General features: G+C 41.9%; 2 protein-coding genes across 4 annotated transcripts; one reads left to right on the forward strand and one right to left on the reverse strand.

Annotated features, from left to right (window-relative positions):
- Positions 1–3,228: 3,228 nt before the first annotated feature.
- usp24 (ubiquitin specific peptidase 24) lies at positions 3,229–50,815 on the reverse strand. Of its 3 annotated transcripts, none has more exons than XM_036520917.1 (67): positions 50,389–50,815; positions 43,515–43,683; positions 40,792–40,859; positions 40,286–40,429; positions 39,770–39,892; positions 38,699–38,734; positions 38,048–38,113; positions 35,298–35,363; positions 35,051–35,125; positions 34,362–34,520; positions 33,786–33,900; positions 33,186–33,289; positions 31,709–31,816; positions 31,198–31,293; positions 30,724–30,885; positions 29,611–29,706; positions 28,602–28,709; positions 28,308–28,457; positions 27,832–27,963; positions 27,474–27,585; positions 27,056–27,132; positions 25,144–25,284; positions 24,965–25,018; positions 24,544–24,659; positions 23,399–23,465; positions 22,618–22,728; positions 22,129–22,227; positions 21,548–21,721; positions 21,322–21,407; positions 21,112–21,220; positions 20,334–20,492; positions 20,132–20,229; positions 19,783–19,878; positions 19,183–19,411; positions 18,400–18,562; positions 17,963–18,118; positions 15,931–16,001; positions 15,523–15,683; positions 15,181–15,242; positions 14,879–15,070; positions 14,346–14,460; positions 13,794–13,938; positions 13,297–13,416; positions 12,910–13,035; positions 12,589–12,687; positions 12,313–12,395; positions 12,082–12,223; positions 11,814–11,933; positions 11,327–11,547; positions 10,958–11,082; positions 10,630–10,771; positions 10,373–10,523; positions 10,135–10,230; positions 9,926–10,029; positions 9,398–9,511; positions 8,062–8,269; positions 7,796–7,885; positions 7,604–7,706; positions 6,656–6,777; positions 6,426–6,539; positions 6,048–6,113; positions 5,458–5,524; positions 5,127–5,205; positions 4,929–5,004; positions 4,696–4,782; positions 4,086–4,196; positions 3,229–3,689 (listed from the first exon to the last, which is right to left on the reverse strand). In XM_036520917.1, the coding sequence occupies exons 1-67, from the start codon at positions 50,671–50,673 to the stop codon at positions 3,627–3,629; spliced, it is 7,884 nt and encodes a 2,627-aa protein (XP_036376810.1). In that variant the 5' UTR covers positions 50,674–50,815; the 3' UTR covers positions 3,229–3,626. The 3 variants fall into 3 exon arrangements, with proteins under 3 accessions (XP_036376810.1, XP_036376809.1, XP_036376811.1); XM_036520916.1 differs by having other exon boundaries at positions 28,308–28,460; XM_036520918.1 differs by lacking the exon at positions 29,611–29,706 and having other exon boundaries at positions 28,308–28,460.
- A 662-nt stretch (positions 50,816–51,477) lies between these two features.
- Positions 51,478–55,608, forward strand: bloc1s2 (biogenesis of lysosomal organelles complex-1, subunit 2). Its single transcript, XM_036522259.1, has 5 exons — positions 51,478–51,652; positions 52,732–52,848; positions 53,381–53,500; positions 53,811–53,915; positions 54,615–55,608. The coding sequence occupies exons 1-5, from the start codon at positions 51,565–51,567 to the stop codon at positions 54,644–54,646; spliced, it is 462 nt and encodes a 153-aa protein (XP_036378152.1). The 5' UTR covers positions 51,478–51,564; the 3' UTR covers positions 54,647–55,608.
- Positions 55,609–144,179: the final 88,571 nt, after the last annotated feature.

A 144,179-nucleotide genomic window follows, 5' to 3' on the forward strand; every position in this document is an offset into this window, starting at 1 on the left:
CGTATTTTATGTTATTACCCACCCCATCACCCCTATTTAAAAACAAAGGACTGATTGGGACCTTGTGAAGTGATTACCAGTGCCAGTTGGGAAAATGGCAGGAGGAGAAGATATACTTTTTTTTTTCTTCATTAAACCCTGCTAGTTTTACTGATGTCACAAAAGTCATCTTTGAAATTTCCATAATCTGCCTCACTGAAGAATGAACTTGTTGTCCTTGGCAACTTGACACAGTTCTTGAGAGGTGAGACTCTGTTGTCACAGTAGTAAGTTTTCACATCTTCATCTGACCTTACGGGGAATGTGTCCTTCGGAGCACATGGGGTGGGGATGGGTGGGGGGTAGGGGGCAAACAGCAACAAAATCATGCCTCTGGTGAAGGCACTGAACTGGTGATTTCCACTGCTTTCACTGCGCCCCAACACTCTCCTTCCAGCACTGCAGCTCAGGGGGGGGGGCTCTCCTGGCCTCAGTCTGTACTACAACCAGCCTTCCAGCTCAGTGGAAGAAACCATGTCATGAATAATGAATTGCATATCAAATGAAATCTCATGGGATTCCCATCAAATCTCACCTGAATTTCTAACCCCGTCACCCCATCCCCGTTAGAGTGAAACGCCTGCTCTTTCACACAGTGAATCCAGTCTCGCTTGGCGTGGCCTTCAGAGCAGACGGGCACGGGGATAGGCCAGCCGTCCTGTGGATCACCAGTATGCCACAACCGTGTGGAACACAAGGCTTCGTAAGAGTTACTCACACATACACACACTGTCACACACTTACACAGAAAGCCAAGAACCATAGTGAAAGTCACATTCAGTTGCAGAGTGAAAGAGAAGAAGAGTTTTACAATGAGATGAACTACAGATGGATATTCTCAAAGAAACCTTTTGTTTCCTTAAACCAAATGGATCTGAAAAGCCCTTGACCTCTCCATGGCCTCTTCCACTACATGGTAAAAAGGCTAAAAAAGTGGCCAAGAATCATTACTAAAGAAGAGTATACTATAAGCTTGCCATGGAATCCTAATCCACCTATTCCAACTTCCATTCAAAACTAAAAGTAACATTCCAAGCTCTGTAACTGCTAGGTCCTCACACTGTAAACATTGAAGTGTTAAAGCTATACACCCAGGCCTCTATGCTGTAAGAGTGAAGTTAAGCAGCACCTTTCCACAACATAACCCTGCAAATATCTTCAAAAACAGTATGGGGAATAAAACGCAAGAAAACCTAAATGCAACCGTGTCTACAAACTTTAGGGAACAGCCACTGGAACTGCACTGCATTCACTCACACCCAACCCGCAGGAAGACCTGCATCATTACCAGCGCATGCGGAACCACTACACAGTCCCACCCTGGGTTAATGCAGCCCCTTTCAGTAAGTGCTGTTGTCAGTCTGTCTTGAGCCTATAATGTTGCCTCTTGACGTGGTATTAACCCGACAGAATGATGATGTTGGTGTTCTAGACTGAGCTCCTGTTTTATGTCTCCGTTTCTATTCAAAGGAGAGGTGGAAGTGAACAGTCTGGAGGGTTCAGTAAAGGCACTTTGAGGCTCCCTAGACGAGTTCCAGGTTCGATGGTGTGTTCCCCCCCTCCCTTATGCACAGACGCGTGATAAGGCAGAAAAAAAAAGGCCAAGGCAAATAAAAGTCTGATTAAAGCGCAACAGTTAATGCTTGCAGCCTCATCTGAGCTCCCGTATCGGATACGCTACCTCTTGTCCTGTCTCACTCAGCTGCTGGGAACGTGCGCTTTTCTGCTGACCGGGTGAATTGTTTGAGCAGAACGTGGGAAATGGCGCAACTCTGACTATTTTTACATACCGGAGGGATTCGTGTAGGTCACTTCCATTGGGCAAAAGACTCAAGACAGCCAGCGGCAGAGACTGCACAAATGGACCGCTTAGCAACCTGAACGCACCCTGCAGGGGCTCTGCGTGTACACAGATGCATCTAGTGCCTTAACCACACCACGATTTGGCAAACCCTGGAATCTACTGAGATCCAGGTCATCTTTAAGACTAACATTGCTACCCCTTCCAAGCGGGAAGGGTGTGTGGAATCTATTCCATGAGACTAATCGGAGAACATCTGCATCCTGCATCTGACATGCTAGACTGAAAAAATGTACATACTGCATCTAATGTCTGTGGTTTTAAAAGACCAGTGTCTTTTAATCAGTTGGCACCCAAGTATTACCCTTCAGATTACTGCGCTCTCTTCCAGCACCTGTAATGGCATCTCTCCCTGCATCGGTGAATGGCACGCAAGACTCCAGAAGCCTAATGCCGGGTAAGACTGCCAGCGCTGCTGTCAGAGGGCGTTCGCAATGTGCTCTGACAGTGTAAGGCATGTCAATCAAAGCAAAGACAAAAAGGATCTGGTACATAAAAAAAAAAGAGCAACAACAAGTAAAATCCAGCAGACAAAAGTCTCACTGCTCGTCGTTCAGAAGCCTTGCTGTGAGTGGACAGGGGGCAGGAGGGGCGGGATGAACGAAGGAGACGCCTCCTGGCTCAACAGTCTGGTGCGCTCTCCATCACGCCGCTGTTCTAGAGTCTTTCTTCCGTTCAGTCTACGGTCCCATCCCCGCTGTCTGCAGGGATAGTTCTCAGGAGGACAGATCTTTAGACATCTGTGCATGATTCTTACAACATACTCAGCGTTCTGTTAAAATGAACCCTGGTGGTTGTTGCAGATGCAGAGGTTTATACAGTTCTATGGGAACAAAGCAGCCTGGTTTTGACATGTACAAACCTCTTCATGCCAGCCTAGACCAACACCTCAGCCAGTTCCTTCTGGAGGCTTCCACTGTCTTAGTGCCACAGAAAATCTGTCTGAAAATCTGCCCTTGTACAAAGTGTTCAAACTAAAACAGGAAACAGCTGCAGTGTGGGAGTGCCTAATCAGCTCTAGACAGGGACTTGTCAGATGCTGCTTTCAAATCATCTTGACTCAATTTGACCTTAAAGTGCATTTAAAAAATGTTCTCAGAAAAAAACATAAGCTTATTAATTATTTTAACTTTCCAAAATGTTGACAAGTTCCTGCTAGAGAGGATTAAACCACACACACGCAGATCAACTTAGAAGAGCATAGGATACTTTAAAATATTATCTTACATTTGAAATTACATCTATGGAACACATTTTTACATGAATAGTTTCTATTTAATTACATTGGCAAAAATGAACATAATCAACTTTAAAATGAATGTCTCCACACCTCTCTTGTTGCGTAGCTCTGTATGATAAAAAAACAACAACTGGATTTACCTTCATGTGTGGTTGGATACTAGTCACACATTAACCCTTTTTTGTTTCTGAATTCTGTAAAGCCCCTTAATAAGGACCAAATTAACTGTGAATGATTAGCAGCAGCATGGCTCCTGCTGACAAAGAGAAGTGTATATTTACTCCAGTCCTTTTAGCTGTGGTGATGGGGAGACCAAATGCTCGGGTTTATTTTTATCACTTCTGGAGTGACTGATCATGGAGATCAATCATCAGCTGCAGTCTTTTGATAGGCTATAAGAAGCCACACTGTGTCTCCATCGGGATGGAGGGATTTTCAGGGTCCTTTGTTGTATGTGGAAAACTCCCCTCTTGCTGGTGAAAAGAATTAGGAGTCCACATCTTCCAGATCGCTCTTGGAATCTCCCAGCATCATGGGTGACTCCGAACCCTGAGACAAAGAGGGACAGCATGAGTGTTGCCTGCACAGCAGGTCTACAAAACGACAGGGCTGGCATCCATGATCCAGTGCATTCTCCATGCCAAGGACGCTGAGGTCAAGAGCAACTGTACCAAGACTGGATTCTGCATGGTTTACCACTGAGCTGCCTCAGATGCCATGATGCACACAGTGGGATGCTTAGACGTTAAACTGGGGTAGGGCTTGAATAGTTTTATGCTCACACTCACTGGTCTGGGAGTGTTGTTAGCCTAATCTGACAATGTTGCTCATTCAACTTCAATGGATATACTTCTGTTCCATTGTGCGGGGAGTTGCTCTGGGTAAGAGCATCCGCTAGTTGATTGTAATGTAATATAATGTATTGGATGGAAGAGGGGCAGTTACCTGTCTCAGGCTGCGGTCTGAGTTCTCATTGGCAGGGCTTCCATCGGACCCGTTGCTGCTGCCTGACTGCTCCTTCTCATTGAGGAGGGCAGTGGCATACGCGAGTGTGTCCTGTGTGGAAGAGGGACAGCATCAATACCTAATATCTCCAGTGGCTCACTGCCACCTAATTAATGATTAGGTCTGAGTCTGAGCTTCCAGACCATTATTGCATCAATGCTGGCCACATGCTACAAATCAGCCATAAACCAAAACAATCATGCATAAAGATATCATCCAGCCAAAAAAAGGTAGTGTATAGCAGTAGTGAGTATGTTTAATAGTGAATATTCAGGGCAACAACTATAAAACTTCACTGTGTGCTACAATGATTAATAAATATGTATGAGTACGTATACACACACAATGAAATTGACTATATGACATCACTGTAGTTATATATAGCCATACTTAATATTTTCACACTTTGAGGATTAATTTCACACAATAATATATCCCCTTCCAGAGAAGTGATGCTTTCTTCATGCTTGTATATAATCCATAGGATTGCAATCCCCTGGCTCTTTCTGCATCAGTGTGCGGGTGTAGGGTATGCGCTGCAGTGACATACCTGTGCTGAAATTGTGCGCTGGAAAGTTTTGGCGGTGGACGTCTCGTTTGAAACATTACTCTGAGGCGTCCAGTAGTGTTCTGACATCTGCAGGGAAAAAAAAAAAAACCACAAGCTCAGAACCTTCAGTTAAATCAGCTTAACCCTCAGCAGGTAGCATGCTCATCTCGCCCACACCGTGCCAGCCAGCCAACTCTGCAGCGGAGCTACGGTGGAGACTCTCACACGTTTACCTTCTTCTGCAGCCACTGCACGGCCCAGCTCCAGTGGCTGGAGAGCTCCTTGAAGTAGTCCTTGGCAGGGGAACACCTGTGCAGGTGCAGAAATCACAGTGAGCCTCCAAATAACCTCAACAGCTGAGAGTATGACGCGAGTGATAGGTCATTGACGTTGGTGAGGATAACGGGGGTCAGCGAGAGAGAATGACTCACTTCTGGGCCAGAGTGACCAGGAACTTGACACACTGGTAACAGCGGCTGCTGTCCACGTTATTGCTCTGATGCATCAGAGCTGCAGGAAAGATGGTGCATCAATATTGGTGGAGCAAACAGTATTATTCCATGTATTAAATATTAATGTATTTACTTGTTAATCTCTCCAAAATTAGACAGTACAAAATTACAGCCAGTAAACAGCTACTCGATCACTGCACTTTGCTTTGATTGATTTAATATTTCTGCAGGTTTTCCTTCACTAGTCCGGAGAAACAGAAGGTTGTGTGTATGAAAACAGACCCACATCTGAGATGGACATGATACCTACCCAAAAGCCCCTTCTCTGACTCGAACGCAAACTTCAGTCTCTGTGACTGCAGCGGGTCTTCAACCATCTGGCAAGTAATCAAATGAAGTAAATCAAATTCATATGTTTTTACAACACTGCAAATCCACGGAAAGTGCTTCAATACTGCAGCATTAGTTCAACAATCTAACATCGGATTGTTCTCCATGTATGGGAAGTAGATTTAGACATGGGAAACTTCCAGTAGGCTTAAAAGAAGCAAAAACAACAAACAAAGGCATGGGTATCAGAGCAGGAAGTAATTTTCAGTGCTAAAATATAACTTTTCCTGACCTCTAGGTAAGTCAAAGATTTACTGGTTGGCTAAGTAAACATGAAACATGTGATACTCAGCAATCTGCGGCCAGCAGCCAATTCACTAATTCTACGCTATGCTGAAGTGGACCTGCGGCGGTTGCCTGTGTTGACATTGCACTTACACCTGCAGTGATTCCTGGTGTTTACACTCAGCCACAGTGTGTGTTCTGGTGTAATCGCAGCGCGCTCACACAAAAGCTTAACCCTGAGTGATCCTGCACTTGCACTGAGACCCCCCCCCCAGCCTCACTTACCAAGATTTCAAGCAGCATCTGGAAGACATTCTTCAGCTCATGAGGAGGGGCAGTCTCCAGCTGATTCTGAGCAGAAGGGAGATGACAAACTAATCAAGGATTGAGAAATGGCAGGAAAATAGTATCCTTATTTTAAACATAAAAAAAGATTTCAGAGATGGGGTCTAAAAGGAAAAACCCAAAAAAACGGCCATCTTATTATGAAACAGCTACATCTGTGAATAGAGCAGGAAAAAAAAAATAAAGCAGATTTGTCCAACATTGTGACATTCCCTATTGCTTCTATCCGTTACCATTAACTGCCAACGTTTCAGTTTAAAAGCATGAAGGAAGCACAAGGACAGGAGTTTGTGGGTCACCGTCTTTGCGCTGTGATACCTTGAGCAGCTGCAGCACGCCGAGGGAGAAATGCTCATTGCAGAGGGAGCAGTAGGTGATCATTTCAATCAGGAAGGAGAGTGGCCCAGACAACTCCCGCATGGCAAACATCACCTGACACAGACACACAGAGACAAATCAGGCCTAGCCCTAGACCTCTGACCTCTATACCATCTCCATGAGACCACTGCAAGAAGCAGTATAAGTTGGCCCTGTGCATGCAGAATTACCTCCAGCAGGTAGGGCTGGCCCTCTGGTTTGAAGAGCGAGGCTTCGATGTCAGCGTGCAGGGGGAGGAGGGAAGCGGAGGCGGGGACACTCCCGGTGGCACTGTGCTTGTACAGGCCTGGAGCTGGGAGACAATCAACAGGCATCAGCAGCAGTGCAGTCAACCGCTTCCTCTTACAATCCTGACGTTCTGCCTAACAGCAAGGGGTCCAAGGTGTGGTGCCAGTAGTTGTGTGAGATACATGAAAACTGGGGTTGACATAAGCTTTCTCTGAACTGAAAGGAGTGTGCAGCCTGATTGAGGAAAAGACAAACCCTGGTCTGCACTGACTGGAGCTGGAGAGTGAAAGTGTGAAATGTTACTGGCTACCTCCTGTGGTAGTCTGGTGATAGCCCAACAGGCCTCAAGACACGTAAGACACATGGTGATGTAGAATAACAAAATAATACAGTGTTTCCAGCCAAGTGGCATTTTTTTGTAACTTGCATTCTCAAACCCTGAGAGAGCTAAGCATGTCGTGACTTGAGCAGGACATCCAGCTCCACATTTAATATTTGGGTATGGATGAAATTTAGAGTGCTCTCTCTTTTCAGCTTTACTTCAGTCAAGTGATACATTAATTTTGGAGACGTCCCCTGTTAGCAAGAAAACATAAAAACCAAAGCAAATACATTTTACTCATACATGTCCACATCCCCTCCCTCCCAGGAGTGACAGAGGTGTTAAAGCAATTAAAACAGAGACCTGCTTTTTCAAGCACATCTACACCTGAACTGGCAGACGAGGACAGTTTGGTCAATGTGCAGACACCTGTAGGTGCAGGATCTACGCAGTACACCAGAGCAGCACACTAACTCAAAAGATTGACATGTGGTAGTAACGAAAGAGAGACAGCTAGCAGCTATTTATTTTCTTCCAATAAACACTGGTAGTGAGGGAGTGTACAGACCGACAGTCCTTTGTGTAGAGAGGTCTGAGTGGAGCACCACCAGCGCCAGGGTGTTGTGGAGGTGAAGGAATTCCCGGGCCTGGGCCGAGCTCCAGCGCCGATTCTGCGGGCAGACACAGGCAACGTCTGAGTGTGAAATGACACAGAAAATTTGCCGATCCTTACGGAGGCCTGGGGGGCCCAAGCTTTTACCTGGTTGTTCTGCCGGTTGGGTCCCAGCAGGAAGATAAGCATTCTGCGATATGCAGCGTGTTTCAGCAGCAGCTGACAAGGTCCATAGCCCTGAGGAATTGAACACAATGATGGTCACGATTACAATTCTCATGGGTCACAGTTCTATCAACCAATGCAATTCATTCCTTTACTGTGTGAGCCTATATTCAGAATTAATTAGTGGTACGCGGCAAGGCCGAAGTGAACTGAAGCTAATTTCATTGTTTCAGAATCTTGCACCTCACCCTTTGCACAAAGTTGCTGAAGAGGGAGAAGTACTGAGAACAGTTCTTGCAGTTTTCAGGGACATCCTTGTCCAGCAGAGACAGCAGAACATCAAGCAGCGAGTCCAGGCCTGGGTCCTGGAAGTGTAAGGCACTCTCCAGCGTCTTCTCCAGGATGGTGGCCACCACTACTCGCACCTCCCGCACGCTACACTCCAAGAGACAGATCCTGCAAAGTGAGAGAGAGAGGGGAAGAGGGCTCACTTGTAGCAGAGGTCAGCTTGATTCTGTCACACAAAGCCAGTTTTGAAGACACTTGGGCTCTGTCTTGATGACTTTCTCATTACAACTTCACATTTTGTATTGAATGAGTATCACAGAGTTACAGTGAGAAGAACCAGAAAAGTAGATGGTACCTGGAGCAAACAAAAAATGACAACACATTCTAGGATTGGCACCGGATGAACCCTGTATCAGGAATCATAACTGTAATGTGGTAACATTTCCTAATCTGTAATTATGTCTTGTGCTGGAAGCATTTCAGAGCCCACCCATCCTGCAAAGAGCAGGTCCAACATCCTGCTGTTCTGCAAGTAAAGGCAGGCCGGGCAGTGGTGCGATGGGTTGTCTCTCAAAGTGGGCTTGGCTTGTCAATGCTCCGACACACGTCCTGGCCTTGACATGAACGTGGCGTGATGGAGCTGCCCAAACTTTCGATGCAGACAACCAATCATGCAGCAGCCCCCTCCTTAGCCACTCCTTCCAATCAGCACGTTTCACCCCCCCCCGGTCTAAATATTTACATTCCTGAACTCAAGACCACTTCTAACTACTTTCTCCGGCGAATCCAAACACAAAGTGCCACCACACCTCCTCTGCACAGGTGCAGCCCATTTCCCCAGCCTGACTTGACTTGGCATGCACATGCGGGAAATTGGGCCCAAGGCCAGAGAAGCAGAACAATAGAAGGAGATCACCCTTCAAAGCTGCAGTGGCAATGGGCCCATGTGGACTGGGGAGTTGCCCTCAATAACAGATCAGAGGAACACAGCAGCGAGAAGGAAACCTGCAGGCTGATCAAATCCTTCCATTATGTGCTCATCTTAAAGTGCAAGTGGTGTTAATGTGCTCATTTCCCCATTATCTGTGTCAACTCAGTGACGTCTAATGTAGAAAAACATGAATGGCAAGCCTTGGGACACCTACAGCAGAGGAAATTCTTGTATTTCCTGTTCATTAAATAGTTGCTCTTTACTTAGGATGACAGTATCATGCTGACTAGAAAAAACATTTAAGAATAAATTAAAAAGGGAATATTATCTGTGTCCTTGTCATCCTTAATTGTAGACGCACTCACTTGATGGTCTCCCGTCCCTCGGGGCCAACCAGGTACTGCACCATCCACTGGCAGGCCTCGCTGCTCTTGGACAGCAGAACCTCCACAGTGGTGATCCACTCATCTGTGTCTACCCTGCAGGTCAGAGAGAGAGAGAGGGGATGGGAGAAAGAGGGAATGAAGGGGAGAAGGAAATGGGGGGGGGGGGGGGGGGGGGGGGAGAAAGAGAGAGACAGGGGAAGAGAAAGACAGAGGTTATGACTCAGGACACAGCTCTGACTGCTCCCAGACAGTCACTGCCTCATTGGTAACATCACTGTGTCTGCGATAACTACTTTTAGCTTTGGGCCACCTTGTCAGTCACATTTATCTCATAAATCTCAATCCTAGACCTGTGTCATCCAACAGTTCCATCCTGCTGTCATCAACTGTCATCACTGTCTCAATCTGCAATACTGGCATCCCTTCTGTACCGACACTGCATCCACAAATACGATGTAACTGCTCAATCAGCTACCGTCACTGTGGTCTCGTGCTCGAGGGCTATACCTGAGCTTCTTCTTGGTATGCAGGTACGTGTGGAAGAGGAACTGCACCGCCAGCTGCAGGCTGACCTTGGCCATGGCTTGGTAAAATGGGTGCTTGAGTTTCGTCTACAGGAGAGAAAGCACAGTGTGACCTCCGCTGCAATCAGCTCCTGCAGCTGGGTTGAAACCCTAAATTTTCCCCACAGAGAGAAAGAGATGCCCATAACGTACAGCATTGACTGAGGCCAGTGAGAGGGTGAAGCTGAAGTAGTCACTGTTATATACATCTCTGTTCTTCATAAACTTGAGATTCTCGTCTCTCACCATCTGTTGAAACAGAAAGGCAGCTATATCTGAGGAGACATCTTTAAAAACATCAGCCGTACGGCAGTGCAACATCCACCTTTGCTGGATCATAAAATTATATTATAAAAAGCATTAGCAGCTGCAGTAATCCAGATGCTGGTACCTGGTAGATCCTGGCTGGCATCTTCTCCACAAACAGCCCCTTCTTCTCACCCTTCCTCACCAGGCGGGTGAGCAAAGACAGCCGGTCGTTGTTGGCCCTTGGGGGGCGCGGGGAGGACTGAGGGGAGATTTCAGGGGACGAGGGGGCAGATCTGAGGAGAGATGGACAATCGTAAAGCAGGGACGTGACAAACAGGTGTATGTGTAACAGCAGCGTGGGGCGTTGTGGGACGTGACTGGGCACACCGCAGTACTCACAGAGACAGGTCCTCGGCCTCCTGCCTCATCACGCTCACGCGACTCTTCTTAGGCAGGACAGGGGAGTTTTGGTCTGAGATTCGCTGGTAGAACAGCATGTACGCATTCCAGTATCTCCTGCGCACATCTGGGTAAGGGTTGGCTGTAGGAAACAGCAGCAAAAAGGGTTTCAGGTGAGAAGAGGCAAAAGTATGGCCCGCATTACAGGTGCCTACTAAAGCACTGTGTAAGATAGCTCATGGGGCAGACAAGGCTCGGTCTTCCTTCCTCCCTCACACAGACGGAGGACAAAGTGGAGAAGCAGCTATTTCCTGAACCTGAGACTCACACTGATCGTAAACTTTGGGCCGGTACTCTCCTCCGAAGCACTCATACTCCAGAGACTCGTCATTCATGTCGAACTCCTCCACGACGTTGTCATTGAATTTGTACCATCGGCCACGGGCACTTCCCCTAGAAGGAAAGAAAACCATCCAGGTTTGGTGGCCCTGCTACAGTTATATGGCTGGGTGCCTGCATTTTTATATTAACCTAACCTCTAGTGCTATTCTGAGCAGTTTTCTATAATGGTGACGCTTAAATGTGGAGACAGTAAAGTAACTTGGGAGAACTGTGCCAGTGATACAAGCTGCCTGCAGAGCTCTGAGCTCAGCTGTTGACCTCCTCCTGTCAAAAACCTGCCTCCACTGCGACTCACCGGCGATCCTTGATGAAGGAGTAGTAGTGTCCGGCGTGTGCCTGACCGCTGTGCACTACAACTCCCACCAGCTCGTAGTTCTCCGAGATAGTGACCTTCTTCCGGGGTGACCCCCCTGAGCCGGGCTCCCCGCCTCGGCCATTCTCCCCATGGTCAGAGCTGGAGTCCTGGCGCGCCATACCCGAAACCGTGTAGGGCTCCATGTTCAACACCCAGGGGAACTGGTGTCAGAAAGAAGGAAGTGGACAATGAATATGTGTATCCCACAATGCACTGCTGTTTCCACCAGTAAGATGCAAAACCTATCACTCACAGACACACTGATTTATACCAATTCATAGAATGTAACTCATGGCATTTTGGGGGGATACGGCAAAATTATAAGACAAAATTTACACTAAATAATGAAAACAATTGAACCAGTCTTCCAGTGATTGATCTATCCTGTCCATCATTACAGTATCAGAGGTGGTTAGCTTGTCCTTACCCTTATCTGCTCGTCATACTTGATGGAGCGCCCACTCTCCCAGTCAAAGCCGAAGCGCATGAGGTGGATGACCAGCACACTGGGGAGTGACTTGATACACGTGCGCTTTACTGTGGTTCTCTGGAGTCAGTGAACAGAGGTTTATGTACAGATCAATGTATGCACAGAACCATACACACATTATACATATATATATATACATATATATATATATATATATGTATATATCATACATCAATAAACTGAATGCTTGTGGATTTGAACGTACCTTCTCTTTGCACTTTTCACAGTAGTAGGCATTGCTACCCTCAAGGACCTCTCCTCGGACAAACTGGTCAAGGGAGATCTCCAGACTCTGGCAGGATGTCACCCCCAGGTTCAAGGCCATGAAGGTCTCCTCCCGCTCATACCTGTGGGCATCAGCAAGCAGGTGAGTGGTTTACCGCACCTGCCCAGCACTGACGGGGAGTGTCAGTCAGTCTGCTCATGCACACCATACCTGTGTGGACAGTCCTTACAGATCTTCTGATCCGAGAAAATGCCTTGGAACGTGTTCTTGAAAATCTGCTCTCTTCCGATTTTCTGAAACACATGGTAACAACAGCAGCTTGAATATAGCACTTCAAACGACTGGTCAGAACCACTTTGGAGAGGTTTTCAGAATTATTTTCAGGGTCATAAAGTTTTTTTTTCCCCCAATGTCATACAGTATAATTCTTGATACAGAGTAAGCAAGTGTGGATATAAGGACAGGACGACAGCTGCTTATCTATACCTTTAGGTGCTCATCCAGCTGATCCACCAGGCTGGTGAAAAATTCATAGGCATCCTGCTGCTCACGCACATACAGCTCCTTGTTCCACATCTTAAAGATCTATACAGAGCAAAAACCGCAAATCACGCACCAATAACACAGACTGTAGAAGCAGTCCTGTGCTCTTCTGTATAACGTTGAATAGAGAGGGCATGATGCACTGTAATCAAACGTGTTTGTGCCTTTTTGCTTGTTTGCTACGGGCTACAACAGGAAGACCTCTATGAAAATACAATGTAATGCAATCAGGGAATAACTATTCCACATAACTGGGTAGCCCACCTTCCAAAAGTTCTCTGGGACATAGTACTGCAGCTTGCTCTCCATCAGGTGGCCAAACAGGGACTGGACCTGGCAAAACACGCTCTCCTCTGGATTCTCCGTTTCATCCTCGATAGACAGGAAGGCCTAGAACACACACACACACACACACACACACACACACACACACACACACACACACACACACACACACAAACACTTAACTCATGCGCAGCTCAGCTCTCAAAATATTACTTTTCCATCCTGGTTATACACTGGGTATCTGTCCCCACCTGGTGGAAGAGCCCTGCTAAGTACACCAACATTAAACAAAGTTCCCTTTAATCTTTTCACACCCTTGGTATGCTGGGAAACATGTACTACTTCCCCCTCTCCGAGTCCTCTCACCTCCGGCAGGCCGGGCTGCATGTAGAGCTGCTGGAAAACTGCATTCATATAGCAGGTGGCCCCACCGTTCTTCAGACCCACAAACCCTGACACCGAGCGACTGTCCACAGGAGGAAGGTACTGACAGAACACAACAGCACAGACGTTACTGTCACATGACTACAACTACCAGACGCTGCGCAATCACAGCCGACTGGCACACTCCACATACAGTTTTACGCTGTTTATGATTTTACATGAGTCACGCTTACTTTAACAGAACAATGCAACATATTTATTCGATGTTTCCTTTATTTCTTCATTATGAACTGATCCATACAATTACATGTCGCCCCGCTTTCAACATTCACATACTGACTCACATGCCAAAGCATATGGATTCTTTTACAGGCAACTTAACTACTTTCTCTAATGGCTTAGTAGAGGTCTTAGTATTCAGAATTAGTTCCCCAACCATTCACCACTCAAGCCAGGACCCGCTATGGCTCTGCACTCACGTCGAACTCCTTGGTGAGGGAGGGGTCACTCTGGTGGTGCATGGAGAGCAGCTCACGGGTGATCAGCTGCAGGTTGGTGATGGAGCTGTCCGCCAGCATGACCAGCACTTCATACGCGGCCAGTCTGCTGCTGACCGTGCTGCACCTAATGCAGGGGAGACGCAGGGGTGAGCACAGCACCCAGTCACACCACACTCCATTTATGGACATGGGCACAGTTTCAACACTCAAGTTCTTCTCAGAGCCGCTATTCTTTCTTTTAACTCGAATGGATACGCTTATGTTCTATTGTGCTGGAGGTCGCTCTGGATAAGAGCATCTGCTAAATGCATGTAATGTAATCTAATGTCTTAAATTCACAACTGATACCATCTTCCTGTCCAGAAGACAGCACCCTGCATTGTTATTTTAATTTGAAACCCAGGGTCAGTTCATTCTGGTGAACAAACCTACGCCACCACTGGAACCCCAATGTTGGCATGCGCTTCACAGAAGATGACAGCGGAACATGCTGTCACTGTGTGTGAATGAGTGGGTAAGAGGCGCTCTCACTTCGGGTGGAAGTCCTGGATGGGAGCCGAGGAGCTGGAGGGGTTGTTGCTGTTGAGAATGATGCGCGAGGCTCGGAACAGGAAGTCGTCCAAGAGCTGCTGGATCAGCGAAGGGCCTGGGCCGGAAACAAGCCACAAACAGAAACTAACGCAAAAAAGTAATGCTCTGCTTGATGATGCTGCATGCTGAATGTATTCAGGCGGCAGTGTGAGGCCATGGGGCGGCAGTGTAGCATAGTGGTAAGGAGCAGGACTTGTGACTGAAAGGTTGCTGGTTCGATTTCCTGCTGGGGCACTGCTGTTGTACCCTTGGGCAAAGTGCTTAAAGTGCCTCAGTAAATATCCAGCTATATAAGTAAATGGTGACCATGTAAAAAACTGTAACCTATGCAAGTCACTCTGGATAAGAGCATCCGCTAAATCCGATAACGTAATGTAACGTAATGTAATGTACAGAGAGTAGCTGCACACGTAGTACTCCTCTCTCATTGCTCAAAGACGACAGTGTATGCACGGGGTCCTGGGCAAACTCACCCAGCTGCTCCTTCTCCGTTCCGCACAGGGACAGGAGGGTCTTGATCAGGCGCAGGTGGCCCGCCTGCAGGATGTTGTCGGCTTCACTGGTCTCCAGCTCTGCCGTCCAGGTGGGCTCGAAATTGTCCAGCCAGTTGATCTCATCCTCCAGCATGACTGCGGGGCTGATCTGCAGCTGCTCCATCTCTGTGGCTGAGAGAGACTTGAGTCGTGCATCGCCCTTCCCCCAAAACACATCAATAAGAAAACCACAAACAACCACAATTATTAGTAATAAGACACTGTGGGCTTAGCAGACTCACAGGTCAGATCGTCCAGTAGCTGGCATCGCAGGTCAAAATATTCAGTGCACTGAGACAGCAGCCTAGAAGAGAGATCAGCAGGCACAGAGGGATGTTTAACAAGTGCAATATTCAAAATCATCATTCATTGTCGATCCACAGAAAAAGAGCCTTAATTTAAAACCTTCTGATATTCAGTATCCCACAAAAAATGGGTAAAAAAAGACTCCAGGCAATATGACTCCAAGGACACATCCTGATGGCCTATCACAGAGCTGTCTGGGGTCTAAAGGGACTCCAGGCTATAGATCAGTAGTATAGGATGACCTTGGCATCCTATCACAGAGCTGATTGAGGTCTGACCTCTGGTTGATGCCCCTCATGATGCTGGTGGGGGACCACAGCGGCAGCTGGGCAGTGAGAACCACCTTCAGGAGGAAGAGGTTGGGCTTCTGCAGGTCTGGGTAGGCAGAGGTGTCCGTCTGACTGAGCGTGTACAGCTGGTCACAGGCCACGCGCCGAATCTAAAACACAGAGGCAACTCAGATCAATCTTCATCTGAGCACACACTTATTACAACAAAGGATAATGTAAAACCTGCTACAGAAATCACTGAGTCATGAAAGTTTTTACAAATACACATAAGACTTACACAAGCTGGAGTATTCATTCATTTTTACTTTGGTTTTCATTTAACTCTATTATAAAAAAAATTTTGCCTAGAGTACGAAACAGTCGCAATGGCAGGCATATTTCATTCAAAAATCCTACCTCTTCACTGGGTGATCCAAGCAGTATATCTATTATGAAATCGCTCACACAAGGCAAGTTGTAAAATGAAGCTAGAAATGAGTAACAAAGAGCAATAGATTAGATCTCCGAACTGGAGCGGAGTCATAATAATTACATAATCAAAAGTCCTACTGCAGTTCTGTCCTGCTAAGCTTGTGTTGGACTTCTCCATGAACCACTTTTAAGGATTAGCCTAAAGATAGATAAATAAATAAAAATAGACTTTATGTACTCCTTGGTCTGTGTAACATATGAGACAAAAATGATTCAGGTAGAAAAGGATGCAATGTGGCAGATGGGCAATATTCGACATGAAGCAGTTCTTGGTGGGTTGGTAGGTACACTATATGGCCAAAAGTATGTGGACACCTGACCATCACACCTATATGAGCTTATTGGACATCCCATTCCAAAACCATGGGCATTAATATGGAGTTGCCCCCCACCGATAACAGCCTCCACTCTTCTGGGAAGGCTTTCCACAAGATTTTGGAGTGGGTCTGTGGGAATTTGTGCCCATTCAGCCAAAAGAGCATTTGTGAGGTCAGGCACTGATGTTGGACGAGAAGGCATGGCTCGCAACCGGCGTTCTAATTAATCCAAAAGGTGTTCAGTGGGGTTGAGGTCAGGGCTCTGTGCAGGCCACTGGCGTTCCTCCACACCACACCAAACTCGTCAATCCATGTCTTTATGGAAGTTGCTTTGTGCACAGGGGCACAGTCATGCTGGAACAGGAAAGGGCCTTCCCCAAACTGTTGCCACAAAGCTGGAAACATACAATTGTCTAAAATATCTTTGTATGCTGTAGCATTCATGTCACCCTTCACTGGAACTAAAGGGCCTAGCCCAAACTCTGAAAACCAGCCCCAGACCATTATCCCTCCTCCACCAAACTTTACAGTAGGCACAGTAGGTAGTACTCCCCTGGCATCCGCCAAACCCAGATTCGTCCATCAGACTGCCAGATAGTGAAGCGTGATTCAACGCGTTTCCACTGCCCCCAGAGTCCAGCGGCGGCGTGCTTTGCACCATTCCAGCCGTCGCTTGGCATTGCACATAGTGATGTTGAGCTTGTGTGCAGCTGCTCGGCCATGGAAACCCATTTCATGAAGCTCCCGACGCACAGTTCTAATGCTGATGTTGCAGCCAGAGACAGTTTGGAACTCTGTAGCGAGTGATTCAACAGAGGATAGGCGGTTTTTACGTGCTACGCGCTTCAGCACTCGGCAACCCCGCTCTGTAAGTTTGCGTGGTCTACTGCTTCGTGGCTGAGCTTTTGTTGCTCCTACATGCTTCCACTTGACAATAATAGCACTTACAGTTGACCGGGGCAGAAATTTCATGAACTGACTTGTGGCAAAGATGGCATCCTATGACAGTGCCACGTTTAAAGTCACTGTGCTCTCCAGTACCACCCTTTCTACTTCCAAGGTTTGTCTATGGAGATTGCATGGCTATGTGCTTGATTTTATGCACCTTAACAATCGGTGTAGCTGAAACACCTGAACTCAATAATTAGGAGGGGTGTCCACACACTTTTGGCCATATAGTGTACTTGCCTGTGTGAAGTAAACAAGGACTGTGAAATACTGAACTGAGCTGAACTGCAAAAAGGATGATGCCCCTTTCAAATTATTTTTCATAAAATAAAAATTTGCAGGTAAACTTTACTTCACTCAACTACACCATTAGCTGCTACAGCATTAATGAAAATATTACAGTATAAAATAATTGAAAAATGACATTGGCAAGTCCATTTACAAGTGCCCTCGAGACTGTGAATGTGCAACTATGTTTCCCGAGTCTGTGTGTGTTTGTGTGTGTGTGCATGTGTGTGTGTGTGTGTGTGTGTGTGTGTGTGTGTGTGTGTGTGTGTGTGTGTGTGTGTGTGTGTGTGTGTGTGTGTGTGTGTGTGTGTATGTGTGTGCGTGCGCGTGTGTGTGTGTGTGTGTGTGTGTGTGTGTGTGTGTGTGTGAAAGAGAGAGCGAACAAGTCAGCGGAAGGGCCTCACAGAGCTGCTGGCAGCGCAGCTGCAGACAGGTCACAAGTAGTGACAGGGCCTCCCGGGCAATGATAGTGTCCTTGATAGACACACACAGCTGTTTCACGCAGATTCCTGCATGCAGTGTGGTCGCCTCCCCCTCACTGCTGGAGCTGCAGTTACTTCCTGTGACAGGCAGAGGGAGCACAAGAGGGAAGAACACATCTCAAAATTATTAGGTAACCAACAGAAGAAACCACCAGATCCAACATCCTTCAAAAAGGGCCAGGCTTTTACAAGGCCATATAAGCATTACATTTGACAGGAAATTGCTGTTTGTGCTCTTTCTAGTGGAATGTAATATTTAAAGTAAGTGCTATGTGGCAAGCACAACATAATGTTCATGCTGGTGCACTGCTCCACCCAACCTCCATGACGAGACTCCGCTGTGTGGTGCTAGGCCTCACCTGTGCTGCTGACACGACTGCGAACGCCCAGGGGGAACAGGGAGTTGGTGCTCTCTCTGATAGGCTGGCTGCTGCCCACAAGGTCCAGCCGTCCCGCTGCAGCTGCCCATGTGAGGCGCATGAAGCAGGCAACTGTCGATGTGAAGTCACTAACCTCCATGGTCTGACCACAGTGACAAAAAAAGACAAGAAAATTACAAAATACCAGGGGAGCAACAGTATGGCAATTTAGAGACCCAGGGCAACTTATAGATGGAATACCTCTGCAATTTTACCCACGATTTACTCATAACTTAGGCCATTTTTTGTATGAACTATCAGTATTCAATGCAGCTAGGCATCTGCTTGATTGGCAGTACTACTGTGAGGAGAGCAGATGAGATTTATGCATGTTTATCCTGAGGCAAACTCATTCAGCTGTGAATTTTATCCATGTTCATTCATCCAAAGCCAATATTTTAAAGGCCTATGCAGGGAGCCTTTGAAAAACTGGGAAATTACCTCTTTTTAAAAACTCTTTCCATCCACTTTCACATCGATCTCAATTTACTCTCTGCAATTCCAATCCCTGAGCATACACTCCAATGTCCCAATGCCCAATCCCGGAACCTGCAATTTTATCCTTCAAATCAATTCCATCGATTCATGAATTAACCCCAGGCCTACTTCACACAGGCCATGCGAGGCTCTCTGTGTTACTGGCTGCAGCCTCACTGGGCTTGCAGCTCTGCGGTCATTACCCCTGACCGTTTCCATCCCCGTTCCCACATCCCTCCTGCTGACCTGGATGGCCACTCGAGCAGCTGGAATGATCTCTTCCACGCGGATGGAGGAGCGGTCCGACATGGACATCTGCCTGTAGGAGGACTTCTCCGGCGTGCCGCACAGGGAGAGCTGCCTGCTGCCCTGTCGGCTCACGTTGCGGAAAGGGCGAGACGATAGGGTGTCCAGCCCATCCTTACTGACCTCCTCATCCAGAATGCTGGGCATGGTCTGCCCTACCAGGAGGAATCTGCAGAGGGAGGCAAAGAGCTCAGAACCACATTCCATTCACTTCAACACATTCTCAGAGTAGCAGCTCAAACGAGGCAGTCTTCTTTTAAAAAGGGCAGCACTATACATGAGTTTTTGTTGGGAAAAAAATTTCCTCTTTTCCACAACATCTAAAGGGTGTTTCCTTCTCAATAGCATTAGTAAATACGTTTTTTTATCACAATCTAATTTAATAGCCACGACTATTCAACTATAGAATCAAACAAGCTTTGTTTCTAGAAACAAAACAGAAACTACAATATATAATAGAGTATGGAACATTTTCACTTTCCACATGCCTGCCCTGCTGAACAACGCAAATGAAAACCAGTTTTAAAGGGACAGCGGTACCTTGCAAGCTGAAGACAGATGGAGTAGACACCCTGCCTGGTTTCGTAGTCCACCTCCGAGGGTATGGAGTCCCTCTGCATGACGTTCACCACCAGGCTGAAGGAAGGAGAACGCACCCACGCACAACAAAGCTGAACAGCTATCCAACACGCTGTTTCACAAAGGTCACATTGGACCTGATCTCGAAATCTGCTAAATCGTGCTGTCCATGTGTTTAGAATGTGAAACGGGGCATAACAAGTTATCAGTCATTCAACTTTGCCTGAGGAAGATTCTTTGTAGAGACATCCATCACCAACAGTGTCATCCACATTATAGAGACCACATGTGTGTGTGTTAAGAAACCTACCTCAAGCCCCCTGCTTTGAGGAAATTCTCACAGAAGGATTTGACACTAGTTTTGGCCATCTCGTCATCAGACGTTGGCATCAGTTTGGAGCTCAGGACCTACGGAGGAAAGACCGACAGGGATGAAGACGACGATGAAGCCATTCTTGGTCGGATAGGTTGATGCGTGTGTCTGCCAGCATTCGAGGTGTGAGAATTGGTACCTCCAGGTTGTAGAGCACTCTGAAGGTGGACATGCCGGGCGCAGAGGAACGGAACAGGGACTCCAGGATGGAGGCTGCGCTCTGCTGGTGCTGCTGCTTGGAGGACAGAGACGGGGACTTGGTGGCCTGGTTACCCGAGCCCAGCGTGAAGAGGGTTTTCTACAGTAAACAGACAACACTCAGCACTGTGCACAAGCCAAAACTGCAAATATACATTATTCCAATCATTCGTCATTTCACCTCATTAGAGGTCATTACACAGTGTTTAGTGTTGGAGAAAACAGAAAGCAAACAGGAGAGAAGTGTGTTCTTGGAATATTTCCACTAAGGGGATTTTGTTTAAACCCACACAATCTACCCTTACTTTGCTTCCATGGCTGAGAAAACAGGAGGATATAGGAGATTTAAGAAGAGCTCAATTTCAATATTATTAATTGTTTGGTCCTTGAGTCACAACTAAGCCTTATGTAGTGGGGACTGCTGGCAGCTATGTCACATTAGTAGAGCCTGCTGTAAATGATAAGAGCATGATAATGCCTGGTCAGCACTTGCATGGGAAATCTCTATTAATACTAGGTTGCACCCGGAAAGGAAACGGTGGGACAGTAGGGAGGCACTGTTCCCTCTAGGGCAAAAGGCAAATCAAGACCCCAGTTCAGAACTGCAAATACTATGCAGTAGGAGGTGCCATCGTTTTAGTGAAATGTTCAACCAAGGATTAAGGATACAGGGGAGTACACAGGGACAGACTGCAGTGAACAGGCTATGAGTAGGCTACCTGGTGGCTCCAGACGCTGGACTCTTTTGGCACAAAGTTATCGAGAGCATCCTGGACTTCAGGGTCAGTGGGTATCAACAGGAGAAGCTTCCGCACCCGCAGAGTTATCCTGGGAGAACATTGGTAAAATCTTTAAAAACACTGGAACACCTCAACAAAAGGACACTACTTTCAGGAAGCTGCAGGTGTTCTTCAATCTACCACCCTCACCTGGGCTCGTCCAGGTTCGCCAGCTGGTACAGCATCTCAAACACGTTACAAACCAATGCCATCACCACGCCAGGCAGAGACTTTTCCTGAGGGACAAGAAGATGTGTCACTCACCAGAGCAATTTCACCCTGCAGGTAGACACTCATCACAGTGTGCTTTCTGTAAGGGTGGCCTAGGGGCCTGTGTGCTCTAAAACGGGGAGTTGACAGGCTGAGAGATACGCACCTGCTCCAGGGCGTAGGTGGTGTTGAAGACGCCGCTGCTGCTGCTGCTGGCGCTGGCAGAGGAGTCTGCTGAGCTACCCGACGGGGTGCCCGTGCCTGAGCTCTTTACAGTAAGGCTCTGCTCATCCGAGAAGCCCAGCTGGTTCAGCAGTTTCTGGTCACGGTTCATGGTCAGCTGGGTATCACATATACACAAGGTTTATTCTGCTGACGCTATACAATGGCCCACATAGGCACTGCCACAGCAGAAGGGATTACTGAGAACATTGAAAGGATGACATAACTAAATAAAAGCAGTGCAAAGGAAATAGGAAATAGTGAATGACAGAGTATTATCATACGCACTGTACTATTTCAGCCATGGTTCTTCAACTCAAAAAAAAAAATGAATGTATGGAGCATTGGAAGTGAAGTGACTTAGGCAATCAGTGACACTGAGTAATTGATCAAAAGTGTGACTCTACAACCACTAAAAGTTAGTGATATTAAACAGATTAAGCCATTAATCTGACAGCAACTGGAATTCAGACCATCTTTGCATAAAGGGACTAAGTGACCTAAAAATTCCACAGAATCATTTACCATGCTGTCATTTGCAAATATCTGAACATTGTCCACAGGGCAGCTTAAATGGTCTGCTATCTTCCATCTGATGCTCCCAATAGTTTCATTACTGTGGGCCTGAAACAGGAGTAAAAGCATGAATGAACACTTTATAAAAATAACAGCCAGAAGGAGAGCAGAAAATAATGAAATATCTGTGCATCATCTGGTATCTTAATTTAATTTAGGAAGCGTGAAATTAGATTCTACTGAGAATTAATGAGTCACATACATTGCTAACAACAATACAGCACCTTCCTACAGTTCCATTCCAAGTGCTTCATAATGTGATTATAGCAGGGTATGCTAAAACATTTTTCAAAACGTACAAACAAGCTAAATGGAATCCAGCCAGGGATTACCCTGCTCTAAGGGGTATCAATATGGCACAGCAAGAACAGGTTAGAGGTCAGTGTTTTTCGAATCTGCCCCTTCTGTGTGAAGGAAGTGTAGCAAAACAGGAAATACCTCCAGGTTAAAGGTGTCTTTGGTAGATTCATACGTGATGTGGAGAGTAACAGGGTGGCCATTGAAAGAGGCTCCGTGAGGTAGAATGGTCCGAGGGACTGAATACAAATCCTGAGAGCAGAGACAGATTTGCTCATTTTCAGAACATAACTGTTGTCAACCAATAATCCATTTTCAACTTGATTAAGACGTTGAAGATTAAACGACAGCCTTAAATCTGAAGTCAAGCGAAAGTCAGTAAACCAGACAGCCAAGTCCCTTCTCCACAGAGGGAGAGATCGAACAGCATTCCAGCTGGTTATCCAAAAACCAGAGGCTACAGAAAAAGAACGACACGCTTTCCAGACAAAAAAGGGTCACAAACTAGAGTATTCCTCTGCAGCAGCGATAATGGTTTCAGATTTTTAGCAAACACAATGGCATTTCAACAGAGCTCAGAACATCACGGAAGAGAGAATCAATTCATCTGGGTTTGGGAGCAAGTCTGTCAACAGCATGGATATAAAGGACTGAGAGAAGCAAAGGGATATATCCAATTGCCCTCAGTGTCACGGATGAGTTGATTATGGACAATAGCTTGACAGAACACATCACAGCATAACTTTAAATTAAATACTTCTGCGGATTTGAATTCCATTCCAATTCATGTCTAATGTGAAGAGTGAACACATCTCCTCTCCTCCCCTCATAGAGTCTACAGCACAATGCCAGGGTTCTGTCCAATGACAAGAATTGAAGTGCATTTTAAGTGATTAGAATAAGACAGTCAGGCAGTTCTTACCTCTATAGTGATGACATATCGCTCAGCAAGTAATAGAAGCCTTTCGATTATCACAAGCTTTGTGGACCTAAGGATGAAGGATAGGCGTATTACTTGAATGCTCTGTAAATGCTGACTTTCAGTGGACTATGAAAAGTAAATTGCCTGCAGTCATTTTGTAATGTTAAATCACTGAGATGAAATATTGTAATTTCACAAAATCATTAATGGACAAAATGTTTCATGGCCCTGAGAACACACCTCAAAATCAACCTGCCAGGTGACTCAGATTAAAATGGACAGAATGTAATTTACATTTTTTTCCAAAAATATCATGGCAGTGGACATTTTACTTGCTTTACCTATTCTGTCCATTAGACAGCAGTGCTATGACAAAAAGTACTTTGTAAAATGATCAGTTCTACTCCACTGGGTACATGGAATTTCCTTTCAACATTTTAATACCATTGTGCATTGACAAATATAAATATTGTAACTGATTCATTCCAAATTACTAAGAGATAAGTTACTTTATGGAAGATGGAAAGATTTTACTGTCTATTTTGAGAAGTGAGCACCTTAAGCCAGCAACTTAAATAAATTGTGTAATGATAGGTCCATGAGGTAAACAAAGAGCTCAAAAAGCTTGTTCCCTGCCTGCCTAGCAAACCCAACAGCACCATTTAGATAGTGTTAGGAAAGTTACATTACGTACAACAGGCTAAGTGCTACTTTCATTGGTGATTTCATGCAATCAACTTAATAATTTCGGAAAATAATTTTCTGTCTCTCAGCTAGGTAGAGTTCAGCCAATTATGGATCTGTTTTATATCAGTGAAAAGGCAGTCAAATCAGTGGTTTATCATGACTATTGGCATGGCTACGCATTTGATATCTGAAGAAAGAGAAGAAAAAAATGAAAAGAACTTGGTCAATGATTTCCTATATTTGTTTGCTTATCAGCATTAATTCTTGGGTGAATGTTGTTTTCAAATGGTGTGAACTCCATAATTCCACATTGTAGATCTCCATTTTGTGAAACATTTCATATCATGCAGCTGGATATACAGTTTTATGCCTAGTAACTAAGAATGTGGACCTAACTAAAAAGAGACCAAAAGTAACTGTGGCTGCCCAGTGCCCAGGCTGGGTGAGTGGGTTTGTACCTGGAAGGAGATTGTACAGAAGTGGCGACCGTGGGCATGGCTGTGGCCGTAAGCATCTTGGTTGCTCTGGTAACAGCATGCGTCAGAGTGGGCCCCCCCAGGGCTGAGCTGGCAGCCTGCAGAGAACAGGAGGAGTGTGAGCTACAGGCAAATACTCAATCATCAACCAGGACTGGAAACCCTGTTCAACACAATGACTCAAAAGCTGAAACTCATGAGAATAAGTCCTGCAAACCCTACAGCATCTTAAGGCTGAGATTACAGCTCTCCTGGGGTTTCACCTGAGTGAATGTCTCTGGAAAGGCACCCATGCAACCTAAACAGCCATCTTAACTTCCAAAATCAGAGATGGCTGCACATTCAGTCAGAATAAATGAATGGGGAATGATTCCTTTATTAGGTTGCGATGGAAGCTCCTCACCTCTAGTCTTTTATAACAATCTGCAATGAACTTCTTGTGCAGTGATACAGAATCCTACATGGAAGAAAAAAAAAGACATTAGGAGGCAGTGTGGTTTTGCACAAAGCTACAGGGGCTGCATATTCTGCATGTGTGCATGCAACTGTTAGCCCTACATATGTAACAGCAGCTGGCCTGACCTTCTTCATTTTGGGATTGAGGTTGATGTAGCTGTAGGTGATGATGAGCTGAATGGCTTCGTTGGCAATCTCTTCATCCGGAGACTCCATGGCTATCCGCCAGATGAAATCCATCCCAGTCAGGTCCAGACGCTCCACACACTGGATAAGCGGAGGGACAGGAGGAGAGAGACACTGAGTCTCTGCAGGCCAGGGCAGGGTTTCACTGAGAGTCAGTAATGACAGTAATGCTGTGCCAGAGGCCACTGTACTAACAGCCAGGAGACAAATCTAATCTCACTGAGAAAAGCAATGCCTCGTGACACACAATTTTCCCTCACAGGGCTGTGCTGTCACTCCATCATTCTGAAATTACAGTAAGAAATGGAAACACAAACTGAATTTTTAAAATTATACAATCTGTTTATTTAAATCTACATTTATTCCCTGGTTTGTATTAAAAAATGTTATGCACAACAGACAATTTAGATAACTTTTTAATGTAAATTGGTTCCACATTGCTTGCATGGTGTCAGATGGTTATTGGCTGATACAGATGGCAATGTGAAAGTGATACTACAGCTCCTTGATTCACTGAACAGTGGTTTTGAAGAAAAAAAAGCACTCCTCTCACCTGCTGGAGATGAAAAAAAAGCTCTTCAAGGAGCTGTGCAGATGAGGCATTGACCTGACACAAACCTAAACAGCAGTCAGCTACTGAATATTAAACAGCCTTTACAGTGCAGTGTGACAGTGCTCTGAAAAAACGTATTCTGAATTCAAAGCACAGAAGCCTGTCAGCATAGGTTATTTCAGCATTGTATTGGCAGAGTGTGTAGAGGGTTAAAAGGTCATTACTTTCCTCTTGGTACTGAAATCTGTCAGATTCTCTTTAAATGATCTGGTTCAAGCAGCCAATTTACATGGGAGGAAAAAAAAAACATTCTTTCCGCTTTGATTGGAACAGGGATTCGTGTATCATTATAAGTGATGGTGGAGAGGAATTCTAAGCAAATATAACACATGGCTAATCAAGCCTGAGGTGTGTTGGGATTGTCCTATTGCAGCTACTCCAATAAATTTGTAAATTCACTGGATCAATTTTGAGCTGAGGAATTTCCCTTGATCAACCACAAATTACAAACATGCATTTGCATAACCTGTCATGTATGTATGGTTTCATTCCCCCACCTGCCCAACTAGACTCTGATATTTTACTATGATTATAAATGAAATGTGTGCACAATCTAAACATATACAGAAATATACTGTTTTATGTATGTTTATCAGCAATTTCAGTCTAAAAAATGTTTAAAATATTTTTATTTGACCATAGCAAATGGTGCCTGAGGTGTACTGTGACTGTCCTATGGTAGCCAATTTATAAATATGCCGGTTAAAGATGTCAATAACAAATTTCTCTAAACGCAAAGCAAATTATTACACCACAAATAGCATCACATGTGCATTATGCATTTATGCATAAGCTTCAAAGCATGTATACTGACAGGTGGTGTTATGTTGCAAATTAACAACACAACATGTCAGTTATACATAACCACATCAGAATTCTTAATGTCAAATGTAACTCATGACAAATTTGAATCAGCTAAGGGGAAATTGGCAGACTGCTGTCAATCAAAATGGTACCGTTTTGACTGAAAAAACTGACATATTAAATTGAGGGCAATGAGTAATTATGAGCAGCTCAACAAATGGCGGATTGAATAGCTGTTTGACACCCTGTGGGTGGATGATAAAAATGCAGCTATGAAAAGCAAGTACAGGATTTCTTAAGGCCCCATGTATGAGTCACCCTGGCAAATTTACTAAATTCTCATGACCTTAGGGCAAAGTTCTTAACACTTTATCCTATTATATCCATATACATATTAAAATAACAGTGCAGTTGAGGAATTCACAGAGTACATACCAGCTGAGTTCCCTGTCGTTTAAGCCGGTGGTCACTGAGGTTCACATTCTCAAAGAAGGTCTTAAAGAGGTTAAACCCTACAGGAACACAGATTTATGAATGAAGTGAGTGCTATGAAGCGTGCCCCAAAAGGAAAAAAAAAAAACTGCTTGTGCTCATTATTCAGCCATGATAAATCCCACTTCTGCTGTATCAGCTGGACTGTTGCTTGTAAAGCAACAGTGGAGCTGGCGAGAGGTGGCAGTCACTCTGCAAAAGCACTAACGAGAGACAGCGGGCCTGTGCAGCAGAGCGCTCCGCGCGGCATCCGCTGCCTCCGCTGCCTCCGTGCTGCAGTCAGGCTCTCTCTCTGCGACGGCGTCAGACTGAGCAGGGCCGCCAGCCCGGGCCGCGGCGCCTTGCGCCGGCCGGTGCTCACCGTTCATGGTAATCTCATACGGCTCCAGCTTGAGGATCTTCTCCTTGAAGAGCTGCTGCTGCACGTCGCTCTCCAGGTCGTGCTGCCCCTTGGTGAACCACTCGAAACACATCTGCACGAGGGCGGGGAAAGGAGACAGTTGGCGACATGCCTCCGGGTTAACACGGCGCACATGGGCAGTCACTCATCTCCCTTTGGGTTTTGTATTCAAAAGTCAATACTGACTCACAACAAGGGCCAAACACAAGTGACATTGAAACCAAAAGACATTATTTTGTAAAAAAAAAAAACTGTGGTTCTTTGACTTTGGCTTTACAGATCTGCTGTACCATGTGGTGTAATGCAACTGTTAGAATACCTCTCTGTCCAGTTCACAGACATCCATCCCAGATACAAGGCACTCCCACACCTCCTTGGCCCTATTCCATACTAGGTACAAGCTGGCCTCTTGCAGGAAGAAGGCCAGGAACTTCAGGTGGCCCTCCAGGTACTGCAGAAGAACAGAGACAACAGGACTCAGTCCCACACAGACAACTACACTGGGCTGCACAGACGTTTAGGAGATTCAATAACCCTGCAGATTATTATGTGGGATACCGAGGCACAGGTCTTTGCCAAAATCATAAATCTGGGTTCATTTTAAAAAATGGATTCCATTCATAAGAGAGGAGGAACAAAGACAGCAGATGCAACAAAAAACATGGATTAAAGACAGCAAGAGAAGACATATACTGCATACATTTCAGGGAGGGTAATGAAATTATCACCTTTAAACACTAACAGTGAAAGACACTGATGAAATGAAGCTGCTTTCTGATAATGACCAGCACCTACCTCTTGGTACGAGTATCTGCCGTCTACCAGCGTGGACCCAGAGAGTCCACTCTGCCCAGCGACAGACACGGCCAGCCGGTGACAGGACACAAGGCTCCCTGTGATCAACTTGACGATCTCAAAGTTCTTCTTCAGGTCCTGGATAATGCTCTGCTGAGCAGAAGGTGGACCATGCCCAAATGAGACACTGTGCTTTCTATTCACTTTACACACAAACCTTGAGCTCAAGACCAAATTACGCTGCAAGAGTCAACTGTGCACGACAGCAGCAAGACAGTGAGTAAAAAGCTGTACCTTGTCCTGTTTCTGGTAGGTCTGCTTGATGAACGAGCGGGTGATCTCATGGAGCTGCCGCAGGGCTGGCACTACCCAGACAGCCTGGGGATTGCTCTGCTGGGATGACTAGAACACACGCACACACGTATACAATCACACGGTAAGCAAAGATGCCTAGTAACAACAGTCAATTACCTAAGAACATTCATTTAAACACACATGGCAGCAGTATGAATGTAGTTTTTGACCTAAAACTAAATCTAGCTTGGCTAAATTTTCTAAACAATGCACCTGACTTATTAATAATAGATAACTGCACCAAAACAAAAAGAGGTTCATCTGTATACCATTAGGAAAGGTCCAGATTCATTTTACCATTGAGACTGCCATTAGAACTCATATAATAACACTCCATGTAACTACTATAAATAATTTCGGAAATTAAAGTGAAGACTTTCATCCATTACGCTGTAATGACCACTTCTTGTGTAGTCTCAAAAATGATAGGTTAAATAATTTTTTAAAAATGTTCCCATATGTGTTTAAATGCTTATAAAGGTAGGATGAGAGCTATAACTGATTCACAATTGTTAATGGCAAGTAGGCAGTGCTGACTGAAATGTCTGTGCCTGCACCATAACAAGACAGACACCTGACAGAGAAACAGTGAAGAAATGACCCATTCAAGTTCAGCCATGTCTTTAATAGATGAATCACCACTATATATCCATCAGCAACTATTCCATCAGCAGTGTTGCAGAAAAAGGGTAGAGAGAAACCATTTCACACCTTATAGGCTAAACCAGTTCCACATTTTGGAAGACAAAGAAATACAATGCCCACAGGATCATAAAAAAAACGATCAATCAATAAAACAAACAAACCAAAAAAAAAAACAAAAAACAGGGTGGTTATCAAAAGGTTCCCAATCATATGCCCATGGCTAATGAAGGCTACAGTTAAGATTGGAAGTGAGTGGTGATTGGTCAAGGTTAGAGACTGAGAGGAACCCCAGGGTGTTTCTTACTTTGGACACTGAGCTCGGTTTCCTCTTGCCCCAGGAGCCAGTTAGAAAAGAGACTTGTGTCTCGCTGGAAGATTTTGTTTCCTCCTGTATTAGTATCTAAAAACATAAACTTCATTTGCATTTAAATGTCTTCTCCTTAAATAATAATGTATAGAACTAGCGAGTGCGGCTAACCCAGCCACCCCAGTTTGCAGAAGCAAAGACAGAGGATGAAAAAACGGGGCTTCTTGTATTTGGCTGCCATGTGCAACTGACAACAGTGACGACTCTGACTTATCAGATGTTTGCAAAAGAGAGCAAGTATTCTTCTTTGAAGTTCAGGGTGGGCACCCACGCAATGGGTTTTCCTTTGCAGACCGCAGCACTATAAATACCATTTAGAAAAAGCACAAAGCAGGAAGTGTTCCTCAGGAAGGAATGACAGGTTTAGTATTCAGTAGATGGTCCGCAGACGGAAGAAGGGAGGGGTGGTGGGGGGTGGGAGATAACCCTGGCTTTGGCAGACTCACTCACCAGAGGAAGGAGGAGGTAGGGAGACATTTTCAATTTACTCTTTCATTAAACAACTATTCTTTTCAAAACATTATCAAACTCATCCGTGTCTTGTAATGGAGTTAATGCAAATGCCATTACATTTGTGCAGATATTTCAGGGAGGAGTTCGTCATATCATCACATTATGATCCTGATGGGTTTGTACTTCCTCCAGGACCAAGGTTCATTATGGTACTACTGAGGAAACGATCCTCTGAGCTGACTGTAGGCACTTCGTTTCCACTCTTAAAAAAGGAACCAAGAACATGCAGCTAGTCAAAAGAGCATTTATTTTTAATGCGCAAATGGACTTAGGAAGGATTTCATTTGATTTCTCTTTTTCTTCCCTGATTAAAATAACCGAAAATTTGACAAAGTTTAACATCAGGGCACTGAACTTAACCCTACATACTCTGGAATCTGCTAGAGAGCTAGATATTTTCAGTGTTCTTTAGTATTAAAGATACAAAGATTGGATATATAGGCAGTGTTGAACTACTAAAACTGAGAGCAAACTCTAACCCTTGCTGGGTACGTCTCCCCCGCTCCTCCCCACAATGGTGGGTAGGTCACAGCTCACCTTCTTGATGTCCTCGATGCACTTGATGATGTAGTTCCTCTTTACGGTCTCCTTGACGGCATAGGCGTCGCTCAGGATGGTGAGGTGCTCCTCCAAGGCCTGCTGCACCAGGTTAATGGGCAACGTAGGCAGGTGTGCCAACTCCCAGAGCACCTCCAGCACCTGGGACCACACATGCCCACAGGCAAACGTGTACACAGAAAACAGGTCTGAGTGAACAACCCTAATTAAAACCAGACACAAAAGATGTAACACACGGCCATTTAAAAAAAACAGACACAGTCCCTCTGTAACTTGGGAGGTTGGGGTACGGGAGGCAGACGTACGTGATTACACGCCTGTTTTCCACTTTAACAAGGCCACGCTAAAAAGCCATTTCTGATTGTGTCCTCCGATTACAACCTAACGCAGACTGTGACATTTGAGCACCACGCAGAGATGCACAGACACACAAAGACACACAGAAGTGCCCACCTTCCCTGTGGTGGCCTCCGAGCGAGCCTCTCGGCCAATCCTCCCAATCAGACTCAGCAGTTTCTGTCGAACCCGGTCACTCTCCACTTCCCAGCTCTTCAGAAAATACAAAGCCCAAAGATAAGTTCCACTGTACTACTGTAACGGGTGAAAAAACACCTGCGGCTCTCATAACAACAAAATGAAAACGGCAGGTGCACACAGGAGAAGTATAAACGCTAACAGTGCAAACTCCTGTTCAGTTCCAAAACAGTTGCTACAAATTAAAGAAAAAAATCGGTAAAATGAATGGTGTTAAAATAAAAGGAGGCGATTTTTACAATTATCACTCACACACTGAGCTACAGTAGCTCCTGCTGCAGGCATAATTATATTGGTCGACATCTTGAGTGGCTAATATCCCATCATAATTATAAAAGCATCGACACACATGATCTGTTTAAGATGAATGAGGTTCAGAGCACAACTGTAGCCTTGCAGTTTCACTATGGAGGGCTCTCCTTATGCTCACCTTCTGGATGAGGACAAACAGGTGACTTAGCTGGTCAAAGTTGAACTTGGCAGCTGCGGCCGCGATGATGGTGTGGATATTCTCAATCACCGTGGAGGACTGGCCCGCCTGGGGACAAGAGCCAACAGCGCTGTCACCACATGACTACGAGGGGCCAAGAAACCTGCAGAGAGCTGCACTAGGGCTTAATCTGCAATTTAAAACATCCAGGGAGGCCAAAAATGCACCGTGAACAACCGCTAATATTTCTCCCCTCTGCACCGAGTAATCAACATGAGAGATGAGCTGAGGACAATACCACACTGTAACCATGGCTACATGGCTAAAAGGGTCACTGTTGTTCTGACACACTCAAAGGAGTAGAGTTGTCAATGTCAGCCTCCATTCTTTTCCATATCTATGGTTCCTATGTGTATAACCTGGACTATTAACCAAGTCCACCCTAGATTATGCATGACTAATGACTGAATAATGTCCAATGCCTAATTTCCATACACTTGTGTGTGGGTTCAAATGTAAACAGACTGGGCAGTTTATGGGAGGACTGCCTGTCAGTCTAAGACTATACTGTTCTTATTCATGATGTGTGTGTCTCTGCAGAACCACAGACACAAGCAGCAGATTAGAGCAAAGGAAGTGTTTGTCCAAGCATGAAACAACACACAAACCGGACGACGTCAAGAGCTAGGCCGCACCAACGGGCACTCACAAAGATCCAAAAATAGCCTTTGATTACACATAATAAAACTGAATAGACAAAAGCTTTGTTTTGCAATAATTCACAGCAAGACCAAAACATTAGAAGGCATGAGCCACTTAATTGTCCAGCGCGGAGAGAGGTCTCTGGGGAAGGGGGAGGTGAGGATCAGGACTTGGCAAGCAGCCAGACTCTCAATCAATCCCACAGCTTTAGAATCCCTCACAATTCCCAAAGCTGCTCCTGGAAATGATTGGAATCCAGGGCTCTGGGGAAACTCCTTTAAAGCAGCTCACAGTCGTTCTGATTTACGTTTTTCTTCCCTTCTGAATGAATGTCACTTTTCTCATGTTTTATTCCCAACATCAACCTAGTAACCTTCAGGGGTCTGGACCATCTTATGAACCCAACCAGGCAAAAACACAAAGGGCAAACTGAACTCCTTTTGCAAGCCAGACTGAACTAATATATTTTAAAGAAAGACTGCAACCTGACCAGTGAACTGTGCATCATTTATAGTACTGTTAACATTAAAATCTGTTTAGTTTATGAATAAAATAAGCAAGGTACAGATACCGCAGACAGAAAGAGCAAACAACATATGCCTATAAAAAAAAAACAACAGAGCATATCAGTCTATACAGGCTGACTCGCCAGCCATATCTTTCGCAAGGATGAGGCCAACAGCACATGATTTGCCTTGCCATTAATGTCTCTACTGCTTTGACATTTATCTAGGGCAGTCAGGCCACATCTCTGTCATTTTGCTGAGACACAGACCTGTATTCTCCAGATTTTGGAGAGCTCATCCAGGGAGAGTTTGCTGCCAAGGAGTTCAATGATTCCCTTTATGCGGTCACAGTACTGCGCCTGATCAATATTACCTAGAGAGACAGAGAAAATACAGATGGAGAGCAAATATAAAGAATGAGAAAGTATATAGAGAGTATAGGGAATAGGGAAAGAGTAAACAGATAAATGAAGAAACCAAACTACCTCGTTAAGACGCTATCGCTCAGTAACAAAATCACAATGAAAAAGAGAAGTGCTCTGATTCCACTGTTATCCTTGGCGAAAAGTGAGCTCTACTGTCAGATGTGACCATTATTCTCCTGTGACAAAGGGTTTAGGATGTTGCTAAAGGATAAAATAAATTATGAACTAATAGTACTGTAAACAAAAGTCCTTCAGATAATGTCAAACTGACAAATCACTATTAAGTAAACCATGAAGAAGACAATATGCAGCCTGAAGGCAAACAAAACAGCTTCAAAAATAAATGTATTATTTTAAGATTTAAGATACACCAGAAGAGGTGTTTACCATACTTTGTACTTATGCTGTTTTTGTATCTGAAAAAGTCAAGTGATAATACATTACCTTCAAGGGCTATTGACAGCACTGAATTTTCCACCAGCCAGTCTAGTAATCGGTCAGTGTCTATGGCGTTTTTCACTGTCTTTGACACAGTGCTTTCCTCTATCAACTTTGTCACCTACAGGAGGAAAAAAAGGGCAGGCTTACAATTCTGGTATGGACACACAAGGCAATACAGCCATGACTATCACTGCTGCAAGCTAATTTTGGATTGGGAGTGATATAATAAGGTAAAGGAGTCTCGGTGCTTTCACACAGAATTTCCAATTTATGACATGGAACCAAATTTTTTTTTTATTAAATTTGCATTTTATTATAGTTATTTGGGTTTTATATCATCCCCACCCCTGTCCCCCTCTCAGAACATAAATTATTTCCCAATATGCGATCGCCCAAATAGATTTAATTAATGTCGCTTGGATATTTCCTCCCCACTATCAGACCTCATGCAGAAACAATCAGACACACAATGCGAAAATTATGGCTGTCATACACCGTCCCAGTCTGGCTCGCTTCGACACGCCACCGGTGCTGGCGGACAGCGTGCAACACCCCTCTCCCCGGGCGCGAGCCCCTGACCTCTTTGAGGGAGTTCATCTTGGCGCTGAAGTGCGGCGTCTTGAGCATGCGCAGCAGGATGTCCAGGCGCAGGTCGTCCACCACCGTCACCAGCTCCCGCTGGAACCTCATGCAAAGCAGCTTGATGGCCGACAGCAGCTCGGGGATACTGACCAGACGCTGTGTGCAAACGAGACAGCGTAGGATCAGGAGTCAAATGACCGCTAATCAGCACAACTAGGGCCCCGTCGCCTGTCATATCAGATCATACTGAACAAACATATTTACTGCAGCTCCACAAAAATATGCTAGGGCAGAGCCAATCACGCAGGCTTTGGCTAGCTACTTTATCTGGACAGCTTGGCTATCTAGTTAGCCTGCAGCATGTGGCTATAAATCATAGCTGAAATAACTATAGATACATTTTTTAAAAAGCCAGTAGAGTGCTTAATTCACTTCATAGAAACACAAGTTGCATAGCCAGCATAATCACTATGCCAAGTTTCATGTTTGCATCTTAAAAACAGTGTGACAGTCAGTGTTCAAACTGTGATTAGAAGAAAGAAAGAAGGTGTTATCACTTGAAAGTAATTTTTAGAAATAAACATGCTATATTCATAAAATTTGTAAAATATGGTTACATTCACTTGAAGAACTACAGCTCTGTGGAGTCCGTTTGTAGCTGAATTGAAGCTGTGTGGTGTTGCTACCTTATCCTTAAGGTCTTTCTCCTCCAGGTTCTGTACGTAGTTGATCATCTTGTGGATGACAGGATCCAGCATGGGCTGTGGGTAGATCACACATTAAATCTCGCCAGTCTCCCTCCTATTAGATCTGCAGAAGCACCTGACCTTTACCACCATCACACAGTAGCATGCAACTGTTTAGCTAGCTTCAAAAATGGTGCCTTTTTTAAATGGCACATGGGCCATTCACTTCTGGCCAAGAGGAGCTCACCTGGACCAGGCTGGAGTTGAGGTACTCTGCACAGACTCCCAGGGGCTGGACCAGGGCTGAAACGCTCTGTAGGGATACAAACAGCCACACTCTATCACAGTGCTCATGCAGTGGCCTAGAGCGACAACTACAGTAAAACCCCTTGAACACATTCAAGAGTGCCAGCTTGCCCAAACAGCCTTCACAACATAAAGTTTCATGGGATAAAATGGGCTAGTGGCGAATAAATCCACAGGAGTGGCTCTGTGGATATGGCTTCAATGCTGTGGAGCACACAGAGAGATCTCTTTTTGAAGATCGTGTTGAGGATTTTCCGAAATACTGACCGATCAGACTACATCAATGACACTAAGAAAAAAAAAAAACCTTCAACTATGTATAGATGTTTCAAGTCCGAGTCAAAGGGTTCAGGGCAAGAGGTGACATCTTTTTTGAATGGGTCTCACACCTGCTTCACAGAAGGCCTCATGATTCACTGCAGCGACAGAAATGAACCACAGGCGTTAAATTCCACACATATTTGCCCTCTCAGAATATGGAAGATTGACACTTTTTCCTGTTTTGCTTTCTGGCTGGAATTGTTCTTTTTAATTACATACATAACTGGCAAAATCAAGGCTGCTCCGATAATCCAACTGAGAGATACACTGCAATACACGAAATTCCACTGAATGATAAAATATACTGTATTCAGTAACATGTTGGTCTGGTAAATCTTCAGTCGTCAGGACTGAGTATATAAAAACATCCAGAAAATATAGCAGTTTGGTGCAGTTCAGAATGCAAAAAAGTAAGCCTACGCTACAAGAATATAATTTATTAAGCAGTTGAACTTCTGGAGAAAAAAACCAAAATGCATTCAAATAGCACATACTTAATACCCAAAAAGTTTACAAATGCATGGCAACTAGAGGAGATAAGCTACCTTTTATCCCTTTTGCCAACTCTGTGCAAAGCCATTAAGTGCTAGGCCTGATTACTTTCTCTTGAGCTCAGACTCTAATTGCTTCTTTTCCCGCTGTACTTATCTGGCAAATGACTCACAGAGAAAGGGCAGCTGACTAATGCTGCCACTAGTTAGTCAGGAAAAGTGAAAATTACACATATGTTCTTTCACTCTGCCTTATACTTTATTTGACAAACAAGCAATCCATCTACTTTTTCTGACAGTCTGATCACTGGGGGCATGCCAGTACTACTTGAAAACCAGCATGCAATTTAAGAAGTATTTTATTTTACCATTACTGAAGGTGTTGAAGAATGAATGCATTAACTTTCGGTTCAGCACAAAGCGAGATTTCATTTAGGAATGAGAGTTGAATGTGTTAATTGCAGTTTGTAATTTAGGTGGAAACCTGATATCTAACCAAGACGACTCTGCATAATTATATTTGCATGCAACACAAACCATGACAGTCGCAAATTTTTCACTGCATAAAATAGTTAACCTCATGCTGCACATCATGCTTGTTCAGCATCACATTAAAACGCAAATTGATCTAACTTGCCTTCATTTTAATTAATGCCAAATTTGGCATATTGTATAGCTATGTTCACAAATTAAAATCTATAGCTGTGTTCTGAGGTTAAAACCAGGGTGTGAACCCTCAAAACAAATATAATGATGTGATTCTCATAAGTGATGATTGATGTGGTTTCCTTACACAAAATGGTCATAAGAAAGTAAACCCAGAAAACAGGTCAGGCAGTAGCCTGTGATTCTGGCAAAATACCCCATTTTTGTATCACTACTTCAGTTCATTGCTTAGATTTTCTGAGGATGTGCACAGACGAGCAGATCAACGCTTCTGCATAACAACATCTAGTGGATCTGCATGCACCCCATGTCTGTGAATAAGCAGCTACGCTTGCTGAAGGAGTCCAGTTACAGGGCTATTGATCTTCCGCATCAAATTAAGGTGAGGCACTTCTTTCCGGATGTGGTGCCCAGAATCCAAACCCATGAGTCCCTTTTGAGTTCCAGAAGCCATCTACATTACCACCTGTACTGAATTGCAGTTTAATGCTCACGCATGCCACAGGACTGGAAGACAGTAGAGTAATTTGCATTCCACTTCAATTCAGAGTACATACTGTATGTGAACACAGCCAAAGTCGCACGCTTTCCCACATGTAAACATTACTGGGTGAGGCACAAACAGTGGCCGAGGATGAGAAGCGTTTTGTTATTCTCAACAGAGGGCACTCATTAGGAAGGCTTAGACGCGGCAACTCCGGAGCATCCGGAGGAAGACAATGGAGCAGTGTGATGGTGAGGAGTGAGCTCCTCCATCACTGCTCATTCAGCTCCACTCACGATCACAGCATTGTCCTGCTGCCTGCAATCCAGCGCCATTTACTCTGCGCTTTGTTCCTTTAAGGAGATGAAAAAAGCGCTTGTTCCCCAGCACGAGCAGTCATTGACATCGGAGACGTGCGTGTTTTTTTCCGCCAAAGGAATGTTGCCTCACCGACGCATCTCATTTCCAATGCCGATCATTTCAAAAGGGCCCACAGGAAGGAGCGATAAACAAGATGCACTTGAACTAAGCACACACCCTGATCTACGGCGCTAATTGAACGTTTCTTCTAACACTCCTGAACCCCGCGCCCCTGCACTGTCGCAAGCGGTGTCACAAATAACAGCATGGAGCAGGAGCGTCGTTCGCCGCTCCTCCCGATTCACGCTCGGGTGTCAGCGTGGCTGAATTAGCATCCACCTTTGGGCTGTCACAGATGGTTCAACTTACCCCGATTTCTATTTCCTCCGCGTTCAGCTTGGTTTGAATCGCAGTAAATCCTCCCATCTCTCCAAACTAGAAACAGAGGTCAACAATCAAAAAGGGAGCATGAAATACCACACAGCTGGAGCAGCCCGAGGCAGCCAGATACAATAGGATAAATGCTTAGTGAAACAAACATGCTGCTCTAACAAAGCAGGTGATTTCAACTGAAATGTAAACAGATGGAAACACCAGAGAGAAGGTCTCTGAAACCTTGGCTGACTTGCAGCCTGCAAACTACATCACAGGGAGAGTGGGAAGCATTTAGTACGCATAAAACTGGACATCTATGATAATGAAGTACACAATGCGACATCCTAAAAAAATTATCTTTGCCAGGTCTTTGATTTATTTTCTGGCTTTCCTGAATGTCCAGGAGGTGGGGAGCTAATGAAAAAAGCCAAGATGTCCACCTATGACTCAGGGAAAAGGGAGTGCAGGAGAGAGGGAAAAGGAATGTGGACGGTGAGACACAGGGAAGACAGGGCAGAGGAAGAACTATGGAAAACTGACTGGATGGTATGACAAGGGGAGGGAGAGACAGAGCTAATTACACTGTCTGTTGCATTGAGCAGGAGGTCAGATCAGGAAGTGAGTCAGGGAAGTGGATGGGCTTACCCTGTTCACCAGGTCCACGAGCCAACCATGAGGCTCCTGCAGAGAAAGAGTGTTTCTGTTTTCTTATTGATTTAACAAACAGTTCACAGAAAAACATTTCGATTTTCCTTCTTATCGGTCAATCTTTTGTTGCTTCACGTTTTCAGTTTATTCACTTCTGCATTTCTCACTGCCACGTTCTGCCATCATTTAGAAGAAAAACATTTCTACGCTTCATCTGTGCCTCTGAAAATCTGAATGGATTTTGAACTACAAAGTGTGACATTTTCGAATGCGTTTTTGACAAAACATTGGTACAACACATTTGCAGGCTCAGAAATCTATTATCAATATAGTTTCTACCTGCAGAAGAATTGCAGATGTCTCAGACTGAAATACCAAAAGAATGGAATGTGTAAGATTTCATTTGGAAATATTTTTCTTTTTAAAAATCACAAGAAAAGCAGAACCTGTACAACTGAACAACTACCATAGTGTTCACCCAGGCACCGTACTAAACCGAATGGCTTGTCAGAACTAGCCGAGATTATAAGTATTATCGCAAAAAGCATTTGGCCTTCTTCAGTCCCTAATTGGCTGAAACACAGTCTTGTTGTTGGAAATTTGGAGCCTGTGCTAGGCAGTAGCTCAGCTGCCGTGAGTCACACTACCATCCAGACAGCAAGCCAACAACAACTTGATTATGCAAGAGAGGATTTGAGTAACCAGTTTTTCTGTCCCTTAACCACACAGCAACCAACATTTGCCTTTCAAACCAGAAACAATGACAGGACAGAAAAGGCACACAGCTCTCAGAATTTGGAATGACCGCCTTGCGGTTGTCATGTAAATATATGTAGCTCAATTACTTTTAAATGAACCACCATTATACTTTTTGCAACTCTATACATGCAGTTTTTGTAAGAAATAAGAAAATCCGGTTTCTAATGGTTGAAGATTATCTCCTTTTTGGATTCACAAGAAGGAGATTCTTCAAAGACTCCCTATAAGCATCATTTTTCCTGTAAAAACATTGAAGGACTGAAAACATAAAAAGTAAATGGGGGCTGAAAAAGAGCTGGTGTAGATTACCTTCTGGTAGCTGGAGCTGGGAGAGACAGCAAACATGCTGTCCTCCCCAAATACCTCTGCCCAATTCCTCTGACAGGACTTCATGCGGTTCTTGAAGTGGTACTCATTATCTGGGTTAAAGGCCTTTTAACGACAACATAAAAGGATTACTCGCCCTCATCCGCAACATCTGGCTTCCCACAGCTTCCCAGGGCACGTGGTCTTGAAGACATTTACATTAATTTATTTGACAGAAGCTCTTATCCAGAGTGACTTAAAAAAGCAGACAAACGTAAGTGCATATAATAAGACCAGTGAACAACAGCACATGCAGAAAACTGTCAGATCACATTTAAACAAGCGTCAATATGTCGTGAAGCGCTACAATAACTAGTGCCATGCTGAAAATTAAGGCTACATGTAGCTATAAATTTAAATATCATCTGACCATTTGATTTATTAACAAAAAATGCTTCAAAGTTAAGGGGGCTGTCGTTTAACCAGGTCACACCGCAATCACATAGCAGCCACACGTACCATGGTGAGAACCCCCAACAGCCCCACTGGGATGGGGTCCTGCTTCACCCGCTCCGCCACCAGGTCAACCAGCAGCATGAGCATGTTGTAGATCCCCTCGTGAATCTCTGTGCCCCATTTGTGGACTGCACTTGATGTCAGCAGCTGCCCCACGGGGAGGGAGGGAGGGAGAGAGGGAGAGAGAGAGAGAGAGAGAGAGAGAGAGAGAGAGAGAGAGCAGAGGTAAGGAGCTGCACCTGCTGCTTATGTGACCCTTCAATTCAGCACCTGTGCCGAAGACGCAGCGCTGTTACGACCCTGTCAAACCCAGACAAGCTTGCACCACCGAACGGCCTGTCAATGGTACGTACGCTTGACACACTGTATACCGGTTTGCGATGAGGTTCTCATCTAAAGTACACTGGGGCACAGGTAAGGCACAACAGAAGAATTGAATTTAGGTCACGTGATGCACTAGTCTTCCCCTGCAGATGGGAAAAACAACACCGAGGGCCTGTGGCTCCTACCTTTTTGAAGGCTTCCGGCATGCATCGGTCTATGAACCTCTTGCAGTTCTCATCTGCATCAGCAAGACCTGGACAGATAAGCCACATCAGATTAGGGGAGAATCATTTGGGAACGAACAAGGCACCATTGTCACAATGCACTTTTTAGGAGGCTTCCTGGTCTCTGTCATGTAGGCAGACAACAGTATGAAAGCACACTAAATAAAGGGCCATAAAAATAATTCAACATCCTGCCAGTACCTGATCTGTCACATTCGTCTACACATTAAGCTGGTTTCCTGTATCTTCATATTCCATCAACCAAACAGTCCCCAGATCAGGCACAAATCACCTAGATAGGCTGTTTTCGATTGTTCAATGGCAGAAAATCACAAAATGTAGAAGAAAAATCAAGCATCCAAATGCAGGTCTCTATTTCCAACAGTGAATTGCAGCAGGGCTCCAGACTGCGACCATTCAGTCGCATTTTGCGACCATTGCTGGAGACAGTGCGACTAAATTTTATAACTTGGTGCACCAGTGCAAGCAACAACCATTTGTTGTTGTTTTTTTTTTTTTTAATCATCATTGTATACAGGGCTACAGACTGCGACCATTTTTTGAGTGTGCGCGAGTTAAAATTTCACGTGGTCGCATTAGTGCGAGTGTATGACGATCATTGGGCTGTTTTGGTGCCCTTCCGGCACGGGTATTGCGTTACCCATTGTGGCTGAAAGTAGTACTTTTTCTTCTTCACTGGCTCAGTCGGTCTCTCCCTGCCTGCACTTTCATAACCTGATGAAATGCACAAAACAATCCATTTTCCGCGCCAAATGGCTAATCACACCGGTGTGACCGTAGGCGCGAAAGGGTTAAAAAACAAAATGAGGAGAGAGAGGAGGAGGCTGGTGGAGAGGGAGAGCCAATGAGAGGTGCCGACTTAGACACAACTGATGATGAGAGTGCAGGTTGAAGGGAGAGTGCGGGTGCAGGCAGGGAGAGACCAACTGAGCCAGTGAAGAAGAAAAAGTAGCAAATATCAAGTCTCGAGTCACTGTCAATCTTTACATCAATGCAAAACTAGGGTATGCAGATTAAGACAACTATTCATCAGCGTGCAAGTTCATTGATTAATACCATGCTGCACCAAAAAAAAAAAGAGTGCGACCAAATCATGTGCTGGTGCGACCAATAAGAAAGTTGGTAGCCACAGTGTTACCAGTGGAAAAGTTCTGGAGTCTGGAGCCCTGTGCAAGGGTCATGTTTTAGCGATCTTTAATTCTGCAGGGGAAAGGTAGCTTTGTGCAGTGCAGCAGCTGCACAGTCCTCCCCCCAAAGGTGAAGCTATATAATCCATGCGAGCGAGGGATCTGCCATGGATGCCTCTACTGCAGTGGATGAGGTGACAGTGCAGCAGCGGCCAGCGAACAAGAGAGCACAAGAGCCCTTTACCTGCCGCTGTGGCTCTCGTTCCACCATACCGAGCCTCAAAGCCTCCTCGTTTACTAACCACTTCCCAAAACGTAGGCTAGAATTGGCAACTATGGGCATTACTGCCTTGCGTCATACCAGTTATGCATGCATTCCCCCTGAAAATCATTCTGAGGAAAGACAGGTGCCCATGGTAAAGTCGAGGACAGAAACCCCGGCCATCTTTTGCAACTGTGCCAAAACATGAACTCAAACGCGCCTAAACTATCCACTTCCAGGGAAGTTTTATAAATTCTGGGGTGTGCTGCCATGAGTTGTTCATAGCCATACTCACAACAGTAGCACTAATTTGCAGTTCTCTGCAAATCTTCTCTGATTATCTTTTACACTTGTTACACAATAAGTGGCATGAAGACAGCAAACAGGATAACATCATTTGAGGATTAAAGTGGTATGAATCTTTCAATCTTTCAACCTTGCCTTAACGCACACAGCACTGAATACAAATCATTTAAGAAGAAGGTCAATTCTAACTGAACCGCTGCTTTGTAATTTTAAGTCATTGTTTTTTTAATTTATCTTTTGTTAACTTATTTATGTGAAAACCACAACCCAAACCATGATTTTGAAATTATTAAGGCTTTGCTAAAAAAGGAGTTACAGAGGCTAAGGTGTGCGTTTATTGGGCCACATAATGTCTTTTCAGGACTTCGAGGAAATGGCAGGAAATATTCTTGGAAACTTTACCATTGATAGTAAAAATGTAATACGCTGTAAATAGGAATGTATGTCAATATCGCTGACTATTTAATTTTAATGCAGCAGAAGCAAACAGAACTAGCTGTTGCACAATATTAAATACTGAGACACCCTACAATGCATCATCAGCAGAGGAAATTTAGTATCACAGTAAAAACCACCACAGGAATATGCCACCACATAATTATACTCTATAAAATGGCAAGAGACTGCATGTAACCACACAAGTTCCCTCTGAATGACAACGACAGCTGTGAGAAAGGAAGCATATCATTGCAATTAGTGGCATGCAAAATGTTTAATTCCTCACATATGGCTTGGTTCTAGACAGTGAAGAAGCCAGTTCACTAACACCCGTTTAATAAATCGCCCGGGTAATGAACATGGGTAAAACCGTGGAGACAGACTGGTGGAGTGGAGAGTTTTATTAATGGAAAACTGGGGAGTATATTGCACAGAAGGCATGCCACAGCCCCAATGCGGATGAAAGAAGCCTGTAACATCAGTCCTGTAAGAGATATGGGAAGACGTCAATCAGTATTTATGAGCCTTACCCAGTCTTGCCAGGCACGTGGAGGCGATGAGGCACTTGCCCAGCGACTCCTCCCTCTTGTAGGGGATGGACCAGTGGTCGGTGAAAACACGGCTCTCCAGCTCGTACAGGTTGGTGGTGGGGAACTCCATGTTCCCGCCGGAGCAGTTCCCATTTTCGTCGTTGCTCCTCTGCCAGAGAAACAGGCGACACATCAGGGAGGGAGTACACCACGAAGGCAAGGAGACAGACAGTCACACTTCTGCAGTATCACGGTTATTCAGTGCAGTAAGGTATTGGAAATGAGGCGTCTTGTTGGAGGAAGACACTGAAGTTTTAACTGCGGCCAATTTTAAACTACAGATGCTTCACATTCTGGAAAAAGGGAGTGCATCAAAGCATTGGTTCATGTATTACACAAAAAAATCGATCAAAACAACCCTACATATACATCTTATGTGGCATATCAAATTCAATTTAACAACGCAATTCTGATATGCAGCAACCTGACTACCTTGCAAGCTAGTTAACAGATTACCTTTGCATATTAGAACAAGTTGCTCTAAAAATATGAAACAAGTAGAACAAGATACTGAAAAGGAATGTGATAACTTGCAAATTACATAACGCTAGAGCGAGAACTGCATTAATCTAGAGAAATTTATCTGCCCAGTTGTATGTATAGCATGTCAAGACTTTCAAGCATATCAAAAGCTTTGAGCTTTAGCCTGGTTCCTCATAATAAACGCACCCCGTGTCAAACAGTCCTTCATTTCTGCTTTCTGTTTTCTTTAACATGGGAGCCACTGCAAAGAGTAAGGGTTTTAAAACAACTGTAACAGAAATATTTCTGAATTGTATGAATGTGCATTTCATAACAATTTACATATATCTACTTTTAATATAGCGCTTTCCACTGTGATCACATTCTTACAAGTGCATAAGCAGAATGCAAAAAAAAAAAAAGGTGCTACATCTGTGCCTGTTAAAGAGACTAAATCTGAGACTCTGTACCTGCCATTATGATGCGGCGAAGGCACTCGGCCATCTGTGTGAACCCTTGGTGTACTGCAGAATGCGTAACAAATGTGGGATTTCAGTGTCTCACATCAGTTTGTTCTTCCAGTTTCTCTCAGCAATATAATGCTTAATGTTTTGTCTGACGTTTTATTTTTTATTTGTGCTAAATTTGGAGTTTTAACAGATTGATACACTTTCCCCAGCCCTTGAAAGTAACCTTGAATTGTCCCAACTGGTTTATACTGAATTTATGATCGACAGCTGTTCTTTTGAGTGCTCCTGATCCGAACTCTAAAACTAACTAAATAAATAAAATGTATAACCAGCTTTCATTTTGTGCCCAGTGTCAGGGAATTGACTTTATGCAACACATTCATGTTTAATTACGCCAAGTTCCCAAACACAGCTTGACAAACAGCCCAGTGAGTGTACTGCCAATGAGGGACGAGTTTTATGAATTGTGGTACTTCCATATTCATGTTACAGTGTGTGTGTAAACCATTCGGGTTGGGTTGACAGGTTGAAGGGCCTCAGGGCTGGGATGAAGGAGAGCTGAATGTCACAAGAAGTCTTTCACTGGTGCAGCTCAGCGCTGCTTCACGCTGCAGCAACACTGACACTGCAGACCTTTTCCAACTTCATCCCAATCAAATGCTGCCCTCCTCATGTGGGTGCAAGACCCCCCCCCCTCCCCACACACACAAACACACACACACACACACACACACACACACACACACACACACACACACACACACACACACACACACACCATGGAAAAAACCCCTGACACTACAGACTCCTGCTTAAAATAATGTACAACTTGATGGAATAAGAAAACAAACATTTCATCAAAAGCGCTGGTTATACCCCTAAAACAGCTGGCTACCACAGAGAGATCGATTTGTTTTTAATGAATACAATCCAGTGCTGGTCTGAAAAAAAAGAGTGCAAAGTAGGCCTACTGCCACTTTTAAGATATCAGACTGACCAAAGCAATTGCATAAACATGAGCAAGAGAGGAGGAACTGCAGCCAGCTGCACCAGGGACAAATGAGAAGGAAGCATTCCCCCCACTCTCTTTCACTTCGACTTCCTTAATCCTTCAATTCTTTCAGCCAAGATCAAAAGTATCACATTGACAGACTGATGTGAACAAGCAGAGTGTGACCTGAATAGCTGTTGGAGTACAGCACAGTAAATGTGTCAAAGTAATCCTTTAAAGTCCCATAAATGCATTTAGTTAAGTCATCTTACCTGTCACAGCCAACAGTTGGGTACTACTTAATTTTAAATCAACACAGCGTCACCAACTGGTGTAATAGACACAAATTGGTAAATTGGGGGTATCAAGATGATCAACCCATTCCTTCACATATAAAGTCATGTTTACCCATATGGATATCTGCCTAAGTCTGCAGAAAATATTAACATATGGCTGTACACTCTAGAAATAGACTTGACAGCCAAATAATATACTCTGAAGAACAATGGTACTTTGGAACAAAGTAATTTTTGAATTGAAAACTGAGAACACCAAGTTCAAAGACATATTCAACCAATTATTTAAGTAATGAAGGTTTAAACACTGCAAACACTTTCAGTTTCAGAAACATTTACGGAAAACCTTTAGAAAAGCAGAAGCTGTAACAGTTGAGCCTGAAGCCAAAGCTGTACAGCATTCTAAGCCTGACGGTGAAAGGATGGCAATCTCACTGCTAGGGAAAGCGCAGACAGTGCTGCCAGTGGTGAAGACTGTCTTTTACTGTACAGCCAAGCTAAATCAATAAAGTTCAAGTAAATGACTGTTTTACAAATCTAACAAGACATGACAACATAGAAGATAAATACTAGAAGATAAATAATCTGTAAACAGGCATACTTAACAGAATTTTTTAACAGAACTATTTACCCCTCTGATATTTGTACAGGTAAGCTAAAATTTGACACCTCTCAATTCAAAAGTGAGTGCTTGAATGTGTCCGTATCACCAACCACAACTGCTAACGTTTAAACAGTCTGAACTCTGGCATGTCGGACACAGCTCACTATAAACCCCCTCTCCGTTACATCTGCCCTTCTGGAGTTCCCTACTCATTGAAAATAATGACATAGGCTGAACTACTGTGTTCATTCTGAAGGACACTTAACAACCTATTCTCCCCACAGCTGAACTGCATACACAAAGGTCTGGTAAGAGAGCAGAGAAAACAACAAAGATGATGTCCTACAAAAGAGTATTAGTAATACTAATGACTTCCTTTTGCCTGCATCAAAGTAGGAAACTTTTGTCAATTGGACTCTTAAGCACCTAGTGCAGCTGTGTTGGGTCAGCTGGTAAGACTTGTATCTGTCTCTTACATACAATTGATAGGAAGCATAATTTCATTCTGATCTTATTTGCAAGTTATATTTGATAACACCCTCAAGAATCAAATCTGTATCCCACATACAGCTCTAGACCTAGAATATATTTGCATGCATAATTACTTCATTTACATGGTGTGATGAGATCTTTAAGTTTGCTTTATTGACCAGATATCAACATAGCATGCAATTACAGTCATGCTAGAGCACAGTGACTGCAAATAATAGGCTATTTTTCCTTTCCATATGTATTGAATAGACCTGAATTAGTTTCCCATGGGTGCATGCCTGGTTAAAAAGATACGATGCGCACAAGTGAGGACCTTATATTAAACAAGTTTTTAGTTGTCGCAAACTTGAAATTATTTCAAAGTTAAAGGACAAGTGCATCTCCAGTTCAAAAAGGAAGTGACCTAGCAGTCAATGTTACGTTTTATACTTATCAACCCATAAGCAGGTTTTTTTTTATTACAATATGCTTCCATTTCCATGGATCACCCTGCATGATAAATTAAATAGTGCCCAAGTCACTATTACAACAATGAGCTGAAAACAAATAAGTATTGCATCTATTGTAATGAGGCAAGAATATCAGAGGTGAATGTGATGGTGCAACACTTTCTTCATTGGAGCCAATTTGTGGTGGGTTACAAATCTACTGCAATTCTGTTGTCACCCCCTCCTCCCCAAACACACACGCACATGCACACACTCGCGCACGCACGCGCACGCACGCGCACGCACGCGCACACACGCACACGCACACACGCACACAAAAACTTCACATAAATGTGGAAAGCTTCACAGAGGAAGCAGGATGTCTTCAGGCTACATAGGAGCTACACATAATAGAAAGAAGTAGGTCTGAAAGTGCAGGTTAAACACTCAATTAATGTTCCATTCCAGGACCACTTATCTCCATCAGTCATCAGCCTTGCAGGTGAAGATGACCTTTTTGGTTGTTTATAAAATAAATAGCAATTCACCAATATATAAGAGAACACTTGGTGCAGTAAATATATCCATCTAACCGCAGGACATACTTTTAAAACCACAATATAACATTTGAATACTCTGTTGACATGCATGTAAAGCAAAAAAAATTCATGGACAAAAAAAAAGTTTTACCAACTGTCACAAAATCGTCCCTATGCTTTGACAAAAAGGGAAGAAATTCTTGGAATCAGTCGCAGTGGCTGACTGTAAAGAAAAATCCAAATGGAACTGATATAAATGACGGCCTTGTGTGATATAATGGCCTGGACAGAGGATATAATATTGCAGCACACATGCACCCTTGATTCACTGGTCTTTAAAAAAAAGGAAAAAAAAAGAGAGGGAGGGGGAAGCAACATCAATAAGGCTGTACAGCAGAGGGCTTCTGGGGCACAGAGCAGGGTGCTCTGAAGGCTAGGGCAGGGTGTTGATGTTGCAATCTTGAGTTTTGTCCCTCTAGTGTTGTGCAGTAGCTGTGATGAGGGGTGAAGTAACAGAACCCTGTCTGTTACTATGTGTTCCAATTCACCCGAGACTACTCGGGAGTATCAGTGTGACTTGAAGCTATATTTAGGATGAGCACACGCAGCCTACGACCTGTGACATGCTCTGAAGGCAAAAACAAAGCAGAGATAATGAGGCAAAACAGAGAGGCCTGGGAGCAGCTCCACTCTCCCCACACAGCTGTGAGGTATGTCTCTCCAGTGCCATTACAGTGCAAGGTGTCAGTGTGTCAGCTCCAACGCACGCACTCCTGGGTACAACAATACGTTTTGCAGTGATTACCCTGTCCTTTTCAACCAAGCCAATCATGTCGCAAAACCAAAAAATGTCACTCATAAACAGAGAGCTGTACATTAGTTTGTGTGGGTTAAACAGCTTGGATGTATAGATTTTCCATCTTAAAATACTACCACGCCGTGGTACAGATAATCTCGACATTTCTATATATTTCTGCAAGTTATACATTTAAATCACTGTCAAAAAAACAATGGTAATAAAGGTTAACCTTTCATTTGTTCAAAGACATTTAAGCTCTATTCTGTTATCACGTTTTAAATTGTTGTACCAATGCCTGTGTTTATCGAAGGTGAATATCGAAGGTGACTGAGGGTAGAGACTTTAGGCAAGCGTTTGTGATTTTTTCCCCCTGTTTCTATCCGTTGTTCTGCTTCGGAAAAATGGACGTGTTGAAAATACATGGCAAACAGAGCTGAACCTAGAGAAGTCGAATAAAGTGACAATATGGAAAAACACAAAGGCTGCCCGCATCGTCACATTAGCTGGCTGGCGAAGTCTTATGGAAAGAGCTTCTCGGGCTTAAGGGAGGACGGAGAGCCTCTTGATACGAACCGTGGTAGTGATGATAGGGCTACCTTGCTAGCTAGCGAACCAGCAACATTTGGAATCACGAAGTCAGACATTCCAACTATTTCACCCCAATACTCGAGTTAACATTATCATGGATGCACGACTGAAGTTAATGAAGAAAATCAGCTTTGCTGTAAATATACCAAGCTGACCTGTCAAGTTGATAAACTAGTTAGGATAGGCAATAAGGTACATTAGCTGAGTGCCTTTTCACCACAACAACTACAGCTAGTTGGCTGCTCTTGCATTACTTGCTAGCTAAATACTTGATAGCTAGATAGCCACCCGGCTAACTTCGTTTTTGTAGGTATCGATGTTTCTGCAACAACCGCACCATGGTCCACGGTCACTCGCTGGCCTGACGTTAAGTTTGTAGCTAGACACTGCAATTTTGCCAAACGTTACCATACTATAACGAAGCAAACTAATCGTGGTGATCCACCTGTCACGCTAACTTAGGAGCTAACTAGATGACTGTCCAAACGTGCAGCGCTAGCAGGCTAGTTAGCTCCCTGGCTAGGTAACACTTGAGGCGTGTGCTATTGGCTGGCTAGTCAGCTACCCGCATTTCAATCAGTTTCAGTTTTATTTATCAGTAAGTGGACAGCTACCCAACTTCCTACTGTTGATGTGCTTTTTGTACAGATGTTAGAAAACACCCGTCTGAATGTTTATATCCTAGCTAGCTTTTAAGAATGAAGACCCGTCGATACCCCTCCCCCAAGCCGAAGTAACAGCCGCTATGAGGTACTATGGTAGCTTCGCGTTAGCTCATCAACTTCTCTTCATTTCCCACTGGCAAAGGAATGTTATCCTTGCTAGCTAGCCAGTTACCACGGATCGTGCACACTGAAATTTATAGATAATGACAGTGTTTCCAATCATTACTTAAAGGATATTTGTTGGTTAAGTCTCTTACATTGATCACAGCGAACAAGGCTGCTTGCTAGCTAGGGAGGTACTCGGCAAGTGTCCCTACCTCGGCTTTTCCCTCCTTTCCTCGATGACAGCTCGATGTCATGCGAATTTGCCTAGTTTTTGCTCGCCAGCGAAGTTACTGCTGGCATTACCGGTAATGCTAGCTTGCTAGTCAGCAAGTTAGCTGCACGACTTTTTAAAAATTAAATAACGTAAGGACTTACCTCGCCCTCCACAACGTCATGATAAGCAGGTGGTGGGTCAAATCCTCCGGTACCACTCCCACTACGGCTGTTGCTTTCTCCATCACCACCGGGCCCAGGCCCCGGAGCAGGCCCACTCTCCATCGGCTCATACCCATACCCGAGTCCGGGGCTCTCGTTAGTAAGAAGCGCAACTGCCTCGTTGATGTCGTTTTTGGCCAAGCGGAGAGCTTTTCTTATAGCAACAGGGTCTGGGAAGCCCATGCAGAGCAGCGTCGTCATGTGTTGCTCCTCTTCGGTCTCCATGATTTACTTGCCTCGGTACTTCACTCACTAATATGGGGGTTTACAGCACAGACTTCTGGCTGTGCACGCCGCCATGTTTACAGTTCGTGCTAACCTCTTCCACCCAGTCACTATGGGTTCCCATAACAGCGGAAAGGACGGGCGGGCCTGAGGCCCACTACGCTGCCGTAGCTGCGTAGAGAGCGTCACTTCGATCCACCCACTTTAAAGCTCATTGCATGAAAAATACATTCTTACGATCCAGTTATGACAATAGTACAGATCATCATGAATGGTTGCAAGTCGATATAAAATGTTAGCTTGCTAACATTCTTTATATGTCAGCTACCCTACCGACTTAATTGGTGCTACTTTTAGATGTACAGATTAGATGCAAAATAAAACCAAGCACGCTTGTACTTGGTAAATTTAGCTATTAGCCAGCGAAGTTAACTAACAGCACTTGTAACTACGTTCCCTTTGTAATCACTAAGGTATTCGCTTTAATTAAACTTGAAAGCACCATCAAGTCTGACAACAGACTTGTTTCGGCGCTGGCAAATAGCTTCTCCACTCCCACGTAGGTAACTCAGGTAAATGGCGGGATTCATGTGCAACATTCAACGACAGTCATTTTAGATTAAGGGTGGGGTCGAACAAAAAAAAAGTCACGTGAATCATTCCTTAATCATGTGAGTATTGAACCTTTGCGCAAATATTTCCCGCAAGGGCTGATGGGATAAGTGGTCCATAAGTGGAAAAACACGCTTCACAACCTCAATCGATGGACTACATCTCCCAGTGTTCCGTCTATGAACATAGCATTTGAGATGGCAGTGCAGCTAAGCAAATAGGTAGTCAGCTAGTTAGGAAAACGTCTTCTTTAATACCCAGCAAGACGCATTTTAAGAGATGGACATTGACCAGCAAGGAGAGAATTCAGCATCAGAGACTACATCTGAGAACGTAGTTCCTGTTGCTAAAAAATCCGGCAATAACAGTGAGTTTACTTGCTAGGTTTTTGTATGCTGGCTAGCTAGACCAGCTAACGTTAATTTTTTTCGAATACATTTGTTACTTATTAAAGTACACACCGTAACTAGCTCAGACACGGATAGTCCTTAAATATGTGTATGAAATGCTGAATTCACATCGTCTTTGGTTATGCCAATTTCTGTCAACTATAAGGAAGTCTAACGATAGTGAATAAGGATAGCTAATTAGTTATTTAGTTTTGCTTCCTCTTATTTATTTGCAAAGCAGATGTGCTTGTCAGGGCGACGTAGTTAAGGTTACATTTCTGCATACTAATACTTTCCCTTTAGCTAAATATTTATACGCTGAAGCCATTTTACATAGGAAACGTTGGCTAACCAACGTTGCTTAACCACTTCTGGGTTCCATACGCTGCAAATGTTGTGACTTGTATGGCTTTCGCTGGTGTTGTACTCTGCCTCACTTGCAAATCGCTAAAAAATGAATAAATGGAAATGTAATGTGTCAATGGACCACCTCAAACCTTTGGGTAAAAAAACACGGTTCCGTAGTCACAGAAATATTATGACTATGGTCATATGGATCAGTTAGGTTAAATCAGTTGACACAAGTGCAAGTGTAATTTAGATGTGGGTCAGCAGTACCTAAGGTGCCCCAATGCGTGCAATTACCAGTCAGCACCTGTCGGTCCCACGAGGTAGTTCATGGAACATTTTAAACCAGTTTGACTTGAAGAAGTTAAATTGTCTTTACTGGTTGTAACTGTGTGACCTGTGGTCTGGGGCATTTTGTGCAATTGTCCATGAACCACAAAAAGTTACAACACTAGATAGAGGTTCTTCTTTATTATGGTCATTAAAGATACAGTGTCCCTTATTGTTAAGATTAGGGGGTTCTCTGTTGTCCTGGTACATTTCCCAATGTGTCAGAGCTGTCTCTGGTATGTTACAGAATGGTGGTTAATGAGATATCACACCTCCTTAAAGTGAAGGACTTTCAGATCCATGAAAAATGCAATATTAGAGCAAGCCTCAGCTAACGCAATTACAGCCAACATTGCTCATCTTTGAATTGCATTTGCAGATGACGGTGGTGTGGAAACAGCAGAGGAGGCCACAGAGCCAGCAGAACCTGATATCAATGAGCTCTGCAGGGACATGTTTGACAAGATGGCCATCTTTCTGCAAGGAGAACTCACAGGTTAACCAGTGCATGTTCCCCGTAATACAACTGCATGGCACCCATGCCACCTGGAAAAGTTTGACAATTTTTTTCTGTTCAGTCTGAGGCCTAAATATTCAAGTCTGTGACTGACTGAGGAAAAATTTTTGTGAATTGTTCATAATGAGTCTTGATTGTGAAGTGTAAAATGCACTACTCAAAATGCATGGTATTGTATATCATTTTCCATCCCTCAAGGGAATACAGTCTGAGAGAAATCTCCTCAGGGAGCCATCATTACTGACACAGAAGGAACTGCACTTTCTCTCTGTGTTTGAGGCAAAAGGTGTTAATGTGCATCTTTAAAATCCACAAAATAATGAATGTTCAATTACTTCAAATGTGTAAATCTATTAACAAGGCTCCATTGTTTTGTATGGGACATTTGAAATGTTTCAGACCTTTATGGAAGCAAAAGTACTTTCAGCTGAATGGATGGTAAAATATGCATTTTTCATCACTTGGACAACAGCTTATTCATATTAAAATACTGATGTTTTGTTTCTTTCAGCTACTTGTGAAGACTACAAACTACTGGAAAACATGAACAAACTCACCAGCCTGAAATACATGGAAATGAAGGACATATCTATAAACATCAGCCGCAACCTGCAAGATCTCAATCAGAAATGTGAGGCTTATACAGAGCTTTTAGTGAGATCAGTAGCACATCCGTGTTTGTCCCAACATCCTCAAATAAGAGTGTGGTCTTGGATTTTATAAATGTGAAATGGTTTACATTGGACCTTCAAATCGTAGATGACGGGTCAATCCAATATTTTTTCTTGTTTGTATTTTCGTAGATGGTGCCTGAAACTCACATTTTAGTGTGTATTGGATAGCAGGCTGCAAATTGTTTTCCTTGGTCTGGAGACCAACAAATTATAACATGTTGACTTGTATTTCAATGGAAACATACAACTGTGTTGTTGTTGTGTTAGATGCCAGTTTGCAGCCATACCTTGACCAGATCAATCAAATTGAAGAACAAGTGACAGCTCTGGAGCAAGCAGCGTACAGACTTGACACCTATTCCAAAAAGCTGGGTATGTATTACCTGCAGCGGTATTGAAATGCACTGCTGGTGTCCACAAGTATGCAGCTCTTTTTTGACTCAAATTATATTTAATTTCATCCTTATGGTGGCTTGTCTTGAGACTGACTGATCAGAATGTGCTGGTAAAATGTATGTACAGTATGTTTGTATATTGAAGCCGATTGTTAGACCATTGGCCCGTCTTCTTGGTGTATAGTGTGTCACAAGTTTAAGGTGCACATGGAGGGTGTGGTGACAAGAAGCAGGTATAGATGCAGGCCAGAGTGATTATTAAACTCCCTGTTTTATCAAATGAAGTGAGAGGTGGAATGGACTTTAGGTGAAGCTTTGCTTTGTACTGGCTAACATTGGATTAGAGTGTAGGTTTTTGCATTAAAGAAAGACCCCCCCTCCCTAATAATCTGAGGTGTTGCTCACTAGCAATTTCGTTATACATACAATCTAGATTTATAAACATCAGATGTGTCCCTTGCCTGTCCCTCAACAAAGTTAGGTTGATCAGCACTGACAACTTTCCACTAGTTGAAAGATTAAACAAAACCAAATGCCATTTTCTTCACTCAGGAGGCTTTTCCTTTCTTTTTATTGCCTGTACAAGTTCCTTTCATGCTGTCCTCTGAGTGTATGGTCTGCATGCAACAGTTGAATGAAGAGGTCATGTAACTTCTCAGTGTGTCTTAATTTTCAGAGGCCAAGTTCAAGAAGCTGGAGAAGCGATGAAAAGTTAGTGGCTCCAGTTGTGTGGATTGGCTGGAGCCATGGGACTGACAGTGGATGGGCCCGCCCTTCATCCTGTTCGTTGACCTCTTAAAGTAGAAGCTGAGACTTACAGAGAAGGACAAGGGGGCTTCAAAGTGAACCTGGAACCAAAACAAACAGAACCTGACAAACTGAGAGGAAATCATTTTCAGTGATGCCTTTGGTAGATGCATCAAAGAAGGAGCTTCTAGCTTTGGTGAACTGCAGTCATTGAAATGTTCTGCCACGTCTTGCTGCAGCCTGGCTTGGAGTCTGCACGGTTTTCACCCAAGTTTTTTTAAAAATTGCACTTGTCAAACTGCATGTGCTGCAGATGCGTCACGTACCTAAACCTAATACTGTAATATCAGAGTATGTGCAATTTTTGATTGCAGAACCTCAGATACATGTGTTCCATATTTTCCCTAGTACTGTTTTATTATTCTATTTCACTTTGCCCCTCTGTTGGCCTAATTTGTCTCTGATCCTAATTTTAATAAAATAAAATCACCAGATTTGCATATTTACATATCTTACATATTGACAAGAATTACAGATATAGAAATAGTCTGCTCCTTTTTACCTGTATTTATGTAAAATATAGAATTCATGTCCTCTGACATACTGTGATAAATTTTATATATCAGGAATGTCCCATTGGTAGTGCAGAATAATAATTACCTTCATTTGTGTGACACCAGGTGTGACTACAATAAATTTATGCTGGTGTGATGGAAAATAAATGTGGATTTTTAACCAATCAGCAGATGGCAGTACTGCTCAATCACAAGCAACACATCTCTTTACATTAATCTTACTTTATTTCACCATTCTTACTTTTGTAACTAAAATCTCACCTCAATCTTTCTGTGTCTTGGAGGAAGACCTCTTCTGTATGTTCTGTGTTTCCTTTGTGGACCATGGGGTGTGTTGGCCAACGCAGAGTGGACCACACGTGTATTGGAAATAAAGAATAAAAAAAATTGAGGTGCATTTTTTGGGCTTATGATTTAAAAATTTAAAAGTGTGGCTGGCAACACATTGATTTGATACAACAGATGTACCTCTTGGCAGCTCAGTTTACACCAAAAGAGATGTCCAAAAGGAATAAGAGCGGTAATAGATTGCATGTTAGCCATTTGTTTGAAGAAAAGCAGTAGGAACAGCAAACTAGTTTTTAAATTGTATTATGAGAGTGAAATCTTGGCATTCCCTTGAGTGTTGTCAAACAAATATAACTTTACATGCATGTATTCTATAATAGATTACTACGCTCTACTACTGAACAGCCTCTGGTGGTCCCATCACATCACGGCACAAAATCACTATCCAGAAATTTTTTCAAGAAACATCTGAAGACACAGCTCCTCCATGCTCACCTGATCACCTGAAACACTACCACCTAAAGCAATTTCTTATGTCTTATGTTTTCCTTCACTAAAAAAATTCAAATCTAATGGTTTAATGCACCTGTATCTCTAGCAGCGAGCTTATAACTTGTCTGGCCAACCTTGTCATGCAGCACTTCTAATACTGTTGACTCCTATGGCTTTTTCCTTGTGTTATACTCTGCCTCACTTATAAGTTGCTTTGGATAAAAGCATCTTCCGAATGAATAAATGTAAATCTAAATGTAAGAGACATTCAATTAGCATTGGAATTAACACTGACAGTGAATGACTGTTAACAATGAGCTAATCAAGTTTCTGAGCTATCATCAGGTACAGTAGGGCAGTATATGTGCTGAAATCCGATTGTCTTTGAACACCAGTTTTTGTTCATTGTTCAATGTGCAGAGAACATAAAAGACTAATGCATTTGCACATATCTAAGCCTCATATTCAATTATTTGTATGAGTCAGTGACCTGATGTCCAGGTGTGAAAGGGGTTTCAGGTCTAAATGCATAGTCATGCTCTTAGAATTATAGAAGAAATGTTGGTATCCAGTCATTGATTCCTTCGCAATAGTGCATTCTATATAATGTTTTGATGTTATAAATTCATTCAAAACAAGCATAAGTCAAAGGGCTGAAAACAGGGGGCCCTATATAGAATTTTTGTGTATCACAATTATTTCAATAATGTCAGAAGATGTAATCTCTTCCTATTTGGTATGAAAATGCAATTTGTGTAATGTAATGTATAACATTCATTACTGTAGTATAAAACTTCATTCAAAATATATCCTGAGACCAAGGTTTCTTCATTTTTGAATGTCCTCAGGTCAGACAGGACTTTATAACTACTAGTTTTGTTCTGGGAAAAAGATGTATGCACACTTCATGAATGTTATCTCAAAAGCCATGCCAGAGGAATCTTCCATCATTCATCCATTGTTTCAGGCATGAACCTTTCCTCCCTGGGGCTTGCATTGGGCCTGCTCCTAGCTAGGTAAGCATGTATTCCCATTGTTATTACGAGACAGATAAGAACATTTTCAAGTTCTCTAAACACTTCCATGTGTTTACCCCTGGCTACTGGCAGTGATTGGCACCAGAACACACCCGTTGAGCCTGAAGCAGCCCTCAAGAAATGATGTTTCAGTTCCCTCTCCTGCAGTCTTATAACAACAGATAAAAACTAAAGGTTCACGTGTTTATTTTCGGTTGATTATATACCAGCTGCTGACGTTGGTGTGTGTGTGTCTATGAGCATGGGGGCGGGGGTTATAGAACCAGAAAAAGATTATCTTTGGTTTCTTTAGAATCTCTGTCCTGGCAGGCCGATCAGCAAGCTTTGTCTGTAAAGCAAGTTAAGATAATAATACTATGAATTTTCCAGTATACGTAGATAGGTTGCTGGACAGCTTCCTCAGCAGCAGTGTTTCTCGTTAGCATCAGCGCAGTTTCCAAAACAATTTCATGGTGCAGCAGTCTGACCACAAGGTGCCAGCAGAGACGGGTGTATTGTGAGAGCGATCAGGGTTCTTGCTGCGCTGAAAACACAGCAGTTCTGTCACAGCTTAGACCTCGGCAGCTGCACTCGGCTGCTCAGCCAATGAAACCTCATCCTGGGCTCCATTTCAGCAGCTCTCTCCCACATCTATTTGCATGCCCAAACAATGCAGGCCTGATTTTGATTAAGCTGTGAGGACAACATGAGCGTCACACATGTAAGAATGACAATTGTCACAAAACCCTCTGTGCTGATGTTTAAATGCCTCCTTGTGGATCTTAAGTCATACCTGCCTGGAAAGTGGGTCCCTCATCAACCCTCTACTGACACCCTGCCCCCCTCAAAGCCCTCCTGCCTGGCAGGCTTGACTAGGCTGATTAGCTGCTCTGTCAATTCCCAGGCTTACTCAAACCAGAGACCCCCTGTGGGCTGGAAATGGAGGCCAGAGGTCAGCAATTACTGCATTATCAAATGTAAATATTTATTACGAGCAGAACATATGGCGCGTGATGTTGTGACTTCAGGCAGGCCCATTTGAGCACCTCAGCACTCCACTTGATTGACGACTGATGACGGCTCTGCCTGGAAATGTCCAGACAAGGTAGTTATATCTCAGCAACAGTTTTTTGGAGCAGAGAGGCTACAGGCGCCATTAAGAATAAAGCAGGTGGGAATAATTCCTTGAATGGAGCACTCTGTCAGTTGCCAATGATTACACAAAATCATATGACTGATGCTGTTTATATACAGTTATGCATGAGTCCAGCAGCCCCTTTATATAGCGTCGTTAATACAGCTGGGTGAGTGACTTGTGGAAGGATACACCAAAAATCCTCCATCAGGTTTGTGAACTCACAGCTGCCCAGTAAAAAGAACTAGGCAGTGTCAGCATAGGAATATATCCTATATATACATATCTTCTAGAGAATGTCCCTCTAAGAGATTACATTAAACTATCAATGATTTTTTTTAGTCTTCATAATAAATTATACTGCAATTACTGAAACCTCTTACTTATCACAGATCCAAATTATGGACATTTTCTGAAATGGCATTGAGGTGTTTGATTTTAAAAATACTAACCCTACCTTTAATTCAGCGCTGTTTTACCCAAAGCCTAGTCAGTATAACCCTTTCAGCCTTAGTCATGTTGTTTTGACCGGTGGTTACAACCCACTTGGCCTGCCTTTTAGTTTTCTGGAATTTTGAAAATTGGCCTGAATTTAAGGCATGTGTTGGCCTAATTGCCATAGGTAGAGTGGAAGGTTACAAAGATTACAGGAGTCTAATCAACATTTGTGACATAAGCAATTACTCCCCCCCTGTGAGAGGTGGCAATTACCTGTGTGCTGCGCTAACAGTTCCACTACCTGGGGGCATGTATTTCTGGTGGGTCAGTATAAACTAGAGAAAGGCCCATGCCACAGGCACTGCTCAAACACCACACCTCTGCTAGGACAGCCAGACACAGTAGAAGCCAGGCAGCATGAGGTTTCATATTGACTCCACCATAAGGAATAGCCATCATTTACTTCCTTTATAACACAATGATTGAGGAGTCATTTTCTAGTCCAAAAGAAAAGCCTGCTCACATTCACACACATGCTTTTATACCATCGTTTTTGTGTGTGTGCACAATGTGTAATGTCTATTGGTCATTAAACAGATTTATCAAGAAGACATGTGGTAATTTGGTGTCTGCTTGACACTGAAAATAATAACAGATAGTGACTTTATCTGCCTGTAGCAATGAATGACTGCTTGTAAGCTGCACTTAAGATGTCTGATTATTACTGTTACAATTGTTTTCTAAATGGGCATGACATACACTCCCTTTTTTCAGAGAGGGAATCGTAGGACATGGTTAGACAACTTGAACCCCTGTTTCAGCAATGAGGGTCTGCTTAAGGTGTGTACAGTCACATAGGAGGCCACACACACACACACACACACACACAAATACACAGAAGAGAGTTAGAAATTATATTACAAGCAGATGGACTGATTCATGTGCTCCCTGCCTTCATGACCAATGGTTGGAGGCTTGCATCCATGACATCAGTAGTTTAAAGGGCCATCATTTCCCATTTCAGTCTTTTACCACCCGCCTCTATAAAAAAGGTCTCCCTCCATGAGTATTGTTGTACAGTCAGCGCAGTAAAAGATCATTGTTTGATCTGGCTCACATATCCATTTACAAGCTGTTCTTTGTCAAACAAGAGTTTGGCTCAGATCTGAGCACCTGGTTTGGTTTAAGACGAAATGACGCGGTTGGGCCTCTTGTGAAGGGTTCAGATGATTATGTGGAACTTTATGAATAAAGCTGTGAGATGGAGGAGGCTGAAGCACTGTATACTGATTTAAGTTGAGGGTATAAAGCAGAAATGTTCACAGGAGACATAAAACAGTTTACACTACTGTGCCCTCCTTTGGGTTTCGACAGGGATTGTTGTAAATGAAGTCTCACAGAGTCATTAGTTCCAGACACATTTTGATAGTACGTAATTTTTTTTGACTTATGCACTATGTCCTGGTGAACAACAGAACAGACTGCCAGATACAATACTCAAGGTTTAATTTTCATGTTCAGTTTACTGGAGGGAAGGGGTAGATGATGATAAAATGTTTATTTTTCCATACAAAAACTGACTGACTTCCTAGTATTTATGGAGGAGCTTCTTGCTGAGTTCCCATTCAAATGAAATATACCCTGAGCTACGCAAGCATCAACATAAATATCTACAAGAAACCAAGAGATCTTGTGACGTTTGAAAGGAAGAGTCCTCCAAAACACACTGCATATTGCATACATATATGCAAGTGTTTAGTTTAATTAAACTTGAAGAGAAGAATTATGTGCTTCTCAAACTATCACTTTGCTCTCAAACAATTGTGGTACACTTTACTCTGTGAACATATTTTCCAGAGGAGTAAAGGGGCCTGCCCTGGGGAATCTGTAATGTCATCAGCACATGCATATGTGTTACCAGGGCATGACTCTAGTGGCCTGTAATGGAACTGACCTCACCCTACATACACACATAACACCCAGGAGTGTAACTCAAGGTCCAAGAAACAGCCACTGGCACCTCAGCCAAATATATAAGGGAAAGCTGATCAGAATCACTGTAACTATAATTATTGCCGTTCTTAACCTACAACGATGGTCAAGAACGAAAGCAAAAGCAAATCGCAAACCATCTGCCAATGTTTGTGTGCTACACAATCTCTCTTCGAACAGTATTTCAAAGCATAACACGGTGACATGTGTGAAGACCCAGATTCTGACAGCTCTGAAATGAAATCCGTCTTGGTAGGTTTGCGATTAGAGGAGCAGGCTGGTGACACCCCCCCCGCAACACTAGCTGTGCCTTGACCAGAATATTGAGTGGGCCAAAACACTTCACTTGGGCAGGACAAGCTCACACACACTCACTGCCCTAAGGAGATTTACAGGGGAGCAAAATCTTGTCACATGCTCTTAGGGTCAAAGAGTTTGAAGAATGATATGCAGACTGTGAGAATGCTGGGGGCTGTGGGCAGCTATGAACAAAATGCATTACGGACGGTTTCCTCCTCTGGTCACAACAGATAACAAAGCGTGCTTAGCACGCATGCACACAGCACGCACACAGCACGCACACAGTCTCTCTCTCTCTCTCTCTCTCTCTCTCGCTCTCTCTCTCTCTGTCTCTCTCTCTCCCTTTCCCTCACACACACACAGACTCGCACACACACAGTATAGTCTCATTGCTCCGTGTCTCTGTGTTTTCCCCTCTACTGCCATGCCCTTTTCCTTAGTCCAATGAATTACCCAGCCATTCAGACCATCCATCACTGTCCCTCCTCCACAAGACCCCTCTCAAACCCTGATTCTGCCCACAAACACTGCAATCTGCTGGGCTTTTCTTTTGTCTGGTTGGCTTTGAGATATTACTTAAGGTTATAGAAGCCATCTACTTGTAATTGTGAATTATTTGTTTTTCTGCATTTACTGATTTATTTGCTTTTAAATTAAATTGTATCAACTCTACTCTAGTGTTTATTTGTTTTCTGTGCCACTTTCTGGTATTAGAGATGGTGTTAAATATAAGTGAATGAATTTCATTAGCTTACCAGACAAGCTTAACAGATCTACATGAATGCCATTAGCTTAACATATATTAATCATTGCAAATAAGGGCAAAAAAGAATTATAGGAAAAAACACAATAAAATCACCACCTGTAATGCTGCACTGTATTTCAATTGAAAACAATGCAGTAGTTCTGTGAACAATGGTGTTATCCAGGCACTTTTATGAGGATGAACTTTAAAGGCCCTAAATCTCTTGATTTCCTCTCAATGAAACAGAAAGAAGAACAGAAATGAGATCATATGGTTACTTCCTGAGGTGCCTTCCTGAGGTGGAGTTTACTATTCTTCGATCCTTGACTAATTGCCGTTGGGATTTTGATTGGGAATCAGTACCTGTGTGAGTAAGCTAACAGCTGCAAACCTCCTTCCTATCAAACCACAGACATTCCCCCTTGGAGGAGAGGGTTAACTGAGTTTTTTTTTTTGTTGTTTTCCTCCTTCATAGTGTGCTTCTGGGCTTCAAAATGTAATTCTTTTTGATGAGTTCTACAGTAAAGGCCAGCATTGTATTTTAACAGTATTCTGCTGAGGCAGCACATGCTGTAACAGACTCAGAAATACATAGTTGTTTGGAGAGGTGTTTGAGCCAGCATCTGACAAAAGACTGTGGACATCGGCTGAACCTTAATCAGGCCTGTTCCAAGGGAGTACATGTATGTGGGAGGTTTGACATCTGGATATTGTAAACTGCATTCATTCAACATCCCCAAATGTTGGCATTCTACCCCTCTGTGTGATCACTACAGGATCTTCCTTATACAGTAGCTTTCTCTGTGAGCCACTCTGATCAGAAGCATGACAAGAACCAGAAGAGGGTGATATCTGTCATTAATGGGGTAGGATTTGTCTTTCTCATGTCTTATTAATTAGGTGTTCTGCGTTCAGTAGCCAGGAGCACATCTGAAGGTATTCTGTCCCTTTGTGTTATTTTCCTGTGTGATGTGGGGGTCCCTCCACAACTCAGCCAAACTAAAAACAGGCAGCCATTTTGTTAGCTGGCCTCTTGCACAAAGCAAACTCATTATTCACTTTGTTCCAGTATTTACCCCCTCTGTACCTTTAGGGTGGAAAAGCAATGCTTGGACCTTTTTTTTAGCCTTTCACAATGCCCCTAACAATGATAAATGACCAAACCTGGTATTTACGCTCCCATACAAAAGCACTAGCAGAAGAACTAATACAGCCCAGATTCTCCTGTCAGAGGAGTGAGGAGCAGAAAACAGACCAGCTGCAACAAAAGACCTTTAAATAAGATGCTCATCCTTTGCAGCATCTCCCTTTGTCATCCAGGCAGCGGGATGACAAAATACAACTAACTGCTCTGCAATTGCTGGGGGTCTAATACAGGACTCACTTCACTTATCAGGTCACTTTTCTCCCAAAGAACCATCCGGGATAGCCACATTGCTATCCTTGAAATGGTCTGGCCTAGGTCGTTTACAGCCTTCCATTTGTATGTCGCAGGCAAACAGAAGTGAATGAAGTGAATGATTATGACAAACAACTCCAAGTTTTCATTTGTGGAACATCTATCTGTACAGTAGCTGTAGAGCAACTGCTGGACGGTGCTTGATTTTAGACAGCTACAAAGGCTTTGGACTCAGCCCACTATGAGCAAATGGAGCAGCAAAGATGTAATTGTGGTTGGATTCAGCCAGGGAGCACGGTCTGCCACTTGTGGTGGTGCAGGCAGATTGGCCCTGCTTTGCTTGTAAATCTTGACAACAATGCCCTTCGACACAGCGAGCACTGGGAGAGAGACAGACGGGTGACTCTCAAGGCTGCGGCATCCTCCTCTACCACAGGCCTCCATAAAGAGACATGCTTTATGGGGGACATAAATAAAACAGTCCAATACTACATTGTCCATACAACCCATTGATGCAACAACCATTCCCACAGCGCAGATGTTATCGTAAAGGTTTATTTTTACAAGCTGAGGGCCCATTCAGAACTGGTGAAGACTTGTGCGTAAGAGAACGTCTTTTTTGACGTTCTACCATTCTGACAATTCTCTCAATGGTTCTGAGACGCATGTGCTATGCCCCAGTTTGATGTCATTCACAGTGTAACACAAATGCAAATTTTCCACAGCATATTGCTAAGGGTAAGGACAATAAACAAAAAACAGGATTCACTCTAACAGTAACGTGACTTGTATTTAAAGTAAAGAAACAAATTTACAACTTTTTCACCACTTGCACAATGTTCTTAATTTCAGTGATACATTAGGTACTCCAAGTTAAGAACAAATAACACTACGGATTCTGGACCTAATTTAATTAATAAAAGGGTTATCTTAAAAGGATTATCTTAAGTCATATTTTTAATGAAATTAAGCAATGCAAAATAAATATAATGATCACAGATATGGCCTATAGTACTCCTGGCATGTTCTGACACACAATATTGAAACAAGCATTTCAGAGTCATTTTGTTTGCAAACTGGCCTCTCAACTCCTTTAAAGAGGGAAGGTTTGGCTGTTGACCTACTCATCCATCATGTAAGTTCTCTTCACCAGATAACCGTAGCTTGTCACAACAACGAGTGGGTTTCTTACAGAAGTCTCATCCTCTCCCATGTCCCAGGGCTATTTGGATAGAGCACCTCTGCTTTGATAGGCCACAGCACAGAGTAACACAGAGATGAGGGAGGCACATTCCAAAGGGAAACAATGGATATCTGCATAGATAGACACAGCTGATTAGAGGCTCTGCCACCGTTCTCTGCTGAATCAAATGAAATTCCTCACTAACTACCTTCTGCTGCGGGGATGATCTGTGTACATACCACAGAGGCCCCTTTCTCAAGTGGCTCAACTGGGATGGAATTCCTATCCTTCCCTGGACGCATCATGGCTCATTCAGCCAATTACACCATGCTAAACGATTGTGATTGCCTGCTAAATGATTGTTCTCAGCAAAACCACAGTGTGATTCATATGAACAAACTGTTTCACTTCATGCCAAGGTGTTTCTCCTCTGTTAAAGCCATTTGTTCCACTGGCCTTAGGTTATGCATGCTGCTGTGCTCTTTTAATACAGAGGTAGGCTGATCATATGCAGAAGGCTGTATGTGTGCCAGAACTGCCATATCTATTGGCTATGACCTCACTGGGCCTCACTGGGGTTTCCGACCTCCCATCAGCATGAACAGGGAAATGGGCAGAGCAGTTGTGGTTGTTGCTCACAGATTGATTGAAGATGACTTTTAGTAACAGATTCAGTACAAATATGAATACTATAAGCCGCATGCTTGCATATCTCCTGATAAGTACCTTGAACAACAAACATGAATGAATGATTGCAGCCAGCATGTTCATAGCTGCTTCACATGCCAAAGTCTTAGCCATGCACTGAGATTTGTTTTTACAAAGCCACTATCTTGGAGTGGCTGATGGTGATAATGACAAATGACTACATAATAATTGCATGCATGATGTGAATATTTTGGGTTTGGTATATTGGCTGTATAGGCACCATTGCTTCTCAATTTACTAATATAAAATGCTCTTGTGGATTACATACACTTATTCCTCTGTGAAGTTTTTCAGTGTTACTGCTTCATATTCACAAGGGAACTATTTAGCCATAAAAATCAAAATGTTTTCAAACACTTACTTTGTTGGGGAGCAGCTGAATATATGGAAGAGTAGTAAGAACACATGTCAGCACTATTTGTTTTTCAGGGTAACAAAGTACTTTTTTAATAAACAATAACACAGAAGTTCTTGATTTACTTGCAGTACACACAGCTGTAGTAAACACAGTCCAGGCCAGCCTGAAATACGCAAGCAGTTTGACTGTCATCCTTTTTTTTTAAAAGCAGTTACAAAAAGATAAAACATTGCATATTTATCTCTGTTCCTATCATCATATATATCAGTTTATGAGATTATACACTCACAATAACAATGCATGCAAGCACACATGCGCTCATGCACTCATGCACTCCTGCACACACACATGTCCTAAATCTTCAGAACATTATTAATTATTATGCCACATGGTTTCAATTGGCTGTGCCTCCTCCTATTGGTCACTCCCCTTTTTTCCCTCATACCTTCCTTCCTGACACAGGCTGAATTACTCTATGGGCTAACAATTACAGACCAAGGAATATAATATTACCTACACTCAAACCAGAAAATATGTAAGAGGACAACTGCTAAGACAGCTACAGGTGAAAATTGCAGAACTGCAAACCCTTTAAGTTGATAAGTGAATCAAAATGTCAACTGGTGAATCAATAAGGTGGACATGACTAGCCTCCTGCACTCTGATCTGATGAAGTGTGGTGCAAGATCAAACGCTCGGACTGAATATGTACTGTAAGTATGTGCATGTGCTAATGGTTCTGCAGAGTACATGTTGCTGGGATGTGTTACTGCCAGGACTCTATGTGGGTGGGGCAGTTGGGGGAGTCTCCCCTGCAGAGCTGAGCTCACTGGCTTTTTTTTTTTTTGGGGGGGGGGGGGGGGGGGGGGTTCTTCTGAGGCAGTTTCTGAATCACTAGGAAAGTGGCCAAGAGTGCCCCCCATCCACAAGCCCCAGCTAAACACATGTGGTACCACTTTCTTCATTAAGGTCTGATTTGGAAATGCTTCGTGCAAAAACAAATGGCTTGCTTATCTCCCCCTGACGGCAGCTTTGCTCCCTCCTGCTAGCACAAAACAGCTGCAGGGCTTCATGATCCCTTTTCCTTTTAAACATAAACATATTTGTGTCCCTGCAGATGTACGGGGAAAACGGGGACAAATGAACAGGGAAGTCAGTCTGTATTAATCCCCTGGGTCTCAGGAAGAGATGAGCTGCTGGTGATATACAGTACAGTACAGCCTCCGCGCTCAGTTTAAGGGACACTTGGCTGTCTATGAAAAACAGTGTCCTGGCAGCCAAACACAATTATTCAGCAGTGCACACATTATTGATTGACTGACACACATGATGATCTAGACTAGAGCATGATTTAAGCAGCTGCTTTAATGCAAATGATGTATTAGGCAGGGAAAAACTACGAAAAGGACAATTGACTGAATAATTCTATATTGATGGTTAAATGGTTCTTCCCCCTTCAACATCTTTTAACCTTGACTCCATGTATTATGATAGGCATAGCTAAAATGGATCTGGACTTCCTAATGATCCATTCTCTTCCATGCTTGGTGCACTCTGCAGAACGCCCATAGAAGGAATCTGTAGATAGGAAAGGGCAGCAGACTGAGCTCCATAAATGCAGAAATGCAACAGAATTCTGAAAATTTCAATGATGTTCCTGAAATAGCTCAAAGAAATAAAACCCAACATGTCCAGGAAGCAGCATCTGACCTGTCACCATCAAGCAAGCACACCACATGCCCTACCTGTTCATGGGGCTTCCTACAATCAGTCTTTGACAATGAACTTTCACAAAGAAACCTGGTTGCATCTATTTACACAAATGAAGTAATTTAGTGGAGGGAGAAAACTGTCAAAGGAATCATGGGCGTCAGTTTGTTTGGAAAAGTGCTGGGGACAACGACGGGCTCGACGTGTTCACACCTTTTTAAAGTGGTGGGGATGAAATGGGCCATGACAAAAAGTGTTGGGGACATGTCTCCAGTGTCCCCAGCGTAAATGACGCCTATGAAAGGAATGTTGACAAAACTAGTATTTCTATATGAAGATAGGAGGTAAGTTGTTTAATTTGCTGTTATTCATGGAAGTAAACCATGCAATAGCCCCTGATTCTGTAAGATTTCTTGTGGGAAACCTAATACAAGGAAAGCCTGAAAACAGTGAGAGTCAGTGAGCTGTCATTTCTTGCAAATATATAAGATGCCGTTACCTAGGTGATGTGGTCGCACCGTGCCTGAGTTATGGGTTCACTCCATTAAATCAGACTCATAAGGTCTCATGAAAATGAATGAGAATTATATATTATGTTAGACTGCAGTCTGAAGTAAAAATTAATAAGTTCAACTGGAATGTTCAAAGTCTGCTTGTCAAGTAATCTTCCAAACTTTCCAGATTGCCAGTTGTGTCTTGTGCAGTAAAAAGGGATCACACACCCTTGAATCCAAATGGGACCTCAATGTACTTTTTTCCCTAATTTTTAATGTCTACCTCATGGCCCTCTTTCACTTCAGCATTTCCTCTTTTCTAATGATTCCAGTGTGGTTTCAGACAACGTCATTAAAATGCAATCCACACCAATTAGTTTGCAAAGGACTCTGTCAAGCCAAACCTTTCATGTGGTTTGTTCAATTTCAGTAATAAAGAAAAAGACACTTTTGTGGCAATGCAGGGGGGAAATAAATGTAATATTTCCTGTGTTCCCTCAGCCATCCACATGTTAGGGACAAGGTACTATACAAGACCTTTGTGATCTCCCAGGTGTTCCCATATTTTTCCAATATCCAGTGAAGACTGTGTCATTTAGACTTGAAAGAAAGCATGCTGGCATTGTTTAGTGTTCAGTTTGAACTGCATCTTTGTAAAAAAACAAACACAGATACAAAACAACTGTTGTTTTTAGTGCAGCGAATAACACATTACATCATAATATATTGGACAGCAAATTCATGAAATTTGTACCAGAGCAGAGATTTCCAACATTCAACCTTTCCAGCCAAATTGGTGGAAATGGGGTGTGGAAATAGGCTTCTACTGTAGATTACCTGGGGTAACATGGGTTAATTATCTAACACTTTAGGATGTGTAGGATGAAATCATGCGCTTTACTTTCAGTTATGCCCTTTTTGACACATCAGAGAAGGCATTCCTCTTAATATTTGTTCAGACATGAGTTCTACCATTCTACTATGTAGGATTGCTATGCACAGATGTCAGATTATGTCACATTCACAATGTTTATGGAGCTTTGATAGTCTTAATAAACATAATGCCATTTATTGGCAATATGTTCAACTGCTCATTAAATGAATGATCATTGGTATACAGATATGTTTTTTACAATAATATTCAATATGGAATGGTTTTTATTCCCGAGAAAATATGGAAATGATCCATTTAGGGAGCATTGTAACTCACTAAAATATTAATCTGTCCCAAGTCAGGCTTCTTTAGACAGGCTGTGCTGTACTGAGGCTCCAGGACATCCATGTGATCCTCATGAGGTCTGAGAGAGAATGTTCTGTGCCAAATGACGACTGCACTAAGGTAGTCAACTACTTTCAGAAAGTGGTGATAATGTAATGCACAAGGATATTTTGAAATATATATAACATGCATACAATGTGCTTCCTTTCCTCCTTAATTCTCTATAATTACAACATGAATGTCACATATCTGAACATAAAACCCTGGCAATGTTCTTCCTTGTAAAACTAATGTATTGATGTACCAAAACACTGTTTCAGCCAACAATAAATTAAATCCTTTGATGGGATTAAGAATAATGGGAGTAAGTAGTACAACAGCCCAATAAAGCAAACCAAATACATCAACAATGGAAGTGGAATGTTGAAGACCTGTTTATACAGTTTAAACAGGCAGCAGTGTGGTTTAGTGATAATGAGCAGGGCTCTTAACCAAAGCTTGCTGGTTCGATTCCCCACTGGAGCACTGCCGTTGTACCCTTGGGCAAGGTACTTAATCCACAACTGCGTCAGTAAATATCCAGCTGTATGAATGGATAAAACTGTAACCCATGTAAGCCCCTCTAAAGTAAGTCAAGAAATTAAATGAGGGATGTTAAGAATACAAATGATTCTAGTCACTTTCAGTCAAAAACAATCTTGTCACGATGTTTCAAGTTCAGACAAATGTTAAATAATAAAATCCTACAAATTTTCTGTTTAGAAGTTATTTATTGAATTAAACACACAAAAAAAATAGTTTTGATGCAAATTTGTGCTTGTTAATAAGACTTTGGCTTTGCTAACTTGGATGTTTTTTATATATTACATAGAGTACAAAGAGAACAAAATTCATAGTTTTCATTCAAGATAAGATCCATAGTCATTTCTCTTTGATTTTATATGTGCAATCATAATGTGAATTCTGAACTTTTGCTTAGACTTTAACAAATGAAAATCAAGAAAAATGTTCTTGTGTGAAAGTTATACATGGAAGAAAAACTTGTTGTAAAATAAATATTAGCAGCAGTAACACCACTAGTATCAACTCATTCAGTCCTGTTTCCTGTGTCTGTCTACTCTGCTCTGCTGAGTGAGAGGCAGAGAAGCCAGTTCATGTTTTCATGTGAAACTGATGCATATTGTTATGCATATTTTTCTGAAAATGTGTTAGGAAAGAAAGTTACAAGGCAGAGCTGTAGTATATCCACCAAATGTTCCAGATAAGGTTGTACATTTGCTAGCTATATCTCACTCCAGGTTAGCCAAAAAACAAAAACGATTAACAAAAAATCCATTCAAAGCAGGAATCCCCTAATAAGATTAGTTAATTATTAATAAAGTTGTACAAACTCAAAACCTAAGTAACTTTTTTTTGCAAACTATGCTTGCATCCTGCAGATAGGTTTCTGGTGGCCCAAAGAAAGGCACATTTGCTAAATAGGGAGATTAGTGAAGTTAACATTCAAGATTTTGGACATTGTCTTTGTGTTGTTTTTAAACCCTTTCAAACAATGTCTTTTTTGCTTTCACATTTGATAGGACCATAAAAACGATCTCCAAAAGAGTTGCATTACAAGCCTGTATTTCAAATGACACGCCCTTGTGAAAGGGTATTTCATTTTTTGTTTTTTTCATCTGTAAATACCTTTCTGAGCTTGTTGTGCACCAACTCACGGACTCAAAGTTATATTCTAGGGGGAGTGTGTAGTGAATAGTAACACCAAGGGTTTGGCATTTGACATATGCTATGCAGATTGTTGAGAGATTCCTTTCAGCTTTTACTTTTAGGGTTTATCAAACAGTTACATATTCCCAAGTGCAAAACACTCCTCTCTGAGAGAAAACTCAATGTTACTCAATGTCCAACAACAACACGAAAGTTAATTGTGTTGACAAAATCAAAATAAATAATTTAACGCTATGATATATTTAATCAAAGAATGGAAGCATTCTGGTTAATCTAGTCTCAAATGATCAGTGCCAAAAAATCTGTATCTGAGAAGGATCTAACATTATTGCCTTTTAGAGCCTTTTGAAGCAACTTTGTAGCAGACTTTTATTTTATAGACATTCCAGGCCAGTGCCAAGGCCAGGGACAAGTTTGAAACATGAGATCAGGTTGTATAATATTGAAGTTTGCACTGCAACAGAAACACATCTATTATATTATCTTATTTGATAGCGGTCATTTGGATTGCCAGTACCTCATTAGAAAGATAAATGCTTAAAAGACAACTCCAGTTGAAAAGCCACATTTGATATGTTTTATGATACACATAAGATCCATAGAGTCAGCCTCTGTTATTTGTTTCCGCCTTTACTTTTAGTTGTCTTGATTTTAAATGCATGTCTAAACAATGAAATAATTGCCAAACTCAACTTTCACACCAATGTACACAACAGAATGTTTTCTGCATGACTCTCAGTGTCTTTAAATGATCAGAGAGCTAGACCTGGAAATAACTTTTTACATTTGCTGACTAGAGGAAGAAGGTTAGGTTCTAGGGTTACACGACAAAGTTCAGACCATCCAATCATGCATGTAAGTGTTGGATAAATATCATAAAACACTAAATTTAACTTCTTAGCAGATTTACCTTTTAAATGGAGGTGAGCAGTGGGACTCTCTACTCCTAAAATATGCATTTAAAATTGAACAAATAGACAACGTAAGTGCCATGTACAAATTCAAACCTTGAGCTATATTGTACAATTTAATCGATGCTGGAGACAGCCAGGAGTTGTCTATAAACATTTTTGTGAAAATATGTGATCAACCCTTTGGGGTAGTTGAGTTGTTTTGACAGCGTGGACCCTGTTCAGCCAGGCTTGTTGTATTTGGCACCCCAGACTGAGATCTGCTCTGGAAGGTGTTAGTGCTGGAGGATTGACATCCTCTTTCACTACATCTCTGGGCCTTCAGTTCATCCTCACTCTCACAGAACCACATCTGCGGTGAAGTCACCGTCAGTGGTGATGTGTCAGATAACACATGTTGACTTAAAAAAAAGAAAGAAAAAGACAAAACATACAATGTACATGCAGTTCTTGCCACAGTGTGTGTTGGGAATGAGAGAACCAGCTCGCTGCATAATGGCTGTCTCACCCACCATGGGCTGGATGTAATCAGTCATACGCTGATGGATGGTCTGAAAGCTTTCTTTTTTTACTCACAGATTTATTCTATCAAATGAGGACAGGTTTTTGGCAAAGACGACACAGTCAAGCTTGGGTAGTACGACAACTTTATTCAATGGCCTCCTTTGGCCTCAAGGGCTTTGGTGTACTACTCGCGCACAGTAAACAAGATATCATTTGTGTGCAGTCCGTGTCCTCATAGTATACTCTACAGGCTCAGATCTATTTATCTTGGAAAGATTCATTGTTAATATTTCTTTATTATTATTTAGCTAACTCAGCCAGGCCAGTTGGCCGTGTCTCTGCTGCATACAGTGAACACCGTACACCTTGTACTATTTCAGAGAGGAAAATAGTTTGGTTGAAATTTGAGCATCATCCAATCACAATTTACATGGATGGTACATTTCAAGGATTTAGATGTGTTTTCTTATGTTCTTATGCTTTTACTTAGTGTTGTCCACTTGTCTATATCTTCAGGTTGGCAACAACAGAGCTTTCTAAAGGCCATTTTCAAAATCAACATAAAAGATTTTTCTTTTGAGGGGAGCTGGTGCTGGACTTTCTCCTTGTTCTTCCAGTGGGGCCGTCATAATCACACACTGCACATGCTCTAGGGAAGAAAATGCTGGAGTATGTGCCGCTCCACACTCCAAGGTGAAGCTGGCCTCTGGTATTCACTCCACCTCTGGGGAATCTCTGAATCATTTGGATAAGATTTCAAATCGGCTACAGGCATTTTTGGATTTAGATGTGGCAGCTTGCAGGACTTAGTTCTTCTCTCCGCCAGCTGTGGTGAACTGCTGTAAAACCTGATGGGCTTTCATAACCACAGTCCACCCTTCCTCCGGAACAGCAGGTCAAGCTAACAGATTTGCACCTTATACACTCCATTTACACCCCATGCTCTAAATACGTTCCACATGGTGTTTTCATAAGACAAGGCAGATATCTTCACTCTTTCACCCATGCCTGAGGACCAAAAATCTGATCAGGGCCAGGATGGATTTTCAGCTTCAAATTCGTCACACAGGTCACAGGCCCAACCCTCTGAGTTTCCTTTACATCAGTACACACGAGACATCCCCGTGGACAGAATTAGCCTTTTACACATATGAAATGCAAGACTACAGGTTGCATAATATTTACAGAGCTGTGTTAAGCAGTAACAGCTTTTCATCAAATGGACTCTGTGCTATACTGCTGTACAGTACATTAAAGCCAAATGGCTCTTTAATTTATCAATACACCTGTAAATGGACAAGCTTTGTTTGTAACTGTTCTTTTTGCCCTTGCATCATCACAGACTGGTGAGTATGACTCATCAGGTATGTGAAGTATGACCCATGTCAGCATGGAGCAGCGCCAAAAGACCACATACACATGTCGGCCGTGAGTGCATGCAAATAGCGTACAGTATGTGCAACACATCCTTAATAGGCTCTACCTGACAGGCAATTGATTTTGCATGCTTTAATGCATGTACAACTGCAATTTACAGCTCCCTACATTTTCCAGAAGCATTTACAAGAGGCCCAGGAACACTCTTTCATATGTTTTCACCTTTTTGTGTATTAATTTGGGGAATTATTCATAATTGGTTTATTGTGCCAAGGGCAAATTTTAATTTTGTCTGATGTCTTTGCAGTCGTTCTTCAGGGTCTTTCAGAAGAGAATGACTGCCCAGTAAATGCTACCCTGAACTGTAGGTAGAGCAGGAGGCTTACTACTTGGACTCCAGTCCCAACATTACCGGGGCAGGGACTGTTTTGTTTCCACATACTGGGATCACGAGTGTGCCCATAACTCACCAGCAAGTTGTCTTTTTTTTTTTCTGCGAGTGTATAGGCTCCCCTGACATGGCCCATGTGGGTCTGTCAATGCAGAGTCAGGGTGGAGTTCTCTGTTCCACACATCAATCTCAATACCTTCAGGAATCTGCCATCTGTATCCAGCACAGACTCACCTCTACCCTCCTTCACGACCCACCATCATGCACATTCATTCAAATCATTCTCCTCCTACTGAAGTGCTAATTAAGACCAGTTGCAAACTCATTACATGGCTGTGTTTTTACTGGAAGAATCCAGGTTAAATATGAAAAACATGCTCCAGGATTCAGCAGAAGGTTCCTAAAATGGATTAATACCTACATGCCATAGGTTCTAATCCCTGACAGTGTTTTTTGACTGTGAAACTTTCACCCAGTGCTGATATGAGATGTGGTTTGATCGTATTATGCTAAAGAAAAACATTTGACAGGTATATCTGAGGCCAGGCTTTGTTCCCAAATGCTGTCACAAACACAACTGTTTATTTTGTTTGCTTGGTTTAAACTGGATTATGTCCAGGAGAAATTTGGAAAACTGGCCAAGAAATATATGGTGAGGCAGTATTATTTTCATTTATTACCATTTCAATTCAAATTTCAATCATCCATATGTTTCATATTTCCAGTGAATTGTTGGCAGTACTTCAAATTAGGTTTAAAATGTCATACAGGATGTTGTATACAAATACATTGCAGTATATGTATGCTGACCACTTCTGAAAAATAATTAATAAACATGCCTCAAAATATGAAAACAAATGATCTTCCCATATTATGTAGCCACATTAATCATACAACTTAACATTAAAAAAAGAAAAAATAATAATAAAAAGCATTAATGTGCTTTCTTCACTGCCTAACGTCCTGGTTCTACCATTGAAACCACCATCACTGAATCCAGCTACACCTGAGGTAACAGCTGTAGACTGAGTACACATCTCCTCCAGTTGACCCCATGCGAGGACGCTGACCTGAGTGTGTCCTCTGGATTCAGATTCCCAGCTCCTGCCCTAGCCACACCTCTGAGCTAAGCAGGAGTGTTGCTCCCCACACACAGAGCCAGCCCCGGCCTGCTCCAGAAGAACTCCCCGAACCAACATTTCATAGTGCTGCAGAGACCTCAGCGCCCTGTCTCTGACTGTGTCACTGTTATTCCTCTTAAAAAGAGAAGTGGAAATAAGGACACCAGTGAGATAATGGGAGTCAGGTGTGGAGGCCTTCTAAATAAAGGCCACCGAGCGCACAGGAGAGGGCTGCTAATAAAAGACGACGTTTGCCAGGCCCTGGAATGGTGGAGACAGTCCATTCTGTGATCATCTGCAGCAGTGCGCGGGGAGAGAGGAAGGAGCTGAGAGCTACATGGCATTCCTGTGGTGTGGAGCCCGGAGGAAAGATCAGAGAGAGGGCCCCTAATGGGAACCTGCTGATCTCCGGGCAGAGTCAGCACCAAGCTGCTTTTAATGGCAAATGAAATCAAGTGAGCACTCCAGCCTCATACCGTCTGCATTCAACCTGGCCTTAGATCTAGGTCACCACATTGTCTTGCTCTCAGCATTGGCCAGAATAGAAAAATATTCAAGTATATATTTCATTCATATTTGACTTTGCCTGGCAATGATTTTACACACATCAGGACTCGGAAAAGATCCATAGTGACATATGTTTTCAAATTCTCCCATCTTAATCTGTCATGTAACTTTTTTTTCCTCAGTATAAACTTTAATTGAGGTTATTTCAATGGCCCAGCAGGAAATAATGGATGTATGGCTTTTTATAGTTTTGACTCCTTTATTTTTAACCAACCCAAATATTTTCATATTGAGCTGCAGTACTACATCCACAAAAAAAAGTGGTTGAGCCCATTTTGCTGTAGTTTTATTTATTCATCATTGTGCTTTGGAGGACGGTTTAACCGCTGAGATAAACATACCACTTCCGACACCCATTTCCCTTGTGATGCAGTACATTTCCAACAATACATCCCTCACAAACACCAACAGAATAGAGATAATAAACACAAAGGAAATGCAGTGAAGTCTCAGTGAACACAATGATAAACTATAAAAAGGCCGTCCAAACAGTCAGTGTCCCACTGGTCATGTTTACAATGTGGCAAGCGTTAGGCGCATCCAGCACACCTGTTATTTTCTTGTAACATGAAGCAAAATGCACAAGCAACCCCCGCAATGTTCTGCCGTGACACACAAGGCACGTACAGATGTTTAATGGACTTCTGGCTTATTTAGAAAACTCTGTTTTCCCTTTGTCAGCGGAACTATAACGATTAACAATCAGAGGGACAGTTGATGATACTGCACAGAGAGGGCTGGGAAAAGGTTTTGCCTCATTGACAAGATCAATACACATTTGACCTTAATTTACGAAACAATTCTATTAGAATATTGTAAACTGCCTGCGCTTGATTCAGAAATGCACCATTTAATTTGAAGAGCAAGTGCTCCTGTGGAATGAGTTTGTGAAGACAGCTCACCATTGAAGCAGTCAAGTGTTATATAATCCCTCTGGGTAGGAGTAGTTGACTCATGAACTATAATGTTGAGATTAGGAAATCACTGTCAGACAGACACATGTGTTTTGAGATATGAGACGTCTGTGTTTACAGTAAAGGATTGAAACATCTTCCAGCTATCCTTGCATCCAAAGCCCACTCTGGCAAGTGCAACCTCCCAACTACAGTAAATCTTTTCTGTGTCACTATCTTTAACCTTAAATATAACCTGTAAATGTAACCGTCAACCTGACACGGCTGTCTTTGTGGTAGATCTGCCTGCTGATTAAACTCATCTTGGACTAATTGAATAGAGCAGATGTACATTCCCCAAGGCTCCTATACACAGACAAGGAGCGATTAGGGTCAAGATTCTGATAACTGTCCTCTGAGTCACCCTTAGCTCATGGGGCATACATTATATTACAGTCAGTCAGGACCTCTCCCATCTTATTTCCCCATTCCCAAACGGTTATAACTTGGCAGAATTTAGCACAAAATGACTCATGGAGCCTGTTCATATCTACAGAACAGTTTTTATCATTTTTTAATAATGTTTTTCTTTGTGGTCTTTTTTACACATAGATAAATAACTACTCCATACACATTTATTTATTCATGCAACATCTTAGGTTAATACACTATTCGGAAATTTAATCCTGCTACTCTCAGTATGTTTAATAACAACATTGCATATATTGTAATGTCTTGTGTACCCATGGGGCGATCATGGCACACAGGTTGAGACCCCTCCAACTTTCTGAGTAACTTGTATTATGAACTTGTAATGTTGAACTTCAGGTGTAAATGGACTTTACAGTTCTACATATCCCTTCATACATCTGACTCAAGAGGACTAAAGAAACCACACAGTTTGAGCACCTGTTGGGTGTACTGGTTTTATTTTCTTTAAGTCAGGGTTTGCAGGGAAAGGACCCAGGTGCAGACAAAACAGGCAGTTTGAGAAGATCTCCTTTAATTACAGGTCCAAACGCACAGACAAAAATTCATTGTGAAAAGAACAGCCCACAGGAAAATCCACAGGAAAACAGATAGCATCAAAAATGGCAAGGAAAAAGAATAAATCTGGGACAGGCAAAGTCATAAACCAAACAGATCAGAACAAGTAACTAATGAAAGGTGAGCACAACACAGGAACAAAACTGAGCCGATCAGGCAAAGAACAAGGGAAACAGCAGGGTATATATACACGGGCTGGTGATGCGTAAACAGGGAACAGGTGTGCAGGATGGGCTTCAGGTGGTGGGCGTGGCAGCAGGGCAGATAGGCGGGACAGGGGGTGGGGCGATGGCTGAAAACAAAACAAAAGCACATGCACGGGAAAAACAAACAAAAGACACACCCACACTGACAGACAGGGAGAAACAAGCCGCTCAGGCTGGAGTGCTGACACTTTACTTAGAAAGCTGGCTGGCTTAGTTAATATTATTTTCTGCCTCGGACGTTTTTAATGAACCCTATTAAATATGATCCAGGGCTAATCAGACTAAAGTTTGTTTGCTAACTACTGTAAATACTAATTAATGCCTTTGATAACCACAATCTATGTTTAGCAAGATAATGATGTCTATAGGTGTATAATGATTATGGCTATGAAAATGAAATTTTTCTAGCATAGAAAGAGAATGGTTTAATGGCCTTAGAATGAGAAAGTAGAGAAGTAGGAGTGCTAGTTTTAGGTTGGAGAAAATGCGATTATTTAGTCCATTATGCATCCTTTAGAAGTTTCTAAAGGAACTACTCATGACTAAAACTATCTCCTAATAAACTATAAAATAAAAAATGCAATGGTTTAATGCACTTGTTAGCTTTACCTGCTAGTTTGTACCTTGCCTGGCCAACCTTTGGAAGTTTGTCATGCAGTGCTTCTAATATTGTTGACTCTGTATGGTTTTTTTGCTTGTGTTGTATTGTACCTCACTTGTGAGTCGCTTTGGATAAAAGTGTCAGCCAAGTGAATAAATGTAAATGCAAATGTAATTTTCAAGGCTTTGGGTTACCATGGGGACAAGAGTCAATAGGTCATGCTACTATTGTCTTGAGCAGTTTAGTACTTTAAACATTCTCTAGGTAGCAAGTTGTCATAGGAACTTAAGTTAATACACCATTGACATGTAGACCACTACTTTTACTGTCTGTCTTTTTCTACTGTCTTTGTTTTCTTGTAATACACAAGTTAGCTCCTCAGATTGATTACAGTTGAAAGTTATGTCCTGGACTTTCAGTGTTACATTATGGAAAAAAAACATGTTGATATACTGTAGGTATCCTCTCCTGCTGTAATATAATTAAATATCATCAATACATATTTTTTAAATTCAACAATGTGAACATTTAGAAATAATAATAATAATAATAATAATAATAACAATAAGAAGAAGAAGAATAAGACAAAGAATGTTATTGTGAATTATTATTATTTTTTTTGTCAGATGATCCAGAAACAGTTGTAAAGGTTACCTTTCACATAATTATCTGTTAATACACCTGGATACTTTCTACAACAACATCAGCAACAATGCAGCAAACATGCAAATATTGTGTTAGCTCCATTCACAAGCACAATAAAATGGTGTGGGGAAATGCGACCTCTCTGAACCGTTTTTAGGCAAATACCTGTATGTTTTGAAAGCAAATCTCAAGGAGAATTCCCTTCTAAGAATGAATGAAATGGGAAAAAACAGAGTGGAAAGTTAGCTGAAAGCACTGCAAGCCAGTTCACTGTGTGACAGACACAGGTCTGCTGATTTTCTCTACTACCCACAGAGAATTCAAATATGTGACACCAAAAGAAGGCTGCTCATTCTTCTTTCTGCCTGTCTCCATGCCCATGCCAGCTTCTTCTGAGGGGTTCTCCACAACACAATGGACCACAATCGGACATAGGACCCGAGAGAAAATAACAATACCCACACCTAATAGCAGACCATGGACAAAAACAAAATAAAAATCAGTGGGCTGCCTGAATGACATGCCCCATAAGGAGATTTACCATAGGGGATTACCCTAACAAAGGCAGGCTTGAAACTTAGTGAAAAGTATGCAAGGAAACATTGTCGGTCAATTCAACAACAATCCTTCACAAACCCATTTAATTATTCCAAGAAAAATATAGTATTTATAAATATGGATAAACTTACTGGACAGCTTCTCTTCCCACATAGTAAGTTTATTTCTCAACTAGATGATGTGGTGTTACACCCTCTGCGCATTTACAGGAATGGGTGAAACTCTTCAGTTTTCTTAAGAAGGGGGGAGTTTTTTTAATCATCCTGCATTCAGTAGAATATCTGAGTCCAGTCCCAAGGGACAGGCACTAAGCCATACCACACTCTTGTGCAAGATACCAGTTATGGGTCTGGCGTATACACTGTGGGAATTCAGTTGGATTTTTGGACAAGCAAAACAAAGACTTTTTTAGCTAACATTATAAATGAACAGTTTTGTACCGCAACAAACCCATTTACATTTGCAAAACAATAGCAAAATCAGATGCAGTAATGTTGAAATGCTTCTTCTACACGTCTTAGAAAAAAAAAAGGCTTAGAAAAAACGCTTTCACTGAATCATTTCAGAATCCCAGCAAAACAATAGGAATTTACAGGTTTGACCCCTGTGGCCAGATCCTGAGTACTTATATAAATATGAACCCTCATCCTAATAAGGAACGGATTGTTAAAAACTTCCATATGGCCTTCAGTTGCAGTGGCCAAAATTTCAATGAAATGTGTTTTGTTCTATGCAACAATGGGCCAAGGAAATATGAACACATTTTTGCAAACACAAGCCACCTGTCAGATTGATAAAAATATATTCAGAGTCCAAATGGACACCTTTTGACACAGTGCCAAGAGAGGTTTCATAACGTCAAGCATGGCATGAGAGACAGATTAACAGTGACCTTCACATTATGCTCATGCAGGTATCTTCTCCACGTCTGTAAAGGGGGCCAGAATGGAAATGCTGCCCCCATGTCAACAGCCACATCAAACAGCAACACCGCTAGCTCTGGCCCATGGTGCAGGAAAACAGATGAGAGAAGAAAAAAAAAGAAAGGAGGAGAACAGGAGGGAACATGCGTGGAGGGGCTTGCATCTCCATGTGTTTGACAGATTTGTGTCGGTGCTGGGCTGAGGTCTCTCAGCGGGAGGATGTGGGGATCAGGGGAGTCACGCGCCCTCGTTGTCAGCATCATCCAATGGCAGGGGAAATCTCACCCCAGGCGGTGGGAGGCAGTGCCACATTGGCTCTTCACGGGCCACATCCAAAGCCTAAACAGATACGGGCAGCCTTTCCTCAAGAACACCATGTCTAACGAGTAATGTACATTGACAGATAGCAGATGACACCCTGCCCTCACCACCCAGGGCAGCAGTGTTTGATGTGCAGAGTCACAAAGAGAGGCAATAGCGATGCTGAGTAACAGCTTATGGCGTAAGGGTTTTGAAGCAAAATGTGGAAGGCACTGTTGGCAATGTTAAGAATAACCAAAGAGGGAGCAATTCCCTCAATAAATATTCTACCATCAACCAAAACAACATGTCTGCTGGACTCTAGACACAGAGTCTCTCAGGAGCCTCCACCCTGGGGTTTGACTGATGTTCCAGGGGTCAATAGGACAGCCTTCCCTGGTCTAGGTTTTCACCACATGACTGCAATGGCTAAAAAAACAACCACCAGCCTCCTACAGCAGATCCTCACCTCACAAACCAAGGGGTCTTCCACTGTAAAAGGCCAGGAACTTTATAACACAATGAATTGTGTATTTCATGAGTTTGTTCATGGAATGTGACTGCTTACATACAGTGCATGGCAAAAGTTAACTATTCCCTGGGAAGTTATTGACTGGATCTCTGACTGTATGTCCATTTTTTTTTACAATAATGTGAATGGGCATATGACTTTTTTGGTAGTGACTGCACATCTTTCTAATTTACTACAAGCTATAAAGGAAGCTGTCTCCACTAACACAGCAAAGTAAATCACATGGTAGTTAACCTCTCAAATGTCATTTGTGCTGTTAACAAAGGGGAAAATGGGAATGTCCAGACATTTAAGATAAGGAAGGAAGGCTCCATTCAGGTTGTTCTAGTGACTAATCTGTGCCCAGAACCTTCTCATATTATCGCAATGAAGGAATCAGTTGACTCAGCCACATCAAAGTGCAGGCCAAGTCTTCATGCCGCAACCATTAGAACTTCAAGAGCTGTTACCCAAACCATTAAACAAAACAACTCCTTCTCCTTCAATATAAAGTCACTAAGCGGTAAAGTGATGATTCAAACCTAAAACTTTGGTCATTTGCTTGAAGGAAATCCTAGATGGTATCAGTTTAAAATGAGTACTCTTTTTATAAAATAGTCCAACAGAAGTGAAGTCATGCGACGAAAACAGAGTAGCTGGGCCCACTTTGATATGGTGTCCAGCAATGATAACTATTCTGACGCAAGTGTGGGCTAATCACAGTATGAATGAGCCTGTACCTTAATCAAAATTAAGACTTAATTTAACTATAACAACACTGTAATTGAAAGCATTATTGGAACCTCTTGCACTCAAAAAAGGCAAAATGTCTATGTAGTAAGTTCACCTGACAAGCCAGTCTGTCCCATCCCACCAAAACACAGCTCCTTCCCTGTTATAGATGCTCTGAGAAGATCTTGAAACCTCTAGTAAAATATTTCACAAACTGTTGCTAGGCCTGTGACCAGAGTGTCAGACAAACCATCAGATTAGAGTGCCTGGTCCCATCTCAGATCCACATCATTTATGACCTATAACATTAAACTGTGGGAATGCACGCAACTCCTAACAGGTAGACAAACCCATTAAATAAAAGCCAAATAAAAGCCCAATCTATGGTAGTGAAATGCTGCTCCTCCAAAAGTAAAAATCTTTTCCCTGAAGGAATATTTTAAGAAAGACACATGCCTGTAGGTTTACATCAGCCATATGAAATTGCATAATTCAATCTGCGCCTGAAAGAGCAGCGCTGAATGCCATTTGATCCGCCTGTACATCTGGCTGCATGCCTCTCTGACATCAGGTGTCGTAAGATATGTATCCCACACTCAGCCTTTTCAATATATTTGGCTCTCTGCTTATGAGCTTTATTTTTATGTAGTAAAATTTCCAGTGCATTTCATCACTTCATGTTTTTCAGCCCTGGGACTTATATTTAATGACATACAGTACATTGAGAACATACAGCAAAATATCTGAAACCAATTATGTGTTTGCACATTGATCAACAGTTCAATTTTAACATGGACAACAATAAAAACTGGCTACAATCTGATCAAAGCAAGGTGATGCATGAGAGCTGGTCACATAGTTTTTTTTTTTTTTTTTTTACAGTGTCATTTTGAAGGCATTGAGACATGAGCTATGAATTGCACTCCTAAAACGCTTGAACCAATGCTGTCATCTTCCCCTCTCTTCATGAGCATTATGGGAATACCAGTTGCTTTAACTAATGTGTTAGCGATTATCTGTGAGTGTTCTGTAAACTGTCAGCCTTTTTATTTTTCATTTTAGGGCTCATTTGCAGCTCTGTGATTGAAGATCTGCCTACATTCCCCAAAAAGAGCAGAACTGGACGCAGGGGTTGGGACTGCAGGCTGTAATAATATTTGACATAATTAGTAAGAAACACAAACAGTCCTGCACCTGGCTCTCTGGGCGCACTAGCCATTAGTTGCTGGCAGAGTGCAGCAGTGATGGGGTCATGCTTGGCTCCCCTGTCTGCCTTCGGCCTCCCTGTCCTCAGAGCACAGTTCCAGGATGGTCTCCACTGTCTGGCTGAGCGAGGAGTGTTGCAGGGCTGGCATCTGTCAGGGCGGTGAGCCTCTGACCCGCAGCTCCCTGCTAGTGTAAACAATGCCTCAGGCTGGAGGAGTGTAATGGAGCATTTCTCTCTGCTTTCTGTCTGAGTAAGGGGAGATAAAGCAGAGAGCTCAGATCAGCGCCTCTCACACCTCCCCATCGCTCCATATTTCAGGCAAAGCCGCTGTCATCTCTCACGCCAGCTTTTAATGGCCAGATTGCCGAAAGAGAAGTGGAAACAAGAGCCTGCGGTGTCCACTGTAAATATAGAACACGTCATATACTACTAGTTGAGAGATCCTTCTTTGGGTAGGGTATGCAGTAGGCTCTATGCCCTTTTAAGAATACAGTCACTATGCATAAGGCAGTCTCTTTGCCCTGCCTCAGTTATTTGTCCATCATAGTTTCTCTGTGCTCCCCTGGCAATAATTAATGTTTTAATTACCATCCTGTTCACAAGTCACGGACATGTCCTGCTTGATGCAACAGCATCAGTGGAATTGCTGTGTATTGGAGCCAGCAGCCTCAGGCTATTTCGTCATTAGCGGTTTGGCGGATATCAGTGTCAGAGTGACTGTCTGATACACATCAACGGGATTTGCAGGGCATAAGCTCAACACTTTTATTGTATCTCATGAATCACATGCAACTGGATTCCTTCTCCATGACCGTAATGGACCCCTGGTCTGTGGACACGTCTCAATACCGCTTTGTGATTTAAAACACTGTTTATCAAAACCCTGGCTGATAAACAAGCCCCAGACACACAGCGAACCATTAATGTTAGGCAACTCTCCAGGCAGATGACAAAAGACAGGGGGGGAAAAATGAAAAACTCAGAATGAAATGCGGGTCACGCTGTTGACTGACAACATGATCCTCGAGTTAAGAGACACAGTGTCGGTGATAAACACACCAGATCTAAGCCATGCCAGATGCAAGGGTCCTATACCCCCTCCAGAATTCCGGTGGGGTCTACCCAGGGCTGTACACTTTCACTGCAGGCTTTCAGTTCAGATTCGAGGGAACTGTGCTCATAATAATCTCACAAATCGCTCATGTCCAGGTTGAATTACCTTTCCAGGCTGTACATATGGTTCTCATTGTGCCTTTGATAAAAAGCAACACGGAGACCACGCAAAACATCCGGCTACCCTCGGCAGGACTACGCAGGCACCAGTATGGGGCTCACAGGCCTGTGACCTCACCAGGATGTTTGGAGTCTATCAGAGCTCGAGCCAAGGATGACAGATTTGAATGTCTGGGGCTGCAGGGCCTGATTATTCTCTGTGCCTCATCGTGACACAGAGTTGAGTAGATCAATCTGCCCTTCCTCTGCCTCCATTAAGATCCTTTCCTGCACATTACATCGAAGTCCAGAGACTGCTGTTGTCAGAATGAATCACAAAAAGCGGGCAGTTTACTTTTCTATCTGAGGCAGCATGAAGCACTGTCTACATTTTTTTACAAATACTTATCCTGGAAGAAACCCAGGCACAGTTGAAAATCACTGAGTGCAGTGCAGCCCCATGAATGGTGATTATTCATACTGTACTGCATTGCCTCGAAAGCAGCAGATGCTCCAGTTCAGTTTGGAAAAAATCTACAGAGAGTTTCAAAGAGAGAAGAAGAGAAAGCGACACTGTCTCAAATAGAGCCTCAGATGTCTATTCATTGTATTATTTTCTTGGCAGGCAGTTATCTTTGGCTTGATTCAGATGCTCTCTATGTGTAACAACAGCCTAGCCAGAGAGGCAGTGAACCATATCTTGCACTGCATCACAATGATGTCTGAAGAAAAATATATGAAGTAAATAATTTTGCATTGCTGTGACATAATGAGCCATAATGAGCTTACATTCATTTGTCTCAGTTATGACTCAGATTTGTAAATTCATTTTAGAAATGCTGTCTGTGCACCTCTTTTTGGAACCTCTGATTGATTAATTGGATAATTATTATTACCTATGAGCAGTATTTGGATACAGCTACTAACAGTGAAGGTGTGGGGTCTAGGTGGGCATGTGCAGCCCAGCCGGTCTGCTACTGTGTCTGTGCATACAGTATGCTTGGTTTTGCATCAGTTTACATTGTGCTGCATTTGGAATGTGTTGTAATCCATTTCAAACAAGGAAGAAATAATACTCTGCATGATCTTAAGTGATGGTCCACATAACCTGACCAGCTGAACTTCAACTATTAAAAATGGAAATGTGTGCAATCATGAATCACATTGCAGTAGACCTCTCCATGCTCTGTGAAATATCAGTAACAAACAATAGAGAAAAAACAGGCTGATATAGTCAGCATCTTTAATTTTATATTTTTTCCCTCTATCAGACCAATTACATTGTCATACTAATTGCAGTGCTGCTATAATGCACTCAAAGCCACTGCCCAACACGAACTCTGTTGCTTGGAAATCAAGAGAATTCAGTATGGCAGAAGTACTTACAATAGGCCAAAATGAACACCTTCCACTCACAAAAGGGCATTTTTTTATCAGGACTTACAGATCAGCGATGACATGTTATGATTTCTTGTCCTATTTTATATGATTGGCTCTAATCTGATTTATCAGGAATATCAAGTATTATATTTTAGATCTGAGGGGGGAGTATTTTCCTTGGTGACCTTCCATCAGAAACTAAATCATAAAAAGTCAGTGCATGGACGCTAGCTTACCAATGAAATGTACAATTTGAAAACTAAGCGGGGATGCTCACAATAGACCAGAGATATCTAATATTCCCCTACGACATTTCTTATAAAGGAAAAGCATTAGATTGTTGGAAGACTTCATGCAGCAGAAGAAGGCTTTCAGTTGTAGCATTTGATCCAGGGGAATCATGTGCTTTACACACTTTTATCAGAGCATGTTTGTCCAGCCAGACCCATGTACTGTCTGTTTGGACCAGGCTGATTGTGTTTAGGAAACAAAGACATTTTTCGTGTTTCTCAATCCCTGTGTCTGGTCGTTGTTATAGCTAAGAGCTGCGGTTGTTTGGGCCATCTTTTAAACAAAGCCATAGCGGATAAACTGAGCCAACTGGATTTATTTACATACCCCCAACCCCATCACTGTGAAACCCCTGTCTGCTGGAAATTTAACTTTCATTACGGTAAAGAAAGCCAACACTCCCCTCTCCCTGCATGAGTCCAAACTGACAAATGTCTACCTCCAGAATGTACATGGCTACAGTCAGTCATGTTTTAGCTACAGTTTGGCTTGAATACAAAATTTTAAATTAATCAATTTTAAATTTTAATCACAAATTAGCTGGGTTTGTTGATAAACGCAATCCTGAAGAGTTTGGGATCAGATAATTTTGGAATGCATCAGCAGGAGAATGTCCATCTCTTATGCCTACGTGCCCTTGTGGGCTAGACTAAAAGGAGTTTTCTTCTCCTGAGCTGGCACTGAATTTCAATGCCAATGAGATCAGCCCTCCACATCCTCTTTCTGATTTCATGGACATGAGAGACTGTGTCGAAATGCTGCTTACAGGAACAAGCCACAGAGGCTGATAACACCAGTGAACATGCAATCACCAGACAGTGATGAATGTTATACGTCAATACCCCTGCATTACATCATATCTGTGCTGTATTGCTACCAGTATTTTGCAAATACAGTGGTTTCAAATGCCGGCCCTGAGGTGCATTCATATCTGCTATTCTAATTAGACTGCCTTTCTTCTTCCTTGATAGAGGATAATAGCTGTGATTGAGTTTTTCCACGCCCACAGCTACAGGAGATACTTAATGTCAGTTTCAGTAAAGATTAGGAGCGTCAGAGCTATGAGGAAGATGTGCAGTAAATTAGGGAGCTCAACACGATCAGAAGTGTCTCCTTGCAAAAATTAAGCTACATGATCTTGCACAGACATAGACAGACACAGTATGTCACCAGAATCCATGTCGGGTGCAAAAATAGCCTGTAATGTGCTGTTGCGGAAGACACCTAAATAAAACAGGAGCCAGTGAAAGGTGATCAGTGAAAGGTGATCAGACTCAGTTACTCATCTTACAAAAATACAGAGCCTCCTATCATGACTAAAAAAAAGAAAAATTGTTAGTTGTGTTGGACAGAAATGTATCTGGGCGGCAGGGTCCTGTTGGCCAAAATTGGAGAAAAACGTGAAGAACAGCACCATGAAAACACAGCCATATCAGAGAATTTAAAATTCATAACATACTTTTGCCAGGTTACCTTTCAGCCATCAATGTATGGGGATGATGATATTGTCAGAATATTTGAAGGTATAAAACTAATGGAATAAATAACTGATTATGACTTATATACTTGATATGACTGATTATAAATAACTGATTATTAATATGACTGATTATATTGTGGTTCTTAACCTTGGAGTGAAAATTACGTCTCTGAATGGAGACTCAAACCATAAAATACATTGCATGCCACCCTCCATGTCACTTTGCATTAACTCATTACTACTGGTGTTGTGGCCTGAGATGGCATTCACTTAAGACACACTTGAACCCCAAATTTAATACAACTAAGAACGATGTTCCAAGTGGCATACACCCAACTGAAGGCATCTAGCCAACCTGAAGCTCCCTTTGCTATATGTATGGCAGGCTGTCTGTTTACCATGTGTTGGCTCAGTATTGCTTTTGAAATGACAATAAAAGGAAAAACACCTGTAAAAAAACACAACTTCTCATATTTTTATGTCACATTTTAGCTTCCTTCAAACAATCATAGCAGTAGAACCTTATGTCTGACACAAGGCCTTCCAACACAAGTTCCACCATTTTGTTTACAGGTATGGAAACCAAAAACTCCTGTAAAATCAATCGTGTTAAAAGTGTAGTTATTTACCAGCTTTATCTACCTTTATCTATGCCTATGTATGCTATTATTTTGATTGTCGTTCTGGCTTATTATGGATAGCATTTTCACCTTCAGCAGATAAGTTAACTACTATAGCTCTGTTGTATGTCATCTTGCTTGTAATTTTTGCCACAGCTTGGCTCACAATATAAACACATGAACTACAAAGCTTGTGCCCCCAGTCAGTCTCCCTGGTAAGGACATTCCACTCTGAACAAAGAGCAGAACTGGGTTTACAAATATGACCATTTAATAATGAATAGCTTGGGAACAATGTCCATTTAATAATGTCAATTTAATAACAGTAACAATGACCATTTAATAATGAATAGCTTGGAAACAATGTCGTGTTCATAGGATGATGAACAGGGGGCTACATTTCAGGAGGGTCACCCTAGTTACAGGACTCCATGTAGGTTTGGAGCAAAATTAATTTTGGTTGTAAAATCAGGAGGACACTGTGCACACTGTAAAATGTTTCTCTGTGGGTACATTTGTCTTTCAGTTGGAAATATGGAATAGCTGTTGAGGTGTGTTGCACAACATCCCTGATGAGGTTATTTGTTGCATGCATTAGTATAAAACTGAAATACCTGGGATATCTACTACAACACCAGCAAAGCCTCTAAAATGTTATTTTAAATCGCCTAATAGTTTTAGAAATCCCCAACAAAATACTTACTGAATGCTGCAGTTAAGGTAAAATAAGTAAACTAAGACTTTTCCATTCCATTTGTAACACAAACGACATTCTCTGACCCTGTCCTCATGCCAGGTGTTACAATATCAAAAGAAATAAAGGGCGGCAGCATATCAAGGCTATTGAGACTAGCTTTACTGCACAATATCAGAGAATTCCTGTTTAATTACGTCAGTAGGCTCTTCTGTTTGTGTTGGTCATGGTTTGTTTTGACAGTTTTTTTCTGATGGGGAAGGACTCACTCTAAACACTAAACAGACAGTTTGCCTGCTTATATCCTGCTTCCCAGAAAAGGGCATACAGGGTCAGGGATTATTTGTCTTCAGGCTAGTAATTCTCTTTGTTATAGTTGGATTGTACTCGCTTTGTTACAGCTAGATTAAGTCTTTATAATACAAATGACTTCTTACATCTCAATCTTTTAATATTACTGAACGTCAGTCATTTTCACTAACTACTCAGAATACATGTATTTTTAAGAATGTGTGTATATTGAAACGAAGAACAATGCATATTTGCCAAATAATGTAATTTGGTAAAACACCAAATTACATTACTGATTACATACTGATTTTTCTTCAGTATTGCTCTGTGTAAGAATGATTGTTTCATACAGTTTTAGTCCTGTATTACTTCCAAACACAACTCATTATTTTTTAGTATTTTTAAATTTTCATCACTCAAGCAAGTATTTGGAGTCTCTTGAGTCACAAAAACATAGAGTAAAATGAATGATCTATTGACATGATCTCATCAACTTCTCAGGAACATGTACATAAGTATGACCTATACTTATTTTTAATGGATTCAGAAAAATTAAAATCACATGGGAATAAATGTACATAACCATTGTTTTAATTCTTAAAGACATTTACTGGCTCTACAAAGAAACTATTAATGACTTTCAATTTTTTATGTCTTAATCTAAACAGCATAACTGGATCAGCTCCATGTTCTGCCTAGATCACAGTTATGCTTGTTGTCAGAGCACTGGGGTTCTAAAGGGGTTCAGCAGTACCCCATTTCCATTAGACAGACTTTAATTTTCCTAACTGTTGTATATCTCACATGGTGGATATATGACACTTTGTTATTATCTGATTGGATTTTATTGGCATGTCCCCCACAGCTCTGACCCATCATAGCTCTTATTAAGAGAAGGGCCTGTTTAGCCATTATGAGACTGAGCGTGGGCCCCAAACCTTGTTAAATCTACTGCAGGGAAACTGGAGCTTCAGCGGCCCCAGGAGTTACAACGGTCCCCTGCAGAGCACTGCGCGATATGACCATGGCTCACCACAGTGTCTTTAATGTGCACTCCAGCCAAACACTGAGCCCTAACCTCAAGTGTAATATATAAGCCTTCACCTTTTCTTAAATGCACATGCTTAAAGAGTATTAATGAAATACCTCATTGATAAAAGGCATTTCCTTAGGGAGGGTGAAAAAATATGTCCCTTCAAACTAACTGGAATGGTTTATTTTGAGTGGGTTTGAAAAGAGGAATTGATTGTAAAAGTTGTAAAATAGAATCTTTGCAGGCAAATATTGTTAGGGTAATTAATGGAGCCCTAAGGGGAAAACATGAAGTTGACGGCTGTCCTAGAACCTATAAAGACATGATGCAAAGGTCGTAAAGTCAGTGCGGTACTAACAGGATCATATTTTTATGAGCTCTGTTTTCCTCACATGGTTTTGGGAAACCATAAATACAAAATATATAGCAAGAGAATGATCATAACATAATTAAATCACCAATATAAAAGAAGGGCTTGGATGATCTGATAAAGAATTCCTATGTATCAAGAATTCATGTATATTGTGAACCAAAGAGCATCAGAAATAAATGTTTCTTCAACAGTGCTAGCATGTACAAACAGAACAATTGTCAGGGGCTCTATGGGAAGTCAAATAAAATTAAATGTTCTACATCTTTCACAATGCTTGCTTTGTCAGATATCTGCTCTACCTGAAGCTGATTAATTTTGCACTGGTGGCACAGTCAAAGATCAGACAAAGTATTTGGAGGAAGCAGAAAACAGATGAAGAGGAAGATGAGAAAAAGGAGGATGGACAAGAAAAATATAGGTCATGTACAGAAATAATATACACATATAAGGTATGGATATTCAATGTTTGAAAATGGAAAAAATATTTAAAAGGAGGAATGTTAGGGAGTGTAAGTGTTTTTCTGTTGCTGGGATCGTTATCGTTAACCCTGAAAACTATAGCAGTATATACACTTCAGGTACTGCTAAGCAGCAGGCCTGGATCTGCACACTGTTTCTGCCCTGTCACACTTCATTTACAAGACCTGCTGGAGTAGATCAAGTGTAACTGGATCTGATCCCTGGGGCAAGAATAATGGACCGGCCCTGTGCAGTGCCATGTGTCAGGCGGAGAATGGGGTCTTACCATGCTACTCAACACCACCTATCGACCCATCAATCACAGATATTTTAGCCACTCCATCCACAGCGTCCTGTTTCTTTCCTCACCTAAATTCTCCATTTCCCTTTTTTGCTTGATTGATCGAGTTTAGTGGCCATTTATGCTTCATAGTAATTGGGTGGAGTGTAAGTATTTGGTATAGAACTCACATTGAACTCATCCACAGTTGTCCATCCTGACTTCTCATATGGAAATGTGTGACCCATTTTAATCTGACCCATAATGAGTGTTTAAAATGCATTCTCTCATAATAAGTTTAAGTCACTTTGGATGAAAGCGTCAGCCAAATGAATAAATGTAAATGTAAATGTAAATATTCCATCTTAATATATGACATCTCTTATACCCCACCTTCCAATATACTAATGCAGGCAATAACAAAATACACACGTACGTGTACACACTAGTGCATACACACACACATGCATGCAGCCACACAAACACGCACATATTCTTCCATAAGCAGGTGCGTAGAGAATATGTCATCTGTGATTTAGTGAAACCGTGACTTTGTGTAAACAGTGCACCATTTGAACAGACTGTACTAAATAAACAAGTGATATAGATCTTTGACTTTATTCATAGTGATGTATCTTTAGTCAGAAGCTGGAAATCCTGTCATAAAGGGAGCCACACACACCCTCCTGAGAACCGGAACCAGGCCGTAAACATTTAAGCAAGTGTGCTCCTTCCACAGGGGAAGTGAGGCAAAGCCCAGGAGACGGCCTATGTGCCTGCCCTTTCTACAGTGCCAGAGCAGCCATGTAACCTGCATATACCTCTCACTGTGCATCAAAGCTACATGGCTACACTTACAGCAATTCAGTTATGCCACACTGACTTTCCTTTCAAATCTAAAATGAGATCAAAACTACACAAATTACAGTGCCTCCACTGTAAGTCATTTACAATACATTTACACTATCAGTGCACATTTGTACAGTGTACTGTCCATCATACATTTTCTGCATACCTAATGGTACTGGTAGATGACATCACATGACGAAATATTAAATTAAATACCACGAAATATGAAATTCTCCCATGTACACACACAAAGCTTGCCTTCCCATCAAATTTAACCATTGACTGCAATGGTCATCTAAGGGGAGAGCCAAACTGTTTCATTGCACAAGTCCATCTCAACTTCCTCAGCGGAGGTCTCAAAATGGGTGTGTCCATGCTAAGTAACTTGCCCATTGGCTTCCCTGCGACGCCATGTCATTTCCCTTCATTGTTTCCCAACTCAGGAGGTACTTTCTAAAATTGGCTTGTTTAAGAAGTGAAGCTTCCTTTGGCTGCCATGCCTTAGGACTGTTATTGATATTCTTTAAAATTAGTTGCACAAACAGGAACCCAGGGGATGCAAATTAGGATGCATCGAGGGTGGGTGTCTTCCTCTCCAATATTATTTATAAGAGGCGGAAGATCCTGTTTCATAATTCCCAATATTTCTGTTGCCCAGGACCCTGAAATTCATTGAGAATTCACTTCTGTACACATTGACCTTTACTGTAAATCGCTCTCATATCCCAGCCTACATCCCTTGGGAAGTCCTTTTCATAGCATGTAATGTCACGTTTGCAAAATCTTTCAGCAAAACGTTATCGGGCTTTTTAAAGAACTGGTTTCCAGTCATTAAGGCCATGCGGATGCCAGAGCAGATGGTTTTCTTTTCAGGAGAGACTCAGTGAATGAACTCCAGGTAAATAAGCACTCCCCTGAAAATATTTGTAAACACAGAACAATGTAACTTCTTAATCATACTTTGAACTTGGAAAGGAACAGTTTCCATCACATAGTACTGATATCCTGTGCACAGAGAGCCATCAAAGTTGGCTTGCAGTGTGAAATCCCTAAGGTGGGTTATTGGAAAAGCTAACGAAAAGCAGTTTTTACTAAGTTATTTTGTTACTTATTTCTTTTAATTATAATTGAAAAACATTTTATTGGACCTAGAAGTGGTCTACATGTGGTTACTTGACAGAGACCATGAAACCTGTAAAATTGCATGAAATTTCGAAATTGAGATCTCTTTTTCTGATGACAGGAGTGCATTAACACAACTACAGTCAGAAAAACTGAAGCCAGTGATCTACTTCAAAGCATCATTACACTGACAGTTTATATTATCTCTTGTAAATGTAGAAAAATTTGTAAACAGCATTTTAGCCTACTACACATTATGTATTACACTGGCACAATATCACTGCAATGTCTATGTCACATTTTACAATACTCCACTTCTGTCACTTGTAACATACACTATGACAGTTTAGGTCATAATACAGGATAATGTATTTTCTGGAAATCTCTGTAAATGTGTAATCTCTGTAAATTTGCACTGCATCTGCAGTTATATATGCTTGCATATGAAAGTATTGTGCAGATCTTATGCTTCACACAAAGAGTCTGAAATGTGGCTATGAGTTCCAAAAGGGCCTGTGATATGGGCCTTCTTCTTTCAAACAGTGTCTCTCTCATTTACAGCTTCCCTTAAAGATGCTTCAGTTAACCTAGATCGCTTGGTTGTGTGAGTGCTATAGCAGGAGTTCCAGGCTAATAAGAAAATGCATCATAGGGATGGATGGAAAGTGAAACAATGGGGAAATGTGCTAATGCAGTTAGTTACTATAATCTTTCTGAGAAGTGTTGCTGGCGTTGTCGTTTGAACCCCACGCTGAAAAGAATTTCCGGACGACTCTTTGTTTTCTGTGCAATTCCATTTCATACCAGGCATGGTCCCACAGACCCCTTTTTTGCGAGTTCCCCAGAATTCTGGCTTTGAGCCGATACCAGGAAATTCAATTTCCACTCAAGAAGCCCACTTCCCTCATCGCTTGAAGCTAAGGGCCATCAAAGCCTATCACACGCTATTCTAAGATGGCCTGATATCCCTGTTCGGAAGAAGGAGTGCCTGAGAACGGCAGCGGTCAATTTGACACCTTATTCCATCAAGATGCAAATATTTCATAGATTAGAGTATGTCTGGGCTACACTTCACTCCATCTCACCATAAAGGCCATCGAATGATTCTGAACGATAACAAGAATTTCTGAAAGTCAACAAGAAGACCCTTTTGAAATTTTTTATTTAACTTAAACATTTCATGTTTCGTGCCCTTCAATCCTGAAGTCACACTGTACAGTTTGCAAGAAATTTCATTATGGTAAAGGGAGAAAATGTACTGATTGCCAAACAATGCTTTCTGGGTTTGACAGGCTTTGAGTGTGTTTGGATGAAATGACCTGTGTTTCTGAAGAGAGAGAAGACGAGTTTTTCAGCTGAGTAAAAACCCTTTGAAGATGGATATGCAGAGGCACTGTGGGGGTGACACACAGAGAAGACAGGAGAAGTGCAGATGCTGGGGTGGCAATGGGAATGCAATATGGAGGGGAGGGGGGTCTCGGGGCTTACTTGACCCCCAACTCCTCTGCTTTCCTCAGTGGGTCTTGAGCACCTGGAGTTTGCTGGTTTTGGCAAACGATTTAACAGAAGGAAAAATCATCACTTGGGACTGATTATGCTGACTGTGCAGGCACCGACAGACAAACATAGTCTCCAGATATCTGCACAAAAGTCATATCTCCTTTTAAAGACCTGTAGAAAAGCAGCCCCCCCTTGGTCAACTGTACTAATCTCATATGGGCCATTGGCCTCCATGCTCGCTAGCCCATGCTTCTCTCCATCATTTTTACCACACACAGCCCCTTCAGTAATGGGTTAACTACCTAACTACCAATGATTTTTGAGAATTGGATATGAATTTAGTAAAGGGTATTAAGAACATTATAATGACAAGTCAAATTACACAGCTGACACTGTCCTCTAAAAATACTGAACATGTGTTGGAATTACTGAGGGCCAATGATAAATAAAATCACTCATATCAACCATTTACTTGATACAGTGCCACAGGTGAAATATGAAAATAAAATGATAAGTAGTTAGGACTGAATCAACTCTTCTTCTAAAGCAGCGTTTCCCAACCCTGCTCCTGAAGGCACACCGTCCTGCATATCTTCTATCTATCCCTGCTCTACCTACGTGACTGAACTCATCAGTGGCACTTTTGATTAGCTGAGCACACCTGATTTAGTCAAGCAGGAAGGATACATAGAAGATATGCAGGACAGTGTGCCTCCAGGAGCAGGGTTGGGAAACACGGTTCTAAAGGATGACAATACCAACAGGTGATCATGACAACACCAATCAAGACTTGTTAAATGAAAGACAGATTGCTCATACTTCACAGCTCAGATATTGTTTTATCATACTCTTCATCAACATTGTAGTTCCTTCAATTCATGTTTACTCTAATTTAAGGATACTGGCATCAATTCAAACGATTCCATTCCATGAATAATCTAAATTTAAAAGTATTACACAGATTTAGTAGTTAGCATCAATATAGCTGCTATATCTGTGTAATACCAAGAGAGTGAAAAAAGCTGAGTATCTGTTTGCTTCTATTTGCTCCATCTCACAAAATACCCATCAAAAAGTTAAAGTAACCCATCAAGGTCCTCTTTGTGAACAGTAACTGCATCAATATCATTGATACCTTGGAATGTTTATAATTGCTGTTCTCTGATTCCAGTTGCTGCCACAGCATCACTTTATCTGTCATGTACTTGCAAGTTGAATAAAGCTGTAAACATCCAGAGAATCTGAATGGAGCAGAACATTAGAGCAGGATGGTACGCAGCACGGAGTCTCTTTGCTTTAGTCCAGTACATGTGACTTGGACTCATTTTATTGAAAAAAAAAATAGATTTGTTATTATAATAGGATGTTATTTTTTTTAAAAGTTCAATCTGTTTACTCCAAATATCATTTTCTACATGTAATGCTGAGGTAGTTGAGTTATTAAAAGTCTGATGATTATGTTTTACTGGATATGGTAAAGGCAAATGAAGCCAATTATGGACAAGTCCACAGAAGAAGCTCTGAGCCCAAAGCCTCTGTCTGGGATGGAATTCCAGTTTCTGCCACTATCTTTGTGTATTTGTTAGTGCAAACAAGCACAGAATTGTCTTTGCTGGCCTCTTTTCTTGCCACTTGGAGAGTCAATGTCATGCATTATACCTTAAATGAGTCAGGAGTTATCAATTGTGGAAGATAAGCTGCACTCAGTGGAAAATAGCGCATAAAGCACAATGTGACTTGCATTCCAGACCTCACAGGTCTCCTGATTGTAATTTCAAAAGATAATGCATTCCATTATGCTCAGAAGGATCCTCTGGGATGTTCAAAACTAAGGCAATGTACATATGCTGTACATATTGGGTATATGTGTAGGACATGAAGATAAGCACCTCTTTATTACTGTGCAGATGTTCATCAGAAAGGTGTGCTTTCAAATTAACATTGTAATAATGTACTTAAATAGAAGGCCATGTCTGTCTTTCCATATTGCTATCCATATATATGTATGTGTTTATGTACAATATGTATGTACCTGTATGTCTGTATGTATCTATCCATCTATCTATCTATCTATCTGTGGATATAAATCTATTCATTTCCAATCACGTCATTGCATTCCCACTGTATCTCAGAATGTTATTTGCAAAAATATGAAAAAAGAAAACAAATATGACTGTCAAACCCAATGAATTAGATTGATTGCATTGTATTCCTCATACAACAGTTTAGGAGCAATACACCAAATCATTTCCATATGAGTATGTTATTAGCAAACAAAAACATATTTTTGGATAATCCAAGACCCTATCTCAAGGAGATGCTTCCATAATGTGTACTGTTTTTACCTAGTTAATAATGCTTTGGTGATGTTTGGAGAAATGTCTGAGGGCACACAGCAAAGCCAACCTTGTGCTCACAATGGAAAAAGACGTAACAAGGAAAACAATTTGGAACAGTTATAATGAAAGTGATGCTACTAAGCATGCATCTATGTAATGTGAATGCTCAGTTCATTGTTACATTAAAATGACATCAGAATATTTTACCAGCACCTCTAGATCTCCATACGAAAATCATCATCTTCTTTTGAAATTAAAAATAAGAAAGAGCTTAAAACAACAATAAACCAGAAGGGCATTAGTTCTCGCAGAATTGTATGGCTTCTCTCTCTGGAGAGGGATCAGTGGAAATAAACACTAAAGGACATCACTGTTTCAGAACTCCAGCACAAACCAAAACAAAAACAGCATCTGGTAAGAATATTCTGAACACATCCATCCTGCAGAACACGCATGTGAGAGCATGAACAATCCATCTCTACCTTGAAAGCAATAGAGGTAAATCTTTCAGGCTGTGATCACTTTGAACCGGCAAAGACAAATTAATGAATAAACAAAATCAGAATGTTTAAACCCTCTTTTTTCCGCTTCCAAAAGTCTGCAAATAATTATTCCGGAACAGAGACACACATGTGGGAGGATTATTCAGCAATCAACCTTTTGGCTACAGTGGTGCCCCATGCACTATACCATAGTGTATCATTAGTACCATGCTTTACGGTTTTACAATGTATTATAATGCTTTATGGCTTAGAGCGGAAGCGCTCATTTTCTTCCCCTCTAGCCCACCACTTTTTTGTTCCCTCATGGCTACCCCTGAGGGGGGGCTTTGGGGTGTATGTGTGTGTGTGGGGAGGGGCAGCGCTGGGTGAACTCTGGCAGTACAGACTGGGAGGGGCTGCAGCCTGGAATGTCTAGGAGGGAAACTGTCTGACACAGGGGGTCAAGAGTCTGACGTCAGACTTTCCCCCCACCCTACCGGGCAGGACATCCTGTGGGCAGTGCTGTTTACCTGGAGCAGTCCCTCCTGCCACAGGAGGGCCCAGGTCACCCACAATACAGCCAGTCTGCGTTACAAGGCCGCTTCCATTGATATCAGGGCACTTTAACTGTGCTATCAAATCCACAGTGTTTAACAGTCAGTACTTATTCGCTTAGGATTAAAAGAAAGTCTCTGACATTTACTCTCTTGTAATTCTTCTTGGTTGACATTATGGTTAAATAAATACTCGTCTTCTGTAATTGTTGCCGTTTGATCATGACAGTTTGATTCTCTCTTAAATGCCAACTCTCTGTTTAACGTCTGCTTGGAAGTTCAGTGTTGTTGTCTCAGCTGGCAGTCTGGACCTTTTTGAGACATGGTGCTGTTGCAAGTTATAAAGCAGGGAGACTGCGGTTTGTTTCTCACCATAGTCAAATAAGAGCTGTATCGTAAATGTTTGCCAATAGCTGGTTAACACTTATACACAATAAGTGTACATACACATTAGGTGTTACAAATCTGTCTTCTGTGCCTCAATGTGAAATAGCAAAGCATCTTGCAACAAAATTGGCAAGCCTCTGTGTTGTCCTGTAAGGTCCAAGAGATTTTCTGGCTCCTCTCTTCTGGAGCTCAGTCAGTTTAAGAATAAAAACAAACTTTTACCTGTTTTTTGAAAATGCAACTGTGGTTTAGTTTAGACATATGCCAGAGAAAGGAAATGTAGTTTCAGTCAGATTCTGTTTTTCATCACAGAAATGGGAGGCATGCTTGGGGTTCCGTCTCTGTAAACTGTGCTAAAGAAGAGATAAGGAAGAGGTCTGTCTTCCAACCATGCCCCTGTTGTCTCTGTTTGGTCTAACTGCTTGGTCACAAACTTGTATCCTTAAATGTAACAGGGGAAGGATGAGAAAATCAGGCAGTGCTTAGCTTTCTCCAGAGATGTCATCTCCTTGGGGAAACTGATTTGACCTTGCGATTAACACAAACTCACGCATACACATATCATCCTGGTGTCGATGGACATCTGTCAATGGGACCAAAAGCCAGAGCCCAGGCTTGTTGTTTGTTTCCCTTCTCCCTCTCCCATGACACACATAATCTGCACCGAATTTAGCATGCTAGATCCCTGAAACTCCTTCCAACCTGCAGAAGAAAACATTTGCGTTCAGTGGTGGAGTTTGGTGGAAAGCTTAAAGGTTTTTGTATTTCCTTTTGTGATAAATGTCTTAATACATATTTAGTCAAGCAGGATATTTGAATTATATTCGATGATGATGTCATTATCAAGACTGGCTTTTTTGGGGATTGTGGTCCAAAATCCAATGAAAGTTCAAATTAAAAAAATACACTGAAGCAAAATGTATTTCATTTACTTCAACAAAGAAAGAAAGAGAAGTAAAAATAATGAAAACGCACAGCAGAGGGTGTTTGAACAACAACAACAACAACAACAAATAATAATAATAATAATAATAATAATAATAATTTGGCTTAAGGTCTTTAAACACATGAAAAAATATTAATTCAAGACCAGGCAAAATACTACAAAATAACCAGCAATCAAAATCAACTCCTACAAGAACCATGTAGTCTAAACGAGGATCAACAAGATTCTTTGTTCAATGGAAGTAGTTAACCAGGGTAATATTCAAAGTAAAGCTCTACACAGCCCGAAACTATAAAATGAGCCCAAACCCAGCCACACACTTTAATACCTGAACCAAACCCAATATGTTATAGTGTTATGTTATAGTGTAATGTTATAGTACAATTATAGGCCTGAACCAGCCTGAAACTGACATGTTTCACTGGGTCCCATAGGATTCAAGTAAGGTGTCAGGGCTTTAATTCAAAGCTTACATTTGAATTTTTAACTGTTGTTTACATTAATTTGCAATATACTACATATTGCTCCTAGACAGTATAGTGTAATGTGTTTATCATGACTGAATGCTAATCATAGAACACTGCATGGAAGAATAAAGTTTTTCCTTATTTTTGCTTTACTCTTACTATTTTCATTCATTTTAATTTACAAGCACATGCTGTTCAGAGACTGAATTTAACAAGATATATGTATATGTGTATGTATATTTTCCCCAATACAAGAAACACCCATCACAGCATGGGAGTGATGTGATTTTTTTATCAAATGAGCATGCAAAGTAATTCAAGCATAACATTTATATAGTAAAACTAAATTTCTGTAATGTATTCTTCCCTCCCAGCAAGCAAGAGACATTTATGATGAAATAAATACTGTACATAGATGAGAAATGTTCCATCAAAATTACCCCAGAACAATATGGGCAAATAATTACAGCTTCACATTCAATTATGCAGAAATTTAATTGGCTGTTTGATGCTGAATCCTTCAGTTTGTGTCTGTGGGATGCCCTCTGATTAAAAATGTCATCTTTAAAGTCCTTTCTTTAATCTATCTGCCAGTCTTGCTTTTAACTGCTATTCAAGTGGGATCAAAGTGAGTTTCTTTTCATTAAAGCGCCTTTAAAACCATCCTTCATCTGAAAGGTCACACCCAGGCAACACCTCTTCTTGATCACTGAGGCAGAGAGAGACGGCACTTTGCCCTGATGCTCATCCATTATGTTATGCTGTGTCCATGCACTTTGTTTGGGTCTGCTTCTGCACCTAAAAAATGAATCTTGCTCCAGGTCTGTACCCCACCATCACGTAGAGGGGCTGTTTGAGAGCACTGTCGCTCCTCAATGAGCTGTAATCAAATCTACCCTGTCGGTCAAGATGACCCCCTATGTGGGCCAGCCTCCACATCTGGTTTGATTTTGAGAAGGCCAAAACAGGAAAGCATATTGGTTCTAGCATAATCCTCTATTTAAATTGCACTATGTCCTCTGACTCAGGGCATATGCGGAGGCAGGTGTGACATAATCATTCTGTGATTAATAACTTACACTCAAACAAAAGTTGTTCTTCGAACTCATCCTTATTCAACAGGTGATTAGCGTCTCATTGGACATCTGTTATGGGACAGTCAATGAGTAAAAACAGACTGTTTTACATTGCAGGCCCAGGTTTACGGTGGATAATGTTTCGAAAGTAAAATTGTGCATCATGTTTATTATTAAACTTGAGTGAGCTAAATAAGATCATGGAGGACAATATAAACCAAGGCCTGCTGTGGCATCTGTGAGGTATAAATCTGGCCAGCGATAGCGGAGTGTGTCACTGCTGCCCTTGGGGAAGGAGAGAGCATCAGAGTGCAGGGCTGTGAGAGTCGGGGTTGTGTAAACTTTTGTGCGCACTCTGAATTGTGGCCCTGCTCTTTGGGGAGCAGCGGCGCATTATCAACTAATGAGGGTAATGGGCTGGGAAATCTGCAGGGGTCACATGATTTGTGGCCGGTCCTGGTGCCTCCAGCCTGGTAACTAGGCTGCACAGAGGACTTCAAGGCATAAATCTAATGCCAAACACACAGCAGTTAGTTCGCAGGAAAAACAAACAGAGCATCTGACCGTGTGCGCTTGATTTAAAGAGAAGCTGTTCTCTCGGGGGAAGGCAGTGTTCTGCCTGACCATGTTTTAAAAAGCACATGTTCAAATCAGAGGATGTGCAGCACAGTGTTCCCAACAGCAGCCCGGAGCAGTCATCCCACACGCACAGGTCCACACATTGCCACATGCAAATGAGATGTAATCAGGGTGGATACAATCAAAGCACAGACGTAATGTGATGGCACATTATTCAAAACAGCGTGTATCATTGAGTGTCTGACTAATGCTATTGACAGGTTGACTAATTCTACTCCGGTGCAAATGACTTTGCTCCCAGCCCCTAGACCTCTGTGGACAGAAGCCAGCAAATTTTGTATCTCTAAGCAGTTCTGGAAAAAGAGGTGGATATTATAGTTCTCTGAAGCTGCTACTGTGAATACCACAGTTCAGTTGAGCCATGAAGAAAGCAACCTCAGCTTCATGGCAAATGAGCCAAATAGATACATAAAACAGAATATAACAAAACAGAGTAGAAAAGAGCTGGACGTAATAAAATATACTTTAACAAAACACACATGCACACAGACGTATGCATACACATGCACACACACACATCAAAAACAAGCCCACACATTAAAGAGCTATGCTGTTTGATGAAGTGAGGGGCTGAACCGCTTAATTCTCCTTCATGAGCTGTATTGAGAGTTGGATGTAACTTATTCTCATGCAAGTCTTATCTGTTTAGTTACAAAAAAGTAATGACCACATCTTAGAGAACATCAGGAACAATGCCTGTTACAGAAAGAGCTTTCAATTTTTTTTTGTTCATACCTCCTCTCTGCTACACCAACACATCCCACTGAATACAGCACTCTGTACTAAACACCCAGAATCTTCCCACAAAGCAAAACAATGCTATATGACCTTTGTTGATGGTACTGTGGCAATAAGTTGGCCAGCCTCAGATATGGTAGCATTTTGCAACTGGAGACCAGAAGAGTCAAGCAGAAGGAGGTGTGCTTATCCTGATGCCTTAGCCATCAAATATTTTTAAATGCATACTGCTAGTGATATGGCATAAGCTTGTTTACTTGTCATCAACAGTTCATGCTAGGACATAAACAAACAGCTTGCCTCCATTGGGTCTGCATACACAGCATCACACAGCATGACCAAGCACAAGCATCATGACTTTTGGGTCCAACATAATCTAGTGAGCAGCCACAGGAATTTACGACCATTCCTTTGTTTACAAACAAACAACATGTAGATGGGCACATGTAGTGTGGCAAGTTAAATTCTAAGTCTGTAATGGGGTCAGCAGCCAATTAGCTTTATGTAAGACTTCATTATTTGAAATACCAGCTGTTGTACTGGACTTCATCAAAAAGGCACGCATACATTAAAGGCAGGTCAATGGACTGCTTCAGCATTGATTTCATTCGTCTTTACTGGAATTACACTGCCATTTTTTCATAAATACCCTTACCTTTGTCTTAAAAAATTGTTTTGCTTATGTAACCAGAACTTTCTTCTCTTAAATGCCCAGCCAAGTCATCTGAAAATTCTATGAATGGCAACTGCATGCAAAGCTATGGAGAACACTGGTGTATGTAACAGCTACCTCTAATTGCTGTAGCTATGAGGAACCACACGATGATGAAATTGTGAATGCTATCTTTTTAAATTATGCTTTATTTGTTTCAAATATGCACTGTAATACATATTATGGATATGCACTGGACATGCACTGCATATTAAAGAAATGAAATAAATAAAAAAAATTATTTGTTACCGAATGTTTTTAATCATAAATTTGACATTCCAAAATTACATTTATCGAAAAACACAGGGAAATGCTTTATGTAATCTTTGATAAACATAAGCAGTGGACCATGCAGTCATTGTCACAACATTGGCTTTATGTAGCTTGGCAGGAGGCATCATCTCTTTTTTCATTTGAAAATGGCAGTAAGGGGTAAAATAAAAAAAATTGTGGGCAAAATTTGTGAACTCTGTCCTTTTACTGTGGTCTCCTTCCTTTTTATGAAAAACTCACAAGGTGCGGCTTTAGGTATCCCAGAATCAAGGAATGGTGATGAATGATGGCTCTCATACATCCTCCAACCCAGCCCAAGGGAGAGATTTTAGCAGGTCTGACGAAAGTACCACCCTGCAGCATCGCATGCAGATAAAAAAATATTACAAACACCACATCTCCCTGCCTCTGCCCAGCGTTGACATATTGATGTTGATGAAGGAGAAAGAGCTCTGATAAAGGGGACGAGTCCTCCCTGATTTTCAGACATCAGAGGTGTGTGTGACAGCGTGCTGCTGACTGACCTTCCCCAGTGCCTTGCCTGCTTGTCTGTAGCCCCGCTTCCCTGTCTCACTGTGCTTTCACACAAACGCCGCTTTTACACTTTTTACAAGACTTCGGAGACTGTAGCTGGCCTAATGCCGTAATAGTCTCTCCCCACAGGCCAATGTGACAAATGTGGCCGTGCATGGAGGTCTGCTTTCCAGCACACTTACGGGCATGTGTACATGAGTGCACACATGTGCATGTGTGTATGTGTGTGTATGCGCATGTGTATGCATGCATGCGCTGTGCGCGTACATGTGTGGCTGTGTATGTGTGTGAGCGTGCATGCGTGCCTGAATGCTTGCTTAGGTTACAGTATCCAAGCTGTCAGAATCGGACAAACTGTGTCAACAAACAAACAATTCAAAACAAATCCGGCAGAGTTCAGTGAGTGTGCATGTATGACGCCATGCTAATTGAGAACAGAGCCTGTTATAAATGGCTGATGACAAGCCATGTCACAGTAAATGGTGCTGGGGAGCGACAGAGCAACTGAAGTCACTGCACAATAATATGAATGAAATGGATAAATCAATTAGGGATCAACATGTCTGGACTGTGGAGACTCTGCATCTCCCATATTTTACCAATGAGACCTGCGTTGCCCACCCTGGGAAAACAGCACCAAATGCTGTAAACAACTCTTCAAAGAGCATCGGAAAATCCAGCCCGGACTTATCTCAAACCCTGAGCTTATATGTTTTAAGATGGTATCAATCTCCTTGTCAGTTGTCAGACTTTTAAATGCCTCTTAAAAGGGAAGTCCCCTAATTTGTCATCAAAACAGCGTAATCATTTTTCTCATTTTCTTGAGGCCAGTGATCTTGCTGTTGTAGAAGTGATCTTAGCTTGGACATTACTGCATTTCTTCCTGACAGAGATCAAAAGTTACCTTGTAAGTGGGTCACCACAGACTGGGCTCCTCATTTCACCTCTTGTAACACAGCCCCCTGGAATGATAGGCTCTTAGCCTCACACACATTCCCATCACATTTCTGGTTCTAAAGTATCCTTTACCAAGCACTAGTTCCTTCCTAAGTATACTGTATAACCCATAGCTGCACTGAATTTGTGCTCAGGGACATTCCATATTTTAGTATTTTTCTTTCATTGACATAAATTGACATAAGTAATTTTTCTCCAAACATTACCTTCTTTGACCATATGACTTTTAAAACTCTTTAAAACCCTTAAAGCCTCACTTGTATAACACTGATGATAGTGTAGGAATCACATATTAATATTTATTCATCTAATATTTCTTACAGTCACTGTTTTCACATATTTTAGTGCAAATATGCAATTATAGTATTTTATTAGATGCTGGATATCCTCACCCATTTTAACTTTGTGGAATAAAAGATGGACACCTATATTTACAAAGCATTTTGTGGCTGTGGCATGTGGAAGTGTTGAGTACATTATTTATGTCTGCAATCTACAGGAGACTAGTAAAATGTTAAAACATCTATCCTTTATGCAGGAATGTTTTATGAGATAAAAAAGTGATAAACAATGATCAAAATGTTTACAGTACTGCTCATGTTGGTGCTGATTTTGTTCATTAAACCTGAGCAATTCAGTATCTTGAAAATGTTATATCATCACTTACCAATGTAAATATTTCTGAAACACCCTTCTTTTTGGCTAGTATCAGGATAAAATTATCTGGTAAAGTTAATATATCTTTTAAAGAACTCATTCCAGTGGCGTTATCTGACTATGTTATTTGCAGAATTATTTCTTCTCTATCTTGGCTGACTCCAAAACAACAGCGCTACATCAAACTGTTGACTCTGGTATTTCATAAATATTTAATAGTGTATAGACTTACCTACATGTGTTTTTGTACAGTATGCATTAGACTCAATTGTACTTTATTGTATCAGAATGTTTAAATTAATATTTAGTGCACCATTATGAGTAAAATGTCTGGATTTTATGCAGCCACAAACAGAGCATGACATTTAATTGGAGCCTGGATCCTGTGTGACACTATGCGTTTGGTCTCAACAGTAGAACGGTTTTATGAAAAAGTCACTCCGGGAGGCAATCTCAATAATTACACAGCTCAAATATTAATGGAGGTCCATAAGGGACATTAATTAATCTCTGTAGGAGCTTCATAATAAAATTGAAGACAAGATCCATCTGTAGTAAAAACCCAATAAAATCAATCTGCTTTACTATAACTGCAGATGAAGACACAACACCGCTCCTCTGCTTAGGATCCTGTGGATAAACCTTTTTTTTTTTTTAAGACCTTGCCTTAGAAAATCTAAAAAAAGACAAAAAAATAAAACATGCAACAACAAGACCAGAATCAAAACTGGTGGTCAAGATTTGTGCCATGAAATTGCCTTATGATTTATCATTTGAGGTCCACTCAAGGCTGCCAGGCTTCACCATTGTTATCGCCAGAGCACAGGAGAACAATAGGAGTTCAAACGTTGCATAACTTGATAAAGTTGCTCCAGTATTCTGTGGTGCTTTTTTTATGATGTCATTCTCCCAACACTAATCCTTTCAGGTTTTTATATGTAACTCAATGCCTCTGCCTCTAATTAGGAAATGGAACAGGCCACTGCTGAGAGGCAAAGCAATATATTTCTATCAAAGGGCAATGATGTATTGTAACAGGACTACACCAGAGTGGACAGGATGCAGTTCCCTCTAGGTCAACAGCAACAGCATGTCTGGTTCATAAGTGACGTAAACCAACAGGGTGCAGTAATTCAATAATAGCACATCACGCTATAATGTGGTGTTTTTGCAGAGACAAACATGCCATTACATAGCTAGTGATGATACGTCTGTCCTGGCATCATATAATTTATTGCACAAATATCTGAACAAGGGCTCAGATTCACTCCTTGTTATTTGCTCAGATGTTTAGTCCAGTTTGTCAGGTACTTAATTAGAGCACTTCAGCTTACAACCACCATATGATAATTATTATTTTCAACAACGAAAATGACTCAGTCCCCTGTGAGTAAACACGCATGACATGTCTTTTTTCACTCTCTTTGATTGCATAAGTAATTCTTGCAGTGTCTTAGTTTCCTGAACTGTGGGGGGTTTGCAACAGGCCCTTTAGTCATGAGGCATACGTGTGACCCAGGGTTTTCTAGAGGACACATTCAAATTATTGGGCAATATGCAGCCACCATATCATTAATACTGGCAGCTGAATTACTGTCCCCATACAGACCCTGCCGTGTGCCCCCCCCCCCCCCCCCCCAACCATTTCCCCTCCTCAGTCAACCTTGACACTTTGAGGAGGAAATGGCATCCCAGTCGTCCCATTAAAGTAAAATACACCCTAATAACTTGACTTTTATTTTTTGCAAACATGGGTGTTCTATTGCGCAAATTGTGAGGATTACCTTACAGTGTTACACCACCTCAATATTTCATACACAAATCCAAAGGCTCCTAGGGCAGGCAAATGAGGAGCAGATGTGAGTTCATGTATCAGTACAAGTCATCCACTAACACGTTTACTCTCGGTGCAGGTCTCTCAGAGGTGCCTTCTTTCACAAAAACAAACCCTCAGTTCTGAGAAACAAGCCTGTCAGAAACCCGTCAGCAGGCACTTTCTCTTCCACTCATGATTGTTCTTGATACATCACAATCTGTCTTTCTCCCCACTGTGCATATTTCCCAGCTGAAATGTAGGGCACCACTTGGTTTTCATAGCTATCACAAGGTGGCCTTTGCGCTCTCATGTATGGAATGTGACAGGAGAATGGGCGGGGGCAAAATGTTCACCACGGTGACAACTTCCTGGTCAGCTGATCATGGCAGACACAACTGAAATCGTATATCCCCTGAGTACAGTCTGGCCACTGCTAATGTTTATTGCCATTAGAAATTCTTCCCCTTATTAAAACCTCTGACTTACTCCACCCAGAAGTTTATTTGTTTTCACCTTGTGCGCCCGTGGTGAATTTGGATCCGTTTACAGACGAAACCTGGAGAGTGGTCTGGGCTGACCAACAGCTCGGAGCTCAGAGGCCACCCATTAAACATCTCTGTGTTATTTCTGCCCCCCATTGATGAAAGCAATGAAACCCAAGCCCCCTGTTTCCTTGTGGTCTCGTTAACAAGAGGGTGGTGCAGTGCAGAAGCACCACCTCTCATTCTTTGGTTGTGTAAATTTCTGACACTTTTGAGGATGTGGGCACATGAACTCTGTGTGGGAGTGGAGGAGAGGGCAACAGATGAATCAATATTGATAAAAAGCCAGACAGGTAAGTCAGGTGGGACATTAGAAGAAAAGGAAGAGAAGGAGAAAAAGAAAGAAAACAAACAAGGTGGAGAACAAAAAGAACAGTGTAAGAGATTAAATGATTCAGTCCAAATAGCATCCCCGTCTCCAACTTTTTAAGGTTTTTTATCATGCCCAATATTAGATGTTACAAAATAAAACATGCACATAAAAACAAAAGCAGGATTTGAACATGTAACATGCCATTTTTGGGACATGTAATTTTCAGACATAATAAAGCCCAGAAATGTGTTACAATGGAGTTTAACGCATATTGAATTAGGTTACATTAGATATTAACATTTGGGTTATGAGATGAACTGGCAGTTCTATAGTATGATAAGAGTGGTAGAGAGGAAGGCCTTCAAGAAAATTTGTGCAATTATGCAGAGTGCACTGCATCCTGTCTCTCCTATACATAATGCAGCAGCTGATCTTTTTCCAACAGACAATATGCTGCACAATTTAGGTGCTCATTCTGGCCCATTGCTATCAGAAGGATGGCAAGGATAAGGACTCTAATTAGGGTTATGGCCCTGAATGGTCTGTTATTGGTCCACATACGCATGCTGACTGCAGGCATGCAGCATGCAAACACTGCCATGAATTAAAAACACTAATGTTATAATCAATTCTTACTGTCTTACTGTTCATCTGTGGAGTGGGTAGTATCCAGCTTTTAACTTGTGTGCGGTCTTTGTATGGGTGTATTTAGCTGATTGTGGAATAGACGTATTTCCCCTTTAGGGATTAATAAAGTTCTTTTCTATTCTATGAACCAATGCAAAGGAGCTGGTGCCTCCGGAGGCTTGTGTCCATCTCCTCATTATTATGATCTTACATCCTGTAAATGTAATCATTCAATGGAAAAGACTGAGCTATGCTGTAATCACAGAAGATCTCTTTAAGCTTTGTTTTACCCCGCATACATGTTTATGTATAGCTATAGCAATGACTCTTCACCTCTGATTTCTGAGTCACTTGCGGGGTAATGTTAAAACTCTAAATTCTCTCCCCACAGGGATGAAATACACCTGAGAATGATTAAGTCTCACAGTCTGGATTCTCGGATTCGTCAGGGTACTTTCAGTCCATTGCTGACTTGTTTATTGACATAGCTCATTGATTGCTGAAAAACATTTTTCCAGCTTGCATTGCCCATGGCCCCTGATGCTCCTCTGGCACCTGATCCTGAACACTGGGATGGAGACACATGCAGGAGTTCTTGCCACAGTAAATGAGAAAAGATTACAGAAGGACTTAGAGTTTAACCTCACGCCTGGGAGGCAGGGAATAAACATTCCTGTCTGATCACATTGGTGTGGATTGATATGCCACAGCCAGGCAACAGCAGCACTAAAATGGGCTGGTAAATGAGGATTTAGTGGGTATTTCAATTTGTGATTTACTAAAGCCATATCACTGGAACCCAATGCAGCTCATTAAAACGTCCTGGCACCCATTTATATAGTTTGAGATTATCATTAGTCAGATGTGCAGTAGACAGGTGATCTGGAAACACAACCACTAATTCCTGCTCTTGAAATTCCAAAATCTAGAGGACAGAACACCAGATTAATCATGTCTTTATCTAAGAGAAGTTCAACAGGTCAAGTTCAAGATGTCAGAGCCCTGACATCCACAGGTGCAGTCTCAAATTCAGACAGCCTGATTCAGGCTAAGGTCATATTCAGTCTTAAGAGTGCAAGAAGGAAAACAGCAAGAGAATATACTAGAACACAGAAGTACAGGGAGAATCCAACACAAGGGACACTTCTATCTCCAACTGTACAAGACACAATGGAGGACAGCTCCATTATAACTCAGACGTCAAAGGAAGCTTTGAAATCACCATATGAAAAGATGCTGGGAAAAAGTAAAGAATGGACATGAGGAAAGGTTTTCATCTACCACATCATTTAAAACCAAGAAAAAAAGAAAAAAAATGTGCAGTAAACAAGAGCACGACTAGAGAATGCAGTCACACACAAATACATAAGAAAATATGTTATGTGGGTCAAGAAGATCTTAAATAATTTCAACACCACTGAAAAGCAGGCTGAAGCAACAGCCAAAAAAGACATAAGAGGGTTATGCATAAAACAGTGAGGAAAAAGCTGACAAACTAATATATCTGTGCCACAAAAATAACCACAGTGGTACAAAGGATGGATGGAACACTTTGAAGACACTCTGAATCGAGCAGCTCCATCTACACCCTCTTGAGATTTTAGTTGCAGATACAGATCTGCAGTTAAACTGTGAAAACCAAGCAGAGACTAGCAAAACTAAGAAGGCCATCCATGTATATGCTAAATATGGGAGGCAGCTGATGGAAAAAATACCTCCTACATATACATACGACACATACACACAGATTAACTACTAAATTAACTACTAAGTTGACATATTTAGGAGAATCTGGAATTTGGGAGAGGTACAACTCACAAAAATGTTACAGAGATAATGCTTCTCTCAGTGCCAGGGCCAACAGTTTTTGTAGAATAATTTTGGAAAAAAGGTTGTGGACAACAAGCTCAGAGACCAGCTGACAGATTTTCACAGACACAGATTGTGCTCAAACAAGATAACTCCATTCTGCATAAGAGCACAACAGTGCAGGGAATGAAATGCTAAAATGTGCCAGTTTTGTGCACTGTGAGAAAGGATTTAGCATCCTGGACCGATAACCTCTATGGATGGCCTCAGAGCATCATGAAATTCCAAAGAACCTCATCTCTCTGATCCAGAATGTGCTAAAGTAAACATACAGCCTAGTTGATTAAATATGCTGTCATGACATGGGTGAGACACAGCTGTCTTCTGTCACCCTTTCTCTTCCTTGGTGAAACAGACTGTGACCATAGTACACCAAACAAATGGCACCCAATGGACTTTACTAGTGCCTGGAACCAGCTGGCACAGGTCCTGCATACAAAACAGAGGTGAAATGGACACACCCTTAGGAAGCTGCCAAACAGCACCACCAAGCAAGCTCTTCTGTTGAATTTACTGAAGAAGAGTGGAAGAAGTTAAGCATAATCAGCTGGAAAAGGCAAGTAGAAGCAAGTAGTACTGGACCACATAAGAAAAGAGCTGAAGAAGATGGCCTAAAAAAATTGCACTGGGGGAAAACAGTCGGCCGGTGAGTAAGTAATTCCTGAGTTCATGAGTCTAGTCATGCTAATACAATAACTACCATCTTGTAGTATAAGGGTGGTAGTATTTGGTACCACAACCACAACCAAAACAGCCAACCGACGGTCTAAGTGGTGTTACCCCACACTGAGATACACGCTAGCACCAGCCCACAACCACAGAGAGAACTTGGGAACAGGGTGGTGCTCTTTTCCCTGGATGCACACCAGTCCTGCTCAAATGAAAGTCTGACAAACAAAACATTAGATCATCGAGGTCACTCCTCCAGTCCCATCATCGAGCTGCACTATATCACCCAAGTGCTGAGATCCAGAAAACCAAAATAAAGTGCCACACTTAATAGCCACTTTGGATTATTATAAAGTATAACGGTTTAATACGAGACAGAAACAGAAATCTTGCCATTTACAGTGCAGACACATATGAACCAGCCCAAAATAGCAGCTGGTGCCTGTTGTAATTAGCTTCAAAAGGCTCAATATGTTGGTATTTTGGATGTTATCCATCTGTTTTAAAGCCCTATGTTTCCCCACTGCACTGAACTCAAAAGTACATCAAAATTGACCCAAGCAGTAACCTTTCAGAACACTGTCACTCAACATCATAAAACTGCTTGCATGTGAAGCAAAGCTCTGAGTGATGACACAAACAAGGAAAACAGGAAAGGGTCTACATTTGAAAGAACAGCTTTTGATATCCTGTGCTGTCTTCAGTATCACTTTTTTTGCTCCCTGAGAGAACAGTCTGAAACCCCACATGTGGATCATAAAATATGCTATTGTAATGGATAAAAGTGTTAATCCCTGTAAGTGTACTTTGAGTTATTCTTACAAATAGTGCTGTAAAAGGTAAGGTTTGTGTAAACTGTAGCACTTCCCAGTGAAAAAGTTTAGAGATGACATGCTTGTGGAAAGTAGAGTTTACTTTTTAAGGAACTTTGCAGTGAACTCTGCATTTTAAGGCTTGCATCTGTAACAATTTGTTTGTGCTGCATTCCTTCAGCTGCAACAGCTGTACTGAATTTTAACATTGCAGGATAATACAGGGGATTCACAGACCCATCCAGAAGTATAATTTCTACATATGATCAGCAGCTGAGGTAAAAAAAAAAAGTGCATGTCTCTTTGTTCATCCCATTTGGCATATTAAAACTAAACATCAAGGCTGTTCATTTACTGTAATCCAGAGACAACCATAAAAAACATCCATGTTTCGCACACATTTGACCACATTTCCCAACTGTTCTTCAAATACATTTCCAGAGTTAGCACCGCAAATTTCATCACCTCCATAATTGTGCAACCTTACCACATTTCTCACACTTGGCTTCTCTGTTGGCAGTTCTGTGGAAAAAAGTCTGAGAACCACTGTCCTAGAAAACATAATTGCCTCTTACTTTGTAAAAATGATAAAGCTCTCATTAACAAACCAGTTCATAAGAGTCACATCGCTGCTACTTTAGTCAGCATGGTCATGCTTTGCTGGAATCATAAAATCCGGAATGGCTACACTCAACAGTTTCATTGTCTTTTATTGTTGTCAATCATTCTGAGACATCCATAAGGACTACATGTTATGGGTGAACTGAGTACACTCAAAAACCATCACTTAGACATCAGTTATATAAAATGTCATAATACTTTCAAATTCAGTACCACCTGCACACCATCTTTTTATGTGGTCCTATGCTGCTCTACTGCATTCCCATCATTGAAAAATGTTAGTTTCATTCTCTGGTTGATGATGTTAATGGTGCAGGAACCTTCAATTGATATTACTTTCTCAGGTGCCTGATAAATGCCATTCAGATGATACACGTGTGCACCAGTGTTGACGTAGTTATAGCATAAGTCTTCAAAGAAAATGAAGATGTTGTTTATTTATTACTTTCAAACTTGTGGCCTAGTTGGCCACATTTGTGAAGTCAACTTACAATGTGACAGCTCCATCGGTTGTGACTCACATTTCTTCATGAAGCTTGCAAGTATAGTTACAGTAGCTACGTCTGTTGTGAAGTCACAGTCCTAGACTATGGATAGACAAAAAGTAGCTAAAACTGTGTAGGGTAGCTTCCTCTCCTTGGTTGTCTAGTATCTTTAAGTAAGCAAATAAAACATGTTTGCTCACTTAAAAATACCAGACAACCAAGGAGAATCAGAACCAATATTATCATTCTTCAAAATGTTCTGTGACGGTGAAAGTTCAAAATGGCATCTTCAGGTTTCACCCCAGCTTTCATCTAAGAAACAGTATCAAGCTGCAGGGATCGTCAGGACCAATCGGGATTGAGGGCCTGCTGCAGAGGGTTGTTTTTGTTACAAGATATATGCTGGAGTCTGAAAGGAGCATTCCCACTTGGTCTTCTGTTAAAGCAGTTCTCTAGGCTTCAGGGGCAAAACGCTGAGAGGAAAGCCTGCTGGAACAGAAAGCTCACTGCTTTGGGAATATCTCCCGATTGATTTTCCTGCTCCAGAGTAGGTTTAAAGTCAGATGTGTCCACGTACATTTTTTCATTCCTGCGATGTGCTTACTTTATTTGAGAATTGCCACACAAAATAAAGAAAAAAAAAACATAATTTTTTACAAAATTGATTTTTTTTTTACTTCAGTCAACAAATTTTAATGGAGTGTGAAGACCAGCCCACTAGTGAAAGTTTTTTTTTTTTTTGTAATGTCATAGATATAAAAATGTAAATGTGTGGCCAGCTCACCCATCAGTGAACTCTTATTACAGAGTACTGCTATAAATTTTGCCCTGAGAAAAAAAAAGACAGGGAAAGTATTTGGCATAAAGGAAAGCTGAACACTCAGCATTTTGTGTGGAGGCATCAATGCACAAAGTCCCTGCTTCCTTCAGCCCCCTCTCCCTCTGGGGTTTGGTTATGTTTTCCCTCAGATTTAACTGCAGTCCACCTCAGCCAACTGGCTAGTCCAGAACAACACAGGCTCCAGCCTCAACCCTCTCCACACCTCATCCGTGCCCCCCCGGGCAGCCTGCTTCCTCTCCTGCCCAGGAGCAAGCAGAGTGCAAGCTACAGTGAGGGTGAAGCCACCTTCACTGAAGCAGAACATCTGAACCCCTGCCCCAAAATGATATATCACCTCAGACCTGTCACTCTGGTCACTTGTGTGGCATGGTTGGACTGAAAATTGCATCAATGTTCTGAAGAAGAAAGCTGCTGCCTTTCTATGTGTGCGTTCACTTCTTGAAATGACACACTCAAAATTTAAGTGAAATGGTCATACAGAGCACAGCAATAGGACTAGCAAGTGGCCTGCATTTTAACATTAACCAGATATAAACCTTTTATGCTTTTTCCCCTTTATGTACACCTGTTTAGGAATTGTCAAATCAAGAATTGCATGTCTCATCAAGACAATCTCTGTACTTATGCAGGACTGCTGAAGTGAAATGACTGAAGTCCTCATATATACTAGCACAAGTCAGAATGCTTTTGTACAAAGCAGTCAGCACTCAATGGAAGATAGGTGCTATTCCACTGATGTCATCACAGCAACTTACAGTTGCCTGATGACTCGCAGAGTGGCTGAGAGTGGTGAGACTTCCCACATACCTACCCTCATCCCTAACAATTTGCTCCACTGCTGTGTGCTCATTATCATCGTTGGCTGATGACACCACCGGCATCAAATATTGGCTGTGTGGGTCAGATTTTGCTCAAGGTGAGCAGTTTAACCAAGATACTTAGGAGCCCTACCTCAGTCACTACTGAACAAAGACCAGAGGTAGTCACCATTAGTTAGAGTGAGGAAAAGCCAAACTTTATGGGAGCAAAAGAATGTCTCCTTTAAGTACATGGCTGTAACTGAACACAAAAACATTTTCTGTAAGGTGGGCTGCAGTTTACTGCTTCCAGTGCTCCAGGGGACACATATAACCATTTCTGATGTACATGCTTACTGGCATTTTCCAGCACATGTTTCTTGAGTGTTGTAATCCCTTTTTGAGCTGTAGTGGGCAGTTTGTGCAACTGTATAATTGATTGTAAAGCCTGACATAGCGCACCGTGAATGGCTGTATCAATATTTGGTTCCACAAGTATGCAATACAGTATATCAGTGCTGCCATGAATGTACAATGACATTACTGGAGTGCAACAAGGCTAACTGAAGTGGTGTTGAGAGAATAACAGATTACCAGCATGTGATCCCCAAATGAAGTGGAAATGCTAAACAATTACAAAGAGAAACACATGGGTAACAGCTCTAAACAATTAGATACAGCGGTTTTGGCTATTAATAAAGATTAGCAGGAAATTCTTTGGAAAATCCACATGTTCCATTCAGGCCAATTTCAAAACATGACCAATAGAGACTATTGCCAATACATGTAGACAACTAGTAAAGTAACCTCTGGGGACTGCTCTATTCTCAACACAAGTGAGGTGGTCTGACAATGGGAAGAAGGAGATGACGATCTCATAAAATCTTCGCAGATGAGACAGATTTAGAAGAAATAAAAGAATACAAAAATGACTAAAAAAGAATTAGGAACTAACAGCCTTTGTAATTTCAATGCTTTTTATGCAAAAATCTGTAAAAGCTGTAACCTTGAAACAATTTTTTTAATGCAAGTCCGTGCAACTGCTTGTCCCCCACAGAAATGAAGTATGTAGAGGAATATATTGTTCTTAGCAAATCAGAAATATATTTCAATACACCGAAATGATAAGAGGTTACACTCGTTAAATATATTAATTGAGCTAAAATATATTCTCTAAAATATATTCTCAATATATATTTTTAGTATGAGATGGGTTCACAGACATCCTTGCAGTAAAAGTGATGTGGAAATACAAAGTGGAGGGTGAAATTTCTGGGGTACACGCCTCATGGTGCCCTGGGTTATTAGGCTGGTCACTGGGGTCTGTCACATTTTGTTCAAATGTGGTGAACAGAGTGTTGCAGGTATGCCTAACTGGACCATGATCCTACATGTTGCTCTTTTTATGCAAAATATGAATAATTAGTTTAAAAGTCACACTATAGATACCAACAAGAAATGACCAGGGGGTGGCCATTAAGAATTAATGTTGATGGTCAGGTTGTGTAGCTTGAAAGTTAAATCAGTATTAATAGCTGTTAAATGGTACTTTGGTATGAGATGATTCCAGATTATGTCTATTCACAACAAACTAGCTTGGCAGACAAAGTAACTTTCTTATTATCATTCAAGGCACATGCAATATTTAGCATGACATTCCGTTTTGAGAGGAAAAGTTTAGGCAAAAAAACACCTTGTTCGTGAAACCTTTACAATATCTACTTCCAAAAGACCAGTTTATTACTAGAGCATGTCAGGTTATTTACCCTTACAGTTGTGCTAACATCAGGACTGACATATCCCCACTTATAAATGGCACTGCAGTAGGATCCATAGTCATGTGACCCTAAGGATTTTTCAACTGTAGGTACTTTAAATAGCAGACGTTAAACATTTGGTATTTAAAACACAAACTATTAGGTACAAATGCAACAAATAAGAAAATACACTATAACTAATTCAGTCTCACATTTGGGTGTATCACGCATCCAGTGTCTTCATCCTTGGCACACCTATGCGTGTGTATGAATCCATGGAAACATGCACATTAAAGCAACAAATAGCCCTTTATCAAATTGCTCAGCCCTGCACAAACCAGACCATGACATGAGAAATGCCTTCTTTTTGAGCGAAGAAATAGCTTCCATTATTGTTGGAAAGAGATAAGAATATAATCTTATGGAAAACAAAAACAAAGCAAGTTTAAGGAAATGACATATCTATGGCAAAGGTCTGTCCAAGAGAACCACTGACATGCATTTCCACATTGGGTACACAAACATTTCAAATTACAATTGAACTAACTGAACTAAAAGGGATAAAAAAGGAATGTAAAAGATAGCGAACACTAGAGCCGAACTCCTATTGCCCAAAGGAGTCGTAGAGCACATATTAATTCAACTGGCTGGATGTTATGCTGGAAGTATGCTCAGCACCAGGTACATTTAATATAGAAACATGTAAAAGATTTTATGGAAGTTACATTTTTCCTTCTTTATAAGTGTTATTTACCTAAGAACTTTGAGGGTGACCTAGATGTGCAGAACAGTATTTGTAACAAACATTCATTAGCACCACATAAACATGACATGACAGCAACATATTACTAAAGTCTTTATAATATGTTTGAGCAATATGTGTTATAATATGGCACACATTATATGACACAAATCTGATTTTCATTTTTGTCACTTTCCTTGTGAGAAGTTGACCTTTAACCCTCAAAGACATTTGGATGGAGATACACAAATTATGGTGGATGGATGAGGCTTATGTGAGCGATTACAACACAAACTATAAACAGTTCATAAGGTTAGGACATCATAAAATTCATAACCTCATTTCCTCAAGCTCTCCAAAACATACATGGATAAACACCACAAGTATGAGTGGGGCACCTGACTCTAACCCCATCCCTTTATTTCACAGAGTTGCCACAGGCCCCCACCTCACCTGCTAGGTAGGCCACAGAAAAGTCAAACACTCTTTGGCACTGAGCGGTGTGAATGCTGAGGTGCAACCTGCATGACAAATCCATCCATTTAGATGGCGCACTGCTCCAAGCCAAGTGTTCAAGGATTTGCCACTAGTACAAACATTGCCCTTTTTGTAGAGTAAAAGGCAGGATGTGGTGGATCCTCTTCAAAGGGTCACATACTTATGCTGTTTTTCTTGGCATTCCATGTTGCAAAGCATGCTGGGGAAAAGCTGAAGTTGAAATGAACAGCCTGGCTTAAACCCCCGGGTATTAAATGATTCCGATAAACTCTACTTCCCTTACTCAGAATATATGTGTGCAGTTTCAGCAGTTCACTGTACGGTTGGGTTTTTACTTTGATTTTCGATGATTTAAATACTGAAGTTGGGAAAAGGAAATAAATTCATAATTCTGTGTTTTTACCTATGCTGCAGCTGTTGACACAGACAGGAACAGTTCTGTGTAGGTGTGGAGATATAGAGGGAGGGTATATGAAGTGTCAAGCAGTGGACACTTTATCAACTGAAATCACTCTCTTTGATTATTATTGGGCCAATATGACCTGTTCACCCTGCAGTATAGAAACATGTATCAAGTGAAAAAGAAACTTTAAGGCTCTTTAAAATAATGTATGGTTGACTTCAATATGGGAAAAAATAAGGCTCTTCAGAGTTCTCCAACAGCCATTCCTGATCGTTACAGTCTGATTTAAGTAAATCCTCCTTGGGATCCGCTGATTAAAAAGAGACAGAAAAAAGAAGAAGAAAACAGAATTTACAAGCTGTATAATGACTTATTTTCTGTTTTCTTCCACAAAGCACAAAAACAAAAGAAAGACAAAAGAGCATTCTCCCAGGAGAGTGAGTACCCTGTAGTGCAGCATTTTAAAAAACTGCCCACAACACGCCCACAGCTGGGTCTCTCGCCTCAGGACCCTTAGAATGCAAGATCAGCACAGATCTGCAATTCCACAGGAAAGCGTTTTGCATTCCGCTCCCAGCACGGATCAAATTATATCACCGGGCTGGGCATCTCTCCATTAAGCAATAACACTTGACATCACCACAGGGAGAACAAGGTGAGCTTTGAATAATGTTGAAGTCTCTGCATCAAGTCACACTCGATAGGAACCAGGGATCTTTAAGTGTGTTAAAAAGGAACTGAAAGGAATTTGAAGGAAAAAGTGTGGAAATATTCCCAAATCCAGCATGGGGCTTATGAAATAATAATAAAAGGATTACATAGTGTTAACCCTTCCGCTGGCTGAATGGATGCCAAGTCTGTCCACCCCCCTCCCATCTATTTACGATTCACCACACATCAGACGTGGGCAGCTGTTTTAATTGTAGCATATTTCAGCAGAGCATGTAATATACTATGCAGGCTGAGAACTGGGCCATATCCCACAATCTGAGCCATCCTCATCGAACAGCTGTTTCTTTCACAATCCCAGTGTGTCTGATTCAATGGTATGACTTGGCAAAGAGCTGACCAACCACACCATGCCAAGGGGGAAAAAAAAGTTTCCTTGTGGAAGGTCAGCTGAAACTTAACTCCCACTCATATACTAATTTTTGCCGAGATCAATCGGTCTTGAAGCTGCCACTGTGCAAATCCTGAGTCCAACTTTCCACAGAACTAAGTGGACAGCCTCTGGTCTCCTCTGTGGGAGGGAGGAGTTGGCGATTACAGGGAAGATATTCCACACTGTAAGTTAGGGTTAGTTCCACTGAATTCACTGCCCATTCCAGGTGAGCAGGCCATGCCAGGATAAACTGAATCATTAAACCTGGGACTAAAAGCAGTCTATATCCACCAATAGCAAAAAAAGCAAATATTTCATTTTGTCTGTAGGTGCAATCTCTCAACTGACAACCAATGTCTGATGCTTACTTACAGAAGAACTGCCAGTTGGGTAAGTCAGTGACATACCCATTGCAAGAAAGGAGTGTCTTTTGATGTCCTGGAAATACACACCCCTAAGGTTATCACAGCTGTTAAGGGAGTTTATGTGAGGGTTCCATTCCACATGTACAGCACTCAGAGAGAAGATCACATTCAGGGCCTATTGTACATACTGAGCTAACATAACAGCAGATGGCTCCATTATTATTATTCATGTTGCTATCTTTAGTTCCCCTGAATCAGGGCCAGTACATACATGCAACATTGTTATTCCAGTTTCTAGCGCTGTTCTGTCAAACATCTGTTTTCACCAAACCCCGAGAGCTCTCTTATTTACATTTTGTGACACCAAATAAATGAATGCAGAGGTGTGATGGACCTCTGGAACCCCTCTTTACATTTAGTTTTCATGTACAGTGTATGTAACTTTTAACTTCATAGAAGGCATCAAAGAGGACAAGCAAAAAGCACGTTTTAATGACTAACAGATTCAGGGCGCTTATGGCCATTCCAAGAATGTTTATTTAGATGGATGAGCCAAGAGTGCCCAGCTGGTTTGAGTTGTGAACAATACGGGAGATTCAGCCTCCATGTGTTATTAATTTGACTTCAACCCCCCCCCCCCCCCCTCCCCCCCCTCCCATCCCCACAAGAAGTAGAGTCATCTGCCACTTCTGGCCTGCCTTGCTTGATTTCCTGGGTACCTCTCTTTCTCAGCTCCCCAGATCAACACAATCCACAGAGGAACATGCACTTTTTCCCATGTGTTGGATATTACAGGTCAACAAAGGGATGTTGGAGCACAGTTATTTGGATGTGAAGACATCTTCAGTAGTCACTGATCATGTCAAAGATGGGGGCATGAGGAGACAGACAGTCAGCATGAGGTCTGTCCTCACTCCCTTTGCACTTTGACCTAGGTCATCGAATAGAAGACAGCACCTATCTCAAAGTGTGAGAGAGTTTTAGTCACAGAGATCTTGTCACGTCTGCCTTCCCCACCCCCAATCTCTTCCTGAGCCTGTAAGTGGGCAATGTCATTCCATTACATTTGAGGCTGTGAGAGTTTTTTCAACAAGTCGTTAGAAAATCGCATCCTGTCATAACAATATACTTTGAAATAATATAAGAGACTGACCATAGCTGAGAGAAGCAAGCAACCTCTGATTAGCCATAAGCTCAGAGGAATCGTATCAATCAGAAGTCCTACTACAATGCATTGATTGTGCAACAGATATCCCTGAACATTATTTCAGTGCTGACAGGAGCACTTGCACTAATATCTACAGTCATTATGCAGTAAGCATTACAGGAATATTACCTCCCAATGTGACTGAGTTTCAACCAAAAAAAAAACAGAAACAGTTACAGAGAATTATGGCTTCACTTTCCATGAACCTGGGATAATATTTGCAGACGCTTGAGCTTGTCATGCATTTATTTGCACAGTCAGACGTCTCTTCTCTCCCTCCTGAGCAACGATGGGATGCATAATAATGTAACATTAAAACAGGCTTATAAAACTGGTGAACCCTGCTGCTGGCAGGCCGGCTGGAAAGAATCAGCACCTCTGGCATTTACCATTTGGACAAGCTACAAAGGCTGGGCCGGGAAATGTGGTCATTCAGGGACTGTGGGGTAGACGAGAAGGGGGCAGAACTTTAAAGGCACTCTGCTGGAAAACTCAATGGGAGGCCAATTCATCCAGCACAGAGATTGGCTGAGACTTCATGCCAATGTCCGCTACAGAATCAAGACTGGGTCTAAGCCAAGTCATCTGTGCACTTTAATGAAAATGGAAAAAAAACAACAACAAAAACACAATTCAATTATTGTGATGTTACAGAACCTCCCCACTCTGACCCATATGTTCTCCCTTGTATGACATAATATTGTACTTGGCTGCCAACGAGTCCTGCTCAGGAGGTGACTCTAAGCTAATTTCCGTCACCTTCACACATACGGACCACAGGAGGCTTGTTATTCCTTGGGACAGCTCCAAACAGAGCATACTCACCCCTTCTTCACAGGACAATGGAGTCAACAAGCATGACTGATACATTGAGTCTGAGAAGGCTCACACACAGACACTCACACACACACACACACATACACACACACACACAGACCATCATCAGAGGTGGTCCAGTCAGATCGCTCTGGCTCTGCTACTCTACCGTACGCTCCATGGGCAGAGTGAGGGAGAGGCTTATGCTGTCACCCCTAAGGACTGGCATGGACAAGGGCACAGCTGCAGATACACCCAGCACAAGATTCCGGCTTAATCATCTGGGCCAGTCCTCTAACTGTTCACTGCTACTAGACCCAATCCGGCAATGCACTCAACTCAGCCATCTCTTTCTGGTCTCTGAGAGCTGCTGATATTTTGCAACAACAGATATAGCAAACAAAATTGCTAGTAGAGTCATACTGTATTTCTATATTTATAGGTGGATAGCATATTAACTAAAGCTGTGATGTTCGTGGCTTCATGGAAGTCATTAGCTGTGGGGATAATGTAGAAAGCAGAGGTCTGTGTTACCATAACTGTGGTGCTGGCCGGAGCCGGAAGGTACTGTGGCACTTCAAACAAGCAGATAAAAGGCCCACCATTTCCCCTCCCAGGGCAGAGGCACAGGGAGGTAGCAGGACACAGTAGCCCCCTGAGCTGAAAAAACCCTACTACACTGCCCCCCCCCCCCCCCCCCCCCACACACACACACACACACACAGGCACAGACTCATGTACACACAGAAAAACACATGCAATCAGAGAGACACATCTACAGTGAGGTACAGACACACACTCACAGACACTTTACACACAGTGATGCACTATACACACAGACAGATGTACAACACACACATACACATACACACCTCACATATGCAGTACACACACATGCACGTGCACACACAAGAACACACACTTTAAAAGCCTGAATTAGAGATAATTACTTTAACAGAACTCTAATTGCAATATCAAAGTTGGACCCTGTGCAGCCTTGAAGTGTGACAGAACACCTTCTGTCAGCATTTTTTTTAAAGTGGTCGCTTATGTTTGCTCTTTACTAATCTACTCTGGCTTTCAGTCCCTTCAGCCTGACTCAGGGATTTAATGGTCTGCACAGTGCACAGCAATACAGCAGAGGGCATATCAATGCAATGCACTCCTTATGAAAGACTGTACATTTTATACTGCTCCTTCTGGTGGAACACTTCACTTGGCACATGTGTAACCTTTACTGTAATTACTCTTGTGGAACCAGAGCCAATGTCTTCTCACTGTTACCAACTGAGTGCTCCTCTCAGCAGCACAAAGTTGGACTGCTCTGGCCTAAAAAGGTTCTGTACATGTACAAAAATGCTTGCTTATTTTGAAAGCATTAAAAAGGCTCATTTGCAACCTAAACTAACATGCACAGTGGTGTATTCTGTCACAGTGTTAAAAATGCATAGAAGGAATGTGGGAGTTAAGATTTGTTCTGGGTTTTGGACAGACTTGGGGGTAGCAAGGGGAGTCCATGGGCCAGGAGTCATCTCCTTGATTGAAATTAAATCGCCCTTAGCAAGGGCGGTACTGTCTGGCCAGGCACACCTCACAGCATGAAGGAAAAGGGGGAATGACAGAATTGCCCGTTATCCGTCTGCGGAGGAAACAGAGCACAGGCCAGAGCAGGAGCCCCCGACGTGAAAATACAGCGACACACCCAAGCCACTCTCAACTTCATAAATCTCTCAGTATTTTTTTTCCCATCCCAAGGTAACGGCATGGAAAAGAAGCCCGAGGTCAAAAGGTCTGGCAGGATTTTTTTTGGGGTGGTTGGTTAATGTTGCCACACTTCCCTGCTGTGACGGCCCATGTGCTGGCCAGATGAGAGTCATTCAACTGCGCTGGCCTGGCTCTCTGCAGGAAGGCTGTGTGTGAGTGTCTGTCTTGTCCTTCCCTCCACTACAGAGGTAAAGCCTCATTGGCCTCTGTGAGTCTGGGGGTAGGCCGGTCATGCGGTCTGGCCCCATTCACAATTCACCGGGGCTGTGGTCTATGCACACAGGAAGCGGGAAAGTGGACTTTTCCCACAGTGGATCTAGTTCTCCAAACACCTGCGTAAATGGACATGCCCACAGCCAAGAGGGCTAAAAAATGACCTGAAAAGAGGGCTTTCTCTGCATACCTGGGCCATTTTTCCAGTCGCTCACTGTATGTTCTCTCCGATCAGGATAAAAGTTATCTGCTCTGAGGTTCAACCTCATCTCAAAATGAATGATGTTTGCATTATTTTTACAGCACCATCCAGATTCTGTATGTTATTGCACTGTGAGCAGTGATCTGTTTCAGGAAAATAAGGGGCATGCACAGCAATCAGGGAACAGTTAACAAGAAGCTGCAAGAGCTGGTGATATTTGAAACCAATGTGCTTGCTCATGAATGGTCCCACTGGGTTGAGCAAGCCCTCTGCATAAGGCCTAGGGCTTTTCTGATCCAAGGGCTACAACCGAATCCTTGGACACAATTCCCGTGTTGAACCCTAGGGGCTACACAGTGAGTCCTGGCAGGAGAGCCGTTTATACTCTGACCAAATTCAGGCTTCATGTGTACCAGATGACCATGCAGAGGTAACAGACAACCTGAACACGGAGGGGTTTGAAAGCCTTATTGTTGGGTGAAGGACATTGCACAAAACTGGTATTGAGCCAATCATACTTAATCAATTGCATGTATTATTTTCTAAACCCACATCCTTTTGGAGAGTGGGAAGGATGGGGGTTGTTCAATACCTTTAAGGCTAACATTATGTTCCACATCGACATACCTTGTGTTGTGTGCAACTGGCCAGATAGCCAAGTATTTTAACAGTATTTATGTATCCATTTAGGGACATAAATGGACTTGTTTTCCTACCATATGAGTTTCTAGTGACAAGGTAGTTAGGTGCCTTAAGTTCCATTTTAATATCGATGGTGTTTAAGTAATGCTCTCTTATTGGTCCTGTGCTATCACACTTCAAGGGCTAAATCAGATGCTGTTAATTTAATTGCCAGGACAGAATTGGTCAGAATCAGTCACTGGAAAAGTTGATTGGGAGACATAGGCCTTGTCTTTTGTAAGATTTCTACACTGCTTTGCTTGGCTAGTTTGCGTGCTGCCACAAAAAAACTACTTCAATCTGCTGCTAAAAAGTCTGGCTTGGACACACAGTACTACCTCTGGGACAATTAATTAGCATCAAAAAAAGCTCTGTACGTGTCTAAAGATTGTTGTTTGAAATGTTCCAAATTCAATTACATTTGTAGGTCATTGCCCTGGAGCAATGTCAAAATGGAGTTTTTAGTTTGAAATCAGCTCTGGCCTCTATGGTACAACATATTTATAAAACAAAAAGATGCCATATAACTCCATCTGTGTTGAGTTACAAATTAAAAAGTCTTCAGGACTGTTGCTGAGGGGACCAGAGAAACCCCTTGAAGTGCACTCCTGCTTTCTTACCTATCACAAGAGCTTCTCTGGTTCCTTCCCACAAGCAATGCAGGCGATTCAAAATTGCATTTATTTGGCCTGACGTAATTACCAGTCCAATCTAATTAGCCTGGAAGAAACAACAACATGTAGCTATTTCCAACATTTACAAAACACAATAATACCTCAGATCAGCGTGACAAGATCTCTGTAACAAGAAATCTCATAATACACGCAAGCACAGGGACACACACCCACATATTTTTTTCACTTAAGTGGTCTCATAGGCTCATTTTGAACATGTAATTCGATTAGTGTGAGACTGGTTCAAACAGGTAAAGAGCAAATGTGGGGAACGACCAGAGAGAGGAAATGTTGCGTATTGGGAAGTGTGTTTTTGAGAGACCCAATGGCGTGACTGAAAGATTGCTCGGCTACTTTCTTGGATACCTTTTACTTTCATCAAGAGCAGTGTTCCCACCCGAACTCGAAACAGGAACCCAATCTGTTTTTGTTAGTATTTCCTCTTCTTGTAGAGGAACCCTTTAAAAGGCTCCTGTGGATAGTGATTGATGAGCTGAGTGGGAAAAGAGAGGACATGGAAGATAAGTTGAAATCACTGGGGTTAAACAGGGGCAAATACGGATGGAGGCTGCACAGTAAACAGGAATGAAGATGTACAAAGAAAGCACTGATAACATGAATGCAACATTGAAAACTAGAGTTGAACCTGGTCACTAATGAAAGCTTTTTAAACCACTTGCCAACCGAAAGGAAAAAACAAGGTTACAACCATAAAAGGGAGAAATGGATGGGGGCTTCAGAAGACTCATCCTGTTAGAGTTGACAGTGCTGCTAAGCCAACATCAAAAAAGGCTTACTTCCACAGGGGTTATCTTTAGAGTGAGGATGAACAATATGAATAAACTAGATGTTTTACAAGTAGACCTATTTAATTTAAAAACCACTTCTAAATTTTCCAAACAGATTGAGCAAAACGATCATATATGCACAATTCTAACAGCAAACAAAACTAAATGTTGCTTTCCATAGAGTAGGTCTCTACTGGTTGTGTGACAAGCAGAAAACCATAGTCACAAATGATAATTAGCACTTCAACATCACTAGGATAATATTTTTTAACGTACAGTTTACACACTCAGTCACACTGTAAACATGCATATCCAACATAAATATTTGTGGGGTTCCGCATTTCTGCTGTGATTCCACCAGTTTCCTCAGCTTCATGTTAATTGGGTGGAATTTTCCTCCCAGGATCCACAAAATCAGCAAAGCCACCAAATTAAAAGTTCATCGCCACACAAGCACCAAATTATTCCACTTAGCTGGTTGTCCATAAACCTATAAGGTTGGTCTACAGCTGTGGATCACACACGATGCAGTAAGTTGTAAAATCCTACTTCATTTAATTCTGCTAGTATTATTCTTAACCTCTCCCCATTTTTTACCGCCTATCTGAAATGGCTGAGGTATCATTTCTGAACAGACAGAGCTTATAAATCAAAGAGGTAAATTCTTTGCATTTAATTAGTTTTCCTTCTGTCTGCTTTGCACTTCATTGCTATTCAGCATGGGCTGCTAATGCCAGTAGTGTGTCATATTTGTGCAAAACCGTATTACAAAAACACAGTGATCAATCACTTCCTGAGAGTTCTACACATGTTTTCTGTCTCTTTAATGCAATTAAAATAGCAATGGTCTGGAAACCAGGTATAAATCTTATTGTAATTATAACATTCTGCATTCCAAATTCAGGACCTTGATTCTGGGAAGTCTGTTCTAAACATACTCTCCAACATGGAAGTGAAATGGTTTTATGGGCTTCACCAGATGGTCACCTCCATATGGGGAAAATAGCAAAGGATGCCCTGCCAAACAATACTGTACATTATAAGATTGTGTTTCAGTTCTTATAATTCCCTCACAGTACAGAATTCATTGTTTTCCCTCAATGCTGCCCCTGTGTCTCTCATATTCTCCAGTCATCTTTAAAAGAATGAAAATAAATTTGGCCTCATCCAAGGGATTGAACAGTACAGAACATCCCTGACTGTCATGCCAGATCTTAGCTAATGGTCAGTGGATTTGTGCACAGATACATAATTTAATTAAAAACATACAAGAGAGAACCAGCAAGAGTTCAGCAAAAGGGTGTCCAAAAACATGATTAAAAAGACAATGGAGCCATATTGTACTTCATTAAAAATACAAGGGACAGGTGTAGAAAAAAAATCCTCCCACTTTATATCAAAACTTTCCATTTAATGTTGTAACCATCTGCTGCAGTGAGCAGTAGTGCTGGAATTGCATTGCACAGAGGTTTGTCCATTGCCAAGTCAGATCATCATGGTAATCCCTAGTGTTAGACCACAAAAGTGAAATGTGGATTTTTCTCTATAACATTAGCTGAAAACAGAACTGAACAGCAGAGGCCAAATGAGGGGATCCATGAAAGGAAATACTAATTCAGTTTTCAAATTTTGGTGTGAAGTTCGACCTCATAAGACCTTTTATCTGTTTTTTTGGCACTACATAGATTCTGCTATTTCTGTCCCTATGCACTTTTCTTTGTTCTGTATTGCCAATAATACATAGCACGAAGTGGATTTGTAATAGTACACACTATGACCTTTAAACTGAAGTGCAAAACATTCAATCAATTATCATTTCAAAAGCTCACCAGGAGTGTAGTTTTCTAATCTTGCTGGTTTGAACCCAGGTTGGGGTTACCAGACTGCTGTGGTCCTTCTCCAGCCTCCCCCTCTCACTGTCCCTGGGGTAACTGAGGAAGGAGGCTTTTCCCCAACTCCCACGTTAAGGGCGGAGGAACTCACTGGGGCTCCTTCATCAGGATCCCAAGGACACAATGGTAGTGTGTAATTTCAAACAGAGCCCTCCAGAGAGCTCTTAAGCCCATGAAGTGATATTATGTGTATGATCACTCTGGGAGGCGGTGTGCTAGGTACTGGAATGATTTTGATAGTCTGTGTAGCCCTGTGGAATAACAGCCTTTTCTGGTTGAGTGATCAGTTGGAAGCAATTGCATGAAAGAACCAAAGTGTGAGAGACTGACTGTCTGTCATATACAGCTGTTATTGTCCATTTTAAATATTAAAATAGAGAGAATGAAGATCATGATGTAGGGAACTCTGAAACAAAACTAAATGTTGCTTTCCATAGAGTAGGTCTCATAGAGTAGGAAAAGGATCAGCCAGAAGATGACCAAACTCTAGGCTCTGATCATTCATATGTTTGGAATGAGAATGGCAGGTGGTTCCAAAGTGGGTGTTTCAGCTGGGTGGGGTGGAATTTGGGATTTTTTTCAAACAAGACTCCTATGGGACGGGGATGGTCACTGGCAGAGGCAGTGAAAGGTCCAGCAGAGGAGGCTGCATGGACTCTATTTGGATATGAGCAATTCTGACAAACCTGATATTTCTTTTTTAAGGTGTAACCCTAGCCACTCCAGCACTGCTATCCTCTGCTTGGCAGGCTTTAGCTGTTTGTTACATTATTTCTTTTGTACAGTTCTTTTGTACTTCTTGTTCCGGCCCGTCAAAGTGTCATCTTCTATGTTGGCTTGATTGATTGACAGGGTATGTCTGAAAGCACAGGGGCAGAGGGTCATGTTCATGCCCAGAGCTGGGACAGCGAGCTTCCCATGGCATTCCGAACCCGTCCATGAACTTCTCTCCAGAACTACTTCCCTTCCTGTTTAGGGATGGGAAGGTCCAACGTGTGCGTCACAGCAGCGCGGTGCCCCCGCTCTCATCCTCCCTTTATAGACTAAAGATGAGTGTATGTGGCTGTCAGTAAACCCGGCCACAGACTCACTGCTGTTCCTGAGAGGGCCTTTAAATATAACCAGCCGTCGACCTTGTTCAGCCCGGGGTTTGTCCTCAGCGCCTTTTCTAAGAATCAGTTCCGCCGCCAGGATCTCAGTGCCATTTCCGGTGAATTTCTCTCTAAACAACAACATTCCTTGGCGCGGATTAATTAAAAATAAAACAAACAATACAAATTGTCCAGCCGTATTTTCATCCGTGGCAACAGGAAGGCATTTCCCCAGGTTTCGCTTCAATCCCTCTGACTCCATTTGCAGGGCCATCAAAAGCTTTCATTGAGCTGTGCCTCAGTGCAGTAATAAACTGCTTCATTTTTACACTGACCCCACTGACACAGCGAGCATGAACGAAGGCCACTCCTGAGTGACAGGTCCCCAGAGAACTGAAACTACCTCATACACTGTAAAATGCATATCACCATGTACAGTGACAAAGGACATACACTCCCTTGACCATTCCTGATGAAAGCTGGTACACTGTACCTGCTACATGCAGTCATGCATTTAATGCATTCAGTGAGGCCTGTTTCATGAAACATGATAAACTGCCGTTCAGTTTCAACATAAACATGGACAATGATTATTCATATTCCTGACAAAACAGGAACAAAAGCATAATAAAAGAGTAAAAAAAAAACATTGTATCCATGTAATGTATGCCAGAGAAGGACATATAAAAATTAACTATTGTATAACTATAGGAATATGACATGTTGTTCGGAATGAAATTCATTATTTGTGAAAAATGTCCTTTGTGCAATGATAATAAGAATATGATGCTCCCTCAATGAATAAAAATGAAATAAAATGAGAAAAAATACTCAATGTGAACATTTTTATTTCAAAGCATATTTTTTCCTATATAATAAATGAATAAATTTCAATGAATTTAAATGAATGAATTAATTTTGTTATATCTTATTTGATGTAATGATCATACTGGGTACTTTTTAAAGACATCTGTTTGCTATTGTACATGACTGTTTGATCATCGTTGTCATCGTATGGTTTTCACACCTCCAACTCTAGATCCTTGATCCATCTCCTGAAAGGTTTGCCACATTCAAATGCTCTCTCCCAGGCACACACCTCCAACCATCTGATTACATAAATACAATCTCAAATGTTGAATTCAATGCCACATTTCTATTCCTTTTGTACCTACAACTTTATGTAGTCTGTCAACTACAGTGTCCAGGTGACACACATATAGCAGCAGTAGCATCTGAGCTTAGAGGTCGTTTTGCTGAACTTGTTCTCACTATGTAGCTAAGCTTCTAGTATGTGCATTTTAGGAATATTTTGCTTGATTACCAAGTGCTTCTGGAAAAGTCCATTTTTTTCAGGGAAATGTATTCTACGGTGATATTGTGCTTCACTTCCAGACTGCAAAAAAATCACAGAGACACAGTTCTTGCTCATTGCCAAAACACTTTTAGCAAGATCAAAGACTACCACTGTTCCAAACCATTTTATTTGTGTTGCATTGTTTTATTGGTGTGACTTGCTTATGTATCATGTGTAATGTTTGCTGCTGTTGTTGAGCAAAGACACCCTGAAAAATTACCCTGGTGTGAATATAGGTTATGGGTTGTGCATAAGCTGACAACTTTATGGACCATTGCGAACTCACACTGCTCACCAAAAACAACGTGGATGGGGTGCCTTAGGGGTTGCTATGACTGTGGGTGCTCACAGAATGTCAAGAGTACAATGGACATACAATGGTTTAGCATAGTTATAGACCCTGACTACGCTTGAGTCCATTGGTAGAGGATATGTATGTATAAAAAAAGAAAAGAAACGAAAAGTGAGCATCATTATATTCATCTTTTGACATTAAAAAAATAACACTAGAATGCCAATATTAAACTCTAAACTCATTTATAGTTTTTTCACTGTTTTATTTCCACTGTTTACAGTCTCACAGCTGCATCCACTAAAAATAATGTTGAACAACAGCAGAGTAAAGACACCCACAAGAAGATTAATGGTAATGCATTAACTGATTTATGGTTTAATTTGTGCCTTTGTGCGCAAAGTTAACACTGCTTTTTTTTCTTTCTTTCTTTCTTTTTTTTTGCCGGGGGTTCAGCCACTTTGTTACAATGACTTAAAACAACAAAATGGTTATGTTTGCTGCCTTTAATATGATGGATGTATAAATAGCTTGGCTGGAATGTAGCTGTATATTCAATACACTTTATCTGTGATGAGAGTGACTTTTCATATGTCTTCATCATATCTGTTATTTCATTGGTATTCTATATACCAAGGCATTATCTACAATGTACAAACTGTAGTTATGCTGAATATACAATAGCTAAATTGTATACACTGGAAAGCTATTCAAATGTAATTATTAACATATCAAATTATATTAAATAATGATACCCTCTAATTGTACCCATTGCATGTTTCACAATGTTTTCTGTTATAATAAACAAAATGTGTGATGTGGCTGATTCTAATAACATTAGGAAATGGGAGAATAGGTGCCAACTTATATACACCCCTCCAAATGAATGCATCAAATGTAAGGTGATATTTATTTGATTTAATGAAACAGATACACCGATAGTAATGATATTATGATACTGTTCATAAATTGTAATTAAATGATGCGGGTGATTTAGGTTGGTAAACTAATCTCTGGTTTGAATCAACATTTTCCCCTAACTTTAACAGACAAATAAAGATGTTACTTTTTCAACAGTGACAATGCTGTTACCTTTTCAACTGTTACTTTTTAGATAATATCAGAAAAGTGTTATTTTCAAAGGTGATATGTGGACTCATATAGGGCTATGTAGAAAAAAAGATCATAAATTAGCAAGTGTTTAAATGGGTTGTTAAAGGCTAATCCTTAATATTGGCTCAAGGACAGGCACAGTGTACATCTGACTGCTGAAGATATGGTAAATTTACAGCATAGTAATGAATTAAAAAAAAACAGTGATGACTGTGGCCAAGTGTATGACACACAAGATTTGTACCACACGGTATTACTAAATTATGTATACTCCACAAAACCACAGGGATGAAAGTATTGCTTTATAATTATAAAAGAACTACTGACCTTTGCCAAAAAATGGATCAAGAATTTAATTGAGTGACAGCCCTGTAATTAAACCAGATGGGAGTGGTGCATTTTATCAATCATACAGATTTCATCTTAAATTCTAAAGTCCTTTGTCTGTCCATGAAATAATAGCAACTAAAAAGGGGAACCCAGCTGTGGAACTTTATCCTGGTTTCAGAGTGACCGTCTATGGAAAGCAATGCCAGGCCTGGAAATGTCCACAAGCATGTATTTTCCACCTTGATATCCAAAGTAGTGGGAATTTCCTGCCAAGCTGAAGTTCACAGTCCATATTAAAATCCTCTAAGCTGAAAGGTAATTGTAGCTGCAAACACATCTACTCATGTCAAAGAGAAAACCTAATGCACAAGCTTTTGTACAGTATCTTTGAAACAGCTTCCATGTGTTAAGCTGGAGGCATTAAATGGGGCATAATTTTCTTGATCTTCAGAAGTACATACTTTACAAGAGAAATATGGAGAGAAAAACACCCCATAGCTTTATTGTTATAGGAGGACTGCCAATCATATGTTGGGTGATCCATTACCTCCTGTGAAGTTCTACAATAATATCAAAATGCAGCACAAACTCTGTGACTGTCTCTCTGGCACATGTCAAAGCTGAAATGTTGACCATGGACCACAGCTCTTATGATGGCGAATTAGATGTTGTAATTAGCAAGACATTATGGGAGTTTGTTTTTCTGGTTCTGCCTTGCATCAGCTACAGAGGGGCAGAAACTGCTGTTTCGCAAGTGTGGACGGTGTAAAGGAGCAGAGGTTGAGGGGCGAAACCACATTGGGGTCCCCCATTGGTCGGCTCTCGACAGCATGTAATTGAACCCTTGTGTATGAAATTGCAATCCCTGTGTCAAAAGAGGTTAATTCCCTGTTCTGATCTTTCCCATGAACCCCCCCCCCCCTCGATTCTTGCCTTTGTGTGAATGGGCATGGATAAGGCTCAGTCTTCAGAGGCCGCAGCTGCTGCTGATTCCAGAGCCCTAACGATCAAGGGCCATTGCTTCAGGGTGAGGGGGCAGTGGACCCCCTACTCTGAGTCCTCTAACTCCCCTTCTACTTCAATGTCACTACACAGCCCCCGACAACATATACATATACTACAGTCATATAGAGTTATTTATATTGTTATAGTTATTAATATTATTATAATATATTATTATACATATATATACAGCTCTCTATAACTCAGCTCAAGTGAGTTACTGAGATATTGAGTATCTCTAGTATCGTTCACAGACATTTTTAAAACCTCTCTTGCTAACTTAACCACATGCTCATCCGTTATCAGCCCATGTACCCTTCCTTAGATACAACTGGAAAAACAAACTTGGAAAGTAGGCCATGGAGAGGAAAAAGCATAGACAAAAACAAAAGGAACAGAAAGATAGTCACCCAGGCTTACTGACGCTGCCGTGGTGGTACCTGCGATGTCACTCGCTCCCTCCTCTAACTGCTTTTGTCCTACATGACATACATGCAAACAGGTCTCTATAACATGTACGATAGCTGAGACAATCCCACTAAATCAGCGAGGGACGGCGATGTGTATACAGAGGAAGTCGTAAAGCGGGTCCAGAGAGGGCCCCTGATTGAATCTGTCAGAATTCTCGCCCCATTGCGCAACAGCGCAACATCTGGCCATCGGCTCTGCGTCAACGTGTCCAACCCGAAATCCCAAAAGTGAAAACGGTCTGATTGTTGAGAGCTGGAACTGCTGGTGCACTGTGTAAAGAGGAGGCCCCAGATAAGAAGGTCAGGCTCAGGCAATAAAATAATCAACTCTGTCACAAAAAACCCTTAGTGCAAAATATACATGAGTGCATTCAAAGCACAGCTTGCTACATCAATACATTTCAGGATTGTTGGTGTTCAGTATACATTTTCAAGGTGGCTTCCTAAATTTTCTGTTCAGTTATTTACCTGTCTTTTACATTGGTTACTATTAGTTTTATCAGTTGAATTGGTTTTGAGTAAAAACAGTTTTCCCAAAACAGGGCTGTGTATAAAGTGAAAAGGTTAAAGCACATGAGTACTGATTGCTTAACTTGACCACAATCATACTTGATGTGTATATAATGAAGTCAAATTATCTAAATATGCTTCCTGTTGTAGGCAATACCCCAGATATTTGTTTTTACCATTTACCATAAGTTTTACCACTATTTTACCACTATTTTTACAACTATTTGTTCCATAGTCAGGTGCCCTGTATATACAATGAATGATATCCATTTCTGAAGCACAACTCCTGAAGAAGGATTTCTCATGAAAGTGTCATTTGGTGTCTCACTTTGTTATATGCTTTTGGTCCTAAAAATACACACAGCTGTGACCTAAAAGCTGTAAAGTTTTGATGTTAAAAAGAAAGGCCTTACTGGTTTGCCATGCACGGCCTTAGCTTTGAGTTCAGTGCAGTTTTTCTCAGAGAAGTTTTCCCTGTGTGGATCCTGGGTGTAGTTTATGTCCTACAGCCTTATGTCCAGGTAAATCTGAGTCACATTTTTTTATTCCACCTTTTCAGTAAGACAACCATATCTCTTCAAATTATTTACGCAATTGGATCTGAAGTATTTCTTCGATCTCATATTTTATAGCCACTGTGTTTTCCATTGCCTCCTTTGGTGGGTACTCCTGTAGTGATTTCAATGACTTTTTAAATTCTTTCAATGGTAAAAAGAACATAAAAGGATCCACTGCCTTTGTAGTGTGCACCACGTCAGAAGTTGGAATATGAAAGTTGGTGTGCCAGTTTGGAATGTGAAAGTTCATCCAACATCCACAAACAGTGAAAACATTGCGACCTAATTTGACCACTTAATAAAACTTAATGTAAGCTTTACATTAGTGCACAGGCTAAGCTGTTCTCCTGGTTCAGTATGTTAAGATCCACTTAAATGAACTTGGCAAACGTGTCTGTCATTGCTGGTAAAATGTTGTCCTTGGTGTCTCTTTTTCTTACAAAAATAGGAAAATGAAGCACATAGACTCATTTGTTTTACTGAACTACGGGAGAAATGTTCCACAGCACATAAGTTCTGCTGAATTATCTCTCCCCCTCGACTGACACATGTCTGCAGCAGCCGTGTCGCTGATGTCTCCGCTGGGCCGCTGTCTGGGCTCTGAGCCTCAGGGATCCAGCACTATTGTTCTGGCCCCAGATTCAACTGCAGGAGATATACAGGCCCAGCCAAAGTTCCAGCAACTTCTCAGCCTGACAGACGCACCAAATCATCTCTGTTCCACTTGGCAAACGGGAAATGGAGATTTGTTTATAACTCAGTCTTATTACTGCATATCATCGTCCCACAGTGAGCTCAAGAGATTCATTCCTCTCCAGTTCACATATGATAACAAAACCCAGAAGTTAATGTGTTTGCACACAATATATCTCTGACTTACAACCACTGAATCAGTACATTCGTAATGTCATAAAAATTCCTAAACCTCCTAAACGTATCACGAAAGCTGTGGTACACTGAGCCAATGGCTTGGTACGTTGAAGTGGTCAACCCACTCTGAGGCAGCATGCATTGATGGTAACTCACAGGTCTGTGTCATAAGAATATCACTGTCAGTCTGACTTGACATGTGAGTACCTTTGGAATTGATATCTTTCACACAGATGGGGCCTAGAGAATGACTGCAGATCTGCCCAGTTTCCAGAAGTTGTGTGTGTGTGTGTGTGTGTGTGTGCGCGTATACGCGTGTGTGTGTGTGTATGTGTGTATGTGCATGTGCGTGCATTTGTCATTTACTGATGCACCTCAGCATTAACTGGTGATGAGGGAATGCTCCTGGAGGGCCCTGATAGGCAGAAAATCTGCTCTGAGTGAGCATAAAATCTCCTCCAGTGATGTAGTGTGACTTGACCTGGACATTAAAACAATAATAAAACAATTCCTAGTGGTGCACTTTACTTCACAATTCCTCCTTGGGTTCTGAGCCTTCCTTTCACTTTCTGGGGTTACATCAGACTTTTGGCACGGTTTATGCAATTATGTCACCTTTTGACAAACTCCCAGCCAAACAAAACAGGCACTACGCTATCAGGGCTATGGCACCCGCAGTGAAGCACAGTTCCATGGTCTGTGTTCCATAAGCAAGGCTCACACTAGCCAATGGGATGTGCTTTAAATCACATCAGAGTATGAATTTCACATGGACTAGACTGTCCTTACATAAAACTGCAGCATGTCCAAATCAGTTGAATTTTCCAAACAGTTTATCATCTGTTTAATGGTATTTTATGCCTAGCTATAAACTATGATAAACCAAATGGTTTCTATATGAGGGGATTTTGATTCTGAACTGATTGTCAATGGATTTGATCAACTTAGATTCAATGCTGAGTACATGTTTTAAATTTAGGATCGTATGGATACAAACCCTCAAGCTCTTACACGATATGAGATATTTGGGAATTGTTGAGTACGCAACTTTACTGTTCAAGTATACTATCAATGTGCTTCAATCATTTAATGAGTTAAATGTATTTGACTGAAAAAAGAGAAAGGGCACATCTTCACATGGTTTTTATACAGTAAAAGAGTGATACGCTTATGGGCAGTTTGATTATCATGTAGAAAAAAGTGAAAGTGATGTGACCCACATAAAGCCAGTTTCAATAGTTTATAAACACTCTTGGCCTGAAGAGATTGGACCCCTGCTTTTATGGGGTTGGTCTGATTGGACAATAGCTTGATTTTTGTTACTTTTTGTGCATTTTATGTGCACACAGTATAAATATTATTTTGAAAGGGAGTAACAGCCTTAAGCTTAAGATTAAAACCATGCAGTTGAAATTCCCCATGTGAGTTTGTGCTGCTATTGATTATGAGTCATTATACAATAATACAAAAAAATAGAATGTGTGCACTCTAATGATAAAAATGCACAACATAGATAAAGATTATTGTTTATTGTGAGGAAGCATTTTGTGTGTTTCTTCGTCTGTTTGATTACAATCATTTGAACTGTTCTATTGTGCATGGCCAAGTCTTGCCTAGAATCAGCTTGATAGAGCAAAACCAGATAGGAGTATATACTTAATGTTTGCAATTTAGAAAATGACAGCCTCAGTCCTGTCAAGAACATGGCTACATTCAGAATAAAATTGCAGTTGTCATCAGTTGAAAGCCTGACTTTGGTATGATGGTAAACTGATCTGTCAGTCTCCTGACCTACTTTCTTGTACTGTCATTTTATCATTTGTTTCTGTACATAATACTAAGTGTTGAGGAAAACCATATGGTGTGCTCTTCAAAACAACTGACACAGTAGAAGCCTCCAGAATAATGAAATGAAATTCTGCAAAATGAAAGAATACTGTCTGTTATTCTGACAGCAAACTTGTCAGACAAGAAGTTCACATCTTGACCTTGTTTGCAGTTTACTGCTTTGACAGGGCAGACTGGTGAGGATTTACTGTGTAGGGTTTGAGTGCTGTCTGTTTCAGTACATCAGAGTGCTGTGGATAACGTCCAGAGAATGGAGGAATGTCACTGTCGTGGACCGGAAGGATTGTCATCAGTATGACAGACTGCGTACTGTATTCTGAGATATGTCATTCAAAAAAAGCTCCCTGTTGCTAAAACTGTGCTTGGAGTCGATAAATCAAAAAAAGCGGTAGGAGCACAATGTGAACCTATCATTCAGTTTTGCTGTCATCGAATGTCATACCAAAGGCTTAATCTAGACAGACTCATCAGGTCTCTCCAGTTGCAAACAGTCTTGGCGTAGCTGCATTTTGTTAGACACCCTTACACCACATGGCATATACAAACTGAAACCCATTTCTTGCTCCTATTTATCAGTTTGACCTCCAGGTTGTACCAATAGCCTCAGCAATGCCCTACACAAAATCACAGAATCGGTAAACACACGCATTCTCGTGCCCATCAGTGCGGCCAAAAGGAGGAAGTTTTTGTTCTTGACGCAAATCTTCTGAGTTTTTCCATAATTTCTGTCAGTAGTGCAGACTCAGTGACTCAGTGATGGATTAGACCAGGACTATTCAAACAAACCTAATAAACATATCATAAATTTCTGCAGTTTTAGGGTTTTTTAATTCATTATTTTTTTCTGGACATAGTACAAGTGCAAGATACTGCCTCCCAATAGCAGAACTGTAACAATGAGTGGGAAACAGAAAAGTCAGAAAAGCATTTCATCCACTACCTCTCTTTCACTCCCTTGTCCTCCCTTGTCCTGCCAGGGTTCATAGTTGCCACACCAGTTTTGGTGTTGTCAGCAACTATTTCTCACACCTTTAATACAGTGTTTGGCTCATCTCTTCTCCTATTCAGAGAAATCAGAGAACCTCCTAGTTTTGACATAAATAGGCTGTTTAATGATTCAGTTCACACGTTTAGGGATCAACTGAAGTTTTGGAAGGAGAAGCCAGCTCAGCTGGAACAGCTTTCCTGAGAACATGGGCTCATTCCTACCTTTTTGCAACCTAACATTTTTGAAATGTATTACAGTAACCAAAACCATTGTGTGTTCTAAAGTGTTGTTAAATATGTTTTTGAAACAGTATACTCCATTGAACTTAATTCCTGTTACCAATCCCTACAATGCTCTGTGGACTCTGCAGAAGAGCAGCTAAAATGGATTCAAATTCAAATTCTAAAAGTTTTTATTCATTCCTCTCAACAGCTACTGGGGTGTCCTGGCTCAGTGTAAAGGAAGCTCAGAGCTAAGCGACGTTTGCACTTCTCATCTACTAAGATGGACCTCCAAAGAACACCTCAAACAAACCCAAGTGAGTGTAACTGACTGTATGCACAGTGGTCAACATCAACATGAAGATTGCTGATAGGTTTCTGACTGCTCTAGAGAGGATGTAAACAACAGGGGTGCTGAAGGCCATTGTTTTCCTGAAGACAAAGAGTCGTCCTGGGGCAGGGCATATTCAGGTCTCAAAATCCCACACGTTGGAAGCCTCTGCTGCTTACACTGATGTGAAGCAGCAGGTTGTCGAGAATATACTGTAAAAGCACAACTCTGAATAAGACATCAGTCAAGAGCAGGGTCTTTACCCTAGTTCCTCTCCATAATGCTCATGGTCAAGTGAAGTGTCAATGGTGTGTGGCAATACTCAGTTGTAGCGAAAGCGCTAAACCTTCAGGGGTCAGGATGAACACACGCACAATTTCAATGAACCACTCGAACTATTGGTTTTTCAGTGAGCTTTTTAGATTATCATAAGCCTTTTAACCATGGCAAATACTCACAGGTTTAACAATCTGAGCATATTCCCTTTGCATTCATTATTTTCCACATGTGATTTTAGTTACTTTCTGTTTTTGGAAAGTTATGTCTCTGTACAACCAAATGAATGATTGACGTTTTTATATAATAATATATATTGCTCTGATTTAATGTCTCTAAACCCCTCGGTGTGATGTGCAGGAGAGCAGCTGCCTTAAAGCACGTGGGAACGGGGAAATGAAGTAATGAAATGGGAATTTGTGATGGGAAACAGGTGGGACGCATCATAAGGTGAGCTTTAATTGGAAGCGAATATTTAACCTGAGTAAAACGGTCCCTTGAGCTGTGGTCTCCCTCAGTCTGGGCCCCTTTGTCACATCCAGCCTCTCCCCTTTTTACACAGGTACTGGTTTCATCAGGGGCTCAAGACATCTTGAGCTCTCCTGTCTTCTGACACTGTCTTGAGTTACAATGAGCCAAACATTCCCTTCACCTGAAGTCAATGTGGCCCAGCTCACGTACGTGTCCCCCAGCTTTGCACTGACCGCCAGACAGATGTTTATTTGGCTTTAATTACAATTGTATATTGGACAAATATTTCACCCCAAACAAAATATCTCCCAAACAATCAAAGAAGAGTATTTGACATGCATGAACACAGGGGTCAAATAGATCATGCCACACAAACATACATGCACGCACACACACACACACAAACAAATGAGGGGTTGGTTCTGATTCCCCATTCCTGTCTGGACTAAGGCCACCAGCCATGCCCATGACAGGACACAAAAAAACAAGCCCTGTGGTCCATGAAGAAGAAACAGATCCCTTTCACAACAAGCAGCAGGCAGGTCTTCTATAAACAGGGCAATGAGCACCACTGCTTCTCTGGGAGCGATTACCTATGCTTGTTGAATATTCTGAGGTAGGACAGCTTGTCTCTCTCTTTGCAGCATGCATGTTAACGGATGACGTCTATTCTTGCAGTCTGAGTAACTGCACATAATTGCACAATGGCATAATAGTGCTCTACAGTATTCCTTTGCATCATGCTTTGCACATGTTTACCAGATGGGGAAATCTACCACTGATGTAAATCAGAGCCAGTAGGGGTCTTGCATAAAGAGCCAGGTCAGATTAATGAAGTGGAATCTGTAAGATACTGTCTTACATTACAACAATAAGCAAGGAGACAATAAAGTAGTTTAAGTAATGACTTCACGTTTATTTTTCCAGTTGCCGACCCCACGCAGAAGTAGAACAACTAGATGAAAATAATGCAGTGAAAAATCTGTAAATGCTCTGATTCTCATTTTGAACAGAATGGAATCTCACTTGAAAGAAATTCCTGTCAATTAAATGACCGGCTATCCAGTTTATTGTTTTAGCTTCAGATAAACATGGATTCCTGCCATATTCACAGAGGTCTGCTACCTCTGGGAATGCTCATTTTAATACAGAGCGCTCTGTATGTTAATATCCACCAGGTCAGAAAATAAACAGGATCTGCCGTTCCTGCTGTGAGGCACTATTCGGAGTAACTCTCTATTTCCTCTTTTGTTTGGCAGAAGACCCAATCCATTCCCACATAAACTAATACACATGCAGTGTTCTCTTAGAGTCCATACAAAAGGTGACTCCACATGCAGTTCCAGGACTGGTTCTCTCTGTCACTGTTGTGAATCATCCTTGATGACGTCCAGCTGCAGCTGTGTGTGTGTGTGTGTGTGTATCTGTGCATCTGTGGATCAGCTTAATGTGGGGCACTCTAGAGTATAGGCAAAATTATGAGCTTCAATGGGCTAACTGGCCTGTTCTTATCATTTGACTTTCTTCTGTACCCCCTGCATGCGGGTGATGATTTCCCTGGTTAGGTATGAAACATAAATTCAGCATCATCCCCATGGATAACAAATGACTGCTTTGCCAGTGGTGAAAGGCCTCAGATGAACCGTGTGTGCATGTCAAATTCCACAAAGCAGGCAATCCCCTGCTGCCTTGAAGGGAACGACGTTGTTATTTTGCATTGCATTCGGGTGACCTCTGTCCCAGCCGCACCTCCCCCGCTCCAGAGAATGTCAGGATGCTCTCAGATGACAACTTTCTCTGCACAATGCCGCCATTTGTGCATCCTCATAAAGCCAGATTCCTTCCCAGCGAGCATGGCCCCCAGCGCAACAATCCGCACATTATTGCTCCATCAGGAACTGACCTCTCACCATTGGTGTGTTCTGGAGCTCTGAGATAGGAAGGAGAATGCAAGTTGTGGACTGAAATCACAGTGCACCGGACACACACACTGGAGCCTTTGTGAGAGCACAAAGTGGCCTTCAATTAAAAAACCATCGTGCGGCTTCCCCCATCCTGTCCCTAATGGGCCCGTGCTGCAGCATCGCACAACGTTTCTAACGGCCGCCCCCCAAACCCGGTCCCAAAGGCCCGCTGACACAAATGCCTGGGAACCATGCTTCCCATCAGCGAGCCAGTCTGACCATGTTCACGGCCACACATCTTCCCATCTGTGACACTACAAGTAAGTCACTTTGGGGAAGAGAAGTGTCTGTGACAGGCAATGGGAGGGGGGAAGAGTTATGAGAAGAGCTGTTTTCAGAAAGGGCTCCTTTGACGCCAAACTGCCCCGGAGCATGTGTGGCGGGAAATGAGAAATGCCGCATTTCCCTCTTGCAACACTGCGTGCGTATGATTTGGCTCTGATGATGGCATAGGTGAACCAACCAAAAAACACTCTGAGGCCTCGAAAATGCCACAGGGATAAAATAGAGGTTCCCTTCCAATTAGTTTTGTTCCCAGCATTTACGTACTTGCTGCAGTTGTGTCACTTCCACCGAACACACTTGTCTTCAATTTAAAATTCATTCGGCTTAGGACAGAGGCAACTTTTTTTTAGGATTTTTGAATGCAGAGATCATCACTACTGCTCTAACCTCACTCTAATAATGAGAAGCACATTGTGCATTTGCCAGTGACATATCAGGTGATGCTAACAGCTTGTTGCATTATTCAGACAGGGCTGATCGACTTTCCAGCCGCTATTCAAACTGTCATACTCCAGTGATCGGATTGGAGGTAACATACGACCTGACCAGTATTTGGAATGTATAGCTGGACATCAATAAACATATTTCCTGTTTGTGTTCAGGTCTGCTTAGAAAGACCAAACAAGCTATTTACTGCATTTTCCTTTCAATAAAAATGACCTGAAGTACCACTGTGGCATGCGAGATTGATAATGTGTCTGGGCTTTCTGTGTACACGCTATCTCTCTCTACCTTTTAACCTCTGTAATCAAATTTCAAATGCTGAGTACAATTAATTTGAATTCCACAGTATTTTCTTGATAATCTTACATATAAACAGACACAAGAGTAATATCTTCATGCATTTCGAATAAAAGTAATAAACAAGTAGCATGTCACTTGTAAAATTAGGGGTGTACTCACACTAGGCGATCCGTACCATGCCCAAGCACGTTTGACCCCCAAAGTCCAGTTCGTTTGGCTAGTGTGATCGCTCCGTACCGTGCCCAGGCCCGCTCGAACAGGTGAACTCGGGCAAGGTTCAGTTCAACTCAGGCATGGTAAGCATCAGTGTGATTGCTAACCGCGCCCGAGCACAGAACTCGAACATGACATCAATGATGAGACTGTCTCATTTAACAAATATATCCGTTGTAGCAATAGTTAGCTGGATATCTGTTAGTTACATGCCCATCTATCGCTAGATAGCTAACGTTAGCTCCCCAGCCAGTTAGCATCAATTATGCAACACAGCGATTTTCAGTTAATCGTGCTGCACATATAAGAAGATTTTTACGGCAGCTGTTGTTGAGGGAGGAATTTTGAGCTTTACTCGCCTACTACAATTCACGTTCATCAATAAAGTGAGAGCCAGACCCGTTATTCATAATTCTCGAATGAATTGAAAAGTGTACCATCCAAGTAATAGAAGATGTTTGTTGTTGCAATGATGACAGTAGCACACACACAAGTAGTAGCCCTAAGTGGTTAACATTAGCTAACAGTATTGTGATTAGGCTACTGTAATCTGACACAAATCTGACACTGACAAGCTATTGGTCTGTCCCTTAGCATAATGACTTAAACATTAGCTGCCTCCATAAAAATCTTCTTCACTTCTTCAAATCTTCAGCACGATTAACTGAAAATCGCTGTGTTGCGTAATCGATAAATCCATAAGGCATGTGAGAGGGCCGTGTGTCACCGCTCCCAAAACAACTTCAAATAAGCCACAAGTACAATCATGAACTCCATTGTGCTTTGCGAGAGCGCTTTGCTTCAACACAAAAAGTCACAGTGTGCTCGGGCCCGGAACGTTAAGCGCAATGTGAGCGCAGGCCAGCGGGGGAGTGGGGAGGGGGGACAATCGTGCTCAGGCACAGTACAAGGCAACCGAGCCTAGTGTGAGTACGCCCTAGATTCCATCTTGGAAAAAAAAGAGGGACAGAGGTTTTGTGACCATTATCTTTCAGATCAGTCCTTGTATCCCCCATAATGCAGACGACCTTTAAGGCAGAGCTTTTAAACAATGTCCAGCATTCAATCACTCTTTTCAGCTTTAACCACCAGGTCATTGGTTTATTATCTGCAACATTTTAAACAAGGATAGGAGAGCCTGAATATGCAGTGCAGTGCTGCTTCATGACCCACGATCAGGGCCGAGGATTGACAAGATGAGCAGGAGGATACTCCTCTGAGCTGTTGGAAAGAACCGGGAGGATGTGCTGCCACTGTGTCTGTCCAATCAGCTATTTTTACAATTATTTCCACCTCCTACTGCCACCCCATGCTGCGGTCAGTCAACACCGCTTCCTCTGAGCAGATGACCCTCCAGACCACCCACTCGTCATCCTCACCATTTCTCCGGACAGCTGTGAGACTGACTGGCCCCAAGAGATCCCCTCTCACTTTCCACTCAAAAAC

This window comes from Megalops cyprinoides, chromosome 2 (assembly GCF_013368585.1).
Source record: "Megalops cyprinoides isolate fMegCyp1 chromosome 2, fMegCyp1.pri, whole genome shotgun sequence".
Lineage (NCBI taxonomy): Eukaryota > Metazoa > Chordata > Actinopteri > Elopiformes > Megalopidae > Megalops > Megalops cyprinoides.

Coding starts and splice junctions, on each gene's coding strand:
- bloc1s2 (XM_036522259.1), top strand. CDS start 51,565: ATGGACATTGACCAGCAAGGAGAGAATTCAGCATCAGAGACTACATCT. Junction 51,653..52,731: donor TAAAAAATCCGGCAATAACA/GTGAGTTTACTT, acceptor TTGCATTTGCAG/ATGACGGTGGTGTGGAAACA. Junction 53,916..54,614: donor CACCTATTCCAAAAAGCTGG/GTATGTATTACC, acceptor CTTAATTTTCAG/AGGCCAAGTTCAAGAAGCTG.
- usp24 (XM_036520916.1), bottom strand. CDS start 50,673: ATGGAGACCGAAGAGGAGCAACACATGACGACGCTGCTCTGCATGGGC. Junction 30,886..31,197: donor CGGAGGCCACCACAGGGAAG/GTGGGCACTTCT, acceptor GTGTGGTCCCAG/GTGCTGGAGGTGCTCTGGGA. Junction 13,939..14,345: donor ATCCAGGACTTCCACCCGAA/GTGAGAGCGCCT, acceptor CCCCTGCATTAG/GTGCAGCACGGTCAGCAGCA.